The 144179-nt window shown below is 41.9% G+C and overlaps 1 protein-coding gene across 11 annotated transcripts; it reads right to left on the minus strand.

Annotated features, from left to right (window-relative positions):
* Positions 1–29833: 29833 nt before the first annotated feature.
* Positions 29834–77508, minus strand: kif23 (kinesin family member 23). 11 transcript variants are annotated; one of them, XM_043677160.2, is made up of 24 exons: positions 77446–77508; positions 68411–68474; positions 67043–67171; positions 66844–66949; positions 66292–66428; positions 59959–60074; positions 57877–58047; positions 55118–55153; positions 52009–52121; positions 50907–51028; positions 50212–50314; positions 49057–49136; positions 48727–48846; positions 48144–48303; positions 46664–46822; positions 46379–46545; positions 45723–45896; positions 39785–39985; positions 37641–37952; positions 33046–33279; positions 32654–32742; positions 31611–31689; positions 31389–31459; positions 29834–30681 (listed from the first exon to the last, which is right to left on the minus strand). In XM_043677160.2, exons 1-24 carry the CDS (start codon positions 77454–77456, stop codon positions 30666–30668), a joined length of 2970 nt encoding a protein of 989 aa, XP_043533095.1. In that variant the 5' UTR covers positions 77457–77508; the 3' UTR covers positions 29834–30665. The 11 variants fall into 11 exon arrangements, with proteins under 11 accessions (XP_043533095.1, XP_043533096.1, XP_043533094.1 ...); XM_043677161.2 differs by having other exon boundaries at positions 39794–39985; positions 46664–46825; XM_043677159.2 differs by having other exon boundaries at positions 46664–46825.
* Between the last annotated feature and the right edge of the window lie 66671 nt (positions 77509–144179).

A 144179-nucleotide genomic window follows, 5' to 3' on the forward strand; every position in this document is an offset into this window, starting at 1 on the left:
TGGGACAGGAGAGTTCACAAACTCAGGATAAGGGGTCAGTCCATTTGGGGCTGGGGATTACAAATCTTCGGAACTGCCTACCTTAGATAGCAGTGGACATTGCATTAGTCAGTAGATTTTAAGGGAATTAGGGATATTGGAAACCGGATGGAAGTTGAGCAGAGGCAGAAAACAGGCCATGATCTTATTGATTGGTGGCACAGAGTTATCATAGAATAGAATCTTTACAGCATGGAAGCAAACCATTTGACCCATTGAGTCGACACCAACCCTCTGAATAGCATTCTTCCCAGACGCACCCTATCCCTGTAACCCTGCATTTCCCATGGCCAATCCACCATAACCTGCACATCTTTGGATTGTGGGAGGAAACCGGACAACCCGGGGGGAAACTCACGTAGACGTGGGGAGAATGTGAAGATTCCACACAGACAGTCACCCGAGGCTGGAATCGAACCTGGGTCCCCGACGCTGTGATGCAGCAGAACTAACCACTGAGGAGCCACTGTGCTGCCCAATTGAAGGGCTGATTGGCCTCCACCCATTTTTGAACCATTGCTGAAACTCAGTGTGTACACACAGATGTTGACAACCTAGGTAGCAGATACACAGGGACTAAGAGATATCGCATAACTGTCTAAAGACAAAACTGGTCTCCTTCCTGTATCGGTTTGAGAGAAGATATTGAGTCACTGAACAGGTTTGGTTTTAAAGGAAACACCTTCTTCGGAGGGATGAGCATTTGTGTTTTGCACCTTCTGTGAGTGAAATGGCTGCAGCCAGAGTAACCCTTCCGATTTTAATTAAAGTCTTGGCAACTTCTGCTTTCACCTATCATTAGCACTAATGCCAATTTTATTTAGAAAGGTAATGGGAGGTTGTAATTTAATCTCGGGGTTTGTATGGTTTCCATCAGCAGTTCAATCCAATACACCAAGATGAAAACTCATCCAGAGCTCCCAACTAAATCACATCTTCATTACTGATTCCCAGCTCTGCATACTAATGTGTATTCTGCATTCACCGTTCAATAACATCTGTAACTTAGTTTGCAGACGTTTAATGTGATGATCTTTTTTGAATCCTGTGTACTGTGAGATAAGGGCTTCAGTTTCTGTGTTTGCACAGTTGCCTCTACGTAATAAATCTGCCTCAGAGCCTCGCAACAGATGTGAAGGGAAATTGTTGAAGACTTTGAAGAGGTGACCAAAAGCTTAGCCAAACAATTAAATTTGGACAAGCCTGTTCAGAAGTGGTGAGCTGATAGAGTTTTGGAGGGCCGTGGCTGAAGAAGTGGTGGCTCTCCTGTTGATGAATTTAGTTCTGGAGAAGTCAAATCGAACTCAAAATGTTAATTCTCTCTCTGTAGATGCTGCCAGATCTGCTGAGTTTCTCCAGCAGTTTTTGTTTTTATTGCCTCCTCAAACTATATTGAATGATACCACAAAGTCCGATTGAAATAGGTTGGTTAATGAATTGTTTAATTTCTCAGTCAGTCACTCCTGGAGAATGCTATGTTGTAAATCCTTTATATTCATACATGGGATGTTGATATCACTGGCTGGGCCAGTCTAAATTGCCCAGAGTGCAGTTAAGAGACAACCACATTGCTGTGTGATCTGGAGCCACATGTAGGCCAGACCTAAGATCCTTAGACACCACCTTCCAAACCCACAACCACATCCAGCTGGAAGGACAAGGGCAGTAGGTACTTGGAAACACCACCACCTGCAAGTTCCTCACCAAACCACTCACCACCCTGACTTGGAAATATGCGGCTGTTCCTTCACAGTTGTTGAGTCAAAATCCTGGAATTTCCTCCCCACCAGCACTGTGGGTCAACCTACAGCAGCGATTCAAGAACACAGCTCACCACCACCTTCTCAAGAGGCAAATAGGGACGGGCTATCAATGCTGGCCAGTCAGCGACGCCCAAGTCTCACAAATGAATAAAAAAAAAGACTAGGTAAGGTTGACAGATTTCCTTCCATAAAGGCCATTAGTGAACCAGATGAAATCTCAAGACAATTGACCCACAGTCGCTGTTGGACTCCCTTTTTCCAATTGCAGGTTTTTTAAAAGATTAATTGAGATTTCACCATCTGACTTCACCATATTCTGTTCCTTCAGTGTTGCTGGGTCAAAATCCTGGATTTCCCTTCCTAAGTGCGATATGGGTCTACCTACAGCACATGGACTGCAGCGGTTCAAGAAGGCAGCTCACCTGCACGTTGTCAAGGGGCAACTAGGGACTGGGAAATAAATGCTGGACTAGCCAGTGATGCCCACATCCTACAGGAGAATAATTTTAAAAAATTTGGTGATTTGACTTCAAATCTTAGATCTTGAAGTTTCCTTTGGAACCACTAGACTTTTTTCTGCTTATGTTAACCGTGTTGCTCGTATTGTTAAGATATCTCTCTTTAGTATCTTTAGGCTATAGGTGTTTCCAGTGGAACCTCGATTATCCGAATATCGATTATCCAAATTTTGGATTATCCGAGGAAGATTTCAAGGTCCCACAACAAAGAGGTAAGTGTATTTGGATTACCTGTACTGACGAAGATGTGATAAGACTGGCAAACACAAAGAAACACAAGCAGCTCAAGCATCAGCGACTGGATATTTTTTAGGTAAGGGTTGTTACACAGCCCTGTGCAAACGTCAGTGTTTTACAGTATTCCAGTCACTTTACCAGGCTGTTCATGTAAAAAATGGCTGCGAATGTAAATGCATATGGGAGGTGATGCTTCTATCTTTCTATCGTGACACTGAGTTCCCGAAAACTGACAAATGCTCTTGCGATCGTAGAAGCTGTTCAGGACCAAATGCTAACTACTGCCGCATTTTAAAAAAGTTTTCTCATGTTATCATTGCTTCAGTTTGTTCATCATGTGAAATCCGTGTCCTCTTGCACTCAATACCTTAAAATTATAGATTTAAACAAATTCTTGGTAGAGCACAGTGTTAGATCAGCATGGCTTCCCTTGTTTAAGGTAACATCGATTATCCGAATAATCAATTATCTGCACGAAATAGTACCCGCCCATCCCATTTGGATTATCGATGTTCCTCTGTACATATACAGAGGAACGTCAATTATCCGAACTTTGATTATCTGAATTTCAGATTATCCGAACAAGATCGCAAGGTCCCTGTGCTTGGCTAAACTGTGTTATCCGGCATTCACTTATCCGAACATTCGATTATCTGAACAAAATATGCCCCGCTTATGTCATTTGGATAATTGAGGTTCCTTGTAACCTGTGACAGACTGTTGGCTTTTTCTAGGATTCCCCTCTTCTTCGTCTTTATCGATTTATTTGTCATTATATTGCAGTAAGGCTTCCCATTCTCTCCAGTATTGTAACACTTTGAAGTTACTTCTATAGATTACAGGTTCCTGAATGTAGCTCTGTCCTGCACTGACACCTCTCCCTTTACAGTCTCTTGCACATCGCTCCAGTTAATCTCTTCATCGGTTACACTGTCATCATTTGCACATTCCATTGTTTGACAATTAGGTATGGGCAGCCTGTGCCAATGCCCCAGAAGAACGTCCCAATGAGTTGCACTCTTCCTGGTATTTCCTCAAGGCCTTGCAAACCGTTCCTCTTGATCAGTTGGCCAATTCCATCTTTGAAAGTTAATGTTGAACCTGAAACCTTAACAGATTGATCGTAACAATTCACTTTGCTATCAACAAATTGCTGACAAGAGTGACATGTTTATTGCCTTGCAGCCATCAGGACACGTGCAAGAATGTCAAATTTCAAACAACCACAACAATTTATACCACACGGGAAAAGCCTAACTGAACCAGGTAAGGACCCTGATCACTTGACTTAACTTGGTTGTTGGTGTAGCTGAAAACAAAACGCCTTATCTTCCTCCCTTTGGTTCTTTCTAAAGCGGTGTTCCCTGATTATTGGCCCTCCTATCACTGGGCAGTATCCAGGATTGTTTGCGGGTGAATGTTGCAAAACAGTTTGGGATGGAAAGTAGGAGCAGCAATGTTTGGACTAATGGAGGACATCGACTTTTTTGCTACAATATATACTGGAACTTTGAGGAAGTTTTCAAAAGGGTTCAGTCAGCCTCAGAGGAAGAAAACCACTCCTTTTAGGCAAGAGCTGGGTGATTTAGGAAACAAGTCACTTCAACAGGTAGACTACTGTGTACTCACACACAATAGGGACTGGACAAATACACACAGCACAATTGGGCCAACAAAGCTGTCATTTATTTTCTGTTGCTCCCTATTACCATGGTTTAATAGAGTTACTGTGGAGTTCAGACCTGGCGTTGTGTACATCATTTGCAACTTATGGCCCTGCTATCATCCATATCACTACACAGGCTTTTAGTTATAAAAGCAAAACAGTAATTAACAACTGGTATAGAACGGCTTGGCAGACAGGAGGGAAATTCACTACAAAGCAAACAATTTGCTATAAATGCCTTTTGATTGTTGAGTCTGAGGTAATTACTTTCGGTAAACAGCACTGATAGAAAGCTTGTGGTGCATTCTTGCATGGTTACGGTTAATTCTCAGATTAACGTAAATTAAATCTCAGAGGAGGGGATTCTGGCAGACCGGACCTTCTGCCTCGACCACTCACCAGCTCTAGGCCTGGCCCACGGACCGAGCTGAAACTCCAATCTCTCTGTCTTAGTTATATCAGCTCCAGAATCACCCTTTGGGCCTTTTCAGGGAGTAGGGCTGTGCACTCTGGCTTTGTCTCGAATCTCCATCCGTACACAGTCCTGCCATTGGTCAGCCCAGTCTGTCCATTCACGTGAGGCCTCACATTGCCATTGAGCAATTCTCAGTGGTTGTCCAAATAGCCATCTCCCCACCATTGTCAATTTGTCCTTGATAATGCTCCATTCCTTGTGACCTTGCCTCTGAGTCAGGTGGTTGCTGGTTTAAATCACATTCCAGAATCCAGGCTGTGGATCCTCCCAGTGTGGTACTGAGGGAGCCAAGGTCCCGGTAGTCTTATCATAAGAGCTGCTCTCAAATTAGAGAGAGACTATTGGCGGTGATTTTACCTGAGGGTCACTATGCCTCAGGTGAGGGGAGTGGTTGTGAAAGAGGCACCTTGATGGTAACCTCAGCCAGGGTGGGAATTGAACCCAAACTGTTGGCATTGCTCAGCTGCAGAACCAGCCATCTAGCCACCTGACCTAACCAACCCCTCAGCCCCCATTGGAGGTGCCATCTTCAAAATGAGACCCAAGTTGAAGGCTTTGTCTACCATCTCAAATGGGGTGAACAATCAAATGGGAATATCTGAAGAAGCACAAACGAGCTCTCCCTAATGTCCTGGTCAAGACCTCTCCCCAAATCAACATCATTAAAACAAATGATTTGGTCATTATCATTGAGCTGTTCGTGGGATTCTGCTGTGTACAAATTGTCTCCAACATCATGATAATGATTACACTTCTATGTTCATTTTATTGGTTGCAAAACACTTTAAAGAAGGCCTGTTAATGTGCGAGGCACTATATAAATGCAAGTTCTTATCTTTATTCACACATCATTTGATCTCCACAGAGAGTACATTGTGCCTTTTGGGACCAGCCACACCCTGCCCTGGTTCATTTCCTCTTGTTTCCTCATAAACAAATTACCAAACTCAAAGCCATAACCGGGTTCATTTCATGTCACCTCCTTGTCTGGTTCAGACCTGACAACGGCAGAAACTTTTAGAAGTCATGAGGAAACTATAAAGCAGGATTGCAGGTTTATTTATATATTTTTGGCTTCTTTCTCCACATTACTGATCAGTAAATTAGTTGCTTAACATCCTGTTGTAAAGGTCAATGAATCATGAAAAAGAACCGAAGGGGGTTGCTGAGGATAGTGGTTGTAATCTGAGAACCATTGGTGCATAGAGCAAGCACTCAGAGATTACATATCAAAGAATCTTAATGTGCATGAAAAGTCCATTTGATCCATTTTGTTGTCTTGAGGTGGATCTTGCAGCGTTGCTGATTGATGCGGTGAACAATGTGGCCAATGCGCTTAACAACATATGGGCCAAGTGAAACTCTACTGTAATCTTAAACTATTTGGCTCTGAGAATTTAAATCGTGTTTGGTTTGAGTGCTGTTAGTAATCTTACTCTAATTGATACCACACTGTAATAGGTCTTCAGCCTCCTGTTATTTGGCTCACTTGGTCAGGGCATTATTTCATCGTTCCACCATTGGCAAAGATGCCTTCAGCTGTTTAGGCTCTAAACTCACCAGCTCCCTCCCCAAACCCCTCCCTCCTTCTTGCTTTAAGATGTTCTTTGATCAAGCTTTTGGTTACCTGCCCTAACTTTATTTTCCAAGCGTCACTGATAATCTAATGCCAGCATTTACAAAGAGTACGGAACATAGAACATAGAATGATACAGCACAATACAGGCCCTTCGGCCCTCGATGTTGCGCTGACTTGTTAAAATAACCTGATGCCCATCTAACCTACACCGTTCCATTATTATCCATATATATGCAGGTCTGGCATATATGTGCACGTCAGGTGAATTGGCCATGCTAAATTACCCGTAGTGTTAGGTAAATGTAGGGGTATGGGTGGGTTGCGCTTCGCCGGGTCGGTGTGGACTTGTTGGGCCGAAGGGCCTGTTTCCACACTGTAATGTAATCTAATCTAATGTCCAGCGCCTGCTTAAATGCCCTTAATATTGGCAAGGGGCTAGATTAGAGTGGTGCTGGAAAAGCACAACAGGTCAGGCAGCATCTGGAATATTCCTGATGAAGGGCTTCTGCCACAAACGTCAATTTTCCTGCTCCTCGGATGCTGCCTGACCTGCAGTGCTTTTCCAGCACCACTCTGATCTAGACTCTGGTTTCCAGCGTCTGCAGTCATTGTTTTTACCTTAACATCGGCAAGTCTACCACTGTCGCAGGCAGCCCGTTCCATGCCTCTACTACTTTCTGAGTAAAGAAACTACCCCTAATATCTGTCCTAAATCTATCACTCCTCAATTGAAAGCTATGTTCCCTCGTGTTAGCTTTCACCATCCAAGGTAAAAGTCTCTCACTCTCCACCCTATCTAACCCTCTGATTTTCTCATACATCTCGATTAAGTCACCTCTCACCTTTCTTCTCTCCAAGGAAAACAGCCTCAATTTCCTCAGCCTTTCCTCATAAGACTTCCCCTCCATACCAGACAACAGCCTAGTAAATCTCCTCTGAACTCTTTCCAAAGCTTCCACATCCTTCCTATAATATGGTGGCCAGAACTGTACGCAATAAGCCAAGTGCGGCCACACCAGAGTTTTGTACAGCTGCAGCATGACCTCATGGTTTCGAAACTCAATCCCTCTACCAATAAAAGATAACACACCATATGCCTTCTTAATAACCCTATTAACCTGGGTGGCAACTTTCAGGGATTTATGCTCCTGGACATCGAGATTTCTCTGTTCATCTACACTGTCAAGAATTTTACCATTAGCCCAGTACTCTGCATTCCTGTTACTTCTTGCAAAGTGAATCACCTCACACATTCCCGCATTAAACTCCATTTGCCACTTCTCAGCCCAGTTCTCCATCTTATCTATGTCCCTCTATAACCCACAACATCCTTTGGCACTATCCAGAACTCTGCCTACCTTAGTGTCACCCACAAATTTACTAACCCACCCTTCCACACCCACATCCAGATCATTTATAAAAATAACAAACAGCAGTGGCCTCAAAACAGATTCTTGCGGCACACCACTGGTAACAGAGCTCCAGGATGAACATTTCCCATCAACCACCACCCTCTGTTTTCTTTTAGCTAGCCAATTTCTGATCCAAACCGCTAAATCACCCTCAATCCCGAAACTCCTTGTTTTGTGTAATAGCCTATGGTGGGGAACCTTATCAAATGCCTTACTGAAGTTCATACACACCACATCAACGGATTTACCTTCATCCACCTGTTTTGTCACCTTCTCGAAGAAACGTTGTTGTCTTTTCCAATTGCCCTTGAGCTGATTGGCTCTCGAGGTGATTTCAGAGGGCAGTTACGAATCAACCACAAACAAAAACCAAAGTTGTTGGGAAAGCTCAGCAGGTCTGGCAGCATCTGTGGAGAGAAATCAATGTTAATGTTTCAGGTTCAGTGACCCTTCTTCAGAACTGATGGTGGCTGGGACAATATCAATCCATATGCAGAAGATAGGGTGGAGGGAGAGGAGCAGGTAAGGAGTAAATGATAGGTAAGGATAGAGCCCAACCAGAGAGATTTTTGAGTGATTTATTGATGTTGCAGAATGCTCGGAGTGGAGTATAAACACTTGAAAATAGATTTTATGGTGTAAAAACCACAAGAACTACAGATGATGGAAGTCTTAAAAATCAACTGCCGGAAAATCTCAGGTTTGGCAGTATCTGTGGAGAGAGGTCAGAGTTAATGTATTGGGACCAGTAACCTTTCAGGTTTTGAAAGGTCAATGGACCTGAAACATTAACTCTGGTTTCTCTGCACAGATGCTGCCAGACCTGCTGAGATTTTTCAGCCATTTCTCTTTTTGTTTCAGATTTTAGTGTGAGCCTGGCTTGATCCGTGGATTTGGCAAAATTAGGTCCTGCTCTGAATTTCATGGCATTTTGGCTGTACATACAGAGTGACTGTATGGGGAGCCGGTGGCTGAGGGGTAGAGGGATTGAGTTTCGGAACCACGAGGTCATACTGCAGCTGTACAAAACTCTGGTGCAGCCGCACTTGGAGTATTGTGTACAGTTCTGGTCACTCACCTTATAGGAAGGATGTGGAAGCTTTGGAAAGGGTTCAGAGGAGATTTACCAGGATGTTGCCTGGTATGGAGGGAAGGTCTTACAAGGAAAAGCTGAGGGACTTCAGGCTGTTTTCATTAGAGAGAAGAAGGTTGAGAGGTGACTTGTTTCAGATGCGTAAGATAATCAGAGGGTTAGACAAGGTGGACAGTGAGAGTCTTTTTCCTCAGAGATAGCTAGCATGAGGTGACATAGCTTTAAATTGAGAGGTGATAGATATAGGACAGATGTCAGAGGTAGTTTCTTTACTCAGAGAGTAGTAGGGGTGTGGAACGCCCTGCCTGCAACAGTAGTAGACCCGCCAACTTTACAGTCATTTAAATAGTCATTGGATAGGCATATGGATGAAAATAGAATAGTGTAGGTTAGATGGGCTTCAGATTGGTTCCACAGATTGGCACAATTCGAGGGCCGAAGGGCCTGTACTGTGCTGTAATGTTCTATATTCTATGTTCTAAGAACAGTTGGACTGACGAAGGAGCCAATAATGATCTGGCTGTGAATAGCTGTTAATGGAGACTGTTAGTGGCTTACAATAGGTAGTGTGTAATGGCAGACTATGTGATAACATGGCAAGGGGGTCTGACATGGGGGAGTTCAGGCCCTAAAGTTATTGAACTTGATATTGAGTCTGGAGGGCTGCAGAGTCCCCAAGCGGAAAATGAAGTTCTGTTCTTCCAGCTCGCGCTGAGCTTCACTGGAGCACTACAGCAAACCTGAGACCCTGGCCAGGGAACACGGTGGAGTGTTGAAGTCAACACTCAAGGGTCTTTTTTGCGGGCAGAACATGGATGTCACCCAGTTTTGCTCCCCCAATGCAGAAGAGAATCAATCATGTTGCTGTGGGTCGGGAGTCACGTGTAGGCCAGACCAGGTAAGGATGACAGATGTCCTTCCCTGAAAGACCTCAGTGACCCAGATGGCATTACAAGAACCAATGACTGAGTTGTGGTCACTAACACTAAGAGTAATTTTATATTCCAGATTTTTAAATTAAATTTAAATTTTATCAAGGTCAATGTGGGAATTGACCCTATTCCCACAGCATCAACTTGAGCTTCTCAGTAATTGGTCTCATGATATTCCCATCACATAACCATTTCCTCCAAGAGTTACACTATGTGTTGAAATGTATTTGATCACACTCCTCAGAATGTGGAACTGAGAAATAAGAAAGGGATGATCACCTTATTGAGATTGTATTATAGACCCTCCAATAGTCAGAGGGAAATTGAGAAACAAACTTGTAAGGAGATCTCAGCTATCTGTAAGAATAATAGGGTAGTTATGGCAGGGGATTTTAACTTTCCAAACATCGACTGGGACTTCCATAGTGTTAAGGGTTTAGATGGAGAGGAATTTCTAAAGTACGTCCAAGACAATTTTCTGATTCAGTATGTGAATGTACCTACTAGAGAAGGTGCAAAACTAGACCAACTCTTGGGAAATAAGGCAGGGCAGGTGACTGAGGTGTCAGTGGGGGAGCACTTTGGGGCCAGCGATCATAATTCTATTCGTTTTAAAATAGTGATGGATAAGGATAGACCAGATCTAAAAGTTGAAGTTCTAAATTGGAGAAAGGCCAATTTTGATGGTATTAGGCAAGAACTTTCGAAAGCTGATTGGAGGCAGATGTTTGCAGGTAAAGGGACGGCTGGAAAATGGGAAGCCTTCAGAAATGAGATAACAAGAATCCAGAGAAAGTATATTCCTGTCAGGGTGAAAGGGAAGGCTAGTAGCTATAGGGAATGCTGGATGACTAAAGAAATTGAGGGTTTGGTTAAGAAAAAGAAAGAAGCATATGTCAGGTATAGATCGAGTGAATCCTTAGAAGAATATAAAGAAAGTATGAGTATACTTAAGAGGGAAATCAGGAGGGCAAAAACGAGGACATGATATAGCTTTGGCAAATAGAATTAAAGAGAATCCAAAGGGTTTTTACAAATATATTAAGGACAAAAGGGTAACTAGGGAGAGAATAGGGCACCTCAAAGAACAGCAAGGCGGCCTTTGTGTGGAGCCACAGAAAATGGGGGAGATACTAAATGAATATTTTGCATCAGTATTTACTGTGCAAAAGAATATGGAAGATATAGACTGTAGGGAAATAGATGGTGACATCTTGCAAAATGTCCAGATTACAGAGGAGGAAGTGCTGGATGTCTTGAAACGGTTAAAAGTGGATAAATCCCCATGACCTGATCAGGTGTTCTTAGAACTCTGTGGGAAGCTAGAGAAGTGATTGCTGGGCCTCTTGCTGAGATATTTGTATCATCGATAGTCACAGGTGAGGTGCCGAAAGACTGGAGGTTGGCTAACGTGATGCCACTGTTTAAGAAGGGCGGTAAAGACAAGCCAGGGAACTATAGACTGGTGAGCCTGACCTCGGTGGTGGACAAGTTTAGATTAGATTAGATTAGATTAGATTACTTACAGTGTGGAAACAGGCCCTTCGGCCCAACAAGTCCACACCGACCCGCCGAAGCGCAACCCACCCATACCCCTACATCCACCCCTTTAACCTAACACTACGGGCAATTTAGCATGGCCAATTCACCTGACCCGCACATCTTTGGACTGTGGGAGGAAACCGGAGCACCCGGAGGAAACCCATGCAGACACGGGGAGAATGTGCAAACTCCACACAGTCAGTCGCCTGAGTCGGGAATTGAACCCGGGTCTACAGGCGCTGTGAGGCAGCAGTGCTAACCACTGGGCCACCGTGCCGCCCACCAAGTTGTTGGAGAGAATCCTGAGGGACAGGATGTACATGTATTTGGAAAGGCAAGGACTGATTAGGGATAGTCAACATGGCTTTGTGCATGGGAAATGATGTCTCACAAAGTTGATTGAGTTTTTTGAAGAAGTAACAAAGAAGATTGATGAGGGCAGAGCAGTAGATGTGATCTATATGGACTTCAGTAAGGTGTTCGACAAAGCTCCCCATGGGAGACTGATTAGCAAGATTAGATCTCACAGAATACAGGGAGAACTAGCCATTTGGATACAGAACTGGTTCAAATATAGAAGACAGAGGGTGGTGGTGGAGGGTTTTTTCAGACTGGAGGCCTGTGACCAGTGGAGTGCCACAAGGATCGGTGCTGGGTCCTCTACTTTTTGTCACTTACATAAATGATTTGGATGCGAGCATAAGAGGTACAGTTAGTAAGTTTGCAGATGACACCAAAATTGGAGGTGTAGTGGACAGCGAAGAGGGTTACCTCAGATTACAACAGGATCTTGACCAGATGGGGCCAATGGACTGAGAAGTGGCAGATGAAGTTTAATTCAGATAAGTGCAAGGTGCTGCATTTTGAGAAAGCAAATCTTAGCAGGACTTATACATTTAATGGTAAGGTCCTAGGGAGTGTTGCTGAACAAAGAGACCTTGGAGTGCAGGTTCATAGCTCCTTGAAAGTGGAGTCACAGGTAGATATGATAGCGAAGAAGGCGTTTGGTATGCTTTCCTTTATTGGTCAGAGTATTGAGTACAGGAGGTTGGGAGTTCATGTTATGGCTGTACAGGCATGGTTAGGCCACTGTTGGAATATTGTGTGCAATTCTGTTTTCTTTCCTATCGGAAAGATGTGAAACTTGAAAGGGTTCAGAAAAGATTTACAAGGATGTTGCCAGGGTTGAAGGAGTTGAGCTATAGGGAGAGGCTGAACAGGCTGGGACTGTTTTCCCTGAAGCGTCGGAGGCTGAGGGGTGACCCTATAGAGGTTTACAAAATTATGAGTGGCATGGATAGGATAAATAGACAAAGTCTTTTCCCTGGGGTCAGGGAGTCCAGAATTAGAGGGCATAGGTTTAGGGTGAGAGGGGAAAGATATAAAAGACACCTAAGGGGCAACTTTTTCATGCAGAGGGTAGTACGTGTATGGAATGAGCTGCCAGAAGAAGTGGTGGAGGCTGGTACAATTGCAACATTTAAGAGGCATTTGGATGGGTATATGAATAGGAAGGGTTTGGAGGGATATGGGCTGGGTGCTGGCAGGTGGGATTAGATTGGGTTGGGATATCTGGTCGGCATGGACGGGTTGGACTGAAGGGTCTGCTTCCATGCTGTACATCTCTATGGCTCCATGACTCTAAGAGCCTGTGGCTGTTTTTTATGATATTTAAGATAATATACAAATGCAGGTTGATGCATTTTGTAATTCAAAGAAGAGGATGACAGTAAATTAGTGCAGGTGCTGAAATCTGTAGTGAACACAACAAATGCTAGATATCCCAGCGGGTCAGGCAGCATCCATGGAGAGAGAGCAAGCTAATATTTCGAGCTTAATTGACTCTGAAGAAGCTCTGATGAAGAGTCATCTAGACTTGAAACATTACCTTCCTCTTTCTCCATGGATGCTGTCTGACCCACTGTGATCTTCAGAAAAGAGGGTTTTGGGTTCCATTGTTTGGCTGCATCATTATTTGTGAGGACATTATACTGACTTTATTGTATCTGCATTAGGGGAATGAATAAGCTAACACTTCTCAGGGGGATTCAGGCTGGGAAATGTACACAGCTATGCTCACGCTCTCTGACAAAGACGTATGTGTGAAATAGACTGGAGACAAGTCCCCTTTAGCAGGGAGAAGATAAAGAGAGGGGAGAAAGCAGTCAGGGAGGAAAAAGCAGAAGTGAGTTAATTTTTTCTCCAATCAGACTGTGGACACAAGAAACTATAGGAATTGCTCATTCCTCAAGGGATTTAATCAACAATCTAGCCAAGACAGCTACTGTCTAGCCAAGACAGCTACTGGGCCAATAAAGTTTTACAGCAACATAGAACCCACTTGGCTTGTGAACATTTACAATTAAACATTGTTTCTTGTCATCAATAAAACCTTTTCCCAACAACAACCCTGTTAACATTCTCAATAATAAGACTGATAAACGGTCATTGACTGAAACATTAACTCTGTGTTTCTTGCTCTGCAGACACTGCCAGACCTACTGAGTTTCTCCTGCTGTGTTTGTATCAGATTCCCAACATCTACAGTAGTTTGGTTTCACTAAAGAAACAAAAGTGGGCCATTCAGCCCTTCAAGCCTCTCCCCCATTCAGTAAGATTGTGGCTGATCTGATTTTAAACTCAACTCCATATTCCTACACACCCCCAATAATCTTTCACCCCATTGGCCATCGAGATTCATCTCCCTCTGCCTTTAAAATATTTAAAGATTCTGCAGTGCCTCTTGAGGACGGGAATTCCAAAGCTTCACATCCTTCAGGAATATTTTTTTTCCTCACCTCTGTCTTAAATGGGTGATCTTTTATTTTAAGCCATGGTTCCTTGTTCTAGATTCTTCTGCAACAGGAGACATCCTTTGCACATGTACCCAGTCAACTCCTCTCAGAGTCAGGTTACCTTCCTAGAAAAACACAGCAGGTCAGGCAGCATCCGAGGAGCAGGAGAATCGATGTTTCAGGCATAAGCCCTTCATTGGGAATGAGGCTTGTGGGCTGGAGAGCTGAGAGATAAATGGGGGGTGGGGTTGGGGGGAAGGTAGCTGAGAATGTGATTGGTAGATGAAGCTGGGGGAGAAGGTGATAGGTCGGAGAGGAGGGTGGAGCGAATAGATGGGAAAGACGATGGACAGGTCAAGAGATCTGTGCCGAGTTGGAGGCTTGGAACTGGGATAATGTGGGGGGAGGGGAATGAGGAAGCTGTTGAAATCCACATTTATCTTGTGTGGTAGCAGGGTTCCAAGGCAGAGTATGAGGCGTTCTTCGTCCAGGTTTGGGTGGTTAGGGTTTGGTGATGGAAGAGGCCCAGGACCTCCAGGGAGGGGGAGTTGAAGTGTTCAGCCACGGTGCAGTGGGGTTGGTTGGTGCAGGTGTCCCATCAAGACCAATTTGACATTTATGTAACAGAGAATAGCTCTTTGTGCTATATTTCACAATGTAGTGTCTCCATTCCCACTGCCAGAGATGGGCATTGACCACTGCCAATCATGGACAATTCTTGTTGCCATCTTTTATTGGATATTTGAAGTAAGGCTCATGTTGATTACAAGTGAGATTTGACACCAGTTATGGAATAGCCCCAGGCAGAGCTGGATATAGGCTGAAACAGTGAGTAAGGGACTTAGTAATGAAACACTGCCCTCTGAGAGGAAAGAATCAGTGCCAAATTTCGAATAAAGACCACCTCTAGCATCGTTTACACGTCTGTCCACATATCAGTGATTAATAGTAATAATGTTGTCACAAACCAGGCGCGTTGATGAAATGAAAGGGAGTAAAGTCATGGATTCCAATGCAACCACATGAATCAAGAACCAACTGTAACTGGAGGCAGCGTCGCCAATGGTGGGTCGATTAAAATTGTGGATGTGCAAGGGGTTAGAATTGGAGCGATTAATTGTTATCAATGGGATAGGGATTGTTAACAGATAAAGAAATGCAAAATGCTGAAAACAGCCAGTACTGGAGAAACTCAGCAGGTCAGGTAGCAGTTGTGGAGAGAGAAAAACAGTTAACCTTTTGAGTCTAGTCTCTTCTTCAGAACTTCAGTCTTCTTGTTCCTTATTCATGTTGGCATCCAGAGCTCACTGCCTGTCTGGGTGATAGGGGCACAAACCCTCATAATCTCATCAATATTTCAATGTGCATTTATGATACCAAGGCATATCAGGTTATGCTGGGCAATGGGATTAAATAGACAGGTGCTTGTTTCTGACCAGTGCAGACCCAATGTTCCAAGGGGCCTTTTACTATGCTGTCGACATCTCTAAATAGTAATGTGATAAATGACTGGGCTAAATAGTGAACGGGAAGGAACCTCCGCTGCTCCTTCTTAAAATATTATATGGGGCCGTGTGCATTCACCAGAGGGAACTCTGGTTTAGCATTTGATGGTAATGGATGCAGCCCTGACAGTGCAGCACTCCCTCAGTGGGAGAGCCAGGCCAGGTTCTTGGACTGGAGCCTGTGATCTTCTGAACAAGAAGCACAAAGAAAGGAGGCAGCTCCCGCCTGTGTCACCAAAGCAGTTGGCGGGAGCAATAAACACATGCCTGAGGAACAGTGAACTCTGGAACGCTTCCATCACTGGGACTCAGTAAAACAACAGAGGCAAGGAGCTGGGAAAACAGTCTCCTTCAGCAAGGACGAAAGACAAACTGATTAGGAAGCAGTTAATCGCTCATTAAGTTGAGTTTTCCATTGGCAAGGCTGCAAGACCATGTGATATTTGTCCCTACAAACACTTGACAGTTGTTATGCTCACTGGAGAACAAAGTGTAGGTGCTCAGGGTCAATATTTTCATAGGGATTACAGGTGAATCCACCCATGAGACAAACACAAGGAGGACTGGATTACCAGGTACCACCCAATGTAATTCCTCCATCTCACGTGCACCAGCCATGAGCAATAACTGGACAATGTGAATAATGGGAATACCCAGTCCACACACTGTACCATTTACACTTGTCCAGAAAACTGTAATAAAGCCCCTCTTCCCTTCCCTGTGACCTCCAATGTTCTTTGTGTCATTGCCATCTCACTGTTGGCTGTACAAATAGCAACTCTTTCATTGTTGACAGAGCTAATGTTGACATTTTGTCGCAAACTGCAAAGTCAATATGATAAAATTAATCGCTGATTAAATTCTCGGCTCGTTCTCACAGCCCAGTGAACAGCTCAGAAGCACCTGTTAAAATCCTTGTTATTTGTATTAGCACTTTTCAGAGGCACTCTGGAAATTTCAGAGTTCAGTACAAAATCTCATTCACATCTTTACCAGCCTCCTGTCACTGACCAGCTCACCATCTCTTCATGTTAGCTCCTGTCCTGGGAATGATGATCCTCATCAGGAGTTGATTCCATCTCTCCAGCACAGACCCTGCATTGATGAAGCACCTGTATCGTAACCTCACAAAAGATGGAAAAATACAGGATTGGGCCTTTTCAGGGGAGCTGGGAAAGCTCTCATAATAACTAAAGGAAAAGGTTGTGAGAAAGGTTTGTACTGTTAGATGTCACCATGTTCCACGAAAGAAGGAAGAGGATTGAGGGTGACAATTTAACGAATTTAACGGACAGAAACAGGCCATTCGGCCCATTGCAGTGTTTGTCTTCCATATGAGTCTTCTCTCACTCGCTGTCTTAGATGCATTGATGTTATTCACCTCAGTCTATTGGCGAGTTCCGCATTATCTTCAGTTCCTCAGTGATGAAATCTCTCTTGAACTCTGTACTGGGTTTATTCATGACTTATTTATGTTAAAGGTCGCTGGTTCAGGCCTCCCCCATCCCCCAAGGGGAAATATGATTTGTGTAGCTAATGTATCAAAATCCTTTCGTAATCTTAAATACCCTCCCAGCCTCTCATTTCATGAAGAGTTCCACCCTGTTCATTATTTCCTGGTGGAGTGTCAATAGATTTAGGGAGGATACAAAAACAAGTGAGAGACATTTGAAGGAGACAGCCTTTAAGACTGGACCAGGTTAGATGATGGTTGTTAGTCAAAGTAAAAGGGAGGAAAAATAAGAGTTCAGAGCTCAAGGAACAGTGTGTTAACATTCTCGAGATGAGTGGGACAAGATTATGAAGGGAATTTCAAATGAAATCCTTGGATTTTAAATCCAATCACTGGGATCAAAGAGTGTGAGTGATTAAGGATAGAGTTAATGAGTCTCACTATAAGAACATTGGAATGGAGGAGAGAGAGGCAATGAGACGTAGGGAGGGAATGACAGAGTCAAGAATATTTGCGTCCTTTGAACATTCTTGTTGCTTCGTTTTTCATAGACAGCTGACTCTCAGTCAAGAGAGTATCACCCAACGTAATTTTTTTCCAACTGATTCAGAGAGGCAGGACCTACTCAAGAACTGACCAACGGCAGGACTGCAAGGACTGTGTCCCTGGACTCTGCGTGACATGCAAGTAAACCTTCAAGAATCCGGCGAGAGTTGGCAAGTGTAGATGTGCACTTTTTGGGTGATCCATTTTCTTCAGGTTTGCCCTCTCTCCAGCCTTTATTGGATGGGTCTTCTCCCCTTGAGGTTTACATTAACTGAGTTACTAGTGCAGCTACTAGTTATACAGGAGGACTCCAGCTATCTACAATGTTTGCTAAGAACAAAAGGCTTCTTTGAAAACTCAGGTACTGTATATTGGTATTCTCGAAGGAACAAAGATAAGACCATTGTGTGTTTTTCAGAGGTCATCTTGCATACGATCAAAACTATTCTAGTGCTAAAAACACAAAGCTTATCTTTCCTCCTTATGTCTTGTGATTTTCTACATCACACATTACCACAAGCTTTTCACATTTTCTATTTATGTTATACAATGTTGTGCATTCAGGAAGTAGGGTCAGCAAATGGTGAGTCAGTATATTCAGTCTGTTCACATGGTGGGGATTGGTGTTCCAGAGATTGATGTAAACTCAGTCACACTCCCATATTTACCTTCTTAATAGGTCACTGATATCCCTGTAGAAAGTAATTTACATTTACGTAGCACCTTTACACATCACAGATGCTGCTGTAATGTGGGAAATGTAACAGCCAATTTAAAGTTAGAATTAGGCTTTACTGTCACATGTACTCAAGTACCGGGATGGAGGAGTACAGTGAAAAGTGTACAACGTCACCATCTCAAGTGCTAGGGACACAGGTAAAAAATAGAAAAAGAAAGAAATAGGTTAGATGTTCCAAATTACTGTCCTTCATTATTCACGGGCCTGCAGAGTCCATGCTGGACTTTCCCCGTGAAGGCTCAATCTCTCTCTTCCCCTCCACTCTGGGCTTGATCTCTCTCCTGGTCAGTAATGGGGATGGAGGCAAGATCATCAATGAAGCTGCAGAAGATGGTTAGGCCTAGGACACTAGCCTAAGGAACTGCTTGTGCCAAAGATAACTGACCTCCAACAACCACAACTGTCTTCCACTGTGCTGGATGCAATTCCAAGCAGTGGGGGAAGTTATTCCCAACCCCTGACCCGATTCCCATTGATTCCTGCTTTGCTGCAGCTCCTCGCTGCCATTTGCAACTGCTGCCTTGATAGCAAAAGGGGTAATCACCCTCACTCACCCCTGGGATTCAGCTCTTCTGTCTATGTTTGGTCCAATGATGGTAGACTTGGAGTTAGTGAATGATTGGAATTTTCCACCATAGAGCTGTGGTAGCCCAGTACTGTATATTAAAGACAGGGATAAATAAATTCCCACATACTACAAACATCAAGAGCTGCAGGGATAGTGCAGTAAAACGGTAACATAGGTAGGTCGCTTATGATCTCATTGAATGGCAGAACAGGATCAAGGGGCTGAATGGCCTCTTTCAGTTCTGAAGAAGGGTCACTGGACCCAAACCATTAATTCTGCTTTCTCTACATAGGTACTGCCAGACCTGCTAAGTTGTTCCAGTAATTTCTGTTTTTGTTCCCCTAGCTCATATTTCTTATAGTCCCCAGAATGAATTTAGATCTGACACATCAGAAGAACTTAAAAACAAACTATACAGGGGTGAATGATCCCTCAGGGGCTTTTAACATGTTGTGCTTGATAAGTTTCAAATATTTTCGAATAATTTCAAATGCAGTGTTTTGGTCCTTACCCCCCAACATCACAAAACAAAACTAATCATTAACACAAAAAAACCACCAAATAATTGCTGATGCTGGAAATCTGAAACAAAAGCAGAAATTACTGGAGAAACTCAGCTTTGGCAGCTGAGTTTGTGGAGAGAAAGCAGGATTAATGTTTCGGGTCCAGTGACCCTTCTTCAGAACTGACCATCACATAGCAAGAAGGAGCAAGTGAGGACTGCAGATGCTGGAGATCAGAGTCAAAACCTGTGGCACTGGAAAAGCACAGCCAGTCAGGCAGTATCCGAGGAGCAGGAGAATCGACGTTTCAAGCATAAGTTCTTCATCAGGAATTCCTATGTGCTATCACATAGCAAGATCCCAGGTATGCAAACTGTTAAATATCTCCCATTACAGCAGTGACTATCAAAGAGTGGCTGCAAAATGCTTTGACTGAGATGCCATCTAAACACAAACTCCTTTTCTCTCTGCAGGAGAGTGCCAAGTTATGTTGATGAGGGACAAATTCTAGTCATGAACCTGGAAGTGGTGAAAGGGTAGGGGGACAACACTGACTTCTATTCAGGCCCTGGCAGACAGCACACAGGAGAAAGATTGGGAATGTTCGAGTCAGGTGTGGAGATCTGCAGTATCCACAAGCTTTAGCTTTCGGTCAGGTAGCACGACGGCTGATTTGCAGAGTGAGGCCGATAGCAAGGGTTCAATTCCCACAGTGGCTGAGGTCACCACAAAGGTTCAGCCTTCTCAACCTCCCCTCCCTCGCCTGAGGGAGAGTGACCCCAAGTTCAACCCACTAAACAGTCACTTCTCTCTAACAAACACCCCTATTGGACGTTGACAATTTTACCTTTTACCTGCTTTCCTATCAGCCTGAAGGAGTTGTGCATCTCCAGGTTCTCAAGCTGAAAATGCATCCCACTGAAACCATCAATTAACATAAAGTTGTCATATTAGTGTTTGCTTAGTTGGAGCAATTTAAGGTTTTCCCAGGCATTAAATCTTTCTATACAATGTTTTGCTGCTTGATCAAGGCAATGGCTAGAAACAAAGGGTTAACATGCAGCTCAGCAGCACTTGGATTATTTTTCTTCATTCCATTTTTGAGAAAGGAATGTCCTTAGCGCAAGTGAATCCCGAACCCCAGTAGCACCTTAACATTTTCCAAAACTGCTTCAAAATATTACCACAGTGCAACAGTGCCACCTGCTGCAGATTTGCTGCTTTACTTAAGGCAGCAGAGCAGCAACTAACATTTCTTGGGCGAGTGAGTTTATAAAAGGTACATAAAGTTGGCAATGGACAAGGTTTAAAAAATAAACACCAATTAACCAATCACGTGGATTATTCCTTCACTTCTTTTCACAATCACATCCTTATAGAAAAAGCTGTGTGGTCTGTGCATCTCATGTACAGCCTCTTCGATATAATAAAATACATGCTTTCTCAAATAAAATGCATCACCAAACTAGATTAGGACAAATGACCAAAAGTTTGCTCAGAGAGATAGAGTTTAAGGAGCATCTTAAGAAGGAGAGAGCAATGTGACTTCCAGACTTAGCACTCCAGCAGCTGAATTCAAGGTAGCAATTAAATCAGGAGACATAAAGGGGCAGAAGATCAAGAGCTGTAGAGATGGAGGAAATTACAGGGGTAGGAGGGGGAAGACAGAAATTACAGGGGTAGGAGGGAGAAGACAGAAATTACAGAAACGAGGGGGAAGACAGAAATTACAGGGGTAGGAGGGGGAAGACAGAAATTACAGAAACGAGGGGGAAGACAGAAATTACAGGGGTAGGAGGGAGAAGACAGAAATTACAGGAGTAGGAGGGAGAAGACAGAAATTACAGGGGTAGGAGGGGGAAGACAGAAATTACAGAAACGAGGGGGAAGACAGAAATTACAAGGGTAGGAGGGGGAAGACAGAAATTACAGGGGTAGGAGGGAGAAGACAGAAATTACAGGGGTAGGAGGGGGAAGACAGAAATTACAGGGGTAGGAGGGGGAAGACAGAAATTACAGAAACGAGGGGGAAGACAGAAATTACAAGGGTAGGAGGGGGAAGACAGAAATTACAGGGGTAGGAGGGGGAAGACAGAAATTACAGGGGTAGGAGGGGGAAGACAGAAATTACAGGGGTAGGAGGGGGAAGACAGAAATTACAGGGGTAGGAGGGGGAAGACAGAAATTACAGGGGTAGGAGGGGGAAGACAGAAATTACAGGGGTAGGAGGGGGAAGACAGAAATTACAGGGGTAGGAGGGGGAAGACAGAAATTACAGGGGTAGGAGGGAGAAGACAGAAATTACAGGGGTAGGAGGGGGAAGACAGAAATTACAGGGGTAGGAGGGGGAAGACAGAAATTACAGAAACGAGGGGGAAGACAGAAATTACAGGGTGGGGGGAAGTCAGAAATTACAGGAGTGAGAGAGGGGTGGAAAGACAGAAATTACAAGAGTGGGGGGGTGGAAGACAGACATTACAGGGGTAGGAGAGGGGGGGGAAAGACAAATTACAGAGGTAGGAGAGGGGTGGAAAGACAGAAATTACAGGGGTGGGGGGGGGAGAGATAGAAATTACAGGACTTGAGAACAAGGACAAGCATTTCAAAGTAAAGATGATGCTTGACCAGGAACATAGGGGAAATGGTTACAAAGTGACTAGGCACAGGCAGCATTCAGTGTTAACGGAGGGACAATGTCAGAGCTGCCAAGAATTCAAAACAATAACGATTTGAGATTTTTTTTAAAAAAGAGACTTGAAGTGATAACGGCATGAACAAAGGTGTTCACCAGACAAGCTGAGCTAGGGCCAAAGACAGACAATGTTGGATGCAAGTTAGCTCGCTGAGCTGGAAGGTTTGTTTTCAGATGCTTTGTCATCATCAGTGAACCTCCGGTGAAGCGCTGGTGTTCTGTCCTGCTTTCTATTCATGTGTCTTGGTCTGTTAATAGACAGTAGACAATAGGTGCAAGAGTAGGCCATTCTGCCCTTCAAGCCTGCACCACCATGCATTATGATCATGGCTGATCACCCTTAATCAGTATCCTGTTCCTGCCTTATCTCCATAACCCTTGATTCCACTATCCTTGAGAGCTTATCCAACTCTTTCTTAAACGAATCCAGAGACTGGGCCTCCACTGCCCTCTGGGGCAGAGCATTCCACACAGCCACCACTCTCTGGGTGAAGACGTTTCTCCTCATCTCTGTCCTAAATGGCCTATCCCGTATTTTTAAGCTGTGTCCTCTGGTTCGGGACTCACCCATCAGCGGAAACATGTTTCCTGCCTCCAGAGTGTCCAATCCTTTAATAATCTTATACGTCTCAATCAGATCCCCTCTCAGTCTTCTAAACTCAAGGGTATACAAGCCCAGTCACTCCAATCTTTCAACATTAGATAGTCCCGCCATTCCAGGAATTGACCTCGTGAACCTATGCTGCACTCCCTCAATAGCCAGAATGTCTTTCCTCAAATTTGGAGACCAAAACTGCATAGAATATTCCAGGTGCGATCTCACCAGGGCCCTGTACAGCTGCAGAAGAACCTCTTTGCTTCTATACTCAATCCCTCTTGTTATGAAGGCCAGCATGCTATTAGCGTTCTTCACCACCTGCTATACCTGCATGCTTGCCTTCATTGACTGGTGTACAAGAACACCCAGATCTCTTTGTACTGCCCCTTTACCTAACTTGACTCCATTTAGGTAGTAATCTGCCTTCCTGTTCTTGCCACCAAAGTGGATAACCATACATTTATCCACATTAAACTGCACCTGCCATGCATCTGTCCACTCACCTAACCTGTCCAGGTCACCCTGTAATCTCCTAACATCCTCCTCACATTTCACCCTGCCACCCAGCTTTGTATCATCAGCAAATTTGCTAATGTTACTATTAATACCATCTTCTATATCATTAATATATATTGTAAAAAGCTGCGGTCCCAGCACTGATCCCTGCGGTACCCACTGGTCACTGCCTGCCATTCCGAAATGGAGCCGTTTATCACTACTCGTGGTTTCTTGTCAGCCAACCAATTTTCAATCCAAGTCAGTACTTTGCCTCCAATACCGTGCACCCTAATTTTGCTCACTAACCTCCTATGTGGGACTTTATCAAAGGCTTTCTGAAAGTCCAGGTACACTACATCCACTGGATCTCCCTTGTCCATCTTCAGAGTTACATCCTCAAAAAATTCCAGAAGATTAGTCAAGAATGATTTCCCCTTCATAAATCCATGCAGTCTCTGACCTATCCTGTTACTACTATCCAGATGTGTCGTAATTTTATCCTTTATAATTGACTCCAGCATCTTTCCCACCACTGAGGTCAGACTAACTGGTCTATAATTTCCTGCTTTCTCTCTCGCTCCTTTCTTAAAAAGTGGTACATTAGCCACCCTCCAATCCGCAGGAACTGATCCCGAATCTATCGAACTCTGGAAAATAATCACCAACCCATCCACGATTTCTCGAGCCACCTCCTTCAATACCCTGGGATGTAGACTGTCAGGCCCCGGGGACTTATCAGCCTTCAGACCTAACAGTCTCTCCAACACCAATTCCTGGCAAATATAAATTCCCTTCAGTTCAGGTCCTTCAGCCACTGTTACCTCAGGGAGATTGCTTGTGTCTTCCCCAGTGAACACAGATCTGAAGTACCAATTCAATTCTTCTGCCATTTTTTTGTTCCCCGTAATATATTCCCCTGTTTCTGTCTTCAAGGGCCCAATTTTAGTCTTAACCATTTTTTTGCCTTTCACATACCTAAAAAAGCTTTTACTATCCTCCTTTATATTTTTGGCCAGTTTACCTTCGTACCTCATTTTTTCTCTGCTTATTTCCTTTTTAGTAATCCTCTGTTGTTCTTTAAAAGCTTCCCAGTCCTCCGTTTTCCCACTTATCTTTGCTATGTTATACTTTTTCTCTTTTGACTTTATATGTTTCTTAACTTCCCTCATCAGCCACGGCCACCCATGCCTCCTCCTAGGATCTTTCTTCCTTTTTGGAATGAACTGATCCTGCATCTTCTGCGTTATACACAGAAATATCTGCCATTGTTCCTCCACTGTCATCCCTGCTAAGGTATTGCACCATTGAACTTTGCTCAGCTCCTCCCTCATAGCTCCATAGTTCCCTTTATTTAACAGAATTATTGTCACTTCCGATTGTACCCTCCCCCCTCTCAAATTGCAGATTGAAGCTTATTGTATTATGGTCACTACTTCCCAATGGCTCCTTCACTTCGAGGTCCCTGATCAATTCGTTGCACAATACCAGATCCAGAATTGCCTTCTCCCTGGTAGGCTCCAGCACCAGCTGTTCTAAGAATCCATCTCGGAGGCACTCCACAAAGTCTCTTTCTTGAGGTCCAATACCATCCTGATTCTCCCAGTCTACCTGCATGTTGAAATCCCCCATAACAACTGTAGTAACATCTTTGCGACAGGCCATTTTCAGCTCCTGATTCAACTTACACCCTACATCCATACTACGGTTTGGGGGCCTGTAGATAACTCCCAAGAGGGTCTTTCTACCCTTAGAATTTCTCAGCTCTATCCATACTGACTCTAGGTCCCCCCCACGCAAGGGACTGAATATCATCCCTTACTAACAGGGCCACCCCACCCCCTCTGCCCGTCAGTCTGTCTTTATGATAGCACGTATAGCCTCATTTCCCAGGCCCTGTCCACTTGAAGCCACGTCTCAGTTATCCCCACAGTATCGTAGCTATCAATTTCCAAAGGAGCCTCAAGCTCATCCATCTTAAAGTTTGTGCGAAGATTTGTAGCTCGGGTGCTCGTTGTTGTGGTTCTGTTCACCGAGCTGGAAGTTTTTGTTGCAAACGTTTCGTCCCCTGGCTAGGCGACATCATCAGTGCTTGGGAGCCTCCTGCGAAGCGCTTCTTTGATGTTCCCTCCGGTGTTTATAGTGGTCTGTCCCTGCCGCTTCCGGTTGTCAGTTTCAGCTGTCCGCTGTAGTGGTTGGTATATTGGGTCCAGGTCGATGTGTTTGTTGATGGAGTTTGTGGACGAATGCCATGCCTCTAGGAATTCCCTGGCTGTTCTCTGTCTGGCTTGCCCTATGATAGTAGTGTTGTCCCAGTCGAATTCATGTTGCTTGTTGTCTGCGTGTGTGGCTACTAAGGATAGCTGGTCGTGTCGTTTCGTGGCTAGTTGATGTTCATGTATGCGGATTGTTAGCTGTCTTCCTGTTTGTCCTATATAGTGTTTAGTGCAGTCCTTGCATGGTATTTTGTACACTACATTCGTCTTACTCATGTTGGGTATCGGGTCCTTCGTTCTGGTGAGTTGTTGTCTGAGCGTGGCTGTTGGTTTGTGTGCCGTTATGAGTCCTAGGGGTCGCAGTAGTCTGGCAGTCAGTTCCGAGATGCTCCTGATGTATGGTAGTGTGGCTAGTCCTTTTGGTTGTGGTATGTCCTCGTTCCGTGGTCTGACCTTGTATTTCTGCCTATTTCCATCTCCGTAACATTGTGCGTTATTTTTTTAGCAGATTTCTAGCTCAGCTTGATGTTCTAGTTGTAAGTTTGCTCACTGAGCTGGAAGGTATGTTTTCAGACGTTTCGTCACCATACTAAGTTAAATCATCTGTTACCCTCCGGTGAAGTGCTAGTGTTATGTCCTGCTTTCCATTTATGTGTCTTGGTTTCTCAAGTTGGGTGATATTATTTCCTGTTCTTTTTTTCCTTCTAGGATGGTAGATGGGGTCCAAATCGATGTGTTTATTAACTGAGTTCTGATTAGAATGCCAAGCCTCCAGGAATTCTTGTGCATGTCTCTGTTTAGCTTGTCCAAGGATGGATGTATTGTCCAAGTCACAGTAGAACGAACAGTTAATAGAGAACTTCAAACCAGTGTCTACAGGAAAACAACACATACAGACCATACAAAACAACACATGCAGTTCCTTGTTGATAACTCAGTGCTGCTAGTGAGAAACTCACCGTGCTGTGAAAAGCATAAGAGATGGAGTGAGATTCTCCCACTCAGGATGGGCCTTACCAGACTTTTAATCAGATTCTAGCTCAAATCCTACAATACTCCATGTTGCTGAGACCCCTACAACATTCTGCCTGTTACTGCTCATGGGATTCTGCACTGCACTAATTGCATGTCCCTGCTTTAGGGCAGTGATTACACAATGTTCTTGTTTTGAATTAAACTGTTTTGCAAGATCGTGAAAGGTGCTTTGTAAATTGAAGTCATTTCTTCCTCTAATTCAACCTTGCAAGTCAAGCCACCAGATGGAAATCAGCACCACTTTCTCAACAACACTGGCAATGTTCCTAATGGGAAGAAATGGCTACAGTTAATGCTCAGTTAATTACCTGTAAAACACAGGACCAGGGAGGATCGCCAACCTGTCCAGGGCCACCCATGTTGAAGCTATGTTCAAGAAAGCACAACAATGCCTCTACTTTTTCAGGAGGTGAAGGAAATTCAGCATGTCCATAAATACTCTTCCCAATTTTTATAGATACAACACAAAAAGCATTCTATCTGGATGAATCACTCCTTTGTTTGGCAATTGCTTTGCCCAGGACCATTAGTAACTAGAGTTGTGAACATAGCCCAATACATCACTTGAGCCAGCTAACATAATCAGAGAACCCTTCCACCTCAGTTATAATCTGTTCCATCGGAAAGGTACAAATGCTTAAAACACACATACCAACAGATTCAAGAACAGCTCATTTAAAGTTAAATTTAGTTTCTGCAGCCAGAACAATGTATCCTTCACTCTATTCTATGACCCTTATACAATTTGTATGGTTTGATCTGCCTGTACCGCACTCAAAACAAAACTTTTCAATGTACCAAGGTACATGTAACAATAAGAAATCCAATCAAAAAGTTTTAGAATCCAGTAAAAACCAAATGAAAAAAGGTGCTGAGGTTTGATGTATACCCTTTGGCAGTAAGAGCAGAATATGAATGTGTTTCTGTTTGACATAGCAATGTGTTAACATTTCCTGTTAACGGCAAAAAGGTATTTAAATAAAATAAACACCTTAAATGGTGATTCTACTAACAAAAGTGCCAAGTGACACTGGTTGAACAAACTGTGTACTCAAAAGTCTTAAACGATCCTTTTTTGAGCAAACAGCAAACTTTTGTGATAAAATAAACAAGAGCAAAATAAAGAAGAGTGTAAGAATTGACTGTAGTGAGGTTAAAGTGCCCCAAAATAGAAAGTTTAAACTTGCTTGGCTGGCAGCAAATCAAACCAAAAGAAATGAGGGTTTCTTTCACACTAGGAACTGATAGACCATTCATGAATCTGTATGATCCTGGAATGGGAAGAGGAAGATAAACCACAAGACTTTGCACAGTTTTAAATTCTCAAATGCTTTAGTGGGGAGGTGTGAAAGAGAAAAGGTCATCTTTTTATTCTTCAACAGATGAATATATCCTGGGTCCACAATTCTTCTGGTAGTATTCATTTTATTTCACATACAATACTTTCTTTGCATAGTACAGAAGGTCAGAAGGTAGAACTTGAACGTCACATACGGTCAGTCTTTTTAAAGTTCCTCTCCAACAAAGGAAAGCTTGAATACCTCCTTGGTCGAGAGTTACTGGCTATTGAAGGAAGTTTATTCAATTTACTCACGGAACATGGACATCGCTGACTATCCAGCATTTCTAGTTGCCCTTGAAAAGGTGAGCTGCCTTATTGAACCACCGCAGCCGACATACTGTAGGTTGATCCACAATGCCCTTAGGAAGGCAATTCCATAACTTTGACCTAGATAAAGTGATATATTCTCCAGTCAGGATGGTGAGTGGCTGGGAGGTGAATTTGCAGGAGGTAGTGTTCCCATGTATTTGCTACCTATGTCCTTTCAGATGGAAGTGGTCATGGATTTGGAAGACGCTGTTTAAGATCACTGGTGAATTTCTGCAGGGCATCTTATAGACAGTACACACTGCAGCGACTGAGCATTGATGGTGGAGGGAATGGATATGGTGCCAATCAAGCAGCAAGTGTTCTATTTCACTCCTGAATTGTGACTTATAAATGGTGGACAGGCTTTGGAAAGTCAGGAAGGAGTCTGATCTGCTCTCATAATCACTGTTTGTGACACCTCCAGTTGAGTTTCTGATTAATGGTAACCTTCAGGATGTTGACAGTGGGCTTTTTAGTGATGGTAATAATATTGAATGCCAAGGGCAGAGATTAGATTGACTCTTATCAGAGATGGTCATTCCCTGGCATTTGTGTGGCATAAATGTTACTTGTCACTTATCAGTCCAAGTTTGGATACTGTCCAGATCTTGTTGCATTTGAACATGGACTGTTTCAGCATTGGAGGAGTTGTGAATGGTGCTGAACATTGGTAAAGAATCCCACTTCTGACCTGATGGAGGGAAAGTAATTGATGAAGCAGCTGAAGTTGGTTTGGCTTAGGATACTACCCATAGCAACTATTGCAGAGATGTCCTGGAGCTCAGATGACTGACCACCAACAACCACAGCCATCTTCTTATGTGCCAAGTATGACTCCAATTAGCAGAGAGTTTGTCCCCAGCTATCCACTGATTCTAGTTTTGCAAGGGCCCCTGACACACGTGCGCGCGCACACACACACACAGTCCAATGAGTCCTTCATGTCAAGGGCTGTCTCTCTCACCTGACCTTAGCTCGTATGATCTGAAAGCAGCAGTTTATTGACTGCATGTTCAGTGCAATATCAAAATTTCAGTTTGTTCTCACCACATCGGAGGGCCTTCCAGGTCATGTGTTATGCCAGACGGGTTCTGCCAATGCTACAGGTGTGCTTGTCCTTTCCTCTTCTTTCCAATAAAGGATACTGACTTAAGCTCCACAACTATTTTGTGATCCATCTTAGCCACTTTCTGACCAAACAATAACAAGCTGCCCTTGACCAGTTCCCCTTTGCTACTTAAAGGCAAATAACTGGTGGCATTTGGAACAGCCAGTGCAGTAATCTGTAGTTAGTTGAAAATACCATAAAAGGTAACAACAGCTCAGGAATATGAACATTATAAACAGGATGAGAGGAGTTATTAAACATCATGGAGCTGGCAAAGAGCAGACATCAGCCCAACTCATTTCAAGTCGTCAAATAAATAATTATATAAAACATGCATTAAACATTAGATATTTAAATACCCAATGCTACTTTAGCTGAAGGAAATTGGATAGGTTTGTATTCTTTTGGAACTGATGCAGTTACATATTACATGAACAAATTTATGAAATAAAACATAGGCTTCTTAAACTTGCTGCTCTGGAGATTGTGGCTTTAACCACATTTGTATTTTCATGTATCCAGACTAGGAAGAACATAATGTAGCACATGCACTTTTAATATTTTCACAAAGCAAAAGAAAAATCTTTAAAATAGATCTTCAAACGCTGAATTCAACAGCAGATATTTTCTATTCTTCCCATATTGGTAAAGAAGAGACCCACAAAACATCATGTAATGTTGTATGAACAATTTAATCAAAATTGACTATTTATAGTTTAGACACTGCAAATAAAATATTCCAATTTCCAACAAAACCATGTTAAACAAAAATCTATTAGGTTTAATGGTTTATAATGTACAGTTGAAGTAATAAAGAAATTATTGCCTATTGAAAAGCTTATGGTACGAGAGACAAAAGATGTTGCCTTGATACTGACATGCATATACACATAAAACAATGAGTTCATTCTAAAGTGCATTGTGTCAACTGAACAATAGCAGCAGCTCAGAACACGTGATGCCAGGGTTTGGTGATCGAATATTGATTGCTTTTTAAAAAGAAATACATGTGGCAAGCATAATCCTATTTTCTTTTCTTTAAAAAGATAATAACAAAAAAAAAGTCCACATATAGGATGTTGCAATTTACAAACAGAATTTCCCAAATGGTCTTATGAAAACCACAGACAATCTGTAAACACAAAAGTTTTTTCTTTCAGTGATACTGGCTATTTGTTTGGAAAAACAAAATTGCAAAACAAAAGATCATGATTAATCTACATGGGAAAGGTATAAAATTTGTATCCACATGTAAAAATAAGCACAATGCTCATACTGTAAAATACATAATCTGTGATGTGCAATGAAACGGCACCTGAATATCAAATATATACAAAACAAGCCAGCTATGTTTACTATTGTCTCAGTTCAAAAATGTTTACAGCATTGATATCACATTCCCCCTAATTTTGCATAGTATCATCTACCCTGCCGATGCTTAACAATTGCCCACTATTTGCCTAAGATTATTCTGTTGAAGGAAGTTTGTTTATAGTATCCGGCATTTACGGTTTTCTGCGCCTAGAAACAAAGAGGAATATATTAAGAAGCTATTTCAGTAAATCAGTCAAAACAAAATCAGTGATTATGTCACAAGAGGAAACCATTTGGCCCATCAAATCTATGCTAGCTTTCTGAAGAACAATCTAGTCAATTCCCTGGCTCCATTCAATCCCTGTAGATGCATTTTTCAAGTGCCCATGCAATTTTGTTTTGAAATCAATAATAGCCTCAGCTTTCCCCACCCATGTAGATTGCAAATTCCAGGTCATCGGCATACATTTCTCAAAATAAATTTCCTCATTTTCTCTCTGTCCCCAACCCCATATCTCTTGCCCAATCCTTAGCCCTCTTGTCCTTATATCAGCAGCTACTGGGAGCAGCTTCTTTATATTTTTGTTTAAAAGTGCCCCGTTTTTTCTTCTCTCCCTCACACCACACGTGCAAATCTTTAGCCCACATTAGTTAAATTTACATTGCTAGCCAAGTTGACTACATACAGTAACTATTGTCAAATTAAGTCAAAACCTCTGCAGTTAGACCTTCCTTCCAGGGATCCAAACTCAAGTTAAAATACTCTGTGGGATATTTTGCAGAGATATGTAGATTTCCAGGTACTGGGATGATTTACTGGCCAGCTCAAACCAAAACACAATTCAGAATTGCTGACTGTTCTCAGACAAATAAAGACCATGTGAAATAAACCTAAAGCAGGTAAGATGACATACTTGGGTTGAGCATGATGCTGATACCCAGGTCCAAAGTTGCTTCCTGCTTTCATTTCTACAGCAACTGAACACTGAAAAACAGAATATCACAAGTTGAAAAAGCAGCATTAATGATCTTTAATATTAGAGATGATAACAGGCATAAGCAGAGGAATTGAGAAAGAGATGTTTGAGGAAGCTCCCCAGTGCTTGGCTTTAATCTTCAAAAATACAGATCATTACCCTTGTCTCCACATCAGTCCATTCTGATTCTGTAGTCTCTTCTTGTTGAGGGGGTGCTGATTGTGAAGATCTACGTTTTCTAGTAAGTGGAGACAAAATTAAAAAAGGCAAACACATTATTTACAGATTCTCCAAGATCATTGCACAGCTAGGGATATACTATAGAGTTTACAGCTTATAGCTTCCCAGGTTCAAAAAGGTTGAAGTTTCCAATTTCAACATGCTTACGTATTACCATCAGGAAAGGTTATAAAGTGGCATAACTATTCCTGCGCTCATTAATCAACTATCTAGTTGATTATGTTCGCTTATTTTGGTGTATGAGATAATCAAGTCTTTATATGACTGACCAAAAGGGTAGGTATTTAAGACCAACAAAAAAAAAAGGGCAAACATACTATATTGCAACAAAACTAAGAAATTTGAAAAAAATAACTCAACAGCAAAAATATTTATTTTAAAAAGAGTGGACTGAAATAATTTGCACTGATTGAGCTAATAAGAATGAACTTTAACTGCAGGTGAAAACAGATTTGTGAAAGAAAATGCGTTTTCTTAAAGCTTCAATACAAAGGGTCACATTCTCAACAGTACAAGAAGCCAATTTAACTAATAACAATAAATTCATTCTTCAATTAATTCTGCTCTGCCAACTAATTTCTTCATTGAAATTACTCACCTGTTTAATTTTCAAAACACTAAAGAATCAAGGAGCTTCATTGTTTAACATTCTAAATTACAATGCTTTTTGAAAAAAGGTCTGAAGTGTGCAAAGGACAAGCATATAATGTTCGGTTTACAACGTGCAGTTCCCACTCAAATTACAAATGGGTATACACTGCTTGGAAATTCCAAAGCATATTGAAGTTAAAACAATGTACTGTATTAAAGAGGAGAGATATATTTTAATAAGACATCACTGGATATTACACTGATTCTACTATTCTTCCCATCATTAAACCAATGCATGCAAATTCAAGCTAATCTTCCAAAATTGACCATTATCATTAATTGAAATTCACACATCGTGCCACAATACGTACCTCGTGCTGCCGGGTGCCTCTTGTTTTAGTTTTTCAATATCTGTGAATTGTACGGCCTGCCCACCACCCCTGGTCTTGTAAACTTCTCCCTTCAAATTACAATAAAATTCACACTAATCACTATCATGACAACACAGTGGAACTTTAGATATTGTTTACAAGTTTATTTTTAGAAAAAGGTTTATAACATTTTTTTAAAAAGTGAAACTGAATCAAAAACAAATTGCCAATCCCAAAACTGAAATGATCAATTTTACCTGCAAACGTATTTGAAAAATGTTATTTGAAGTAAAAACTAGAAACATGAAATCTGATAGGTAAATGCTCTAAATCAAGAATTATGATCGCTTAAGCTTTATTTACTTGAATTTTGCTGCAATTCTGTTCATTACCTTGATGAGCTTGGTCTCAATCTCCCCATCCGATGCAAGCTCCTGGTGTGTCAAAATGTACTTGTCACACTTAGCCAGAGCTTTTTCATTTGGCACAGCCACTGTGATGGCATTGGGAATGTGTGGCTGTAGGACAGTGTCTGTTTCCACGCTACCAACTGGCTTATGGTCTACCCATCGTTCCCCACCCGCTGAGCGTGACCGTCTGTGGCGTAGGCGAACAGGTGGTGCATTCTAAGCAGATTGAAACAGTAATCAACAGAAATTGTAATCAGAGATTCCTAATTAGAGGATCCCTTAAAAAAAATACAGATTTGATTGGCAAAAGTAATGCGAAAAGAAAAACACATTCGTCTTGTTAATAGGAAGAACAAATTCAACTTTTATTTGAATTTTAAACCTATGCTTTGCTAGAAAATAACCTGGCAAGACCAGAAATGCAAAGCTGCATTATAATAGATTAGACGAAGCAGATTTTTTGCATCATTTTCTGATTTAATTTGGAATTGCAAATAGCACAGTAAGTTTTCAACCTAAATGAGTTACTGAATTTAGAACATACAAATTGATTTGGTTAACCAGCCAGAGAAGACTTCAGCTAGGTTATGTTAATAGCCAACTGTAAGTTAGGAAAAGGATCCTTCATGGTTATGCAAAGCAAGCCACCATGCACCAAAAAAAAACAAGAACGAGGTTTTCAAGACTAGTAATGCTACCACATACAAGAGCATTTCTCAGGCGAGGCAAAAGGAACCATGCTTCAAGACCTTAAGACATTTAGTAGCTTCACATGCACAGACAATATCCATTATCTAATTTTACATTTCCAATTGTATTTGTGCTGAAGCACATATTTAGGAAAAACCAAAACATGCACATTTCTGATGGTTAGAACAGAACTGAAAGCCAAAAAACAATCAAAATGAAAGCTAAGTAAAATTATTAGTGCATGCCTAGAATTACAGTCAGCTCACAATGAAACTCCCAACCCCCTTTGTCTTATATCTGGACTACAAGTGTGTGCTTCTGCATGACAGAAATAAAAAGGTGGTACAGCAGGCATTGAATTCTCCTCCTTTTGGATGGGCCATCAAATAACAGAAGGGTAGATACATGCACAGGAGAGCAAGGAAATACATTATCTCACAAATGAGGTATATTTTAATTTTTTTTAAACACTTATTATGACATGCATTTATTTATTCAAATTAGTAACATTTTGACAATGGACAAACAGCTGGTTTTGCAAAATGATTATTATCAGTATGAAAGTCTCTCCATTGTTTAGGAGCTCTCTCGCAACACTAGTACTTGGGTAGGGAACTGTGCACTACTGCATTTTATTGGGTAGTTGGCCAAAAATTGAAAAGTTACATGTTGAGAGTTAGCCATATCATTCATTTCAAATATCACTTGCAAACTAAGAATAGTTATTTTTAAATCTAGATGTGTAACTAACCAGACAGTAATTGGAAATTTTCATGTTGAACTTTATACCTCAAGATAAATACTGTATATGCAAAATATAAATATTGGAAAATCACTTATTCTCTTAGTGAGAAATCAAAAACAGAAACAAACCATGATGAAGAGGGAGCACAATCTTATAAGTGACACCTTAGAAAACCAATCAGGAGACAGTAGGAAGTGATGCCACTAAAACGGCTTTTACTTTTGAAAAAACAAATCAGGAATCATACATTGTTTAGCCAATCTGAACTGTTCAAGTACATATCAAGGCAATTAAAGTCTCAGGATGTCTCAGATCAGACACAGGCTTAGTAGTTATCAATATTTATTCAGGTCTGGGTCTTAGTGATAGTGTGTAAAATGTCAGAAGACAAGAGAAGAACTTCAGTCAACACAATTTAACAGGAGACAGCATTTCATTGTAAATTGACAGAGTCCTTTATATCATTTGTACTAGTTTTGACAAACTGTACATATTGAGAAACTTGTGAAAACATACCCATATTTGGAATGATCTTGGAACTATTCAGGAATAGTAAACCTTTAGATGGGTCACTCAATTCAATCTATAATTATGAACTGAAGGTTTGTGTGGTGCACTGGTAGTGTCCCTACCTCTGATACAGATTCAAGCCCTACTTGGTCATAACACATCTGAACAAGTTGATTGGAAGTACCTATAACAACAAACTAATTGGCACTTGTGGAATAGTGGCAGTACCACTATCTCTGGGCTTGAAAGCTTGGGTTCAAGTCCCACCTATTCCAGACATGTGTAAGAATCTGCCTGAACAGGGTGATTAAAAATATCTTTAACTGTAAATTCACTTAGGTCTTAAAATGAAAGCAAATGCAAAAATCTTACTCAGTGCTACAAGGTCAACTCATCATCAGAATCTGTCCTCTAAAGAACCTTTGAGGTTTCATCTTTACACCAACATGCCAGTTCCCTACATGCCAGTTCCCTACATGCCAGTTCCCTACATGCCAGTTCCCTACATGCCAGTTCCCAACAATGGGAGCTTACCTGCTACTTTCCTATAACTAACTGTTGCATCACATAACAATTACCCAAATACCAGAGCTTCAGCAGAATGATGCCAGCTTTGTCAACTCCTTTCCTTCCCTTAGAGGAATGAATGGAGCACTGGAAGGATTTGCAGGTTGATAGCTATGATAATGATCATAACACGACCTATCATGACCCAGAGCAAACCTGAACCCAGAGCTTGCAGAGAATACTCCCAAATTACCAGATACATACCAAAAATATTAAACATTAGTGTGAAAAATTGCAATTAGAAAAATGTTAGGGTGTATAAAAATAACAAACAGAAAAATGTTTTCTACAAAAGGTTCTACTTAGTACTGAGTAAACAAACTTGATAGGTACACCTAGATATTGGAATGTGCAGACTCACCCTTTTTTTGGCATGTCAAAACTCAAAAACTGAAAAAGGCAAATTTAAATCCAAGCACAACAATTCAGACATATATTAGAGATTGTTGTGGCTTTTTGACAGTTATTTGAGCCTTGGACCTTTCATCCAAATATACAGATGAAATGGTGAACTGAGAATTAGACAATTTTGCAATTAAAGCAAGTAAAAAAAAAGCAGTTACAACAATAAGCAGCAGCACACAATGCTTGTTGTCTGCATCAATAGCTTAGAAATAAACAAACATTCAGCACTTGCCAAACAATCAGTAACTTCAAACATTCTGACTTGTCCATACAAACTATACTGTAAGTGTGTATTAAACCTATAATGTATCTCTCTCTCTCGCGAGACATTTTCCACAAGGTTGAAGCTGTGACAAATGGAATAGTCCATTCTCAGACTTCTTGCAGTATCTTGACATCAGAAAATTTGCATTGAAATAATGCAACAAGGATTAGATTTTAAGCTGATAATTCTAAATTTGGATCTCACATATACAACTGTCAAAGGTATACAGGGAAATCTAAAATAACAAGGTTGTTTGATTATCACAAGTGCACAATGAAGAGGTAAGAGGCCACAAGGCCAAGGACTCACTCTCAGGTTGCACAGTGATGTTACTTAGCAGGATTATTTTAACAGCCATCTTAAAGCAACATTAAAGTTTGCAAGTTTGCTATAATAAAGTCACCATAATCCCAGGGGACACAGGGCTGCTCTCCTGTTGCAGAGAGATGACTGGTGGAGAGTTTAACTGAGGGTCACCTTCTCACAGACTAGAGGCAATGTTAAGAAGGCAGGACCTTCAAAGGTGACCTCAGTTGGTGTGAAAATTGAACCCACACTGTTGATGTAACTGCATTGCAAACCAGCCATCCAGTCAATTGGGTTAACAGACAGAGAGCTGAGAGAGTAACTCTTAAGTCTGGTATGATCTGAAGAATAAACATATGGCACTCAAATCATTCACTATTTCTTTATTCACAGATGCTGCCACATCTGTTAAATTTCTCTGGCAACGTTTCATTCAGATTTCTAACATCTGCACTAATTTGGCTTTCGGTGCAGTTCTAATGAATGTTCTCCTGCATATGATCAAATGTTAGAAATAATACAACTGACAAAACCTAATTACCGCAACTACAAAACTAGCTCAATTATATTTCAAAGTCTGTCCTTTGATTCAGTCCAGCAAGTTGGGCTTGACCATTCAACATTATACAATTCACAAAGTGAATGACCCAACATGAGTATCAGTTACCTATACATACATTAAGAATTAAAGGTCACAAGAACAATTAATTCCCTTGCAAAGTGCTCATTAAGTATCATTAAATCCTGTCAAGTATTTTCAAATGGACAGCAGTGATTCAAAGCCAGCAGCTCATCACAAGGTCCACAAGGGAAAATGGAGACAGGCAATAAATGTTGGCCTAACAAGTAGTGGCAACAGCCCATGAATGAATTTTAAAAAATCTCTTGACTGGTGAGCATAACAAGCAACCAACAAGGAGTAATGCAGCAGCAGTTAGACATTGCAACAGAGTATAAAGACTGCATGGATGATACTGACGAGTAATTAAGTTGACTTCCTTCTTAGAGGAAGTGTGTGCTGTGTGCAGTGCTTTCTTCGGTGCCTTAATTGTACAATTTTACCCTTTACAATCTTTAGTGCTCACTAACCCGCTGGGGTCCATCCTGGTCTACTCCGCCTTCTCTTCTATAGCCGTTGACTTTGCCGCTGCCCAGCTTGTTCACTCCCTGCCTTCTCTCTTGGAAATTGGAGTCCCTAACTTGTGGAGTCTCCAGCAGTCTACGTTTATTCTTGGGCAGTGCACTACCATTTCTGTTCCATTCTGGAGTTTTCTGCTCCCATTCGGAGATGCAGGAGGCCACAGAGATGGTGCTGCAGGAGTTAGAGCGCCTATGCAGCTGTGGCCTAGATACTGGGCAGTTCTGGCTAATGGGTTGGGATGCTAAACTGTTACCAGGAAACTATAGAAATAGGATGAAAAATTAGAAAAGACATACACTTAAAAATATATACAGTGATCAGTTTTTTTTCAATATGTAATAGTTATTAACAATAAATAGTTCTATTTTGTACTGCAGTTCTGATCCATCTATTAGAAAAATAGCAAAACTTGCTGGGATATGGGTAGAATAGTCATATCAGCCATCGTCTGGTACCTCAGAGTACCATTATTTGTGTGAGGTGGAAGGTGTCAGGCTATTTGACTGTTGAAGATATCATTGCCAAACCCTAGCCTTAACCAGCGAGAACCACTGCAGTATCCACTGGAGTTCCTCTTCACCACTTAAAAACCAGATATGCTTTTTCAAACATACCGATTTTGCAGATATGATCCAGGTTAGGAAACTTGCAAATGAATATGGAAATAGTCCACTTGCATTTTTCCTTATGTGCTGATATCAACAAGTACAATGATAGATTTTTCTAAAACCGCACAATTTACCTTACCAGTTTACCTTCCTAGTTTTTATGCACAATTTTTCTTGCATCATATTTTCTGCGTAAAAAAATAAAGAGCACAGGCGTCCTAAAGAATTCATGCGCCCCTAGAGACCTCGAGCAGAATAAAGGTTGAGTGCTGTAAAGATATGTATAAACATAGCTACCAGGATTACTAACAATGAGCTGCAGAATAGACACAGGGTGGTAATTATTGCAACATTAAACTTTGGTTTTGATTCATTTAAAATTTCATTGAATATAAAGATGTGGAAGATAATTATTAAAAGGCAATATAACATGGCAGTGAAGGTCCTTAATACAGAACATTTACTAGTAAATAGGATAAGAATTTATCCCATAGTCACAAAATGTCTCTGCCATTACAAAGTGAAACGTACAAAAACTGATAATCACTTTATATCAATGCAATGCTAAAATGTTAAGCAAATCCAAGAAATAACGAATAAGTGTGTTCCTGAGCTCTTTTCCCTTCCCTATCACCTATGTGAACAATCAAAAAAGTAAATTGGGTGCAGATGCATAGGATAGATCATGAAAGGAGCAGCTAATCGACGCATCCACATCTCATTCAAAAATAATCTGGATAAATCCTCTATGCCAACATCAAATGCTAGTGTACCCCATGCTAAATCTCTCAAGCAATGCACATTTGTCTTAGGTATGGAGTTAGTGCAACATTGAAGACATGTGAAAGACAGCTTTAATTTAGTTGTATTTCCACTAAACTACCAAAATGCTTGGAGCCATTTAGGTCACTGTGAAAGTAAAATGGTTCTATAAACTTTGTGGAAAGAGAGGAAGGTTTAACTATATAGAGAAATCAAACACAGCCTCAGTTCACCATGGGGCAACAATCTGTCACTTCAAAGAGAAAAATAACCGTTTTTAACAAAAGATACAAAATTTCAGAAATTGACTTTCTAGGTGCAAAATACATGCCCCGAATATACTTAATCTGCTGTCACAATTAGCTTGTATCAAGCTTGTAAAATGAAAAATAATTTGTAATGTGGAATAATGCAGCAATGCACAAAAAGGCCCATTGCTAGATGGCATCTCAACCTTCATCTAACCTCATGAAACAACAAAGTCACAACACAATATTTTACCAAATATACCATTTTAAAATAAACTCATGGCCTGCAGAATTATATATAGGAATTCAAATGTCAAGACAAAGCAGTAACTTGATCAAAGATGTTGAAAATACATTCCACTAAAAAGCATTATGTAATGCTTTTTTTTCCAAATTGACAAACACCAAATATTATCCTAAAAATTAAATATACACAAAGATTTAGTATTGTGCTAAGCAACTTAAGCATCTTACTGTACATACAGGAACTGAAGGTGGAGATGCCGATCGCACATGCACATGTACTTTCTTGTCGTTTTCTCTTGGTGTCCTCTCTGGTTTCTCAGCCCTTTCTGTCCTTGCCTCTGCAACAATTGCTTTGAGTTGCTTGAGCTTTTCATCTTTCACCCAAAGCTTATTTTGCATCTCGAGCTGCTTAGCTTGAACACGACGTTCCTGCAGGTTGATTTGGCCAAATTTGTTTTTCCCCCAAAAAGGTTTCGGGAAGGTTGCGGAGAAAGAGAAGTAAAAGGAAGAAGGAGAAAAAGATTAATTTTCCTTCGCAATAACTTTACGAAATTTAGTGAACTTGTATATTAATTTTATTGTTGCAGGAATATTTCAGGAAGAGACAAATCAACCCATGAGCCGTCCCTATCCAAACCACAAAATTCTTTTTAAGTTTACTTTACTGGATTTCTCTATTTCAAATTTTGCAAGCCTGTGTGCTTGAAGCAAACTCTTGCCAAACTGATGCCTAAACTCAGGCTAAGACAATTTAGCAAAGACACTTTTATATGTGAGTTAGTTAGAACATGGTACCACCAATAGGTTATCTCTTTAGTTTCATTAGCAATCTATTGCATTAATTTCCTTGACTCATGGTTTAGAGCTTCCTTGTCTACCATTATAGTTGCTCTCTCTTCCATTTCTTCTTCTTCTGAATATTGGTCTCACTTTGTTTCTTGTAAAGTTGTCACTTGCTGTCCACAGTACATCAAATCTTAGGATGTCTAATTTCTCTTTTACTATTACTTGCTTTAGTTTCTCTGGCTTTCCTTGCCTATCCGTATTTGTTAATTCTACATTCCTATTCTTTTATGAACCATGTGCAAATGTATATATAGATTCTGCTGGATGGCAGCTTGAGTCCTCATTTCCTCCCTTAGCAAGCAAAACCTTGTTTACCCCTTGACTGGGGCTCCTGTCCACACAACTGGTGCTTACATTTGCTGACGTCATTCTGTGCCATCGTCTTGGCTAATTTTCAATGATCGCTTGCCATTGTGTTAGTTGCTAATAATTCAACTGTTGTGACAGCAAATGCTGGGTTACAAATGATACCAATACCACTCTGTTACAAGGTAACAGTTCATACACAAAATATTTTCTCATTTCCATTCCACCTCTCAAAAAAAGTATAACGATGCAAAATCCTACATTCTCTTGTCAGGCGTATGCAGTCATATAGATTACCTGATACCCTGGCCAATGCTTAAGTTGCAACACTTTTCACATGTTCTCCCAGGCTATAGCAGCCCTACACTTCTCTCAATGTAAGAACCAAGAGAAGCTGTTCCCCTTCCCCAACACTGGCAAGGTCATTTGCCAGACCTCAAATACCCCTTCCTTTTCAAGGCCAAACAATTTCACAAGCAAACATCCTGATGAGGTGGGTAATTAAATGATAAAGTTAAAAAATTAGATTAAACAGGAGAGTGGGAAGAGCTACATGTTTGATATGGTAGATTAGCGCAGCATGACTGCGGAAAGAGTTGAAGGAGATATATGGTCTTGGAAAAAGAAATGAGTACAGCCAAATTCTCAAAGAAGAGGGCTTATAATAACAAATACATGATTCATGCACCATGAAAGATTATAAACATGGAGACTGGTGATAAAGGAAGATTTCAACTGGACAACACAAACAGTTAAGACAAAAGATACAGGTATAATGCGAAGAACTCAAAAGGTTCAGCTGGGAAAAAAAAGTCCATTCACAAGTTTGCGAAAATGAAAACCATACTCTGCGCTGAAGACCCAGAATGGAATATGCAAAAAAAAAAAAAGGAGCTTGATCATGTGAATGTACCTATTAGAGAAGGTGCAAAACTTGACCTACTCTTGGGAAATAAGGCAGGGCAGGTGACTGAGGTGCCAGTGGGGGAGCACTTTGGGGCCAGCGACTGTAATTCTATTAGATTTTAAAAAGTGATGGAAAAGGATAGACCAGATCTAAAAGTTGAAGTTCTAAATTGGAGAAAGGCAAATTTTGACGGTATTAGGCAAGAACTTTCAAAAGCTAATTGGGGGCAGATGTTTGCAGATAAATGGACAGCTGGAAAATGGGAAGCCTTCAGAAATGAGATAACGAGAATCCAGATATTCCTGTTAGAGTGAAAGGAAAGGCTGGTAGGTATAGGGAATGCTGGATGACTAAAGAAATTGAGGGTTTGGTTAAGAAAAAGAAGGAATCATATGTAAGGTATAGTCAGGATAGATGGAGTGAATCCTTAGAAGAGTATAAAGAAGTATACTTGAGAGGGAAATCAGGAGGGCAAAAACAGGACATGAGATAGCTTTGGCAAATAGAATTAAGGAGAATCCAAAGAGTTTTTACAAACACATTAAGAACAAAAGGATAACTAGGGAGAGAATAGGGCCACTCAAAGACCAGCAAGGCGGCCTTTGTGTGGAGCTTTAGAAAATGGAAGAGATACCAAACGAGTATTTTGCATCAGTATTTACTGTGGAAAAGGATATGGAAGGTATAGACTGGAGGGAAATAGATGCTGACACCTTGCAAAATGTCCAGATTACAGAGGAGGAAGTGCTGGATGTCTTGGAACGCTTAAGGGTGGATAAATCCCCAGGATCTGATCAGGTGTACCCTAGAACTCTGTGGGAAGCTAGAGAAGTGATTGCTGGGCCTCTTACTGAGATATTTGTATCGATGAGAGTCACAGGTGAGGTGCCGGAAGACTGGAGGTTGGTTAACGTGGTGCCACTATTTAAGAAGGGTGGTAAAGACAAGCCAGGGAACTACAGATCACTGAGCCTGACCTCGGTGGTGGGCAAGTTGTTGAAGGGAATCCTGAGGGAGAGGATGTACACGTATTTGGAAAGGCAAGGACTGATTAGGGATAGACAACATGGCTTTGTGCATGGGAAATCATGTCTCACAAAGTTGATTGAGTTTTTTGAAGAAGTAACAAAGAGGATTGATGAGGGCAGAGCGGTAGACGTGATCTATATGGACTTCATTAAGGCTTTCGACAAGGTTCCCCATGGGAGACTGATTAGCAAGATTAGATCTCACAGAATACAGGGAGAACTAGCCATTTGGATACAGAACTGGCTCAAAGGTCGAAGACAGAGGGTGGTGGTGGAGGGTTGCTTTTCAGACTGGAGGCCTGTGACCAGTGGAGTGCCACAAGGATCGGTGCTGGGTCCTCTACTTTTTGTCATTCACATAAATGATTTGGATGCGAGCATAAGAGGTACAGTTAGTAAGTTTGGAGATGACACCAAAATTGGAGGTGTAGTGGACAGCGAAGAGGGTTACCTCAGATTACAACAGGATCTGGACCAGATGGGCCAATGGGCTGAGAAGTGGCAGATGAAGTTTAATTCAGACAAATGCAAGAGCTGCATTTTGGGAAAGCAAATCTTAGCAGGACTTATACACTTAATGGTAAGGTCCTAGAGTGTTGCCGGACAAAGAGAACTTGGAGTGCAGGTTCATAGCTCCTTGAAAGTGGAGTCGCAGGTCGATAGGATAGTGATAGCGGCGTTTGGTATGCTTTCTTTTATTGGCAAGAGTATTGAGTATAGGAGGTGGGAGGTCATGTTGCGGCTGTACAGATATTTGTTAAGCCACTGTTGGAATATTGCGTGCAATTCTAGACTCCTTCCTATCAGAAAGATGTTGTGAAACTTGAAAGGGTTCAGAAAAGATTTACAAGGATGTTGCCAAGGTTGGACGCTGAACAGGCTGGGACGGTTTCCTCTGAAGCGGAGGTTGAGGGGTGACCTTATAGAGGTTTACAAAATTATGAAAGGCATGGATAGGGTAAATAGACAAAATCTTTTCCCTGGGGTCAGGGAGTCCAGAACTAGAGGGTATAGGTTTAGGGTGAGAGGGGAAAGTTATAAAAGAGACCTAAGAGGTAACTTTTTTTTACAGAGAGGGTGGTACATGCATGGAATGAGCTGGCAGAGAAAGTGGTATAATTGCAACATTTAAGGGGCATTTGGAATGGTATATGAATAGGAAGGGTTTGGAGGGATATGGGCCGGGTGCTTGCAGGTGGGACTAGATTGGGTTGGGATATCTGTTCGGCATGGACAGGTTGGACCGAAGGGTCTGTTTCCATGCTGTACATCTGTATGACTATCTGAAAGATATAAGCAAAGCATTATTTAGAAAATTCAAGGATATCATCAACTCAAAAGAGCAATGTAAATCAATTGAAGAACAGGCCAAAGAATGAGCCACAAAGAACATATGGTTAAGAGGAAGGATTTTAAAAAAACTTGTTTTAGGTTGGTAATGCTGCAAATGTCAAAAAATAAAAATCAGTAGAATATTGAAGATAAGTTAAAATACAAGTATATGAGAACAAGGAGACACCCAAACTGAACTGATAGGAGAAAGAGTAATGTTGACATCAGATTTAATTAGACTAGAAATACTGGAGTGAGATAAAAGCAGCAAGGCGATAAAAAAAAAACCAAAAAGCTGCTGGAAATCGATGGAATACCTACAGAGTTGATTAAAAACATGGGATTGAACTGAACATCAAATGTTTACTAAGCCCTACAAAGATATTTACTTATCTGGAGAATGCCCGAGGACTTAATGCAAACTATAATGATCACCCAAAGAAAGCAGCTAAAAGAATGCTGTTCTGACTATCATACAATTAGTCTAATCACCCAAGCATTGAAGGTTGCTTTGAGTGTTATAACAAAGTTAATGGCTAGGAAGGTGCAGAACTACTTTTAAAATGACAGGTCTGGATGCTTGGTAGGAAAAGGGACAAGAGAAGGATGCAGAGTCTGGAGTTTAGACAGGAATTATATTTTTGTAGATTTTCTAAAAGCATTTGAACAATTAAACTCAATAGTGCTCAAAGACATTGGAGCAGACTGGTGAGATACATGACTTGTGAGAAATCTGCAAATGAGACAAAAGGCAGAGAGCACAGCTACCTAGCAGTTAGAACCAAGTGAAACTGAAAAGGAGTTGGACTGATCAGATGGGCAGAAAATTGGCAAATGAAATTCTGCTTAGACATGTACAATGTGATGCACTTGGGGAGGTCAAAGGCAAAGGTATTCACAATAATGGGATCAAATGGAGCAATGTAGAGACTAATCTGCTAAATAATTTTGAAATGTGTATTGTTAGAAAACAAAGGAGAGGGTTTGTTTATTGAAAATGTATATGACAAAATGCTGAGGAGAGTAAATGAACAAGGAAATTTGTTAAAATATAAGTAGGAAGGCAGAGAGCCTGTGTAGGGCATTTTAAGAGCAAATAGACTTGCAGAGATAAAACAAAGGAGAAAGACCACCATAAAAAAATTGTTGAATGGGTTGACAATTGCAGAAGATATTGGAAAATGAAAAGAATGGTACAGGTAAGAGAGAGAGAGAGAGAGAGAGAGAGAGAGAGAGAGAGAGAGAGAGAGAGAGAGAGATTATAACTCACACAACTCACCTATGGCAGAATACACAAATTGACGGTGAGTTAGAATGTTGTTTTATGCAAGTCAGCTTGGAGACTTCATATTACAAAACAATGGAAGCAGACAAAAAAAAAATCACATACTGCAAAAGACATACCCTTCAAGAAAAAAAAAAGTCTCAAGAGCCTTAATATAAATGTTCAAATTATTTTGTAAATACTGATTGTTAACAAAATATCCTAATGTCTTGTTTGTACAAAATATTCCTTTTTAATGGCAATAATATGCAAGATGTATACTGTTCTGGAAGTCTTCACACTGAATTGCCATATTTTCAACCACAGCTGTTCCATTTAATTCACACATTGCATGATGAGTTGTTTTTTAATTTCTGAACATCTGTATTTTCATTTTAAAAAGAGCTTTATTGAACACAAAACTGGAAGTACTAAAATGGTAACCCTGTGTAGATCATGGAATTCAGAACCCAAATTACTCACACATTCTTTCTCCCATTTCATCTTTGTATCTGTCATCACTCCTTGCATTCTCTGCTCCAAGCGCCGTTTATCTGATAACTCTCGATGCAGCTTTTGGTCTCTCTCCTCCAGCTCCTGTTGCAAGGCACGCTTGTCCTCTTCATAAATATTTGCTGTTTTTTGCAATATCTCAATCTTAGAAATAGAAACATAAAATTAGATTTGGCTATAGAATAATAACAGTAGGATTTGGCATTACTTTCTCCCTTTGGGTACTGTGAAAACAAAGCTGTCCTTATCCATAAAAAGGTGCTACTAGAATGAGCATCATGACCTATTCACACCTACCACTTACGCAATTCAACATCACCAAGGCAAAATTAGTTTCTAGAGTACTAATTGTTCAGAATTACAACAGTTTTAATTCTGATTGTAGGTAGAAGTCGTCATTCGACTCACAGAGATGGCTAATAAGCCTAAGAAAAGCTGCACTGGAATAGAAGAGAGTGGTCACAAGCTAGCTACAGGTACATCAAATAGCATGCTTTGAAATGTTGAGAATGTGCCGATCAACTAAAAATATAATGTACAGATATTCATAGCCACAAATCACATACACATACTTACTCACGCCCTGGTGTCCAGAGCAAATAAAAAAGCAGAAAAAAGAAAATCACCTTGTACTCCAAGGTTTTAACTTTCTTCTCCAGTCGCTCAGTCTCTGCTTTTTGTCCATTAAGAAACCGGTCCTTTTCAAGCAGTTTTTCTTGCTGATCCTGTATGTAATTGTCCTTTGCTGCGAACTTACTGTCCCAATCGTGAATCATCCCTCTGATAGCGTTTACTGAGCAACATTAGAGCAAAAGAAATTTCTAGAGTTTTCTTAAAGCCAAAATTGAAGGGGTGTTAAAGGATTACACTATTCAACAAAATAGGACATTTTTACTGTGCTCGTTACATACCAGTTTTCTTCATCTCCTCAGCTGCCATTTGGCGTATTTTATACCTTTGCTCCAAACACTCTATTAAACGTGGTAAAGTTTGCTCGTCATTGGGATCAGTTAACTCAACTGAAGGCAATGATGCAAAACTTTGCAGCAGAGCTTCTGCAGTAGACAAGTCTTCTGAGATGGCAGACATGCAAGAAAAAAAAGAAAAAAAACTTCATTTGGGATTGTAAAGCAAATATTATTGTCCTCAAAGCCCTTTGACTCTTCATTGTTTTTTATTGAAGATTTTAACATTTGAAAAGGTGCTCTTCCTTCCCCATTGCAAAAAAAAATTAGCATTACAACAGAAAGCAAATTTTAAAATATTTTTGTCTAAGAAAATTTACAAAGGGCAAAATAGTTTTTCTTCAGTTTGTGAAACCAATATTTGTATTCTGGAGTTTAGTGAGCAAATAGAATATACTACATCAAAATGCAAAGAATAATCATGAAGAAGGGCCTGTGCCCGAAACGTCGAATCTCCTGTTCCCTGGATGCTGCCTGACCTGCTGTGCTGTTCCAGCAATAAAGTTTCAACTTTGATCTCCAGCATCTGCAGACCTCACTTTCTCCCCAAAGAATAATCATGGCCAGGCCAGATTTTTAATCTAATAAAAAACACACAGAGCGGGGCAAAGATAAAGTTCTGTTCAAGCAAAAAGATCTATTGCTGGGGAAAAAAAAAACTTGATTCTAATTCTAAAAGCAAATACATTCTTCAGATTGTACACAATGTGCAGGTTTTGACTTCTCAACCAAGACTCAGTTGGTAACAGTCAGCAGACCATGAGTACCCCCCCACTGCCACTTCAGTGACTTGAACAAAATTCCACCACAGTTCTGAGGATGTGCTACGCTTTAAAAATAAGACATTACCCCAAGGCTTTATCTACCTTCTCAGGTGAATGTGAAAGATACAAACATCCCATAGGGCTACAACAAAGAGGAGGAAAGTTGTCCCTAGTGTTCTGAGCTAATAATTATCCCTCAAATCAACATCACCAAAACAGATTTTGAACATGACTTTCTGGGAGGTTGATGAGAGCATATTGGCTTTTGTTTCCTCTGTTATAATAAGGACTACACTTGAACACAATGCATCTTGGGATGTTCCCAGTTCATGAAAGGTGTTAAGGTGTTATGTAAATCCCAGTTTCTTTTTCTCAAATATTTTAGGGTGCATCTCCTGAAATGCCAATTCCAAAGAATAAAAAGGAGCAAAACTTTAATTAAAACACGCATAACTGTGTATCGAGCATCAAATTTGCAGACATGACCAACTTGTTGGATTTTGGATGAGGAGAGCAAGGTTGAATTTGAATCATCTAGAAAGGAGGACACCACATACAGACTCTTATTGAAACTTTGGGAATTCATTTCAAACAGGTTAATGCCCATTTTAAACTAAAATCAATCCCAATATCAACATTTTGCTCTTTACACTGTACGGTACCTCCATACATGGGACCTCCTCGTAGTTCTAGCTTCCTTGCCAATTCTTCTTTGAAAGCCTGATTCCTGTATCGACGGCCTGGAGTGAGACCACAGATTGGTTTATCTACAGGTCTAGCCACTTCAACTTCTTGAGTCATTTCAGCAAACCTCATAACCAGCTGCAATGTAAAAAAATTCAAATTAGAACGTCCCAAGCGTGAATTCAAAACGTCATTAGGATCTTGACTGAAAAAGATGCCAACTTTGTTTTAAGAAACCAAGAAACAAAAGCTCTTTACAAACCTCAAAGCATGCTTTAGAGGTATAGCCTCCTCATCAAAAAAAAAGACAAATTTAAAAAGTGTCAAGAAGTTGGGATATAGCCCAGATGCACTACATCTTGCCTCAAGGGGCACCTATTCAGCAATAATACGCTAATGGATTAGAGTGGTGCTGGAAAAGCACAGATCAGGCAGCATCCGAGGAGCAGGAAAATCGACATTTCAGGCAAAAGCCCTTCATCAGGAATTGCCCAAAGACTAAGGATGTTCAGAGGCGCTGATAGATATGACAATCTCCCACATTCTTCTGGCAACACTCACCAAGGTTTCTTCATAGTCATCAGCTTTGGGATTGACACATACAATCATCCGAACCTTTCCCTCACCATCAAAGTAATTTTTAAAAAGATGAGTGAGCTTTGAGTCTCTGTACGGAACCATCTGTAAAGAGAAAAGCTCCCACATGACACCTTGCACCGAAATTATTTATTGATATCCTTTACAAGTAATCTGTGCAAAAACAAGAGCTAAGAATATTGCACTGAAGTTTCAGTCTCAAAGCATTGTGGATCTCATTGTGTTAATACCTTATGAGTATTTTAAATTGCTTGGATCCAACTCACTAATGAAATTCAAACAGAGAAACATTACCTTATTTGTTCCATACATTTGGTTTTCTCTTAGTACTTCAATACATGTTCTTAATGTCATCAATGACTGATTAATGTTCCCTGCATAAGAGAATATTGAGAAGTTAATTTATTTTAATTGATTCTAGTGCACAACAGTATTTCTGCTCATTACTATGAAGATTTTTTTTTGCTAAATGTTGCCATTTCTCGTGAAAACCTAACCATAAGAATTAGAGGGATAAGACCGAGGATACAAAAATCACAAGACTCTCCAAGTTTTACATCGACATTAACAGCAATCTGGATGTTTAATCTCAAAACATAATTTACCAGGAGGTAATTACAGATTGATTCTTGATCCAATAATTGTATGCTGCAACTTCAGACACACGAGAAATAATAAAATCACCCAAATGCATATCATGAAAGTATACAAATACATGTGAAAAGCCAACATTGGTCAGGACTTTAATTTTTAGAGAAGTAAAATGAGGCTATTTCACAAAGTTAGGAATCAAACAGACCTGTGGCATGTTTGGATAAATTTTCAAAAATTCAAATACGTAGCCAGTTTAAAAATTAAAAGTGGAAGTCAATTTGTACGTAAAACCATGTGAAGATTAGTTTTGAAGCAAGATGGAAAATGTTAGTCAGTAGGTTGTAAAGCAAGTTATACTTCAATGCCTATCTTTAAAAAGAACATTTCATTTGGGACTGCAAATGAGGTCAAAACCTGAAGAAAATTGCCCAAGACCAGTGCTGCTTTGAAAGGATGTCCATTTTTAGGAGTTTGGACTTTTATATCCTAGAAGCCAGCAAGAAAACAACTATGGTTTGTGTTCAAAAGCAAAGCCTTGGAATCTTGTCTCAACCCATCTTAAGTACTCGCTATGCTGCTGCATGAACATCCTTGCTCAAGTGTCGACATTCGAGTCACTTGGGTTAAAAAAAACAGAATTTCCCAACTGTAAAACATATTCAGAGCTCCTTACGCAGCATCAGCTTCAGGCAACGACACCTTCCAGCCCACACAGAAAATTGAAATAAAACTAATATCAACAATGTTAAAAACAACAGGTATGCAACACAGACACAAAACAAAGTTATCAAGTCAAAAAATATTTGGACTACAAACATATTCACAAGCAATCTTTTGCTTTCCAAAATTCCTTACCTGCCTCTCGCAATCTACTGCCTTCAGCTTTTGTCCTGTTAGTTCTCTCACTTCCTGCCAAGTCCACCAGGGACAGTTGGCTCACTATTGTCTGATCCTTAGCCTAAGATGAAAGGAAAACCCAAGCGACTTATATATATCTTTACATACACGCACAAAAAAAAATACACCGTTAACTGGAGGAAAAAGTAGAGGTAATGGATTTTTAGTGGAAAAGTTTCATACAGCAAGGTCAAAGGCAGCAGAAAGCTCAACAAACAAGGTTAAGGGGTGGGGGTTCATGGATAGAAAAAAGTATATTAGAGAGAGAGAGTTACAGAGATGTACAGTACAGAAACAGACCCTTCGGTTCAACTTGTCCATGCCGACCGAATATTCTAACCTAATCTAGTCGCATTTGCTAGCACTTGGCCCATATCCCTCCTAATCATATTCTCATTCAGCTGTATTTTAAATATTGTAACTGTACTAGCTTTCAAAAAGGATTTAAAAAGAAAACAAACAAAGTCTTCCTCAGAATATACATTACACTGAATAAAATTTTCAGATTGACTTTATGGAGCTGGACATAAATGACATAAACCTGTAGGGCAATGCTACCCAATATTCCAATCATTTGTAACGTTGGTATCTTAGATTCTCAATAACTGGCAAACAAAGGCAATAAATTAAACATTTTCCATGGTGCCACTTACCTGAAGGACATTGTCCCCATCAGAATCTAATGGAGCCTGAGCCAACTTGATAATGAAAACACTATGTGAACGGCTCGATTCTCGATTTAATGTGGTGTTAGCTATACGTCGTTTCTTCTGGCCTGCAAAGAGAAAGAGTGCCAAGAACCTGGTTTATAAATGGAAAGGCAGGTAAGAAGAGCAAGGATTGGATTTCCGTCCGGCAATCATGATTATAAATACAATGTTGTCTACAAATCAACAGCCTGGTTCTTTGCATTCCCAGGTTCCTACATTGCTTTCAAATACCAAATATAACAAAATATTCTGTACATAGGTTGAGCTTCAGAATATTCTCACAAATGCCAAATAGTTAAGATGAACCAAAATCACCCAATTTCTAACAACAATTTTATCCAGTTTAAGTAGAAATCGAAATACCAGAGTCATTTTTTGGAATCTAAACTATCTTCGACTACAGGTAGTTCGCCTAAAACACCATATAGTTACGTTCCAGCAACAACTCGCTTTATAGGAATAACGGGGCCTATGGAAAAAGTGGGGTTAGGGGCAGACCAGCACTAAAGAAACCACTCATAATCACTCAAAAGTCTAATGCAAAGTATGAAGGTATAAATCATATTTACTATCAAAAGTAAATTTAACACAACACATTTAAAAAATGTAACAGAGATGAGCTCTGTACAGTATCTCTCACAGAAAGCTGCTTTGTTGGTAGCCGACATTGGCGCCTGTGCAGAACGGCAGATTTCACCCTACACATTGGTGCATGTGCAGAACAGCACAAAGGCCGACAATAACATTGCACATGTGCAGAACAGAGATTTCAGCGCACACATTGATGCATGTGCAGGACAAAGTATGTGAACCAGTACCCACTGAATTCTCACTATTGCCAATGGAGGTAAGCAAAATGCTGTTCCCTAATTCTTCAGCGATGTTACAGTAAAATCATGCTGCCAAAATGCGCATTATCCTAGAACCACATGTAAGCTGAAATACATTTGGATGTGATGCAGTTTCATTCTAACTTCATGGAAGATATAAAAAACAATGGGAATACCAAGATGAAAAGTGACGACAACTAAAGTGCAAATCTCACCTTTCCAAAATACTTCAAAAGCTTCTTCCGTAGACTTCACCTCTACCTCCGTGCAACCAGCCACATACATGTTATGATTAGAATCTTCTCGAAGAATTTTCGATTGTGGAGGTCTATAAGCAAACATTGACTACTTAAATCTCAAAGTGATATTAAAAGGAAAGGTCCAACAATGACAATGTACTCAATATACCAGAAATCTATACACTGTGCCAAAATACATCTAAGGAGTTCTTTTCTTTAAAAAGGTTAGGACAACTACATAAATTCTAGTCAAAATTTTAGCATAAAAATAAATTGCATATGCATTTTAGGCTTGGGGAGCAGTGAAGAGACTGACTAGTCTACAACCTTAGTTTCACTGACGTGAATGACAGACAACAAATTGAAAAAACATTTTAACTAAATGTTAAATTTATCCACATGGAAAATACAAAGAACAGTCTAAATGCATTTCTCTTTATAGTAGATAACAGACTTTTACATTAATGTATTTCTTAAGAATGGATTCATTTCTTGTTCTACCTACCTGATGATTTTTTAGCTTAACTCAAACATTACAGTTTAACTTTGAAGAACTTTAAAATGCAATTCATGCAACTATCAATAAACTGAAATTTGATTGCCTATAAATTGCATAGGACATTTCTAGATTGTTTCAAGGAGGCCAGCTTCAAGTGGGATTGCCAAATCAATTTTAGATTATTGCAAATGCATGCAGGACAATACATTTGAGCAGGTTTCATAACAGCACCATTTTGCTTGTTTAATCTAGAAAAGTGATCCTGGTTCATGAGAAATAAACCAGGAGTCATCTTAAGCAGTGAAGCAGAACTGCAAACAACTGTAGAAATCATCCACATAAAAAAACTTACCCAGATATTACAAATTTTTAAAGCTGTATTTCAAATTCACTACCATTTCCAAATAGGACAGATATTGTCCGTCATGCACTTTATCTTGAAAACAATTTGAATTGAGTGTATAATAATCAGTATCCTAAAGTGGCATTTACAACCAAAGCTTCAACAATTTAAAGCAAGTAGGAAAATATAGGGTGCCCTCTGTGCACCCAGAAACTAACTCTCCACTAATACTTTATTTTGAATGTAGTATTTTGCAAATATGTGAAGTGCTTAAAAAGTAGAAAACTTATATGCAATAAGTTACTCTGAAAATAAAAATGTTCAGGCATGTTACAAGTGTGTAGATTAGAGTAGTGCTGGAAAAGCACAGCAGGTCAAGCAGCATCCGAGGAGCAGGAAAATCGACTTTTTGGGCAAAAGCCCTTCATCAGGAATAGCTCTATTCCTGATGAAGGGCTTTTGCCCGAAACGCCGATTTTCCTGCTCCTCAGATGCTGCCTGACCTACTGTGCTTTTCCAGCACCACTCTAATCTAGACTCTGGTTTCCAGCATCTGCAGTCCTTGGCTTTTAACCTATATTACAAGTGTGTGTCAAGTTTACTTTGACAGCAAAAAATTAAAAAGTCAAGAAACCAGTGTGGATTTTTCCAAAATCATTTCACATCCTAATTTTTTCTTCATGTTTCAGCTTTGTAGAACTTTAACTGGGCTACATTTGGAATATAGTGTGCAGTTCTCATTGCCACAATACAGGATGTAGAGGCATTGGTGATGGTGCCAAACAGGGTTACCAGGATGGTACATGAATGAACAGTATTAGATATATGGAGAGATTGAAGAAACTTGAATTGTTTCCGCTGGAGCATCGGAAACTGAGGGGTGACCTGATAGAAGCATGTAAAATTATAAAAGGCAAGGATAGTGGGTATATGAAAAAGAAGGGTTTAGCATGATATGGGCCAAATGCATCAAATGGGACTAGATTACTTTAAGATATCTGGTTGGCATGGACGAATTGGACCAAAGGGTCTGTTTCTGTGCTGTACATCTCTATGACACTTTGATAGAGTGGATAAAATTGTCTTCCCAGGGTGAAAATATCAAATATTAGGGAAATAGGTTTAACGTGAGAAGAGGTTGTTTAAAAGGAGATGTGTGCAGTTTTTTTTTAAAACAGAGCCTGGAATGCACTGCCAGGGGAGATGGTGAAAGCCAATACAATAACATTTAAGAGGGATTTAGACAGACATGAACAGGCAGGGAATAGAGGGACATGGAACACATGCAGGCAGATCAAATTAGCATATTGTCAGTACAGATATGGTGGGCCAAGGTGCCTGTTCCTGTGCTGTACTGTTCTATGTTTCATTAAAGTAATTTTAAATGTTCCTCTCCTTGTATCTTGGCCAATATTAATCCCATAACCAGAAAAAGCTTATCTGCATTACTACTTGAGAGATCTTAGCATATGTAAATGAACTACTGCACTCCCCTACGTTACAAGCAATTACTTTCACTGAAGAAGTTGTAGATGCTTCTGAGACAAGTGAACATCTGAAGCCATGAAAGCTGTACTGTAAGCACAAGCTTTATATTAACAACATAAAAAGGACTAAACTGTCCAAGTTCTGCCCCAACTCAGCATTTCAGGTTATGCTTGGTTGTGCAATGTGCTATTTAAAATAATTGCTCTGCCCAGCCTTCAAACCTCCAAGAACACCTGTAAAGTTGATAGAAATACAAATGTTTGAGAAGAGCTCTTCTACCCCTTAGGATGAATGTAAGCTGAGTATCTGTCAATCACAAAATTCCACCCTAACTAAATAGATATTTACATTGTTTAAGCGAAATGCATTACCAAGAAAGGAGGGAAAGAGACCTCACAAAGTTACACCTGTATTTGCCATCAGGTGTATTTACTAAACAATGAATCAAAACCAAATACTTATCCTCTGGAATGCACACTTTTGCAACCAAGCAAGTTAAAAAATCAAGCATTTATTGGGCTAGCATTGTGTGGTTCCCTGCTACAGGCTAAGCACAAGCAGTGAGAGGCTTTATACATGCTTGGGGCCACTACTGGTACCAGAACTAATAAGCCATGGGATAGATTGACGGTATTGATCTGTTAGCTAGGAAAGGGCAATATTAGCTAGGATAAAACATTGACCAGGTAAATTTTAGCCAACTAGTCTACCAATTACTCAGATTACCACTGGCAGCTTGTACATTAGAGACGTACATGAACTCAGCGTTCCACACAGGAGTGCTGTTCCACCTAATAAAGAAACATGGCAAATTGTTACAAAGAAAACCATTAAGTCGTGTCAAAAAAAGCAGTTCAGTTATGTGGACCCTGACAAAGATGAGTGAACACATACTGAAATCTGCTCAATTTTCAAATCTTAAAATTTGTTGCATTATAAGGAAAAAAAGGGAGATTTCAATTCACCTTGAAAAAGTTGGGGCTTGAAATTAAATAGCAGTTTAATAGATGATAGACGGGATGTTCAAAATTTTTTTTTTATAGTGTACTGATTGGGATCGGTGTACATTCAGATAACACAAATTTACAAGGAGCCAATTTGGCTGTAGTGGTAGTGGGTGAAAGAAGTGACCCGGAACTGCTTGCAATATATACAAACTATCACCCCGTCTTCTCTCTTCCTGGTTTTGCAAGCACAATAATGTAAGATTGTTCTTTTTGGGTGGGTGAGGTTAAGGAGTGGGAAATATTTAGCTATTTCCAAAAGGAACCTGAAAAGAAAAGTCACAGCACACACACGGCAAGTTAATTCAAAGCAATTCAATGTTTTCGCACACCACTAAGATCTAAACTGACGGGCACACTTAATTACTTTAAAACTTCAATAGGAGCATTAATTTTTTGATGCAGACTCGTCATAGGTTACTAACATCGATATTAAGACTGGTTTATTCAATAATTAGTACCCATCAATAGTCACTTTGATACTGCTGATGGGAAATGGACTATCAACGTCTGACATTCAAACTTACATCTTGGGGCAATCAGGAACAGGAACCGTGAGTGAATTTACATATTTGTGTGTGCAAATTGTGGCACCAATTTATTAGCCTGAACATTACCCCACTCCCTAATTCCACCCCCCCCCCCCCTAACCTCCAATCAGTTAACTGCACAAACAGAAAGCTTCTTCTGGTCCATGGCACCTGAGAAAAATATTAAATGCAGCATTCTTGAAGTTGTGATGAGTTAGGGAATTAACAAATATCAAGTTTGGAATTTGCACATTCTCCTCATGTCTGCATGGGTTCCCTCCAGGTGTTCTGGTTTCTTCCCAGTCCAAAGATGTGCAGGTTAGGTGGATTTAGCCATGGCAAATAAGAGGTTACAGGGCCAGATGCTCTTTGGAGGGTCGGCGTGGACTTGATGGGCCAAATAGCCTCTTTCTGCACGATAGGGATTCTAGGATTCTGAGTCCATATCCCAATGAGGTTTAAAGAAAGTCTTATAGGAAAACCTCCAAGAATACAAAACTTACAGAACAATTCCAAGGCGGGCTGGATTTGTATCTGGTGATAGGAATTGCAAAATAAGGCAAACAGGCTGTACCATACACCACCGAACCACTGTCCCTATACAAACATGCTCATCCCAACTTTGTCTATGCAAAACTTAAATATAAAACCCATTTTAGGACAAGTTGACATTCAAGTGAAAGCACATATGAAATTTGTGACAACACATTAATGCAATTCTCCTACGCAGTAAGTTTAGAAGCCATAGCTAAATATTTAAACCCTAGCTGAATTTCTTGTATTCAATCACAGCATAAGTACCAACAAGAAATTGCACAGTTTACTTTGCTTTAAACAAACAAAAAAAAGTTCTGTAAAAATACTTGACATTATGAGCTATTTAATCGTTTAAGGAGGTCTTACACTATGTTAAAATGGAATCAAAATCACACTATGATCTTCAAATTGTTTGAAAGCAATACATTGAACCAAGTTTTTTTTTAAAAAAAAAGACAATTGCTGCAGTGGCACAATTAGAGGCATATTTGGCACAATTTCTTGTCACAAATTTGTGTGAAAGTATCTCTGGGCTATTTTAGTTGTGGATAGTTGCAACTGGGGTTGGAGGTGGCATAGTTGGCGGCTATCTGCTTGCAAGCAGTGCAGAGTCAGTTAAAACGCCTAGGACATATAATTTACAGAGAGTACTCCACTTAGTATCGGCATTATATGGTTGTCAGCATCTTTGCTGAGGCCAAACCCTGGCCTATAACTGAAGGCAACCTCTTTGCACCAGATAGAACATAACACCCCGTAACATACTTAAGCCCCAGACTGAACTTTTCAGTGATGGTTGGCCTCCTGCCTCTGTACTCTGCCCTTAACTGGCACTCTGAAAACTAAATCAGTAGTTTGGTTAATAATCATGGAGTGACTAAGGCATTGATGCAAGGAGGGACCAGACTCAGATGTTCTGGATGTCAAGTTTCAAATTACAGAACAAAAGTGCAGACAAAACATTTTAAAATTGAGCTAACATACATGCACTCCACAAGGTCACAGTTGCAAGTCTGTCCAGTTGCACATACTTTGAAATTAAATGGATTAATATGTGGACCATTTCAAATTTGAGACAACAATTCTACTTAGGTTACTGATTTTAATGCTTATATTTCAATATTGAATTGAAAACAAAACATCTTCTACAATTTTTTGAATCTCTCGGCAAGGTTTGCATCCTGCAGGGCAAGTAGATTGCAGCTCATTCCTTCTGGCAACATTACAGAAATCTGTTGCAGATCTAACAACCTCGGGTGAAACACCTTTCCTTCTCTTTCTTTGGAGAAATAGCTAGCTTCCAGTCATTCCTCCATTACTATATTAATCTGGTAGCATATTATTGATTTTATCAAATACATCATGGATTCAGTGAGCAGGCAGGCAGACATTTAAGTGGCACACCATCACAATAGCAATTGTAAAAGTTTTAATGCAACTTACTTTGGTTTGATTGGATCTTGTGGTATCTCTTCAAGAAGATCATAAAGATAGTTATTGTAGATTTCAATGTAAGAAACAAATAGACTATAAACACTGTCCTCATCAACTCTCTCAGCTTTGCAGTGCTCAGGCACAGTAATCATATCTGCAAACTCTGGATCCATTTTATGCCTGTGAAAAGTAAATTTTCCAACAAATGTACCACATATTTAGTACTGCTGTGATCAGAAAGAGACATCACCTTAAAAAAAAATCCTTGATTTTAGCATTCATTCAGCAAGATTTACATATTCTTTCAAAACTAGAGAGAACCTTTAATAAATGCGACAATATTACTGGAGATGTGGATTCCATTCAACTGCATTCCTGTATCTCAAAGCAAAACAGCGAACATTCTTCACAAGCCCATAAAAATTGCTGTTTGACATTTACACATAAGCCTAATTTTATCTTCATCAAATGCAGCAAGAGTTTGAGAGGCAGTGACACTACGAAAACCATAATGCTATTCCAACAGAGATCAGCTAACTCAATAAAAATCATGGACATTTCTATTACATCAGGAAGCTGTTTTCAGTTCGAAAAACACGTAGGAATGGTTGAGGTAAAGTAACAAGTGTTTATGGTTAATTACTGGAATACAAATGGAGTGCACAATAGAAGGTAAGCAAAATTAAGTTCACAACACTATAAAGGTGAAGCCATCAGATCAACTCCTTCCCACTTGCATCATATCCGCTACAGTAGAAATAGTAACTCTCAATTTGTTAAAAAAATTAGAAAGTTTTAACAGTAAGCACTCACAGTAAAGCCTGCATTATTAAAGGCACAAATTTGGCATACAGACAAGGCAAGCAACAAATAACCACAGTGTGTAACTGAAGTTAACACGCATTCTCAGTTGTGTTCCAAAGCAAGTTCCAGTCTGAACCCAGTAGGAATTGGTGTATGCCCATTATATAGGAGTACGATTTCTGGCAGCAAGAGGACACCACAGAGAATGCTCTCCAGGCAAGTCAAGGTGATTGGGCCAGGGACGTCTGGAGGTGATCATGATTTCAGAAGCGAGGAAGAAATAAGAGAAAGTCACTTTAAAGGTTTAAGATATAGGAGCAGAAATTAGGTCATTCAACCATGTACTCCTCCATTCAATCATGGCTGATAAGTTTTTCAACCCGATTCTCCCACTTTCCCACTGTAACCCTTGATCTTTAAGAACCTTTCCCTGAGTCCGGAGGTTAACATGATGAAATAATCAAGATCATTCCCCAGTCTAATAAAATTAAGATTTCATTCAAAGCACTACTTCACACAAACATATAGAGGAACCTTGATTATCCAAACGAGATGGGCAGGCACTATTTCGATCAGATAATTGATTTTTCGGTTAATTGATTCAATGCCTTTCCGCTGGGGCTTGGAGTTTTCTGCTAAGTCCACTCCATGTTCAGGAGATTAGGCAGCAGCACACCACACGCGAGCCCCCGCCCGCCCCTCAACTCCACCCAACACCAGTGAGTCTCCAAATAGCATGTGCGCATACACACACGGACATGTTTTTATTGCATCTTTTTGATGGGTTCCACCTTTGTCCTGTACTGGACAATGTTGGAGAGATTATCTGGGGGAAGGGGGGTTTAGGGTACATGCTTGTGTAGACCTCCAGGGAAAGTGTGTGGGGAGAGAGAGAGCAGGAATTCAGTCATTTGGAGATGATGCCTGGGCTCCCATCAGTCCAGGACTGTTCTCAGCAGCATTTCAGTAAGTTGAATTCACTTTTAATCACTGTAAACAAAAGACGCGATGACTGTTAGAAACATTACTTCAAAGAGCTGTTTCCATCGGGACCTAGAGATCTCCTTCGGATAATCTAATATTTGAATAATTGATATTCGGATAATCGAGGTTCCTCTGTAAATGAGTTTGACAGACTTAAAATTTTGCAAAAGGGTTTTAAGTGCAAAAAAACTGCGCTCAATAAAATCTAAACTTCAAGATGATAAATTGAAAACTCTATTCCTAGACTGAAAAACAAAAATCACACCCAGAGTTCATCACATTGCCTCTTTGTTATGTACCCACTTGGAGGAAAGGCTCTTTGGGATTGTGGAAGACTGGGCATCCCTTTTCTGACGCTCCAACAGAGCATCAACATCACCCTGCACCTCCATTGTATTCTTATCATCTGGCTTGAAAACCTGTGGATGATACAAACAATTCAAAATCATTAAAAGTTGCACAGCTTTCTAAACCTTTGACAGAGCCAAGATTGTGCATGGTAGCATACTTGAAGTGAGTTACTCAAGTATGAGCATCCAACAAGCTGTATTTATTATCAGAATATGGGTTGCAAGATTTAAGTGGCACCAGAATTACCAAGAACCGGCAGGTTGTAGCTCTATTTAACAATATTAATAGACAGACTTTGTGCAGAACACAGAATTCTAGGTTGATAAATGACATCTGACCTCACTGCCATCACAGAACGGAAATGCCTGATGATCTCCAGAGCAAACTATGATGGTGTGAAACTGAAACAGGGATGATGTGGAGATGCTGGTATTGGATTGGGGCGGGCAAAGTCAGAAGTCACACGACACCAGGTTATAGTCCAAAGGATCTATTTGAAATCACAAGCTTTCGGAACACTGCTCCTTTACCTGAGCACGCAGAGCACTTCACCTGACAAAGGAGTAGCGCTCCGAAAGCTTGTAATTTCAAATAAACCTGTTGTACTATAACCTGGTGGCCTGTGACTTCTGACCGAAAACAGGGATATTACACACACATCTATTTGCTTCTTAGAACTGACAGGGAGGAACTGAATTCCAACACAAACCCATGCTCACAGTACAGCAATTCTTTCAGATGAAAGGGAACTTCAGACCGGTGAACTAGTACAGAGCCCATTGGCTACTGGAATTAAATTTGTTCAAAGGAACAGAACAGTATAGGCCCTTTGGTTCTCGATGTTGCGCTGACCTATGAAACCCATATGAAGCCCATTTAACCTCCACTATTCCATTATCATTCATATATTTATCCAATGACCATTTAAATGCCCTTAAAGTTGGTGAGTCTACTACTGTTGCAGGCAGGACATTCCACACCCTTACAACCCTGAGTAAAGAAAACTACCTCTGACACCTGTCCTATATCTATCACTCCTCAATTTAAATCTATGTCCCCCTCATGCTAGCCATCACCATCCGAGGAAAAAGGCTCTCACTGTCCACTTTATCTAACCCTTTGATCATCTTGTAGGTTTCTATTAAGTCACCTCTCAACCTTCTTCTTTCTAAAGAAAACAGCCTCAAGTCCCTCTGCCTTTCCTCATAACACCTTCCCTCCATAGGAGGCAACATAGAACATAGAACAATACAGCGCAGAACAGGCCCTTCGGCCCTCGATGTTGCGCCGACCTGTGGACTTTTTTCAGCTCGTCCCCCTACACTATCCCATCATCATCATCCATGTGCTCATCTAAGGATTGTTTAAATCTCCCTAATGTGGCTGAGTTGACTACCTTAACAGGTAGGGCATTCCAAGCCCTTACCACTCTCTGCGTAAAGAACTTGCCTCTGACATCTGTCTTAACTCTATCACCCCTCAATTTGTAGTTATGCCCTTTCATACAAGCTGACATCATTATCTTAGGAAAAAGTCTTTCTCTGTCTACCCTATCTAATCCTCTGATCATCTCGTATGTCTCTATCAAACTCCCCCTAGCCTTCTTCTTTCCAACAAGAAAAGACGCAAGTCTCTCAGCCTTTCCTCATAAGATCTTCCCTCCAGACCAGGCAACATCCTGGTAAATCTTCTCTGCACCTTTTCCAATGCTTCCACATCCTTTTTGTAATGGGGCGACCAGAACTGTACACAATATTCCAAGTGTGGCCGCACCGGTGTTTTGTGCAGTTGCAGCATGATATTGCGGTTCTGGAACTCAATCCCTCTACCAATGAAACCTAACATACCGTATGCCTTCTTAACAGCACTATCAACCTGGGTGGCAACTTTCAGGGATCTATGCACATGGACTCCAAGATCCCTCTGCACATCCACACTACCAAGAATCTTTCCATTGACCAAGTACTCTGCCATCCTGTTATTCTTCCCAAAGTGCATCACCTTACATTTAGCTGCATTGAACTCCATTTGCCACCTCTCAACCCAATTCTGCAGTTTATCCAAATCCCCCTGCAACCTGTAACATTCTTCCAGACTGTCCACTACTCCATCGACTTTAGCGTCGTCTGCAAATTTACTAATCCATCCACCTAAGTCATTTGTAAAAATGACAAACAGCACTAGTAACTGGACACTAGAAACTGGACTCCAGACTGAATATTTTCCATCAAACACCACTCACTGCCTTCTTCCAGAAGGCCAGTTTCTAATCCAAACTGCTAAATCACCCTCAATTCCATACCTCTGCATTTTCTCCATCAGCCTACCACGTGGAACCTTATCAAAGGCTTTATTGAAGTCCAAGTATATCACAACAACTGCCCTACCCTCATCTACATGCTTGGTCACCTTCTCAAAAAACTCAATAAGGTTTGTGAGACATGACCTGCCCTTGACGAAACCATGTTGACTATCTGAAATCAAATTGTTGCTTGACTGCCTGGTAAATCTCCTCTGCACCCTTTCTGATGCTTCCACATCCTTCCTGTAATGCGGCGACCAGAACTGTGGGCAATACTCCAAGTGCAGCCACACAAGAGTTTGGTACAGCTGCAACATTGGCCTCATGGCTCCGAAACTCAATCCCTCTACTAATAAAGCTAACACACGATATGCCTTCTTAACAACCCTATCAACCTGGGTGGCAAATTTCAGGGAACTACGTACAGAGGAATCTTGATTATCCGAAGGACACGGGCGGGGAATATTTCATTCAGTTAATCGAATTCCGGATAATCAAATACCAGATAACATAGTTTAGCCAAGCATCGGGACCTTGTGATCTTGCCAGATAATCCACTATTCAGATAATCGAATGCTGGGGTTCCTCCGTACATGGACACAGATCTCTCTGCTCACCCACACCACCAAAAATCGTACCATTAGCCCAGTACTCTGTATTCCTGTTACTCCTTCCAAAGTGAATCACCTCTCACTTTTCCACATTAAACTCCATTTGCCACCTCTCAGCCCAGCTCTGCAGCTTATCTATGTACTTCGCACTGTCCACAACTCCACTGACCTGAGTTGTATTCACAAATTTACTAACCCATCCTTCTACACCCTCATCCAGGTCATTTAGAAAAATGACAAACAGCAGTGGCCCCAAAACAGATCCTTGCAGTACACCACTAGCAACTGAACTCCAGGATGAACATTTCCCATCAACCACCACCCTCTGTCTTCTTTCAGCTAGCCAATTTCTGATCCAAACAGCTAAATCACCCTCAATCCCATGCCTCCATATTTTCTGCAGTAGCTTATCATGGGGAACCTTATCAAATGCTTTACTGAAATCCATTTACACCACATCAACTGCTTTACCCTCATCCACCTGTTTGGTCACCATCTCAAAGAACTCAATAAGGTTTGTGAAACATGACCTGTCCTTCACAAAACCTAATCAACTTATTCCTTTCTAGAGGATTATAAATCCTCTCTTATAATTCTTTCTCACACTTTACCCACAACCAAAGTAAGGTTCACTGGTCTATGATTACCAGCGTTGTCCCTACTCCCCTTCTTGAACAAGAGGACATCATGTGCTATCCTACAATCTTCTGGCACTATTGCTGTAGACAATGACAGCAAAGATAAAAGCCAAAGATTCTGCAATCTCCATCCTAGTATCCCAAAGAATCCTTGGATAAATCCCATTTAACTATTTTCACACTTTCCAGGATTGCTGACACCACCTCCTTATGAACCTCAATCCTGTCTAGTCTAATAGCGTGTACCTCAGTATTCTCATTAACACTGTCAGTATTCACGCTGGAAAAAAAGACAAAATACATATTTAGCACATCTCCTACCTCCTCGGACTACACCAAACTCCTCACTACTGAGAACTGACAATCGCCAATCATTCTGGAGAAGGTAGTGGTATTTGTCTTGTTGAACCACTACTGTCCTGGAGCTGTATGGACACTCAATATTGTGAGGAAGAAAGTGTCAGGGTTTTGACTCAGTAACAGAAGGAACTGAGTGTTAATATTCAGAATAGTGTACACCTTGGAGAGGAACTTGCAAGTGGCAGTGCTCCCAGTACCTGTTGCCCTAGCCCTTCTATCTAATAGAGATTATGGATTTGAAAAGTGCCATCGTGCGTGTATGATGCAGAGCACCTTGTGGATGATGCACACTGTTGTCAATGTGTCACTTGTGAAGGGAGCAAAGATTGAAGGCATTATACAACACATCAAACAAGCAGTTTTGTCCTGGATGTGTCATGTTGAGTGTGATCGGAACTGCATTCATTCAGGAAAGTGGAGTATATTCAATTACATTCCCGACTTCTGCCTTGTAGATCATGGACAGACTTTGGGGGGATCATTATCACAGTGCCTTGCAATCGAAGATGACGCTGTTCCACTCAGAGTGAGTCTGTAGGTGGCTGTACAGATCAATGTGATTACTGCAAGCTCTGTTACACTTGGGCAGGTAGTGGTCACAGGAAGGGTGGTTGGGATATTAATACAGCAGTGCATTCCTTTCACTGTTTTCTCCTGGTTTCCATTTTTTTTCCACCAAAAAAGTCTCAAGGTGCTCAACGCCTTCCCGGATGCTGCTCCTTCACTTTGGATGGTCTTGGATAGTGATTCCCCAGGTGTCTGTGGGAATGCTGCACTTCCCCAGAGATGCCTTGAGGGTCTGAAGAGCTTCCTCTGTCCAACTGTGGCTCACGTGCCATTTCAAAGCTGAAAGTTCAGTACCTGCTTGGGGAATCTCTTATCAGACACGTGGACGATATGCCCAGAGTGTCACAGCTAATCAAGGGTGGTCAGTGCCTCGTGTTAGGGATACTGGCCTAGTCGAGGACACTGGTGCAGATGCACCTTTCTTCCCAGCAGATTCACAGCATCTTGCAGAAACAGTGCTGGTGTTACTGCTCTAATGCCTTGAGGTGTCTGCTATAGACCATCCATGTCTCAGAGCCAAATATAGGAGGGCAGGAACCACCACAGGTATGAACCATAATCTTGGTGTCAGATCTAATGTTGTGGTTCTCGAAGACCCTTTTCCTCCGGCAGTTGAAGACTGTGCTAGCACACTAAAGGCAATGCTGGATCTCTTCCTCAATAGCTGCTTTGGCGGACAGGACACTTCAGAGGTATTGTAAGCGGTCAACGTTCTCTAAGGTTTCCCCATGGAGCTCGATCATCTGGGATTTGTCTCACAATGTCAGATTCCAAGTTGACAGTGGATCTTCACCTTGCAGATCTTCAGGGTAAGACATATGCTCTCATGCGCATCCATAAAGGTGGTCTAAGAGCACGCCCTCTAGATTTCCCTTCAGAGCGGTAGGAGACAAATTACAGACCACATAGTTCCAAATCTCTGATATAATCTTGTTGTCACCATATTTACATAGTTGGTTGTGCTTAGACTTAGCATTGATTTGTCAATGTTAAATTTCAGGACAGTGTTTTCAGTCAACGTTCATGTCTAGCTCCACATCAGATATATCTGTTCTAATCTCACTTTCATGTTCAATCCCCACCTGACAAAAATATTCTTCGAATGCTTAATTATAAATCAATGGCCACTTATTTGTTTCTTACACAATTCACTTAAGAACTTTCTCCCCTTTTATACATTTTATTAATCCAAGTCTGAAATGAGCTTTTGTAAACTCTTTAAATTCCTAGCAAGTGTTAGTGAAAATCATCAAATATCACTCAAACTGTAAGAAAGGCTGAAAACTGCAAGAACAATCTGGTAGTCATTTGTTCACAATTAAGGCAAACTATTGGAACAAAAGTGGAAAGTTCATGCTACAAATTAGCATTTTGTACGAAAGTAAAGATGGCTTCCAACTGATACCAAATGACCAGAATTTTAATCCCAAAAGTGAGATTAGAAGGGAACCACTCAAAAAAAATCAAAACAGATAATTAAAATAACTAGGGACTTCACTTTTAAGACAGTCTTCCATTTAACTCTTGAGTTAATGAGCAAGTTAGAAGTTTGGTAAGAAACTTAGAGAGTTTGTGAATGCATGGAATTCACAACGGTCGTGGTGGAAGCAGAGTCATTAGGGACAATTAAGCGACTGCTGGACATGCACGTGGACAGCAGTGAATTGAGGGGTGCGTAGGTTAGGTTATTTTATTTTACATTAGGATTAATCCTTGGCACAATGTCGTGGGCCGAAGAGCCTGTTCTGTGCTGCACTTTTCAATGTTCTATGTTCTAACATTGTGAATTACCTTCAGTAATACTTACAAATCGCTTTGCTTGAAATGGTCCAATACTACAAAAGATCATGTCCAAACAACGAGGCAGAAGGCCTCCGTCTCCAGGAGATCCAGTCATTGTGTGCGTTTTCCCACTTCCAGTAACACCATAAGTAAACAGCAAACCTGACAGACAGCAGACATGCATTTCAGGTGCAGTAACACTCTTGCCTCCTTGCCCAAATACAATTACCTCACATTATGGTACTAGTAATAGAACTTGCTGTGCCAGCTATTTGTTGCTAGTTTACAGCCCTGCTGTATTATGTCATAAAGCCAGATAAAGATAGAACCAAATAAAGTCACAACAGTCATGCCCTCATGTATCTTTTCCACTGGAACCTAATAACTTGAACTCTGATTCATTAGCATCAGATAGATCATGTTGGGTGCTGAGTTAAATCACTTAGAGGTTCAGAAATGCTGAATCAGATATATAATAGTGGAGTAATTCTTAATACAAATGACCTAGAATTTTTTATCCTAGAGTTGGAAAGCAGTCCTATTTATTTTACATTCGCCTAATTAAGTTTTAGCATACCATTTTTGCCATGTATCAGATCTTCCACAAGGGGTCGTGCGACAACATTAAATAGCTCCTTCTGGGTTGTAAAGGCTCCAAACACTTCTTTAAAAGAATACTGCATCTAAAAATCCAAAATTAGTGCATTTAACATCACACAGTAATTTTACCAATAAGAAAAAGGCTATTATCAAAAGGGTCTCATATTTCAGGTTACCTCTTTGAATTCACCATTCCTGTTGACTTTAATCCCATCAGGAGGATGGAGCTGTATTGTAGTATTACTGATAAGTTCAACACAACATTCAGTATCTTCAGAGGTCAGTGGTCTGACCCGGCAATAAACCTGATAAAATCATCAATGCTTAGGATCAGTCCTTTTAAACAAAATTGTCAAAATAGACTCAAAATTGAAGTTGCTGCCACAAAATCAAGGGGATTAAAAAAAATGAAATGTGATCCCACCTCCCAAACAGCTGTAGTAATTCAGAATTCCAAATATTAATTATTGTTTGCTCGTTGAGCTGGAAGGTTCATTTTCAGACGTTTTGTCACCACACTAGGTAACATTATCAGTGAGCCTCTAGTGAAGCATTGGTAGTATTTATTTATTTATGCGTTTGGGTTGCCTTGGGTTGGTGGTGGTCTTTTTCGCTGGGATGGGGGGAGGTGGAGTCCAAGTCAGTGTGTTTGTTGATAGATTGCCGGTTGGAATGCCATGCTTCTAGGAATTCTCGCACATGTCTTGGTTTGGCTTGTCCTGGATGAACATGTTGCCCCTCCTCATCTGTACGTAAAGATAATCGTGATAGTGGGTTGTGTCTTTTTGTGACGAGTTGATGTTCATATATCCTGGTGGCTAGTTTTTGTCTGTTTGTCCAATGCAGTGTTTGTTACAGTTCTTGCACGGTATTTTGTAAATGACATTAGTTTTGCTTGTTGTCTGTATTGGGTCTTTCAAGTTCATTAGCTGCTATTTTAATGTGTTGATGGGTTTGTGGCCTACCATGATGCCAAGAGGTCGGCGTAGTCTGCAGCCATTTCCGAGATGTCTTTGATGTGGGGGAGAGTGGCTGGGGTTTCTGGACACATTTTGCCTGCTTGTTTGGGTTTGTTGCTGAGAAATTGGTGGACTATGTTCATTGGGTTCCTGTTCTTATTGAATACTCTGTATAGGTGATTTTCCTCTGCGCTGCAGTATGTGGTGGCTGGTTTAAATAAAGGTAAACGGGCCATTCCACCAGCGCTTCACCAGAGGCTCAGTGATGATGTTACTTCATATGGTGACGAAACATCTGAAAATGAACCTTCCACTCAGCGAACAAACCTACATCCAGAACCTCAACCTGAGCTACAAAGCTTCTTAAAATTCGCCATAATTATTGTCATTCAAACTAGTGGGCCTTGAAATGCCACAATGAAAAATGTATTGAACCAAAGGATACTTGTGAAATAGTTAATTTCTTAAACTCTCGTCAGTGCAGCTGGCATTCACTTCTAATTACATTAAATAAAACATGACTTCGATAGACACATCAAATATTACAACAAAGAAAATACGGAAAAAGGGTTTGTTGACACTTACACCAACTGGGTCTTTGAGGTTGTTTGATGGTTTCTTTACTGGTCTTCTGGGAGTCTGGAGCCTCCTGTACGTATTAGAAAATTCTAAATTAAAATTGGGATCACATTAAGCAGTTGACTACAAATTATTTTATATCAAGGACTAACTAAGGTGAAATGTTAATTGCATCAGGGTGGTGAACTTAAGAATCCCTGGTTGAAAATTAATGTAGGTGGTTGGACAGCAGTGTTGGGATGGTAGTGCCTTTGGGCAGCTGGATCTGTGACCGACCAGTCTATTTCAAGACCCCACTGGAGTGAGCAGAGGGTACGAGGCTAGAAAAGATCTCCTTGAAAAAAAAACGTTCCTACTTCTTCTGGCTGGGTCGCCTCATCTTTAGGGTTAACACCTTCACAAAGAGAGAAAATACTAAGGTTTTGAAATTTGATATGCTAGACATTCATAAATAATCCAGAGAGAATGATCGTCTGAAAAGAACAGCAAATACAGGATATCAACTATCGAGACTCTCAGAATTGTTACAGAGCTGGAGGGCATTAGACAAAATTAACATTGTTATTCTCAGTCAGACCCATCTTTCTGGGGAGGAACTTAAGAAATACACGTTACATCTTCTTCTGGACAGAAGAAATCAACAATGACACTCACACCAATGGAATATATCTTTGCTGTACACTTTGGATCTTTAATAGATGTCCAGAACTCTCCAATTATATAAACAAAAGGCTCTGTGATAAATATGCTACAGACATCAAAAGTTATGCCTTGTTCCTTAACATCTTCACCTGAGACAAGGATATGTTCTGCAATGCCCTTAACAAAATCCATGATTGCAATTTGAACAAAAGATAAGATCATCCTTCAACAAAGTGAATAACTCAATAGGAATCCAGCGACAGCTGACATTCTCCAGGCTATCCCCAAGGAAGCTATGGCAGTGTACATAGTGGATCGCCATTCATGGGTGAGCTACAGAAAGCAATCAAACAGTTGAAAATCAAAGCCTGCAGCCCCAATGGTATTATAGCTAAGGTCTTCAAAGCTGGTGAGCTTTTGCTCACCAAGATATCAATGCACTGATCTTTAATAATTGGAAAGAAAACAACTTCAAGAATGAGACAATTCTAACTACAAGAGAGATAATTAATGCCAAGAAAACGATCGAAGTATCTCCTTCTTGGCTCGAGCAAGGACGATCCCAACAAGAATCCTCCTGAATCACTTGCTCCCTGTGGCTGAGAAAATTCTCCCAGGAGACACTATAGTAGTAGACCTTCCAGAGGAACGGTTGACAAGGTCTTTGCAGCCAGGCAAGCTCAAGAAAAATGCAGGAATTTTGCATTTCATTAATTAGGCAGATCAAAGTATTTGTTTCAGTTAATTTTGAAATTCTTGCAGATTGTTCTACAGAGATTTGGATGGCCAAGAAACTTTATCAAAATCCTTTGCTCACTTGATAACCAATGTGCAAGCTACTCACAATCTTTTCAATTTGAACATAAGAGACTCAGCATGTCCTTGAATGTTGCCAAAACAAAATTCCATATCAACTAGACCTGATCAAAACAAATATTCAAAATCCCATCTGCTGAAGGGGAGACTGTGGAGCAAATTGATTACTTCCTACTCTTTGAGAGTCACTTCTCTCAAAAGGCCATCACTAATAAATAGATTCAGCACCAGATCAGCTCAATCTTGTTCAACTACTATAGTTGAATGAGACAAAGATCTCTAAAAGTCACAAAACGCCCTGATGTACAGGGCAGGTGATATCACCACACTTGTACTGCAGCAACTGTATCAGTGACAAGAAATTCTGCCTGAAATGCTTCCACCATATTCACACATTCAATCAGACAATCATCAATTGAAAAGGTATAGTACTTTGAGAAGCCAGTTTAACAAGCATTCAGACAAAACTTCAGCAAAACCATTTGCAATGGACTGGGCAGTGCACCTGAATGGCTAAAAAGTACAACACCGCACAATCCTTTTTTGAAAGTACTGTGTAGTAACATTGACATTAATGACTGGGAGGAATTGCCAATAGCTCTAAATGGCAACAGCTGTCCACTAAGCTGCAACACACTTTCACTCCAAATGACTTAAAATTGAGGTAGAGAAAGAGAGAAAAGAAAGCAAATCCTGCACTCCAGATCTCACTACCTCGTGAATGTCCTGCTCAATATGCCAAAAATAACGTACAGATCAAGAATTAGTTTGCGCAGTCACATGAAAACCGATGGCAGAAACTCACAATCCTGGGGGACATCATCCTCAAATCAAGGGACAGCCATCAATGATATTACACATCAAGGTTTGCGTAAACATACCCACAACCACAATATTACACATCACTACCATAGGACATAAAAATAGAAGTAGGCTATTCAGCCCATCATGTCTGCTCCACCATTCAATTGGATCACAGCTGATCTGATAATTCTCAATTTCACTTTCCCATCTTTTCCTTGTAACCCTTGATTCCCTTACTGATTAAAAACTTCAACCTTAAATATGCTTAATGACAGCCTAGACAGATTTCAGTTGTAACAAAATTCCACAGATTCACTATTCTCAGAAAAAATTCCCTCCTCAGCTAACTGGACAGCCCCTTAACTGAGATTATGCCCTCTCGTCCTAGACACTCCCACAAGTTAAAACAAATCTCAGAATCGTGAAAACGTTACAACGCAGGAGGCCATTCAGCCCGTCATGCCTGTACTGGCTCGTTAAGTATGCATTATTAAAGTGCAAATGCCCTGCTTTTCACCTTACTCTTGAACATTATTTAATCTAAATAATCAGTCAATGCTGTCCTGAATGCAAATGAACCTGGCTCTACCACACTTCCAAAGCCTAACTACTTGTTGAGTGAAAAGATTTTTCCGCACTTCACTCTTGCTTCTTTTGCAGATCACTTTCAAATTACACCCTCTCATTAATGTTCCTTTTATGAGTGGAAACAGTTTCTCCTCATCTATTTTGCCCAGTGTCCCCTCATGACTTTGAACACATCTATTAGATCTCCTCTTAGTCCTTTCTTCAAGGAGAAGTGTTCCAACTTCTTCAAATCTATCCTCATAACTAAAGTTCCTTATTCCTGGAACCATTCTTGTAAAACCTTCTGCACTCTCCAGTGCACTCCCATTCTCTCTAATTATGGCACCCAGAAATGTATACAATTCTCTAGCTGAGGTTTAACAAGTGTCTTATACAAGCTCAACATCATTTGCTTGCAATCACCTTGTGTACTTTCATAAGCTCTCCTCTCAACAATCCTAGCCTCTCATTCACCCCAACTTGAACACCCTGCCACCGGCAGACATATCTTCAGCTTCTATTTGTTCTAAATTCCACTGAGTACAACCCCATCTTATCAACCTCTCCTCAAAAGACATTTCCTTCATACCTTGGATTTGCCTCATGAACCTTATCTGGACTGTCTCCAATTCCTCTATATCTTTCCTTGGATAAGGGGCCCAAACCGTTCACAGGTATAGTCTAACTAGTGCCTCGTACAGTTTCAGCAAAACTTCCCTATTTTAATATGCCATTCCTTTAGAATGGAAGGCCAGCATTTCATTTGCCTTCCCCCATGACCTGTTGAACTTTATGATTTATGGAAGAAGAACCCCAAATTCCTGTGTATGGTTTTCTGCAGTCTTTCTCCATTTAAAAAATATGATATTCAGCTCCTCTATTCTTCTTGTTAAAGTGCACAACTTCACATTTCCCTATATAACATTCTGTCTGCCATGTTTTTGTCCACTTGGTTTTGTATATACTTCTGTAATCTGTCATCCTCACTGCTTGCCTTCCTACCCATTTTTGTGCCATCCACCAACTTGGCTACTGTACACTCTCTTTCCTCAAAGTTGTTAATATAACGTGGTAAATAATTGTGGCCCCAGCATCCTGAAAATGCACCCCATATCTTTGTCTTCTATTAGTTAGACAATCCTCTACTCATGCTAATATATTACCTCCAACACAATGGGGTCTTATCTTATCTGAAGTACCATACATTAAGCTACCTTATCAAACATCTTCTGAAAATCCAGATATATTACATCCACTGTTTCACTTTTACTTAACCTGCACGCTACATCCTCAATGAAGCCTTTTTTAAAATTATTATTTAGTCTACATTTCTAATCAACGTGCTCAGAGATGTTAGTATACATTTGGAGCAGGTGGATTTGAACCTGGGCGTCCTGGACCTGGGGTAGAGACCATTGCACCACAAGAGGGCCAAAATTCTAATAAATATATAAAACTTATCAGGCTGAATTTCCCCTTCATGAATCCATGTGGACTCTAATTACATTATGTATTTCTAAATGCTTCCATATTACATTTATCATAACAGGCTCTACCATTTTCTTAATAACAGGATGTAAAGATCAAGAGCTTTTACTTGTTTCCTTTTGTGAATAAAATCTATTACATTTTATGAAAGTAAACATTTAAAAGTAGGATCAAATTACGAAGAGGGAAAATACAGTTAAGTTCATACATTGTAAGAATTAGTAAGCTACCTAAATAAAATATTTATTTAGCTGGAGGGTGAACAAAATGCAACAGAATTGCAGAACTTCAATTATTTGTCATTGCAGAAGATTTTGAAGAATATTCTAAAAGTAAGCATTTATTGCAAGGCAGATAAATAGATTCAGAAGACATTTTGAATTATCAGACTAAGCCTTTTTTAGCATGCTCCCAACATTAGCAAAAATCCTGTGACTTATTATGCACTAACATACAATTCAAATTCAGCAACATTCATAATATACAGGTCTCAATAGCATATTGTTTCTAGATGTTTGCTTGCAGAGGCACCATATAGTTATAGAAATAAATTTCACATCCCTCAGCAGCTTATAGGAAATCAGCACGAGTTTGGAATTGACATTAGACAACAAACAAGCATACCTATTCAACTTCAGACCACAGTTTTCATGCTATTAATAACACATCAACACACCTGCTTCCATATTCTATTGAATTGCATAGCTCAATAATAAGGGTTATGCTGGTCTTCGTGTAGAAAATGGGAGTGTGTGTTAAAGCATTAATTCTCACTTTGCACTCATTACAAGTGACAATTCTGACTCCTAATTTGCACAAGTTGAATGTGCTTCTTTAAAAGAAAGCCATTCACTAATTTTCCTAATGAAATATATTGGGAGCTGTGAGAGGCTGGGAGAGACGACAAAATGGAGAATGAGGAAAAACTTGTCACAGAAATCAAATTCTGTGAAACCTAAAGAAAGCTCAATTTTTAGCAATATTCATCAACACCCTGAGTTGTTTACACAGCTGAATTTACCACTTTTGCCATGACAGGGATTCCAAAGCAACAAATGTGTCAAACAAGTCATATTCACAAATTTACTGCTGGTATGACAGGGGTCCCAGCAATTTGAACATTACTGTGCAATGGAATGGGAAATAGCTCAGAGTACCAACAGCTACTTCCTCCAGAGAAGGGAAGAGAGAGAGCATTCATTGTACTCAGGGCTCCAGTGACAAAATTTACTACTGATTGAATCTCAGAACCAGCTTTAAAATTTTAATTCTGCTACAGAAGTCAGTGGAATGCAGCAACAGCATCATAGAGTAAAAAGGACATTTGGAACACAACATTAAGTTGCAGAACAACCAGAGGTACAGTCCAGAAAGGCAGTTTCAACTTTTGTTGTTATTTCTGGCTCAATTAGAAGCATTCACTTCTGAATCACAAGGCTCCAGGTTCAAGTTCCTATTTCCAGGACTTGAGTACAAAAATCCAGCCTGACACTCCAGTGCAGTTTTCACTGCCAGAAGTGCCACTCTTTTTTTTGGATAAGATCAACTCCCCTTAGGTATGGAGTGCTGCCAACAAAAGCCAAGTTACTAGAAATAAAATAACATGCCAATAAGTCTGATATATCATGGGACTCTAGCTTTCTTTGCAAGACAACTTTTTTTTTCCCCCTCATTCATTGGAGGCAGGCATCACTTCCAGCACCAGGATTTTTTTTCAGTCTAGTTGCCCTTCAGAAGGTCAGCACCATATTGTATTTTCAAATGCCACATATTCCAGGGCCTCTATTTATCAGTGGAAGATAGACAATAGAAGGGGCACTTTTCTTTCTTTAGTAGTAGTTTATTGCATGATGGCAATATGTACAGTTTATCTTACTAGTCAGGTATAATTACTGGGTAAAAACAATGACTGCAGATGCTGGAAACCAGATTCTGGATTAGATGTGCTGAAAGAGCACAGCAGTTCAGGCAGCATCCGAGGAGCAGTAAAATCGATGTTTCGGGCAAAAGCCCTTCATCAGGAATACAGGCAGAGAGCCTGAAGGATAGAGAGATAAGTGAGAGGAGGGTGGGGGTGGGGAGAAGGTAGAATAGAGTAAAATAGGTGAGTGGGGGAGGGGATGAAGGTGATAGGTCAGGGGGGGTGAAGGGTGGAGTGGATAGGTGGAAAAGAAGACAGGCAGGTAGGACAAGTCATGGGGACAGTGCTGAGCTGGAAGTTTGAAACTGGGGTGAGGTGGGGGAAGGGGAAATGAGGAAAGTGTTGAAGTCCACATTGATGCCCTGGGGTTGAAGTGTTCCGAGGCGGAAGATGAGGCGTTCTTCCTCCAGGCGTCTGGTGATGAGGGAGCAGCGGTGAAGGAGGCCCAGGACCTCCATGTCCTCGGCAGAGTGGGAGGGGGGAGTTGAAATGTTGGGCCACAGGGCGGTGTGGTTGATTGGTGTGGGTGTCCCAGAGATGTTCCCTAAAGCGCTCTGCTAGGAGGCGTCCAGTCTCCCCAATGTAGAGGAGACCGCATCAGGAGCAACGGACACAATAAATGATATTGGTGGATGTGCAGGTAAAACTTTGATGGATGTGGAAGGCTCCTTTAGTGCCTTGGATGGAGGTAAGGGAGGAGGTGTGGGTGCAGGTTTTGCAATTCCTGTGGTGGCACGGGAAGGTGCGAGGATGGGAGGGTGGGTTGTAGGGGGGCGTGGACCTGACCAGATAGTCACGGAGGGAACGGTCTTTGCGGAAGGTGGGGAGGGAAATATATCACTGGTGGTGGGGTCTGTTTGGAGGTGGCGGAAATGTCGGCGGATGATTTGGTTTATGCGAAGATTGGTAGGGTGGAAGGTGAGCACCAGGGGCGATCTGTCCTTGTTACGGTTGGAAGGGTGGGGTCTGAGGGCGGAGGTGCGGGATGTGGACGAGATGCGTTGGAGGGCATCTTTAACCACATGGGAAGGGAAATTGCAGTCTCTAAAGAAAGAGGCCATCTGGTGTATTCTGTGGTGGAACTGGTCCTCCTGGGAGCAGATATGGTGGAGAAATTGGGAATACGGGATGCCATTATTGCAGGAGCTAGGGTGGGAAGAGGTGTAATCCAAGTAGCTGTGGGAGTCGGTGGGTTTGTAAAAAAAGTCGGTGTCAAGTCGGTCACCATTAATGGAGATGGAGAGGTCCAGGAAAGGGAGGGAGGTGTCAGAGATGGTCCAGGTAAATTTAAGGTCAGGGTGGAATGTGTTGGTGAAGTTGATGAATTGCTCAACCTCCTCATAGGAGGTGGCGCCAATGCAGTCATCAATGTAGCGGAGGAATCTCAAGAGTTATGCAGGCAGCATTCAACTGTCTTCACCCAGATCATCACTGGATTGTGTGGAGCTCAATTTAACCTCCAGAACCTTCGCATGAAAATACAGACTCTCATTTCACCTCTACGTCTTATGCCAGCTACCTTAGACGTGTCCTAAAAAATAATCTGTATTTAAATCTTTCAAAACATCCCAAATCATGCTTTCCCAGGTATTTTTCACCTAAACCTAACATCTTACCCAAAGTAAGGCACCCAGAATGAAAAATAAAAACCGAAAGAACTGCAGATACTGTAAATCAGAAACAAAAATAGCAGTTGGCGGAAAAGCTCAGCAGCTCTTGCAGCATTTGTGCAGAGAAATCAGAGTTAACATTTCAGGTCCGTTCTGAGGAAGGGTCACCGGACCAGAAACATTAACTCTGACTTCTCTTTACAGATGCTGCCAGACTTGCTGAGCTTTTCCAGAATGAAACAAAAATCCCAGTTGCTTTTACATGAGTTAGTTCACGCTTTGCATTTTATAATCTAAGGTTTGGAAATCCCTCCCTTAACCTCACTCTCTCACCACTTTTAAAACATTCTTTGCTTAAAGCTACTTCTGTGATCAAGTAGTCACCCAAACTCATTTGCTCGAGGTTGATAGTGCCTTATTTTCAGGTCAGTAAAAACAATGACTGCAGATGCTGGAAACCAGGTTCTGGATTAGTGGTGCTGGAAGAGCACAGCAGTTCAGGCAGCATCCGAGGACAGGCAAAAATCGACGTTTTGGGCAAAAGCCCTTCATAACATTTCTGTGAATGATCTTGGAATGTCACTACATGAATGGCACTACACAAATGAAAGCTATTGTGCCAGAAACTAGCCAAGATTTTCCATGCTTTTAAAGCAAAGGGGACCAGCAGAATTTTTATTTTCTACAGTGGGGTGTGGATGTGAAACACTCAACTACGATTCAAGACACAGGACACCAGGATGACACACCCTGATGCACCCTGGGACAGATCAGCACATGAAGAAGCTGCTATATAAATGCAGGCTGTTGTTGCAGCTCCAAGATGCCAGTTGCGACAATAGAAGAGAAGAAAACAGTTCTTTTTTAAAAATAAAATTAAAATATTTACCGGGTGGACAAAAATAATTAAAAATCAATACAACATTCAAACATTACACATCAATAATAATAACGAGGTTAAGAAGGTACTCTTTGAAACCAAACTGAAAGCCACAAGCTTAAAACATTTTTCATAAATCAATAGACTTTTTGTTTGGAAGAGGCAGCCCTCGGGCTGGGGAAGACAAATCATTTCAAACTTTAAGGAGCCAGTCAGAGAGACTGACAAAAAAAACAGTAAAGTAGAAGGAGCCGAGGGCTACTTTGGATTGCGTGATCTCAGAGAGGAGTTTAATCCGGCAGACCATACTCACGTTGTTTTCATGGTTGCAGGTTTTTTTTTTAATGATAACGGACAACGAGGCCGCGCTCCTACCCGCGGCCACGACAACGGCCGCACTGCCTCCCCGCCGCCACCAACCGCCGTCAATTCAAATCTCGCGCCTACCCCATTGGCCCGGGCTGGGGCCCTGCCCGCCTCCCATTGGACAGGCCCATCCTCCTGTCATTCACATTGCGGCGCCGGGAACCCGCTACCTGGGAACAGTGCGCACGCGCGCCCATTCACGCCGTGGGGGGGGGGGTGGGAACCAGACGCATGCGCAGGATCCCTCGCTGCGACTTGAGGTTCGCGCAGGCGCACCGCCGAAGCGTGGGAAGTTAGCGCACGCGCACTGCCGCTGCAAGGGAGACTGTACAGACTCTATATATAATATATAAGATGAGAGTTCATGATGTTCCAGCTGGGTCACTGGGTCAATATCAGTGGTGTCCAGGTTTATCATTAACCTGGAACTTGTATGATATCTCTACTGCTCTTAACATTACTAAACTATAGTTATAAGCAATAAGACTGGAGGCCTGTGACCAGTGGTGTGCCAAAGGGATCAGTGCAGGGTCCACTAATTTTCATCATTTATGTAAATGATTTGGATGTGAGCATAAGATGTATGGTTAGTAAGTTTGCAGATGTAACCAAAATTGGAGGTGTAGTGGACAGCAAAGAAGGTTACCTCAGGGAGGGGAAAGATTTAAAAGAGACCTAAGGGGCAGCATTTTCATGCAGAGCGTGATGCATGTATGGAGTGAGCTGCCTGATGACATGGTGGAGGCACGTACAATTACATTTAAATAATGCCAGGATGGTTATATGAATTGGAAGGGTTTCTAGGAATATGGACAAAATGCTGGTAAATGGGACTAGATTTATTTAGGAAAGCTGGTCGGCATGGATGAGTTGGACTGAAGGGTCTGTTTCCGGGCTGTACATTCTATGGCTCACATATCATCCTCTCCTTCTGCTGTACGTTGCAAAATCAAAAACTTATTTTTTGTTAGACACATGAGTAGGCCATTCAGCCCCTTGAACCTGTTCCACCATATGAGATTGTGGACTGATCTGTGCCTTAACACCATATATCTGCCTTTAGACCATATCCCTTAATCTTTCTGCTTACCGAAAACTGTATTCATCCACAGGACAATGGCATCACTAGCTGGGTGATTGACCAGTCCCTAGTTACCCTTCAGAAGGTGTTGGTGAACTAACTTCTTGAACTACTGTAGTCCATGTGCTGGAGGTAGACCCATAATGCTGTTAAGGACTGAATTCCAGGATTTTGACCAAGTGACACTGAAGAAATGGTGATATATTTCCAAGTCAGGATGGTGTATGGGGGCTTGAAGGGAAACTTGCAGGATGTATTGTTCCTACGTATCTGCTGCACCTGTTCTTCAAAATGGTAGTGTTTGTGGGTTTGGAAGGTGCTGCCACAGGAGCTTTGAATTTCTGCAGTGCATCTGTTGATCATATATTCTGCTAGTACTGAGTGTTGATGGTGGAAGGAATAGATGCTTGGTGCCAACTTAAGACTTGGGAAATAACAGTGGGAGGGATTGATCGAGTATCAGTTCCAGGAATTCAGTTTGTTCTTAGGAATGATTTGGCAGGATCCAAGGTGGGATTGACACCCCTTGTTGTGGAGAAGCTCAAGGAAGACCAAGAAACTGAGGAGTTAAAACAAAAATGTCTTGGTATTTTCCCAGACTGTGTGGTAACCAGATCCCACTATCATAAGTCACAGCATGATGTAAAAAGTAGAGAAAGATGAAGGAGTTGAGGTTCAGTTAGCAGGCACCCTGTTTGATGTAATGGTGCAGGAAAAGCCTGAACAGGCAGAGGGTCAGACAAATGTATTTAGTCCTGAAAGGCTAAGAGACTTGCAACAGCAAGACAACACGATGCAAGACATATATGTGGATGCGTACGCCGAAAAGGAGGCAGAGATTTCCAGAGGCATTCCATTATGGAGTATCATGGCAAAAAGTGTAGTGGAGTGGTTAGTAGCTTTCTTCACACGATATGGACTACCCAAAGAGATTCAGGAGAACCAAGGGTCAAATTTTATAGCTAGGCTGTTTAAGGAGGTTATGGATAGCTTAGGTATACAGCACTTTAAATCCAGTGCGTATCATCCTGAATCCCAGGGAGCTTTAGAAACATGGCATCAGACCTTGAAGACCATGTTGAGACCATGCTGTCAAGATTACCCAAATGATTGGGATAAAGGTGTCCCATTTGTATTGTTTGCCATTAGAGGTGCCCCAAACAAATATACTCAATTCATTTCCTTGAAGTGAAAGGTCCTTTGAAATTAATTAAAGAAAAATTGACAGGACTAAAGTCGGAGATCTCACACTTAGATTACGTATTTGAGATGAGGGAGAGATTATATCGAGTAGGTGAGTTAGCTAAGCATCACTTAAAGAGGACACAGCATAGAATGAAGCAGGTGGCAGATACAATCTCTGAGTGCAGATGTTTTCCCGAGGGGATGGCGTGTTAATACTGTTACTAGTGATAGGAGATCCCTTCAAAGCCATGTTTAGTTGTCCCTGTCAAACTGAGAAAAAGTTGATTCATGTGAACTATCTAGTAAAGATGTCAGATAGAAAAAAAAAGGTATCGGGTATGTCATGTGAACATGTTGAAACCATATACTAGAAATAAATAAATAGAGAAACAGGAGTTAGTTACTGCCCTGCGGAGTGAGGAATCAAATCCAGATGACGTGGATTTTGATGAGCATCAAAATAGATTAAAAAATGAAGAAGTCCTTGAGGAGTGGGCTAGGTTAGTAAGCTATCTGTCTCAGGAGTATAGAATGCAGTTGAAAGATTTGTTACTGCAGTATAAGGACCTATGCAAGAATCAGATGGGGAGGACTAATGCTATTGTACATGAAATAGATGTAGGAAATACTGCTCCTAAAACAACACCCCTATTGGCTTAATCTTTTCAAAGCCAGACAGGTCCAGATGGAGGTGGAGGCCATACTCGACAAGGACATCATCGAACCAAGCCAGAGCGAGTGGAGTTCACCAATGTCTTAGTTTCCAAACCTGACAGGACTCAACGATTTTGCGTGGATTATCAGAAGATCAACGCCATTACAAAATCGGACTCATATCCAATTCCTAGATTAGAGGACTGTATCGAGAAAGTTGGACAAAACGGTTACATGGTGGTCAATGGGAAATGTTCATTCTGGAGTTCAGTTACTAGTGGTGTACCGCAAGGATCTGTTCTGGGGCCACTGTTGTTTGTCATTTTTATAAATGACCTGGATGAGGGTGTAGAAGAATGGTTTAGTAAATTTGCAGATGACACTAAGGTCGGTGGAGTTGTGGATAGTGCTGAAGGATGTTGTGGGTTACAGAGAGACATAAATAAACTGTAGAGTTGGGTGAAACGTGGAAATGGAGTTTAATGCAGAAAAGTGTGAGGTGATTCACTTTGGAAGGAGCAACAGGAATACAGAATACTGGGCTAATGGTAAGATTCTTGGTAATGTGGATGAACAGAGTTCTTGGTGTCCATCTGCAGAGATCCCTGAAAGTTGTCACCCAGGTTGATAGGGTTGTTAAGAGGGCATATGGTGTGTTAACTTTTATTGGCAGAGGGATTGAGTTTTGGAACCAAGAGATCATGCTGTAGTTGTACAAAATTCTGGTGCGTCCGCACTTGGAGTATTGCGTACAGTTCTGGTAATCACATTATAGGAAGGATGTGGAAGCTTTGGAAAGAGTTCAGAGATTTACTAGGATGTTGCCTGGTATGGAGGGAAGGTCATATGAGGAAAAGCTGAGGGACTTGAGGCTGTTTTTGTTAGAGGGAAGAAGGTTGAGAGTTGACTTAATAGAGACATATAAGATAATCAGAGGGTTAAATAAGGTGGACAGTGAGAGCCTTTTTCCTCAAATGGTGATGGCTAGCATGAGGGGGACATAGCTTTAAATTGATGGGTTGTAGACATAGGACAGATGTCAGAGGTAGTTTCTTTACTCAGAGTAGTAAGGGTGTGGAAAGCCCTGCCTGCAACAGTGGTAGATCTGCCAACTTTAAGGCCATTTAAGTGGTCATTAGATAGACGTATGGATGATAATGGAATAGTGTAGCTTAGATGGGCTTCAGATTAGTTTCTCAGGTCGGTGCACCATTGAGCGACGAAGGGCATATACTGTGCTGTAATGTTCTATACTCTAAGGAAGGGCTGGAGGTCAGAGTTGAAAAGTGTGGTGCTGGAAAAATACAACAGGTCAGGCAGTATCTGAGGAGAAGAGATGAAGGGCTTTTACCTGAAACGTCGATTTTCCTGGTCCTCGGATGCTGCCTGACCTGCTGCACTTTTCCAGCACCACTCTAATCTAGGCTCTGATCTCCAGCATCTTTGGTCCTTACTTTTGCCTAGCATCTGAGGAGCAGGAGAGTTGATGTTTCAGGCATAAACTCTTCCTGATGAAGGGCTTATGCCCGAAATGTCAACTCTCCTGCTTCTCGGATGTTGCAGCATCACACGTCTGGTTCACTATTGTACTTTAGGGAAAGAAACTGCCATCTTACCTGGCTGGGTTTCCATATAACTCCAGACCCACAGCAATGTGGTTGACTCTTAACTGCCCCCTGGGTAATTAGGGATGGGCAACAAATGATGGCCTAGTCAGTGACATCCACATTCTGTGAATGAGCAAAAAAAAACTGTAGCTCTTTTATTATACCAATTTTTTTCATGGATTTTCGGCTCCATTGACAAGATGAGTACTTATGTTTACCTATGATTGCACATTGTTCAGCACCATTCAGATACTGAAGCAGTCCATGTCCAAATATAGCAAGACCTGCTCTTGTAGCTGCACTGTGTATGGTACGCCAGCTTAGTTTTTGGTTAATGGCAACCCCAGGTATGTTGATAGTGGGGATTCAATCACAATAATGCCATTGAAAGTCAGGGACAATGGTTAAATTCTTCCTTACCAGACATGGTTTCTGGCACTTTTGTTGAATGAATATTACTTGCCATTTATCAGCCCAAGTAGAGACAAAACAACTGCGGATGCTGGAATCCAAAGTCGACAGGCAGGAGGCTGGAAGAACACAGCAAGCCAGGCAGCATCAGGAGGTGGAGAGGTCATTGTTTCTGGTGTAACACACCCACACGACTGGGGGTGGGTGTAAGGGGAGCTGCAAATAAAGGGGTTGTAGGGATTGGGGTGGTGAGGTGGGGATGGTTGGAGGATGTGACCTGGTTGGTCGATGGGAGGACTCAACATTGAGTTCTCCAGTTTCAAATAATCTTCTTTCAACTAGCCAATTTCTGATCCAAACACTAAATCACCCTCAATCCCATGTCTCTGTACTTTGTGCAATAGCCTATCATGGAGAGTCTTATCAAACGCCTTACTGGATTCCATATACACCACATCAACCACTTTACCCTCATTCACCTGTTCGGTCACCATCTCAAAGATCTCTATTTCTGTCTAGATGATTATAAATCCTTCTCCTGGTGAACAAGATAGGCTTATCCAATCGACAATGGATTAGTCATGGTGGGATTTGAACCCTAATCATTCAGTGGGTCTCTGGACTAATAGTAAAGCAACAATGCTCTAAGCTATAATCCCCCCACCAGAATGTGATTGGAGATCGCAGAGGTTCATAAGAAATGCTGATGTGCAATCAATAGGAGTGAATTGCATGACTGCAAATTCCCAAAGAATGAAGTGCTTTTTGAAGTGCTTGTAAAGTAGGGAACAGAGCAACCAGTTTATGCACAGGGAGATCCTTCAGGCTGCAATGCAGTAATGACTAGATACTGTAGTTTGCAATGTTGTTGGCTGAGGGTGAAATATTGTCCAAGGCACTATGGAAAGCTTACAGTACTTGCTTCTTCAATTGTTGGACACTGCAGGAGCTGGAATTCACTATGGAATAAGAAGGGAATAGCATTATAGTTATTTTAATCAATCTGTTATGACAATCTTCCAGAGCAGCACCAGAGCAATCTTCTTACTCTGGCAGCACCAGACCCCGTAGGATGTTGGTTTTGTAATCCATGCTGCTCTACCAGCTGAGCTATCGAAGGAAAGCCACCAAGTACTTTGTAAAATCAACCTGTTTGGACATGATATGACACACTTATGATCGTTGAAATAGAAATACGCCATTTGGCCCCTCAAGCCTGTTCCATCATTCAAAGAGATCATGGCTGATGTGTAGCCTCACCCCTTATTCCTGCCTTTGGCTGATATCCCTAAATATTTTTGCCGAACAAAAACTTATCTATCTCGGATTTAAAATTAACAACTGATCAGCATTAATTTCCATTTGTGGAAGAGAGTTCCAAACATCTCCCACCCCTTTGTGTGTCAAAATGCCTCCTAACATCTCTCCTGAACAGTCTGGCCCTCATTCTCAGACTATGCCCTCCCCCCGCACTTCCAGAATCATTTTTATCTACCTCGTCTTTTCATGTTAACATCTTTAATCAAATCACCCCTTAATCTTCTAAATTTAAGAGAAAATAGATTTAAATTTGTGTGAAAACTCAAAAGAACTGTGGATGATGGAAATGTGAAACAAAAACCAAAATTGCTGGAAAAGCTCAGCAGGTCTGGCAGCATCTTTGGAGAGAAATCAGAGTTAATGTTTTGAGTCCAGTGAAGAAGGGTCGCTGGATCTGAAACGTTAACTGTGATTTCTCTCCACAAGTGCTACCAGACCTGCTAAGATTTTCCAGCAATTACTAATTTTGTTTAATTTGTAACATCTCGCTTCAGAACTTAACCCCTGAAGACCAGGTATCATTCTTGTAAATGTCCAGGGCAAGTGGAATCTGAACCTGGATCTTCAAGCCCAGAGGCTGGGTCATTATAGCTGTACCCTTGGTAAATTTGTATTTGAGGTAGTTTGTCTCAATTTGAAACTTGTCACTTGGGCACTTGCAGATTGGGAACATAAACCATTTCTATTCGCTAAACAGATGAGCCACAGATGCCTATATGTTTCTATATGCTTCGATTTGCATGAGGTTTGTGTGGCTTCTAGCTTCACGGAAGGTTCAGATTGCACTAGACCAGTATTTAGTATGAACCCTTCCAGGCATTTTGACGTGATCAGGGGCTTGTAGTCTCTGCTCACATCTGCCCTCCAATGGACATTGCTGGTATAACAGCGTAATTCCCATGATATTGATTTATAAAGAGACCATAAGATATTAGAGGAGAAGTAGGCCATTCAGCCCATCGTGTCTGCCCTGCCATTCAATGAGATCCTGGCTGATATAATCACTCTCAACTCCACTTTCTTACCTTTTCACCATTACCTTGCTGATTAAAAACCTGTCTAACTCAGCCTTGAATATAATTAATAACCCAGCCTTGACAGTCCCCTGCGGCAAACAATTCCACAGACTTACTACCATCCCAGAGAGAATATCTCTCCTTAAATGTTTGACCCCTTATTTTTAATTCAACTAGCCTCCAACACTCTACATTGCTTTACAACATCAAATTTCTTAAATTCTGGTATTTAAACAGTATCCTTCATGATTTTATTATCCAAAAGTGTTTGACAAGGAAGGATTTTGTTGAAATTTAAGAAACTTAAGAAACACAATCTTCCTTTTACAAACAGCAAGAATCCTCAGGCAGCAATATGATGATGATGTGATAGTATTCTTTTGGTGATGTTGTTTTGAGCGATGTGTATTGACTAGGAGACCAAAGAGAACTCGCTACTCCTCCTCAAAACATGTCCACGGGGTCCCTTATCTGAATCTCCTCTGAGGCATAGATAAGATCTTGGTTCAATGGCTCATCCAAAAGCCAGCGACTCTGATAGTGCAGCTGTCCCTCAGCATTACACTGGGAATGTCAGCCTGAAACATTCACTTGAGTTTCTGCCCTGAGATTTACAGCCATCATCTTCTGACCCTGGGGAGAGTTCAAGCCACTGTGGACCAACTTGGAGGCAACTTGAAGCAGTCTCCAACTAGCATCCAAATTTGGACACTCAGTGGAGAGAGAGAAAGAGTTCAGGAGTTGCATCTTTTTAAAAATTGGTTTGTAGGTTCTGGGCATCAGTAGGAAGGCCAGCGTTTATTGGCCGAGAGAATGGCTGGTGAGTTACAGTTCAGGGTAGAAGGAGAGTCGAAGTAAACCATTCAAGGCTAGATCATTCAATATATTCAAGGTGGAGACAGACAGATTTTGAATCAATGAGGAAATCAAGGGTTATGGGGTAAAGGCAGGAAAGTGGAGTTGAGGATTATCAGATTAGCTATGATCTCAAACAGTGGAGGAGCAGACAAGAGGGGCTGAATGGCCTACATCTTATGGACCATCTGTTGGGGAACATGTGTTCTGAGGAAGGATCACTGGACCTGAAACCTTAACTCTGATTTCTCTCCACTGCCAGACCTGCTGAGCTTTTCCAGCTATTTCTGTACTTTTTCTTATGGAGCATCACCTTGTGCAAGGCAAAGCCCAGCTACTTTGGATCCCACAAGCAGGACAGAACCTGATTGATACCAGGCCCAGTCAGAGGGAGCTGGGGATAGTGATCACTCACTGACTATAAAAGACTTGTTGCTCAAGGTGCCAGCAATTTGTTAGCACGTAGGGAATTGCAGCCTCTGTTTTGTTCAACTTCTGAGCAACTTTGATTTCTGTATAAAAATTAATCATAAATATCATTTGAAGGCTTATCTGTCTGTGAGAGCCCCACGGAGCTCAGTGATGAGATGCTGGACTCCAATGGGCATTGTGGATGGAGTAGCAGTGGTTTAGAGAGGATTGTGAGATGGGATGTAGCTATGGACCATGAGGTGTGTGGCTTGGTTCTTGACTGGTGATCAGGAGCAACACTGTGCAGTTGACTGTGTTAGCCATGCTACCTCTGTGCTGGGAAGCTCTGGCTGATGGCAGTGAAGGACAATTCCAGACTGCCAACACTCAATCCAGTGCACAGAATTCCAAGTTCCAGAGCCAGCGGTGCCTGAGTATTCCAAGATTTTGGAATACTGCATTCAATGCTGATCTCCCTGCTATAGCAAGGATGTTGCCATGGTTGGAGGGTTTAAGCTATGGGGAGAGGCTGAATAGGCTGGGGCTGTTTTCCCTGGAGCTTCGGAGGCTGCGGGGTGACCTTATAGAGGTTTATAAAATCATGAGGGATATGGATAGTGTGAATAGCCAAGGCCTTTTTCCCAAGGTAGGTGAGTCCAAAACTAGAGGGCATAGTTTTAAGGTGAGAGGGGAAAGATTTAAATGGGACCCAGGGGGCAACTTTTTCACGCAGAGGGTGTTGTGCATGTCATGAGCTATCAGAGGAAGTGATGGAAGCTGGTACAAATACAACATTTAAAAGGCATCTGGATGGGTATATGAATAGGAAAGGTTTAGAGGGATATAGGCCATGTGCTGGCAAATGGGACTAGGTTAATTTAGGATATCTGGTCAGCATGGACGAGTTGGACCAAAGGGTCTGTTTTTGTGCTGTACATCTCTATGATTCTACATCCTGACAGCGGTGAGTACTTTTGGTGACAGCAGGTGGGAGAACTGGGTTAGAATCAGCCAAGAGCTGAGATCACTGTAGGGGCACGGTAGGTATTAATGAGGTGAGTTTGGGGCAATAACATCAGAATACCCACTGGGTGTCATGGAGAGAAACGTCTGTGAAACTCAGTGAAAATGATACTTAGCCAAAATATGGTAAGAGTCAGTCCCAGGCAGTACATACAAATGTGAACATTTCTTGTATCTAATCAGAGGTCAGCAAGAACAAAAAGCTTTGACAGCATGACTCATTCTACAGCAATATTCAGAGACCGTTAGTAAAACATGTATTTCTTACTTTCTTTGGATACTTTAGTTTGTTAGTTGTTGAAGTATTGGAGGTAGCCAGGAAAGACAATCCCAGAACCAATCAGGTGGCTTCATTAAATTACCAATTGATTGTAAGAGTCAGGGTGCCCCGAGGATAGACCTGGCAGGCATCCAATTGACCAATGATGGCAGCTCGACGGTGGCCAATTGGAAGAGGGACATCAGTGATGACACTTGCAAGAGGACATCAGCCAGAGCTCAGGGCTGTTACGTTCAGCACTGCCCTTGGTCACCACTTCAGGTCATTCAGGAAACCTCCTGCTCACCCTATTTGGTTTTAGTGTCACAGCATATCATGTATTAATCTCAGTGGAATCAGCATCATCACCATTTTCATCTTGAGTGACCCCACCCTTTGGAGGCTTCCACACAGCACTGAAGCCCGAGTCAGTGTCCCTAATGCCCTGCCCCAGTACAATGAACAATCCTTCCGTTGACCGTTTCATATCTGATCGAATGACCAACGCTCTGTGGCTGAATTTTGCAGGGAGCATCTCAACTCCATGAAGCAGCTGCGGGAGGTCAGGGAAACAAAACCAAACCTTGTCTGCCTGTTTCTGTGACCTGTCAGAGTGACCCTGTGGGAGGCCACTGTGTGGGCAGGCAGAGGGGTGAATTGTTCTGTCCATTCTGTATAATTAATCACTTGGGCAGAGGCTGCTTTTTCCAGATGTTAAGCTTCATCCTGCACAGAATGGTTATCCAGGACGCTACAGTAAATTTTAAATTTTAAAACAAAATCCGCAAAGAGGTGACCTTGAGGTATGTTTTGAACCAGACAACAGGTAAGAGACTTGAAGATAGGATCAAGTGCCGAGCTTTTGTGTAAAAAAATGTTAACCCTTAAACTATCAGCTGGAAAATTCAAATCCTTTTTGATATGGACGGGCTCTCCAATTACAGTCCCTGTACCAAATCATAATATTAAAGCAAAAGGACTTAATCAGCTGGCTACTGTGGCAGAGAAAGTGAGTTTTTTTTTTCAAAATTCATTCACGGAATGTAGAAATCACTGGCAAGACCAAAAATTATTACCCTTCTCTAATTATCCTGGAAAAAATGGCACAAACATAACTCACCATCTATTAACCCAAGCCTGAATGTTGTCCCGGTCTGGCTCCACGTGGACATGGATTACTTTGTAACCTAAGGAGAGCTGTGTATGGAACTTGACCCTCTGCAATCATCAGTGAACATCCCAACTTTTGACTTTATAGTCATAAGAGCCATACAGCACAGTAACAGGTCCTTCAGTCCAACCAGACCACACCGACCATGTTCCCAAACTAAATTAGTCGCATTGCCTGCATTTGGTCCATATCCCTCCAAATCTTTCCGATTCAGGTACCTGTCCAAATATTTTTTAAATGTTGTAACTGTATCTGCATCTACACTTCTTCTGGCAGTTCATTCCACATACAAGCCACTCTGTTTAAAAAAAAAGTTACCCCGTTTTAAATCTTTCACCTGTCACCTTAAAAATGTGCTATAATTGCAACAGGATAACTGTAAGATGGTGCGCTGAGGAACTCCTGCAGCGATGCCCTGAGTCTGCAATGATTGGATTCCAACAACAGCAGTCATCTCTCTTTGTATTTATTATGGTCAACCAGTGGAGAATTTTCCAAGATTCCTGCCCGCTCCAGTTTTGCCCGGGCTCCTTGGTGCCATACTCAGTCAAATGTTTCCTTCTTCTCAATAGCAGTCACACACATGCACACACCTCATCTTCAGGAATTCAGCTGTGTTGCCCATGTTTGCACCAAGGAGAGATCTCAAAGATCTGAGGAGATCAAGGAAAATATCTACAAGGTCTTAGTTGAACCCTGCAGCTGAGATGGACTGAGGATCTGAAGCATTTATATTCCACGTCAAAGGATCCTAATCCAATAAGTTTTGCAGTGGGTGGAGAGTTCTAAGTAGAGTAAAAAGTTCTTGGATGAAGAATCTCAATTTTGGCTCAACATGAGTCAACAATCTCAACTAACGTAGAAAACTTCCTCCACGAAAGATTGCCTGAGGCCCACTTAATAATCTTGAATGAAGGGAAGAGTTCTTTGATTATGAACCTCAAACTTATGAGACTGCTCTTGATTCAATAATCAATTGATTATCAATGACAAGTTAATTGATTGATCACCAATCAAATCAAGCAATATAGAAATTAGGTGAAAGGTGGAGGTCAGTCATGATCTTTATGAAGACTGGAGTTGACTTGAGGGGCTGAATGGCCTTCCATTGCTTCTATTTCTAGTGTTAAGAGTAGGGGGAGGAGCTTATTTTGAATGAGTTAAGTTTTGATGGAGGAGTGAAATATTTGGATTAAGTCTCGGGAAGAACGGAACTGTGCAGAACATGACAATAACTGAGGCTAATATAATGAAAATAACATCAGTTAGTTTGATCAACAGAAACCCTGCATTGAAATGACGCATCAAAGTTGTTTCTAGAACTATGTGGGAGATGTTTCTGATTGGTGAGCAGCTGATCCTGATACTCTTTGGGGTATCAGCCTATTTTGTTCATGTTAATGTGTTGCTGCTTCCTGCTTCCTTATCTGGGTGTATTTTGTGAGCTACCTGGCTGATTCCTAATGTTAGAATTAGCTTGACATCCATCTAATTTTCATCCTTCTAACTTTCAATCTCTCTGTATCTGTCATATTTCTTCCTTTCTTGTTACCTTCATGTTATGAACTAGCCTACCTCTACTATCAATGTCCTTGGAGTTACCATTGACCCGAAACTCAGCTGGACTTGCTAGATAAACACGATGGCTATAAAAGCAGGTCAGAGACTGTGATAAATAACTCTCACCTCCTGACTCCCCAAAGCCTGTCCACCATCTACAGGGCACAGGTCAGGAGTGTGACAGAATACACCCCACTTGCCTAGATGGGTGCAGCTCCAACAGCACTCAAAAAGCTTGACACCATCCAAGCCATTGATTGGCACCATATCCACAAGCTTCCACTCGCTCCACCGCCAATGCTCAGTAACAGCAGGATGTGCTATCTACAGGATGTACTGGAACAATTCACTGAGGCTCCTTTGACAGCACCTTCCAAACCCACAACCACTTCCATCTAGAAGGACAAGGGCAGCAGACACATGATAACACCATGACCTGCAAATACCCGTCCAAGGCACTCGTCACCCTGACTTGGAAATATGTCACAGTTCCTCCAGTATCACTGGGTCAAAATCCCGGAATTCCCTCTTGAAGGATCTACTCACAGCACATGCACTGCAGTGGTTCAGGAATGCAGCTCACCACCTCCGTCTTCTCAAGGGGCAACTAGGGACGGGCAATAAATATTGGCCAGCCAGCGACACCCATGTCCCATGAAAGAGTAAATTAAAGAAAGGACACTGTGGGTGTTCACATACCAAATGGACTGCAATAGTTCAAGAAGGCAGCTCACCACCACCTTCTCAAAGGGTGGTTAGAGATTGCTGTTAAATGCTGGCCCAACATCTTGTAAGTAAACAATAGGAATAAAAAAGAATTTTTTTTCCAAGCCAGGATGGTCAGTGGTTTGGAGGTGAACTTGCAAGGGGCGGTGTTACCATGTATCTGCTACCCGAGTCCTTCTAGATGGTCTTGGTTACGGATTTGGAAGGTGCTGTCAAAGGAGCCTCGATGAATTATTCTAGAATCTTCAAACTGTGAAACGCTTCATTTGTAAATTTTAAAAATCCAAATTTGATATAATTTAGCACTACTTTTGGTTATCCTCATTTTCTGGGAGTGACCCCTCAACCTCAATGAGGAGGTAAGTACTTTGTGCTCGCTGGGAACATTAGGTGGTAAGTTGTGGGAGTAAAGTTTTACCTTTGCCCTGGAAGGTTTACAGTCTCTTGTGATCACTTTGCTTTCATTCTTCCCCAATTGTTCTTTTCTGAAAGGTTAGACTCTTAACGCAAACCCAAAACAAAATCTGTGCTCAGTGAAGCTCCACAGATGCAAACATTTTCCTATGAGGAGCATGAGCATTTATTTCCCCTGTGAGGTTTTGGAAAAACAATTTAACAGCAAACAAATCCGAAAAGTAAATGGCTAAACAATTTACTGGAATTTCGTAGGCATTCCTCTGAGGGGAAGAGTAAGGGTGGTCTGAGTCCCTTTACAGATCCAAATAGAGCCAACATCCTGTCCTTCAAGGACCTGAAAATTAAAAAAAAATTGGCCACTGAAAACTGGACTATGCCAATTCTTTTCCTTGCACCAGATCTGAGTGTCTCTGTGAATACCAAGTGGAGTAAAAAATGGAATTTCTGAGGAACTTGTTGGTTTAATGTAGGTACTGTTTTCTGTCCCCTCTCCAAATGCCATTTCCTAACTACTGACTCCACCCCTCTCCCTGGCAGCAGTCTGAGATTGAGTCCGCCTGTTCAAACTTTGGTGTCATATTTCATCCTGAAGTGAGTGTTCAACCTCATTTATCGCATCACAAAGACAGTCAATTTCCAGTAACATTGCCTGACCTCACCCCTGTCTTATTTCGCCCACTGCTGAAACCCTCTTTCTTGCTTTTATTACATTTGCAATTGATCATTCCTTGGTGGTCTGCGAGATTCTACCATCTAAAGCCTGGCCATTCAAAACTCTGCTCCAATGACTCATGGGGCTCTGCTACCACAGTTGTACTCGTAGACTCATACAGCACGGAAACAATCCCCTCAGTCCAACACGTCCATGCCGACCAGACATCCCAATCTGACCCACTCCCATTTGCCAGCAATTGGCCCATATCCCTTCCGACTCATATACCCATCAAGACACTTTTTAAATGTTGTAATTGTACCAGTCTCCACCACATCCTCTGGCAGCACATTCCATACACGTACCACCCTCTGTGTGAAAAAGTTACCCCTCAGGTCCTTTTTAAATCTTTCCCCTCTCACCTTAAACCTATGCCCTTCAGGTTTGGACTCCCCTACCCTGGGAAAAAGACCTTGTCTATTTACCCTGTCCATGCCCCTCATGATTTTGTAAACCTCTATAGGGTCACCCCTCAGCCTCCGATGCTACAGGGAAAATAGCCCCAGCCTATTCAGCCTCTCCCTGTAGCTCAAACCCTCCAACCTTGGCAATATCTTTGTAAATCTTCTCTGCACCCTTATAATCTACTGCAAACAACCAATGATTTGCCAGGGTTTATGCTCAACACCAGTCTCCTCCCACCTTAACTCATATTCCCTTCAGCACTGATGTCTAGTCGCAGCAGTGTATACCATCAACAAGATGTACTCCAGCAACTCACCAAGGTTCCTGAGTTTTCTAAGCATGCGACCCCACTGGTAGGTTGGTTGTTTGGAGTTTCTTGCATCCTACTCTGATGCCTCAATTTCACCTTCGTACACTCCGAGTGAAGTCTCCTGGTATATTTGGTGCCTTTCCCAATAAACCTTCACCATCTTGGTTGGTCACAAGCCAGGAATTCCCATTAGTTGGTGGGGTATTTGATCTCCTCAGGGATACTTGGAGAAGACCCCTCAAGGATTTCCATGTCCCCCTACCACAACTGAGTTCTGATGAGAGCAATTGTTTTGGGAATGTAGTGTCAGGCACAGGAACAATACCTGCCAGCCAGTAGAGCTGGTTAGTGCCACTGTACATGTTGAGCTGGTTTGGGTGTGTACACTGCTGTTGGGTGTCCTTTCTTTCCTCTAGATTTGAAGATCTTGTGAAAGCAGCACTAAGTGGTATTACGTCGGTGCACTGAGATGCCTACCAAAGCACTGCCTGTTAAACCTCATCCTTAGCTTCGTGATTCTGATCTTCAGATCTTTCTGACTGGAGCACATTAGATTAGATTCCCTACAGTGTGGAAACAGGCCCTTCGGCCCAACAAGTCCTCACTGACCCTCCGAAGAGTAACCCACCATTTCCCTCTGACTGATGCACCTAACACTCGGGGCAATTTAGCATGGCCAATTCACCTGACCTGCACATCTTTGGACTGTGGGAGGAAACCGACGCAGACACGGGGAGAATGTGCAAACTTCACACAGGCAGTCACCCGAGGCCGGAATTGAACCTGGGATCCTGGTGCTGTGAGGCAGCAGTGCTAATCACTGAGCCACCGTGCTGCCCGTAAACAGAAATTTAGAAACATCTTCTTTGCATAGCAGCGCATGGTTCAGGCAGCAAGGAAAATCCATAGCAGCGAAGGGATGGGTTGCCAGAACGGTGTGATCACTGGCAGTGGTGGGATTCGAACACACGCCTCAACTGAGGCTGGAACGTGAGTCCAGCACCTTAGACCATTCAGCCACACTACTAACCCCACATGGGCGATGATGATGGATTTCACCATCTCTGCCTGCCTTAATCCACTGGTGACTCCCAAGATGAGGAAAATGACCCAAGTTTTCCTGGATTTTGCTCTGATCGTAATCATTAGTGGAAGGTAGTGCACTGTGTGAACTGGTTGGAAGATGATCTCACTTTGCTGGGCATTTAACGAATCCCATTTTCTCAAATACTTCAGACAAGAATCAACAATGGTCTGGAGCTGAGGTTCTGAGTGAGAGCTGTGATGGTCCCAGACTAACGTATCAAATTTACTGTTATGATTCTGAAAGAAGTCACCAAATTATGTCATGACTTGGCCTGGGTTAGTAACTTTTATTTTTTACAGTGGGCAAAAGTGAGATCCAGAGGCCTCACTGAGAGAATAAATCCACAAGATTGCATGATTTTGAACAAATAGCAAGATCTAATTATGCGTTAGAATGGTCCGATAGTTACGTTTGATTGATATAGATGCAATGGGCCAAATGGCCTTTTTCAGTGCTGTATACCTCTATGACTATGACATACGAGAACAGTAACATGTAATACACTAAATGTACAACTTATTTCTAACACCAGAATAAAAATGAGGGGTATACATGGATTGGATTCCCCAGAGCATTAGGAAGGGCCTATGGACTACTAGCCCAGTATCACTGCCATTACACTGTAATCTCCCCAAGCTTGAGCAGTCTGTTTTTTCTGATGAGTGTTGAGAAGTACATTTTAGTAGAGGCAACTAAATTCATCTAATATTGCAAAGTCTAGCCTCTCCAAAGCCTTATGTGTTTGTTATATCTCTGTTACATCATCTCTCAGGTGTGTCCTTACTCAGATCAACAAACCCAAATAGCTCAGATCTTCTCTCACTACTCAGATCCTCAACAATAGGGATCAGCTTCATGGTCCCTCTCAGCACTGTGTCCAGTGATTAAATATCTCCCTTGTGTCTTGGTGATCAGAGCTGGTTGCAATTACTTAAGAGTGGTTTCTGATCTCGAGACGTGGTGGAGACAGACCAGCAGTGGAGCCCCATCTACATCTCCTCCAAGACTTCCGTCTCCCCGGCCCCCAATGCCCCATCTACACCTCCTCCAAGACTTCCGTCTCCCCGGCCCCCAATGCCCCATCTACATCTCCTCCAAGACTTCCGTTTCCCCGGCCCCCAACACCTCATCTACACCTCCTCCAAGACTTCCGTTTCCCCGGCCCCCAACGCCCCATCTACACCTCCTCCAAGACTTCTGTTTCCTCGGCCCCCAACGCCCCATCTACACCTCCTCCAAAACTTCCGTTTCCCCAGCCCCCAACGCCTCATCTAACATTTCTGCCACCTCCAAAAAGACCCCACCACCAGGGATATATTTCCCTCCCCACCCCTCTCCGCCTTCCGCAAAGACCGTTCCCTCCGTGACTACCTGGTCAGGTCCACGCCCCCCTACGACCCACCCTCCCATCCTGGCACTTTCCCCTGCCACCGCAGGAACTGTAAAACCTGTGCCCACACCTCCTCCCTCACCTCTATCCAAGGCCCTAAAGGAGCCTTCCACATCCATCAAAGTTTTACCTGCACATCCACTAATATCATTTATTGTATCCGTTGCTCCCGATGTGGTCTCCTCTACATTGGGGAGACTGGGCACCTCCTAGCAGAGCGCTTTAGGGAACATCTCCGAGACACCCGCACCAATCAACTACACCGCCCCGTGGCCCAACATTTCATCTCCCCCTCCCACTCTGCCGAGGACATGGAGGTCCTGGGCCTCCTTCACCGCCGCTCCCTCACCACCAGACGCCTGGAGGAAGAACGCCTCATCTTCCGCCTCGGAACATTTCAACCCCAGGGCATCAATGTGGACTTCAACAGCTTCCTCATTTCCCCTTCCCCCACCTCACCCTAGTTCCAAACTTCCAGCTCAGCACTGTCCCCATGACTTGTCTGGACTTGTCCGACCTGCCTAGCTCCTTTTTTCTACCTATCCACTCCACCCTCTCCTCCCTGACCTATCACCTTCATCCCCTCCCCCACTCACCCATTGTACTCTATGCTACTTTCTCCCCACCCCCACCCTCCTCTAGCTTATCTCTCCACGCTTCAGGCTCACTGCCTTTATTCCTGATGAAGGGCTTTTGCCCGAAACGTCAATTTCGCTGCTCGTTGGATGCTGCCTGAACTGCTGTGCTCTTCCAGCACCACTAATCCAGAATCTGGTTTCCAGCATCTGCAGTCATTGTTTTTACCTCGAAATCCAAAGCAGCCTTTCAGCCAGGCTCAGCTCCCTCACCGTGAAGTGGGTGGAAGTTTCCATGTGAAAAGTAAAATTGATGTTTTCTGGAAGATAGAAGAAAGGAGCAGGGCTAATTAGAGAGTTGTTTCAAACAAGGGCAACAATGGGCCACATTGCATATTGGTGTTCAGTATGATTTTATGATAATAAAGGATTCTTTTTAAACCTGCTAATTATTAAAACTCAATGGGTACTCAAACCCCAATTGGTGTCACTGTGTGCGCTTTATCTGTTTCTGATTCCACGGTTAATTGTCCTCTGCCTCCCACATTAGCTTGTTATAAAATCACTCAGGAGTTTACGTTGTTGACCCCGTACATATAATGGAAGCTGCAATAATTCACAGGGCAACTTCTGTTAGTCATTAACAGGAAGTGTTCTTCAGTTGGTGCTTTTGGAGCAAAGCAGGCTAAGCTAGAAAAATTAATAAGACTTTGATGTGTGTGCATTAGAGACCCCTTTGTTTTATTTTATTACAAGGCATGTGTGGTCTGGCAGATGCAAGGTTGAAAAAATAATTACATTTCCACGGAGGAATCATCAGCCAAAGCTACTGGCATCATCTGACCACATAGTAGTCTGTAAATAGATAAATTAGAAACAGGAGAAGTTTTACAGTCAGGAAGAGGCCATTCAGCCCATCAAGACTGTTCAATAATTCAGTTAAATCATAGGTGTACAGTACCTCAACTCCATTCACCACCTTTGTTCCATATCCTACCATACCTTTAACAAAAATCTATTGACTTTAGTGTTAAAATTTTCAATTGATATTGAAATATATAATCTATTAGAATCCTTACAGTGTAGAAGCAGATATTTGGCCCATCAGGTCTACACCACCCCTCTGAAGAGTATTTCACCCTGTAACTCTGCATTGCTAATGGACAATCCACCGAATGTGCAGATCTTTAGACTATGGGAGGAAACCAATGCAGATATGGGGAGAATATGAAACCTCCATGCAGCCAGTCACCCAAGACTGGAATTGAACCCAAGTCCTTGGTACTGTAAGGCAGCAGTGGTACCCACTGAGCTACTGTGCTGCCCTTGATTGTAGGAAAGAAGTTCAGTTTTCCACTCTGCTCTGCGTAAAAGAATGTGCTTTCTGATTTAATCCCGAAAGGCCTAGCTCTAATTTGCAAGGTTCCGCCTCTAACATTCTTGATTCTCCCACCAGGAGAAATTATTTCTCTTTATTAATAAATGATTTCATCATTCTGCAAAGTTGGATCACACCTCATTTTCTGAAACTCAAAGCAATGACCACAACATTTATGGAATCCATCCACATCATTTAATTATTTAAGCCCTGCTGGCATTGTGTGAATCTTTGCCATGCCTTGCCCAAGTTCTCTAAATACACTTCCTAAGGTGTGGTGCTCAACTCTGATGGGTTCTGACTAAGATTCTACAAATGAAGCAATATATCCTCCTTCTATACACCAACCCTCATAAGATCAAGGCCACCTTTTTGATTATTTTATGTAGTTAATTGTTAATGTTTGTACATTTGGACCTTTAAGTTCCTTTAGGCCTTCACACTCTCACTATTGTTATGACCAAGTCAAGGGGGGATAAGTCAGTTCCTCACTTTTCAACAACCTTGGCAATCTATAACAAAGATTTAATCATCATTTTAGCTCCCAGCTTTACCTCAGTACAAGTAACATGTAGCTAACCAGGTCAACAGAAATAATACAAGGTTTTCTTGAGTAAAAGAGAGAGAAATGTTATTACTTATTAATCCCAAGAATATTAATAAAAATGTGACATCAATCATTCATGCACATGCACACACTAACAAGCACAAATACAAAGTTCAAAAAGGCATCATGTCAAATACAAAGGGACAATAGACTGGTTAGTTTAACCTCTGTACTGGGGAAGATGCTTGAGTCTATTATCAAGGAAGAAATAGCAAGGCATCTGGATAGAAACTGTCCTGTTGGGCAGATACAGCATGGGTTCATCCAGGGCAGGTCATGTTTAACAAACCTTTGGAATTCCATGAAGACATAGAACATGGAGCATTACAGCGCAGTACAGGCCCTTCGGCCCTCAATGTTGCACTGACCTGTGAAACCAATCTGAAGCCCATCTAACCCACACTGATCCATTATCATCCATATGTTTATCCAATGACCATTTAAATGACCTTAAAGTTGGCGAGTCCAGTACTGTTGCTGGCAGTGCATTCCATGCCCCGACTACTCTCTGAGTAAAGAAACTTCCTCTGACATTTGTCCAATATCTATCACCCCTCAATTTGAAGCTATGTTACCTCATGCTAGCCATCACTATCTGAGGAAAAAGGCTCTCACTATCCATCCTATCTAACCCTCTGATTATCTTATATGTCTCCATTAAGTCACCGCTCAACTTGCTTCTCTCTAATGAAAACAGCCTCACGTCCCTCAGCCTTTCCTCATAAGACCTTCCCTCCATATCAGGCATTACCCTAGTAGGGTCAGCATGGTGGCTCAGTGGTTAGCACTGCTGCCTCATAATCCCAGGGGCCTGGGTTTGATCCCAGCCTTGGGTGGGCCCTTCACATTCACCAATTGACTTGGGTGGGTTTTGCAGACACACTTAATTTTATTAAAATGAATTGGAATGTGTGATAGTACATATTGGGATAGCCATCTTTGGTTATAATCTCTAGTCACAGTGGCATGGGCAGCACAGTGGCTCAATGGTTAGCACTGTTGCCTCATAGCGCCAGGGATCAGGGTTCAACTTCAGCCTTGGGCGACTGTCTGTGTGGAGTTTGCACATTCTCTCTGTGTCTGTGTGAGTTTCCTCTGGGTGCTCCAGTTTCCTCCCACAATCAAAACATGTGCAGGTTAGGTGAATTGGCTGTACTAAATTGTCCATAGCATATAGGGTAGGGGAATGGGTCTTAGTGGGTTATTCTTTGGAGGTCCCATGTGGACTTGTTGGGTTGAAGGGGCATGTTTCCACACTGTAGGGATTCTGAACCCTTTCCAAAGTTTCCACATCCTTCCCATAACGTGGTCACCTGAACTCGATACGATCTTCCAAGTGTGGCTGCACTAGAGTTTTGCGCACAACTCCAATATGACCTCATGGCTCTGAAATGGAATCCCTCTACCAATAAAAGCTAACACGCCATATGCCTTCTTCACAACCCTATCAACCTGGGTGGCAACTTTCAGGGATGTATGTACATGGACACCGAAATCTCTCTGCTCATCTACACTACCAAGAATTCTACCAGTAGCCCAGTACCCTGTAATCTGCATTCCTGTTGCTCCTTCCAAAGTAAATCATCTCACACTTTTCTGCATTAAACTCCATTTCCCACCTCTCAGCCCAGCTCTGCAGCTTATCTATGTCCCTCTATAACCTACAACTTCCTTTGGCACTATCCACAATTCCACCGACTTTAGTGTCATCAGCAAATTTACTAACCCATCCTTCTACACTCTCATCCAGGTCATTTAGAAAAATGACAAACAGCGGTGGCCTCAATCCAGATCCTTGCGGTACACCATTAGTAACTGAAATCCAGGATGAACATTTTCCATCAACCACCACCCTCTGTCTTCTTTCAGCTAGCCAATTTCTGATCCAAACCACCCTCAATCCCATGCCTCTATTTTCAACCTACCATGGGGAACCTTATCAAACACCTTACTGAAATCCATATACACTACATCAACTGCTTTACCGTCATCCACCTGTCTGGTCGCCTTCTCAAAGAACTCAATAAGGTTTGTGAGGCTTCACTCACCCTTCACAAAACCGCGTTGACTATCCCTAATCAACTTATTCCTTTCTAGATGATTATAAATCATATCTCTTATAACCTTTCCTAACACTTTACCCACAAACAAGGTAAGGCTCACTAGTCTATAATTACCAGGGTTGTCCCTACTCCCCTCCTTGATCAAGGGAACATTTGCTGTCCTCCGGTCTTCTGGCACTATTCCTGTAGACTATGACGACATAAAGATCAAAGTCAAAGGCTCTGCAATCTCCTCCCTGGCTTCCCAGAGAATCCTAGGATAAATTCTATCCAGCCCACGGGACTTATGTTTCACACTTTCCAGAATTGCTAACTTCTCCTCCTTGTGTACCTCAATCCCATCTAGTATAGTCTAGTATCTCAGTATTCTCCTCATCAACATTGTCTTTTTCCAGGGTGAATACTGATGAAAAATATTCATGTAGCACTTCCCCATCTCCTCAGGCTCCACGCACAAGTTCCCATTACTGTTCTTGATTGGCCCTAGTCTTACTCTAGTCATTCTTTTATTCCTGACAGACCTATAGAAAGCTTTAGGGCTTTCCTTGATCCTGCCTGCAACAATTTCTCATGTCCACTCCTGGCTCTTCTTAGCTCTGTCTTTAGAGCTTCCTGACTAACTTATAACTCTCATGTGCCTTAACTGAGCCTTCACATCTCATCCTTACATAAGCCTTCTTCTTCCTCTTGACAAGAGATTCAAGTTGTTCCTTGAATAAACTCTACATTTCAATTGTACCCATCCCCTGCAGTTTCCTTCCCCATCCTATGCATCCTAAATCTTGCCTAATCACATCATAATTGGTCTGATTCAACTAATGGTCTGAACACTGTACACATTGGACAAAAACGGACTCATCTAAATTACTCAAAATACACTATTTCCAGTCAATATTTGGAAAGTTAAAGACTCTCATAACAATTACCCTGTAACTCTCGCTCCTATCCAGAATCATCTTTGCTCTCCTTTCCACTACATCTCTGGAAGTATTCGGAGGCCTATACAAAACTCCCAACAGGGTGACCTCTCCTTTCCTGTTTCTAACCTCAACCCATACTACCTCAGTAGATGAGTCCTCAAACATCCTTTCTGCTACATAATACTGTCCCTGACCAACTATGCCACACCTCCCCCTCTTTTACCACCTTCCATGTTCTTACGGAAACATCTAAACCCCGGAACCTGCAACAACTATTCCATGTCTCCAAAATGGCCACAACATCAAAGTCCCAGACATTATGAGCAAGTTGGACAACGGAGACCCAGTGGATGTGGTGTACCTAGATTTCCAAAAGGCCTTTGATAAGGTGCTGCACAAGAGGCTGCTGCATATGATAAAGATGCATGGCATTGGGGTAAAGTATTAGCATTGATAGAGGTTTGGTTAACTAACAGGAAGCAAAGAGTGGGGGTAACTGAATGCTATTCTGGCTGGCAATCAGCAACTCGTGGTTTGCTTCAGGGATCAGTATTGGGTCCGTAATTATTCACGATTTATGTAGACGATTTGGAGTTGGGGACCACGTGTAGTATGTCAATGTTTGCGGATGACACTAAGATGAGTGGCAGAGCAAAGTGTGTAGAGGACTGTGAAACTCTGCAGAGGGACATAGATACATTAAGTGAGTGGGTAAAGGTCTGGCAGATGGAATACAATGTTAATAAATGTGAAATAATCCATTTTGCTTGGAGTAACAGTAAAAAGGATTATTACTTGAATGATAAAAATTTGCAGCATGCTGCAATGCAGAGGGACCTGGGTGTCCTTGTACATGAATCACAGAGGGTTGGTCTGCAGGTACAACAGGTAATTTGGAAGGCAAATGGAATTTTGTCCTTCATTGCTTAAGAGATTGAGTTTAAAAGCAGGGAGGTTATGTTGCAGCTGCACAGGGTGCTGGTGAGGTCAGACCTGCAGTACTGCGTGCAGTTTTGGTCTCCTTACTTGAGAAATGATGTACTTTCCCTGGAGGGGGTGAAGAGGAGGTTCACCAGATTGATTCCAGAGTTGATGGGGTTGGCTTATGAGGAGAGACTGAGCGGACTGGGATTATAGTCATTGGAATTTAAAAGAATAAAGGGGGGGGTGTTATGGATACATATAAAATTATGAAGGGAATAGATAAGATAGAAGCAGGAAGGATGTTTGAACTGGCAGGTGAAACTAGGTCAAGAGGGCGTAGCCTTAAAATTTGGGGGAGCAGATTTAGGACTGAATTGAGAAGGAACTTCTTCACCCAGAGGGTTGTAAGTCTGTGGAATTCCCTGCCCAGTGATGTAGTTGATGCTACTTCAGCAAATGTTTTTAAAGCTCAGGTAGATTTTTAAAAAAATAAAGGAATTAAGGGATACGATGAGAGGGTGGGTAAGTGGAGCTGAGTCCATGAAAAGATCAGCCATGATCTTATTGGATGGCAGAGTCTGCTCCTGGTTCTTATGTTCTTCATGTTCTTCATGAACAATAGGTAGTTTTAGTTGGTCTGGAGGTGTAAGATATTAACCGGAGACAATGGTCAGTTAGCAGTGTCCTGGATCAGCAGCAGCCAGGAGGATTGAAGATATATTTGAGGTCCCATTGTTTGGAAATCACTCCAATTTGAGTTGACAGGTGTTATTTTGATCTTTCTGAGCAAAAACACAGAGAGAAAACTTCTTCCAATTTAGCTTTTACAACTTTATCTCCAATGGGAATATGCTTAAAACACAGTATTCCATGCCTGAGGTCATTGTTTCAAAGTAAGACAATTTTAGATGAATCTTTTATCTCCAATGTGTGAAACTTATCACACAGGTGTAAATAAATCTAGGATATGAAGTCTTTTTAGTATCTTTTGATAAAGCATTAAATTCAGTTCAGAATATTTTATTTATGCCACATTGGTTTCCTGGAACTCAGCCAATTTATTGTCATTGTGGCTATTTTGAAGTCGGTGTATTTCGTTGTTGAAGTAACTGCACAGTGGTTGGTATCCCATCACCAAGTCACTCTTCATTTCCTTGTGCACATTTCCATGGCTGGGGCCAGCAGCTCAGAGTCAATCCTCAACTGAAGAGATTCTAAATTCTTTGTTTGTATTGGTTAGCCAGGGCTTTCCTGATTGGCCCAGGCTAACAACCTCAATCAATGTAGTCAACCAGGTCAACCTGGTTCCAATCACTGCCTTTGTAAACCAATTTCCGTTCATGAAAGGCCCAGGTATTGAAATTCAATAATGGATATTGATAATTGATCGCCCATATTTTGCCACTAGTAAAATGATGATTATTGTGCTTTTGTGAGACACATCACATCCTTCCAACAACCTAACTCTTTGCCAATGAACTGTATAGGCCTATCGTCAGATCTCACTATCACTACCGATTTCAAACATCCCATCAAACTGACAGTATTAATTTGTTCCATGAACCAATTAAGTCTGGCAACTTAAATAAGTCAAAGGACAGTGGGCACTGAACATCTGACACAAAGCAAAAACACAGAAATTGCTGGAGAAACTCAGCAGGTCTGGTTGCATCTGTGGGGAACAAAACTATGATAACATGTTGAGTTCAGTGACCCTTCTTCAGAACTCAAGTCTGGCAACTTCTTCCTGAATTCTGTAACCCTTGGGTTGCCTTGTTACTGTTAACTGTTGTATCATGCAGTCAGTGTAGGAGTTATTTAGATTAGATTAGATTAGATTACTTTACAGTGTGGAAACAGGCCCTTCGGCCCAACAAGTCCACACCAAGTTCAATTGTAGGGTTTTGCTAGTTTTAATTTGTTTGCAGTAATGTGTACTTATTGTAATGTCTAGCTTGATGTTCTACTCGAGACATTCAGGTAACTTATATATAATGTAGCTAGCTATTGAATACTGGGTAATAAACCTACTCCATTCAACAAAACCCAACCTTCATTCTGCTGAAGACTTTGAGTGGTCATCCTTCGCCGAGCTATAGCAGTAACTCAGACTAATACCAACAGAAGGATTGACAGCAGTGAACCTACCCGAACTATATCAGATGGTTTTAGGGAACATGGCCACTATGTGTGTCACGCAGGCTGAACTGATATCTACTTTTGCCAACATTCAGGCAGTGAGCTCTACCCACCCAGTTCCTTTGTTAATCATTAGTTGGAAATTATAATTAATAACGAGGAAAATTTACAGCTGGCCTCAGAAAATAACGAGACAACTTGCTTTATATCCCATCGTTCCTCTAATTTTTATTCGGCTTATTCTTGGTAAATGCTGCATCAGTGCCAAGGCCAATGTGCTAGCTAAACCTATTCAATCTGGTTTACATGTGACTCCAGTTCCACACAATGTGCCTGACTCTGTACTGCCTTCAGGTTAATGACAGATGGATGTATATTATGGGATTAAATTGGCTGTTCATACTCCTAGAGGTAACTGAGGAAGAAAAAGATTAACTGAATGGACTGAACAACACCTTAAATTGGAAGGGCAAATCTTAAGTTGCTTTTGAGTGGCCATTGTTTCTGAATTTATTTACATGAAACGTAGAAAATAGGAGCAGGAGTAGGCCATTCAGCCCATCAAACCTGCTCCACCATTCCACATGATCAAGAATTTAGAATCTATCTCAGTGCCATATCCCTGCTCCCTCCCCATGCCCCTTGGCACCTCTACTCCCTGGAATGCTATCTATTTTTTTCTTTAATACATTGACAGATGGAGCCTGCTCAGCCTTTTGCATGGTAGACAGTTCCACAGATTCACCACCCTCCAAATGAAGACATTTCTCCACATTTCAGTCTGCAATGGCCTCCTGTGGATCCTCAGTCCATGATCCTCTTGCTCTGACAATCCCCCTGCCCCTCCTGCACCCATCCACCTCAGGGCAAACATCATCCCTGTGTCCAGTCTGCCCAGCCCCCTCAAAAGTGTATCTATTTCGACAAGGTCCCCCTCACTCCTCCAAACCCCCATGAATACAGACTCAGTTGAAGCAAGCTCTCCTCGTGCGATAGGCCAACAGTTCTCAACCTTCCTTAAAATTGCTGCTAGTTCCTGAAGATTGTGAACGCAGGCTAGTCCATCACACATGCCAACCTTCCATCCATTGACTCTACACTTCTTGGGAAGGCAACCAACATCATCAAAGATGTAACAATAGTAAATCAAATAGCATAGCCTTTATTGGTTCATGTACTCAATGAGTATAGTGAAAACTTACACATTGACAATTGGAGTGCCAATACAAAAGTACCTAGGCACAGCTACTTTAGTAACAAGATTTTAGATAATACAGAAATAAAATGTCCAGCCTTACTGAATAAACGTTCAGTACAGCTAGCTTCCAGTCTGCACCGGACCCTGCCTCCACACTGCACCAGCCACACACCACACCGGGATGCCACTGCAGGAAGCCAGAAGATCCCAATGGCAATGTTGGGAGGCCTGTATTGGAGGAGGTCATTGTGCCAGGCTTGGAGACCACTGCAAGAGGCCAGGAGGTCACCGCGCTAACACTGGGAGGTCACCATGCTTTCAATGGGAGGTCGCCAAGCTGACGCCGGGAGGTCATTACACTGATGCCCGGAGATCGCCAAACTAATGCTGGGAGGTCACCACACTGACACCGGGAGGCTACCACACTAACACTGGGAGGTCCCCCATGCTAACGCGAGGAGGTCAACACACTAACACCAGGAGGTCTCCACGCTAACACCAGGAGGTCACCATGCTAACGCTGGGAGGTCACCACACTAACACTGGGAGGTCACCGTGCTAATGCTAGGAGGTCACCATGCTAACGCTAGGAGGACACCATACTAACACTCGGAGGTCATCACACTAACACCGTCAGGTCACTACACTAATGCTGGGAGGTCACCACATTAATGCTAGGAGGTCACCGTACTAATACCGGGAGGTCACCATGCTAACGACAAAAGGTCATCACACTGACACTGGGAGGTCACCACACTAACACTGGAAGGTCACTGTGCTAATGGCAGGAGGTCATCACACTAACACTAGGAGGTCACCACACTAACACTGGGAGGCCACCACACTAATGCCAGAAGATCACCACGCTAACATCTGGAAGTCACCACACTAACAACAGGAGGTCACCACACTAACACTGGGAGGTCACTACACTAACACTGGGAGGTCACCAGCTAACACCGGGAGGTCACCACACTAATGACCGGGAAGTCACCACACTGACACTGGAAGGTCACCACACTAATGCTGAAAGTTTATCACACTAACACCAGGAGGTTACCACATTAATGACGGGAGGCCACCACACTAATGACAGGAGGTTAATACGCTAATGACGGGAGGTCACCACACTAATGATAGGAGATTACCACACTAATGATGGGAGGTCACCACACTAATCCCGGGGGGGGGGGGGGGGGGTCACCATGCTTATGGTGGGAGGTCACCACACTAATGACGGGAGGTCACCACGTTAACACTGGGGGGTCATCATGCTAATGCTAGGACGTCATCACACGATAGAAGGTCTCCACATAACACCGACAGGTCACTGCACTAGCACCGGGAGGTCACCACACTAATGGCAGGAGGTCACCATGCTAATGGCAGGAGGTCATCACACTGACACTGGGAGGTCACCACACTAACACCGGTAGGTCACCATGCTAATGGCAGGAGGTCATCACAGTGACATTAGGAAGTCACCACATTAATACTGGGAGGTCACCACGCCAACATTGGGAGGTTACCACACTAACGCTGAGGGGTCACCACACTAATGCCGGGAGGTCACCACACTGACACTAGAAAATCACCACATTAACACTGGGAGGTAACCACACTAATACCAGGAGGTCACCACACTAACGCTGGGAGGTCACCACACTAATACTGGGAGGTCACCACACTGACACTGGGTGGTCACCACACTAACGACAGGAGGTCACCACACTAATGCCGGGAGGTCACTACACTAACGATGGGAAGTTACCACACTAACACCAGGAGGTCACCACACTAACGATAGGAGGTTACCACACTAACGATAGGAGGTCACCACACTAATGCTGGGAGGTCACCACACTAACGACAGGAGGTCACCACACTAATGACAGGATGTCACCATACTAATGACGGGAGGTCACTACACTAATGATGGGAGGTCACCACACTAACACTAGGAGGTCACCACACTACCGATGGGAGGTCACTACACTAACGACAGGAGGTCACCACATTAATGATGGGAGGTCACCACACTAACAATGGGAGATCACCACACTAACAATGGGCGGTTACCACACTAATGACAGGAGGTCACCACACTAACGATGGGAGGTCACCACACTAACGATGGGAGGTCACCACACTAACAATGGGAGGTCACTACGCTAATGCTGGGAGGTTACCACACAAACACCAGGAGGTCACCACACTAATGCTGGGAGGTCACCACACTAACACCAGGAGGTCACCACACTAACAATGGGAGGTCACCACACTGAAACTAGGAGGTCATCATGCTGACACTGGGTGGTTGCTGTAGGAGGCCAGGAGTCATTGCAATCAAATGATTGCAGAGTTTATTTTTACAATACAGCCTATCTCACACCTGATTAGCTTCCATCTTGGATCATATGATTGTTAAGAGGCTTCTATTGAAGCACCCTGCTCATGATACAGGTGTTAAGTTATACACCTTTCCTCTCTGATCTCCTGATTTTTCTCCTTCCTTTGGCTTTATTAAGAGGGGCACAGTGTACGAGAGAAATGAGGTGATGTTGAACTTGTACAAGACACCTGTTAGATCACTGATGGAGTACTGTGTATAGTTCTGGGCACCACATTATAGGAAGGATGTGAATACACTGGAGAGAGTGCAGAAGCGATTTACAAGAATGATTCCAGGGATGAGGAGTATCAGTGATGAGGATGGATTGAAGAAGTTGGGTCTGTTCTCCTTGGAAAGTAGACCGAGACGAGATCTGACAGAGGATATCCAACCTGAATGGATTGGATACAGTAGAGATGGCGAAACTATTCCCACTCATCAAAGGATCAAGAATGAGAGAGGCTGAGGTTTAAAGTGTGAGAAGATATGAGAGTAAGCTTTTGAACATAACAAGAGGTTAGGGTCTGGTATGCATTGCCAGGAAGTGTGTGGAGGCACAACTTAATTCAAGAGGGTATTGGATGATTTTATAAACAGAAACAATGTTCAGGGTTATGGGGAAATGGGCAGGAGAATGGCACTAAGTCGTCATGCTCATTGGGAGAGCTAGTGAGAGACAATGGGCTAAACAGTCTCCATTTACACCATAACAATTCTGTGTTGAAACAACTTGCAGCTCCTCTATCCATTCGGAGCATTTACTTACAAAGAATGTAATTTCAAGTTAAACATAGACTTCCTCTCCAACTGCTTATGATCCTGTTTGCTACTAACTTGCACTGGTGTGTCGGGCACTCGGCACCATACCTTATGGAAGACACAGTGATCTCCCTGGGCAGTGCAGAGTAGGTTTAATAAAATAATAACCATGGCTCAAGAGTTAATTTATGAGGAGAGTTTATACAAAATGAGATTGAATCTTCCAAATTCTTTCAGTGATTGAATTTAATCTTTGAGATATTAAGAGGATCAGGCATGGGCAAAGAGGAATGCAGGAAGAACATTCTCTTCCTCCAGGAGAGAAACTCTTTATTTGTTCATGGAATGTGGGGTGGCTGACCAAGATGTTGTCCATCCTTAATTTTACCGAGCAGCTAAGAGTCTATCACATTGCTGTAGGCCAGGCTGGGTAAGGACAGCACATTTTCCAATTGATATTCCAGAACCAGATTGGATTTTATTAACAATTAATTCAAACATTTTTAATAATTCAAGAATTTTATTGAGCTCCATATTCAAATTCTACCAGGTGCCAGATTGTCGGATTTGAAATCTTGTCAGATCAGCCGTGATCCTATTGAACTCCTGTTCCAATCTTATACTTTAGTCTGGATTAAAAATCTTGCAACAATTACAGCACCACCTCCTCTGCCAAATGCTTCTTTACCCAAAGTGTGATCGGAGTTTGGAACTCTCTTCTGCAGAAGGCAATTGATGTCGAATCAATTATTGACTTTAAGACTGAGATTGATAGATTGAGGGACATGGACAGAGGCAGGTATGTGGATATAAGTCACAGATCAGCCATGATCTCAATAAATGCTGGAATAGGATTGATGGGCTGAAATAGCCTCTGTCCCTACGGCCACCATTCAGGAGTTAAAATCTCGCCGCATTCTGAGTAAGGGCATGCAGGGGTCTGATATCACTGAAGATCCATGGGTTAAATCATGGCTGGTACAGGCAGGTGGCCAAGAATCACACAATTACCGAATTGTTAGACCATGGAGGAGGCTAAAAGGTAAAAACAATGACTGCAGATGCTGGAAACCAGATTCTGGATCAGTGGTGCTGGAAGAGCACAGCAATTCAGGCAGCATCCGAGGACAGGCAAAATCGACGTTTCGGGCAAAAGCCCTTCATCAGGAATAAAGGCAGAGAGCCGGAAGCGTGGAGAGATAAGCTAGAGGAGGGTGGGGGTGGGGAGAGAGTGGCATAGAGTACAATAGGTCAGTGGGGAAGGAGATGAAGGTGATAGGTCAGGGAGGAGAGGGTGGAGTGGATAGGTGGAAAAGGAGCTGGGCAGGTCGGACAAGTCCGGACAGGTCAGGGGATCGAGTTTCTGGAGGTTAGAAACTAGGGTGAGGTGGGGGAAGGGGAAATGAGGAAACTGTTGAAATCCACATTGATGCCCTGGGGTTGAAGTGTTCCAAGGCGGAAGATGAGGCGTTCTTCCTCCAGGCGTCTGGTGGTGAGGGAGCGGCGGTGGAGGAGGCCCAGCACCTCCATATCCTCGGCAGAGTGGGAGGGGGAGTTGAAATGTTGAGCCACTGGGCGGTTTGGTTGATTGGTGCGGGTGTCTCGGAGATGTTCCCTAAAGCGCTCTGCTAGGAGGCGCCCAGTCTCCCCAATGTAGAGGAGACCGCATCGGGAGCAACGGATACAATAGGAGGCTAGTCAGGCCATTCTGGCTGCACTGGCTCTTCAAGCAAGACGCATTTCCGAATGCCAATTTCCTGCTTTCTCACTATTTCTATCTAAATAATTCTCAGTTGAATACCTCAGTTGAAGCTGCCTCCACCACCTTACCAGGCAATGCATCCCAGACACTAACTACTCACTAAATGAAGAATTTATTTTTTTCACATAGCCCTTGCAGGTTGAGACAGTCTTTAGGAAGACAATTGCAATGATGGCATTTATTTTGAGAGGATTTGAATGTAAAAGCAGGAATGTACTTCTGAGGGTCTGGTCAGACCACATTTGGAGTATTGTGCGCAGTTTTGGGTCCCAGGTCTCAGGAAGGATGCACTGGCCCTGGAGTGTGTTGAGAGGAAGTTCACGAGAATGGTCCCAGGAAAGAAAAGCTTAACATTTAAGGAATGTTTGAGGACTCTGGGTTTATACTCGACGGAGTTTAGAAGGATGAGCGGGAGATCTAATTGAAACTTATAGAATACTGAATGGCCTGGGTAAAGTGGATGTTGGGAAGATGTTTCCATTGGTAGGACAGCTTAGGACCTGAGGGCACAGCCTTAGAGTAAAAGGAAGACCTTTTAGAACAGAGATAAGGAGAGACTTCTTCAGCCAGAGAGTGGGGAATCTATGGAGTTCACTGCCACAGAAGGCTGTGTAGGCCAGGTCACTGAGTATATTTAAGATAGAGATAGATAGGTTCTTGATAGTCAGGAGATCAAGGGTTATGGGGAGAAAGCGGGAGAATAGGGTTGAGAAACTTATCAGCCATGATTGAATGGCAGAGCAGACTCAATGGGCAGCACGGTGGCACAGTGGTTAGCACTGCTGCCTCACAGCGCCAGAGACCCGCGTTCAATTCCCGCCTCAGGTGACTGACTGTGTGGAGTTTGCACATTCTCCCCGTGTCTGCATGGGTTTCCTCCGGGTGCTCCGGTTTCCTCCCACTGTCCAAAGATGTGCAGGTTAGGTGAATTGGCCATGCTAAATTGCCCGTAGTGTTAGGTAAGGGGTAAATGTAGGGGTATGGGTGGGTTGCGCTTCGGCGGGGCGGTGTGGACTTGTTGGGCCAAAGGGCCTGTTTCCACACTGTAAGTAATCTAATCTAATCTAATGGGCTGAATGGCCTAATTTCTGCTCCTGTGTCTTATGGTTTTATGATCTATAATGAAGAAAGTTTCTGTTCATCCACCCTTTATTCTATTTGCCCTGTGTTCTTTGGAATATTGTTTAGAAAGTAGCTGGGAAGTGCTCTGCTGTTAATCTTTGAGAAAATAAAAGATAATCGATGCTTTGAATCATTTCAAACAGCAGATGGCACTGAATACTTTGGAAATCACTGTATCCATAGGGAGTTAGAAGGAGGAGAGTGAAAACGCGTTCGCTGAATTTACAGATAACTCAAAGAAAGGTAGGAAAGTATGTTACAAAGAAGACAAAAGGAGGTTGCAGATGGATCTAGATAGGTTGAATGAGCGGGCAAAAATCTGGCAGATGGAGTTTAATGTGGAAAAAGTGAAGGTGTTGACGAAGACAGGAAAAGCAGAACATTATGTAAGTACAGAAGGAGGAGAAAGTGAGGACTGCAGATTTTGGAGATCAGAGTCAAGAGTGTCGTGCTAGAAAGGAACAGCAGGTCAGGCAGCATCCGAGGAGCAGGAGAATTAATGTTTCGGGCATGAGCCCTTCATCAGGAATCAGTAGAGAGACAGCGTGGTGTTCCAAGGTGCAGAGAGGGATTTAAACACGAGTTACAAAATGTTAGTATGAAGGTATAGTACGTAATACAGAAGGCCGATAGATGGTATCCTGTATTACAAAGGGAATTGGACATTAAAGTAAGGAGGTCTGTTGTACACAGTATTGGTGAGACCACATTTTTAATAGTTGTCTCTTTATTTCAGGTGTGATGTAAATGTATTGGAGGTGGTTAAGAGGAGGTTATAGATTAAAACCTGGAATGAGACAGTTGCCTTATGAAACTAGGTTGGACCAAAGTAAGGGGCGACTTGATTAAATATAAATGATCTTGATAAGATAGAAAGGATATTTTCCTTTGTGGATGATTCCAGAATGGGAGGTTGATGGGATGGGGAGGATTGTTTTAAAATTTGATGTGAAGAATGATTCTGTCTCAGAGGGTTGTGCACTTTGGAATTCCGCCTTCTGATTCACAGTGTGTGGGACCTTCCTGGATGTAAAATTAAGAGCAAGGCTTTCCTACTCAAGAACAGAAACCACCTTGCAATCATAACCTATTGACTGTGAAACACTTTGGGAAGGCCTGCAGCTGTGAAAAGGTATTGTGCAAATATGAAATCTTCTCCTGACCGTGTTTGTAAATTAATCATCATTAGCAGCAAAGGACACAATAGATCCTAGTGGCCAGATCCAAACAACTCCCTCGCCCTATCCTGTTCTCTATCCTGTTTTAGACACCGACCACCTCCACCCTCTCCTCCAATCCACACAATCCAGCTACCCCAACTGAACCCATACTCATACTGTGCACTTTCATGGGCTCAGTCTCATTATTCGGTCCTGGGCCTCAGCTCGAGGCCATATTTCTACAAATCACTGTTAACCAGCTCCCACCTCCCAGCCCGCATTGCGACTTGCTCCATCTCCATGGAAGGATCCATCTATTCCTGCGTTTCTACAGTCCATACCTGGAAAGTTCTTCTGGAAATTTCTGATTCTAATGAGCTTTGTGCTTGTTGTTGATAAGGATAAGAGCTGTTCTCTCGCTAATGCTTTGATAACACGACTCCAATTATGCTGTGTTTTAACCTGTTGCGTAATTTAAACATTAGCTACAACCTCTGATCTGATCCAGAGCCAGTGTGCAAGAACAGGCATTAGAATGCCAAATTCTGACAGCCTTCTCCTCTTATTTCTTGTGACTTTGAGTTAACTTTTGCTTCTTGTTGAATTTCTTACACGCATTTCATCAGAAACATGAGTCCCTATGATGTGGAAGCAGGCCATTCAACCCACTGAGTCCACACTAACCCTGCAAAGAGTTTCCCAGCCAGATAACACCCTCACCTTATCCCTGTAACCTTGTATTTCCCATGGCTACTCCACCTAGACTGCACCTCCCTGGACACTATGGACAACTCAGCGTGGCCAATCCACCCTAACTTGCACATCATTAGTGTGTGAGAGGAAACCGGAGCATCCACACAGGGAGAACGTGCAAACTTCACACAGACAATCACCTGAGACTGGAATCGAACCTGGGTCCCTGGTGCTGTGAGGCAGCAGTGCTAACCACTGAGCGATTATACCACCCCAAAATGGCATGAAGGATAAAGGAGAAGACCAGAGTTGGTCATTACTCAGTTTTAGATTTGTTCAGAAGGTGAAATATAAAAGTGTACAAAGTTAAAAATCACACAACACCAGGTTACAGTCCAACAGGTTTAATGGAAGCACTAGCTTTCGGAGCACTGCTCCTTAACAACCACCTGATGAAGGAGCAGCGCTCTGAAAGCTAGTGCTTCCAATTAAACCTGTTGGACTATAACCTGATGTTGTGTGATTTTTAACTTTGTATACCCCAGTCCAACACCGGCATCTCCAAATTATAAAAATGTATTCCTCCTACCTCCACAGCACATCCCCGGTGTGAATAGATATCTTTTATAGGTGTCCTCAAAACATCCCTGAAGAGGTCATATATCCCCGCCGACTCATGGATGAGCCTGGTTTGTGACTGACCAATATGGGGAAGGCTCATTTCAAAAGGCACTGAGAGGCTCCCTCAGGAACATGCAGAGGAGAATCTGAAATATTGGAGCAAGTGCAAAACCAACCAACTTACCCAACCCTTTGAGCACACTCTATGTAGTGGAGTCTGCACAAATCACACATTAGATCTAACCGTGACAGTGCCCTCTACTTTTGTTTTCTTCTGCATGGAGCTCCGAGGTCTGTGGGGAAGACAATGCTGGAGACGTGTTGACACAAAGATCAACATGCATGGGCCATCTGAATGGCTGCACGGCCTAACGAGGATGTTGCTTATCAATGGTCTCAAAACTCGTCAAAGCGCAGTGGAAGCAAGTCACGCACAATCTTGAGGAACTGCTTAATGGTAAAGAGAAAGAACCGTCCAATAAGTGCCCTTCATCTATCAACATTTAATCTTAAAATTAATAACTGTGTGTTCAAATCCCACCTGCCACACAGACATTTTATAATATTTGTGAACAGATTCATTATAAATAGTTGGACATTGTTGGTGTGTGTCAATCAGAAGAGGTGTAATGTGTCACCAGCAGTCCAACACAGATACCAAGCCTGAGCAAAAGTTGGATTAAGAACATTTTTAAAATTCAAATCTTGGAACTCTCATGCCCTAAAAGGCTTTGGATACTGGGAGACAGTTAAACTTTTCAAGACTGAGAATGCTTGTGAGAAAAGCATATTAAATGATGTTAAGATGAAGAGTGAGGGGTACAGGTCAGCCACAATGGGAAGTGAACAAACTGACTGAAGTGACCTACCCCTGTTCCTGAATTAACACCAAACCAAACCACAGCTGAGCCCCATTCCTTCAGATGAAGGTCAAAGAGGAAAATTTGACATACCATATAAAGAGCAAAGTATGTGCCCTTTTGCCCATTGCCTGCTGGACCTGGTGGTTGTGCTGAGATGGAGCAGCAGTCCTGTTGGCATCACCTTGTACATTCCGATGGCATCTCTAGAAGCAGGAGTTTCTATTGGACATCAGATCAAAACGCATGACACACATCCTTCAGACGAACCTGTCAGAGATCACAGTCATTTGAAATTGGAGTTCCTTCTGCTTTTGCCATTAATAGGTTAGCTGTTTAGCAAATGCTGGAAAAATAAAGTTATGGATTTTTGTTTTGAAGTGTCATTTTTGAAGAAGCACTCAGACATTTCCATCACACTGGCCATAGGCGCCAATCTCTCCGTTTGATGCTGCAGTATTCCAGTAACCAGTGTGTGTGTGTTGCCTCCAGGGTTTGTCTTTGGTATTTGCTGGTTTCCAAGCTCTGGTACACAAACGTTATGATGCCAAGAACTTCATTTCCTGAATGAAATGTTAGATTTTCTCCTTTGGACATTTCTCTCAGTGTCTCCCAGACGCTTGTCAAAATTGGGATAACTCAGCAAGTCTGAAAGGTGAGATTTAACAAGCGTAACTCACATTTCCCAGTAAGGCTGGTTAAACAGTGCAAATATAACAGTCTCTTTTCTCGACCCCACTTGTAGCTCCACAGCTGTCAGCAGCTCAGTCTCAACCCGGGCAGGTAGCTCTGGGAGTTTAGACTGTGAGTGTTAGCAGCATTTTAACCATGAATGTTTGAAAACCAAAAGAAGAGTATAATATTTAATATATTATGGTATAATCGAATGACTGCACAGTCGGACCTACCAGCCACAGGGTCAGAAAATATTCTGGGATGTGTAATAAGGGAACAAATCAATCCACCTGGTTCATGGTGATACTTAAACTCCACATGAACTTCCTCCCATCTCTCTTCACCTGATTCAATCGCTGGGTCCTTCTATTCCTTTCTTACTCGTGCGCATCCAGACTATTTGCCTCATTACTAATTGTGGAAGCAAGTTCCCCAGTTCAATTACTTTCGAGGTTTAAAAAAACACCCTAAATTCCTAATTGGATTTATTGGGTGTTCCTACATCGCATGGACCATAGCAGTTCAAGAATACGCTTTTTAAAAAATTCAAACACGCGCTGTGGGCATGACTGGCTGGACTCACATTTATTGCCTGTCCCTAGTTGCCTTTAAGAAGATGGGGGTGCTGCCTTCTTGAACCACTGCAGTCCATGTGCTGTAGGTAGACCCACAATGCCCTTAGGGAGGGAATTCCAGGATTTTAACTCAGCGACACGGAAGGAATGGTGACATACTTCCAAGTCAGGTTGGTGAGTGGCTTGGAGTGGAGCTTGCAGTGGATGATGTTCCCTTGTATCTGCTGGCCTTGTCCTTCTAGATGGATGTGGTCATGGATTTGGAAGGCGCTGTCTGAGGATCTTTGGTGAATTTCTGCAGTGCATCTTGTAGATAGTACACAAGGCTACTACTGAACGGCGGTGGTGGGGGGAGTGGAAGTTTGTGCTTGTGGTGCCAATCAAGCGGGTTGCTTTGTCCTGGACCGTGTTAAGCTTCGTGAGTGTTGTTGGAGCTGCACCCATCCAGGCAAGTGGGGAGTATTCCAACACACTCCTGACTTGTGCCTTGTAGATGGTGGGCAGGGTTTTGAGGGATCAGGAGGTGAATTACTCACTGCAGTGCTCCTAGCCTTTAATTGCAGATGGACAATAACTGCTAACCTAGTCAACAAAACCCACCTTCAATACAAGAATAAAAACAAGTGACAATCCTACTTTAGGGGCCAGGAATGAGGAGCAGGAACCCGAAGAGATTTTTCAGGGCTTTGTGCACCATCTCTATTACTACAGAGCAACGCCCTGCCCAGACTGCCCAGATTAAACCTGGCATCCCTAATCCTCTCTATTCACATCAAACTTCACTTATTTGGAGATATCCTGCAGGTATGTTTGAGCCGGAGAGTTGGTTGCAGTCGTTAAAGTATTTTGTAGAAATGTTTCCCGCCTGCCTCTGTTTATCGGATCGCCTGCATTGTCAGGCTGTAATTGGATTAGAAAGGTCGTACTGAGCCCAAAAGGAAACGTATTTTGAGTAATTCACAGAAAAGCTGAGACAAATTGAAGAAGTTGCTGATCATTCCCGAAGCCTAGCAATATTTATTAATATGGATACCTGAAAGATTTACTTTGACGAAGAATCTATAAGTATCATGTCACAGAGAGAAAAAAAGTTACTAGCCTTTCTGTTCCTCATTGCTATTGTCAACTTACAGTAGCCATGAAGACAAACACCATCTTGATCAGGCTTCCCAAGTAGGGCTGGACAGCCCAAGCAGGATGGCAAGCTGAAAGTTCAAGGTTGCAAGCTCCGAGACGGGGTAACTGCTGTGAAGCTGCAATCAAGCTGATAACAGCAAGGCCCTGTTCTAATAGGGAGGCCAGTCTCATCAGCACCACCCCAACCTTGCAGGTTCCCCAGCCATCACCTCCTTGCCATCGCTCCCTGGCACGTACCCACTGAGGGGGACATGACAATTTTCAATATTCAAGTCTCAAACTGGGGTCAGAGTGGGAGAAGGTTTGGGAAGCTGTAATCTACATCCTAGGGCACTTCCTTGTTATCAGAGGATGTAAAGCTGGAAGCAACTTGCAACTTTGAATCTTGGACCTGCTGCTTCTTGGCTCTCACCCAACCAACTGAGGCTGAGGTACCCAATGTCATTGGGATCATATTTCCCCCAATTTGTGCAATATAGCCACTGCCCATATACTTGTACGTGTTAGAGTCATGGAGGTGTACAGCATGGAAACAGGCCCTTCGGCCCAACTCATCCATGCTGATTAAATTTCCTAAGCTAAAGTAGTCCCATTTACGTGCATTTGACCCATATCCCTCTAAATGATTCCTATCCATGTATCTGTCTGAATTTATTGTAAATGTTGTAATTGAACCCACCTCTACCACTTCCTCTGGCAGCTCATTCCATATACACACCATCCTGCATTTTTGATGAGAATGTTTCCTGTTCTATTCGAGGTATTCAAGAGGGTGTGAGCTGATGGTTTGAACTGAAACAACGTGCAAGGTTATGGGAGAAAGCTGGAGAATGTCACTGTATCAGGCATTCATTCGAAGAGCCGACGCTGAAACAATGGGCTGAAGAGTCTCCTGCATTGTGATAATTCTCCGATTCTGCTTCTACCTTTGTGCATTGTGAACCAAAAGGAATATGGATGTAATAATATTGAAAATGTGTTTTTCATGATGCAAACTAAAGGGAACTAGGCCTGAGGTTGACAGACCTTTATAATCCAAGTGTCCTTTTTTAAATATATCAAACCCCAGCTAACCAATCGTGTTGTCTAACACTCAGAATACCTGGGGGCCAGTATTTTGATGTACTACATTTACATCGATATTTTGTTGAAAACTCTCCCCTCTTCAATGAGACAGAACCATCAGCAACCGTGATTCGCTGTTGGTCTGCCCAATGAGCTTCTCTTGACTCTTGGTGCCTCTCACTCCATCACCAACACCCCCCTCCCGACCACTCTGCCCTGCATTAGGGATAGTAGCGAGTTGCTCCTGCCTCTCAGCCCAAAGCAATTCTCCCGCCAGCCGCAGTGCATTTGTGTAGTGCCCGACTGTTTTGAAAATTCAACCTGGGTCCTTGAATCCCAGCTTGAAAGTGGTGAGGCTAGAACCTGCAGTGGGTTAGAACTTATTTTTCAACCTCTGGAACGCAGGGTCAACAATCTAGCCCAGACCGCAATATTGCCTGACAGCGGAAGCTCAATGAAATACATGAAACACACAAAGAGAAAACATTATTTGCCATATTGTGCTCATTCCCCGCCTAGTCCAGAAGCAACTGACCTTCTCTGTGTCTCTAGCTCTCTCCAATCTGCTGAAAAAAGTTCTCTGTGCAAATACACTCCCTGATCCCCAGAAATAATGTGCCAGAATTCCAAAGTATCAATCCATCATCACATCTCAATTACTCATCCCTACTGCACATTCCTCTACAATTGATACTGCCCTTCCCCCACTTCTCCAAAAGCATGGGAAAAAGATCATATCCCCGAGTTTACATGTCCCTGCAGTTTTTGGTTTCATTCCAAATACCTAGTGTGTTTCCAAAGGAATTAAACAACACGGCATTGCATCTATGGCCAAGATTCTATTCTACTGATCTACCTGCCTCTGGGGGGAGAAACATTCTTCAAATTCCTAATCTCAGTTGTAGTGTTTTATGCATCAGTTTGTGTCTATACACAAGTCGTCTGCTTCTACTTATGTGCCAATCAAACCTCATAGTCATGAAAGGTTTTGAAATTACACTGTGGAATAATGGAATGTAAGTGGTTCCTGCATTTTTAACACATTTTGATTTGTTGGTTGTTTCAGGTAAAATTAGTTAAGTTCTTCCTAAATCCACAGCAAATGACATGAATCAGCGACATCTCAGTCAGAGCAGCCACAGGATGGGTTGCTGTGGTAACTGTGGTCTTGGAGTGGGGGAGCACAGTGGCTCAGTGGTTAGCACTGCTACCTCACAGCACAAGGGACCCAGGTTTGATTCCAGCCTTGGGCAACTGTCTGTGTGGAGTTTGCACATTCATCCCTGTGTCTGCAAGGGTTTCTTCCAGGTGCTCTGGCTTCTTTCCACAATACAAAGAGGTGCAGGTTAAGTGAATTGGACATGTTAAATTGCCCATAGTGGGAGGTGCATTAGTCAGGGGTGGGTCACTCTTTGGAGGGTTGGTTTGGGCTGAAGGGCCTGTTTCCATACTGTAGGAAATCTAATCTAAACAGTGTGGAATGATCTTCCTTTTGCTTTGGGTACTTTGCTCAATGATCCTCCTTCTGACGAAGAATGTTGAAGAGAATTTTGATGGGGCATTTGAAGTAAATAGAGAGACTTGTAGGTAGAGTCACAGGTAGATAGGATAGTGGGGAAGGTGTTTGGTATGCTTTCCTTTATTGGTCAGAGTATTGAGTACAGGAGTTGGGAGGTCATGTTGTGGCTGTACAGGACATTGGTTAAGCCACTGTTGGAATATTGCATGCAATTCTGGTCTCCTTCCTATCGGAAAGATGTTGTGAAACTTGAAAGGGTTCAGAAAAGATTTACAAGGATGTTGACAGGGTTGAGCTATAGGGAGAGGTTGAATTGGCTAGGGCTGTTTTCCCTGGTGTGTCAGAGGCTGAAGGGTGACATTTTAGAGGTTTATAAAATCATGAGGGGCATGGATAGGATAAATAGACAAGGTATTTTCCCTGGGGTGGGGGAGTCCAGAACTAGAGGGCATAGTTTAGGGTGAGAGGGGAAAGATATAAAAGAGACCTAAGGGGCAACTTTTTCACGCAGAGATGGTGGGTGTGTGGAATGGGCTGCCAGAGGAAGTGGTGGAGGCCGGTACAGTTGCAACATTTAAAAGGTACTTAGATGGGTTAGGAAGGGTATGAATAAGAAGGGTTTGGAGGGATATGGGCTGGGTACTGGCAGGTGGGATTAGATTGGGTTGGGATATCTAGTCAGCATGGACAAGTTGGACCGAAGGGTCTGTTTCCATGCTATATGTCTCTATGACTCTATGACTCTAAAGTGTTCCAGTGATTGGTCACCAGGGAACACAGATTGACAAAGGAGTCAAAGGCAACAGGAGGCCAGAGCCATTTACACAGAGTTGTTGTGATCTGGAATGAAGAAAAGGAGGATCATGATTTAGTAATGACTTTCAAAAGGTGATTGGATTTTTAACAATGTGTTCACAGGATGTGAGCATCACTGGCTAGGCCAACATTTATTGCTCATCCCTAATTTCCCACAGAGCACTGAAGAATCAACCACATCATTGTGGGTCTGGAGTCACCAGATCAGGTAATGATAGTATGTTTCCTTCTCTAAAGGGGTTTTTCACTTTGACAATGGTTTCATGGTCACTATTACACATTTAATTTCCACCATCTGCCACAGCAGGATTTGAATACAAGCCTTCAGAGCCATACCTGGGACTCAGGATTATTAGTGCAGTGACAACACCAAGAAGCCATTATCTCCTGACTCCTACCCAGCCAAGCAAATTCACATGGATATGGGAAAGAGTAGGAACGTGGGACCACCACCACTTTCTCAAGGGCAATTAGGGCTGGGCAATAAATGCTGGCTCAGGCAGGAAAGCCCACATTTCATGAATGCTTTTATAAAAAAGGATCTTGCAGGCACAGGCACGATGGACTGAATGGCCTCCTCCTGTGCTGTATCATTTTGTAATGATCATCTTGGGAGGACTTGCTGTCCAAATCCATTCCACCCATGCTGTTACCCTTCACCATACAATGTCAAAAAAAACATCAAACTTTAACTACAGTGAACAATCCCTGTGCCTCTAACTTGCATAAAAAAGATGAATGGTTGTATTTGGATGTATCAGTTAAGTGCTGACTGACTCTTGGATAAGGCACAAAGCTTGCTTTCCATTGGGGCTTTCCAATCTGGCACTTGCACAGTAGCAAATACCTTTGAGGCTGAGATCATTGGATTATTGTTCTCATACCAGTTGTCTCACACACTTTAAAAAAAAACACATTTCTAACCCATGTAGGTGCGTGCATGTGGTTGAAAAGTATTTTTTAAAACTTGTCCTAAAACCCTAGTTTGATGACATAGGAGGTAGATGGACTTTTCTTGGACTTCTTTTCTGGTAACTCTGAATCACCTTCATTAGCACCAGGTTCCAGTTAATAAACTGCCCACATGATTATTCTGTTTAATTCACGTTTGAATAAAAGACCTGAAATCACCATCAGTGATGCTATCTCACTAATGTTTAACACATTCCTATCAAATTTTTGTCTAGTATTTAATGGAGATGTTAACCCATTGAAAACAAAGTGGGTAATTCCTCTGTTAAATAGTGCACAGAGGAACTTGATGTAAGCATTTGTAGTATTTCTATGGTAATGTTCACTTGTTTTTAGTTTAGTTCAAATTTAATATGGGCTCCAAGAATACTACATCCAACTCTATCTTTTTCTTTTCCCCCCTTCTCTCTGTCGCAAAAAAGATTTGCATCGTTTACGACCTCAGGGCCAGCTCCAAATTCTGTATAGCCAATGAAATAGTTTTGCAGTATAGTTGGAAATGTTGACCTGGATTATGGGCAGGTGCCTATGGAGTGTAAACAGTCACCTTTAATTTTCTCGCTCACGGACAGTACAACCTACTGAGACAAGGCTGACAAGATAGGATCGCAGTCTTGGTAGAGTTAGAGCTTCACTGCTGCTGTTTGCCTTTACACACCTTACCCAAATGGCAAATCCAGTGTAAAGAGTTGACCCGTACCAAGTGCTGCAGACTGGCACATTCCAATGTCCAGGACTCTATGCTGAGGGACACACTAAAGCTTAATGCAGCTGCCACCAACGCACAGTAGGGAAAGACCACCGCCTGAGGTCTTCCTGCCAAAATACAACTCGTGTCCATTCAGTTATCGGACGCTCCCGATACCTCAGATATATGTAAATAGTTCCTAATACATAGCATGATTAAGAAATGCCTGTGGATTAGTTGTAACTATCAAGCAAGTCAAGCCCTAATGTTTGTGTTGCTCTTTGTATAGGTCTGAAGTGCTTTTGTAACTGTGAATGTACATAAAAATTTCCTTTTTCAGGAATAAAATATATCTTTATTCAGCTAATCTCCATATATACATCCGGACAGTGAGTAAAGGTTTGACCATAATGGGCATCACAGCCAAACTATTCTTGTCCGTTAACCAGCAGCAGTCACTGAACAATATTCAAAGACAGGACCACAAGATGATCTCCCTTTCCTTTTCAGGGTGTTGCTGAAATCATTTGTAACTTCCCATTTGAAGCCTCAACTTATTTTCTTATTTCAGCACAGACCAGGTGTTCAAGGGATCAGACTTGCTTTGTCGGTCAGCTCAGCTTTATCAGGCTTTACTAAGTGAAATATTGCAAAAATTGAGCAAAGAAATTAAAATACACATGTACAATCATGTGTAGGTTATAATCTGCTCATACAGAAATTATTGGATTTGCTGTAATGTCTGCTTCTTGGCTTAAAATCTAAGGTTTTAAATAAAGTAATCCACAGAGTTAACACATCTCGAAGGAGTGATGGATCATTAGACCATTCTCATTGACATAGCAGAGATTTCCAAAATAACAAAAGGTTTGAGTGAAAAACAGTTCAACAGAAAACTGAGGGTTATTAACAGAATAACAAAGAGAGATTTTGCAGACAGGGGCATTATTAGTTGAGATGCACTCTGACTAAAATCTTTACGGTAGACATTGAAGTTACAACAACTTTGCTTCAGGAATGATCAAGAGAAAGGTTATAACGTAAGGGAAGAAACCAATGCACATTAAAAACTCACTGTTCCCTGGAGGTAGGTTGTATCTTCACTTCTGTCTTGAAGTATGTTCAGGCATAACCCATGTCATGAACAACCTTCAGTAGCCCTTAAACAATTAGGAAGATTGTTTGTACTGTGATACCAATGGAAAGCCATAGAATATGTGCTCTTTATTCAACCAGCAATATTGGTTTTCACTTAAAAATATAGAAAATAGAAGTAGAAGTAAGCCATTCAGCCCTTCATCATTCAATATCATCATCCTAGCCCTAAGACCTCTGTCTAACTCTTTCTTGAAAACATTCCATGTTTTGGTCTCAACCACTTTCTGTGGCAGAGAATTGACCTTGGAGAATTCCATAGGTTCACTGGGTGAAGGATATATTGACCCTGGAGAATTCCACAGGTTCACTGGGTGAAGGATATATTGGCCTTGGAGAATTCCACAGGTTCACTGGGTGAAGGATATATTGACCCTGGAGAATTCCACAGGTTCACTGGGTGAAGGATATATTGACCCTGGAGAATTCCACAGGTTCACTGAGTGAAGGATATATTGACCCTGGAGATAGCACAATGGAGGTTTACAGGAATGACATCTTGAATTCAGGAGTTACGTTTTAAGGAGACATACAGGCATTTCCTCTAGAATTTTGAAGGTTAAAGGATGATCTGAACAAAATCTTCAAAATATTAACAGGAAAAGACAGGGTAGATAAAGATAAACTATCCACTGATTGGAGATTCTAGATCAAGAGGGTATGGTCTGAGAATTATGGTCAGGAGAGATCTTGAGAAGCATTTCTACACTTAAGGGTGGTTGATGACACACAAAAGCCGGTGCATGCTTGGTCAGTTGTTAATTTTAAATCTGAGATAGATGAATTTTCGTTAAGCACAAGTCAGAAGGAAAATGGCCTAAAGGCGAAGATAATCCATGATTGTATTGAATGGTGGAACAGGCACGAGTGTTTAATGGTTTAATGGCCAGGTTTATTGGCCTACTACTGTTTTTATGTCCTAAGAGATTTCCCCTCATCTCAATCCGAACTGACCGACCCCATATCCTTTGACTGTGACCCCTGGTTCAGGACTCTCCTGCTGTTGAGGACATCCTTCCTACATCTACCCAGTCCAGTTCTGTTAGAATGTTATAGGTTTCTATGAGACACCCCTCATTGTTCTAAATGCCAATGAATATAGTCCGAACTCTTCCAGTGTCTCTTCATACTTTATCCCAGGAATCCATCTCAGGAATCAGTCTGGTAAATCTTTGTTGCACTCCCTCCATATCCAGAACATCCTTCCTCAGATACAGAGACAAAAACTGCACACAGTGTTCCAGGTGTGGCCTCACCAAGGCCCTGTACAATTGCAGCAAGACATCCCTGCTCCAAAACTTGAATCCTCTCCCGATGAAGGCCAATATGACATTTGCCTTCTTCACTCCTTGCCACACCTGTAATGCTTACTTTCAGCAATGAGGGGACAAAGACACCCAGATCCCATGGACCCTCTCCTTTTCCCAATACGTCACCATTCCAATAATAATCTGCCTTCCTGTTTTTGTTGCCACAAATGAATAACCTCACATTTCTCCACATTATACTTGATCTGCTGTACATTGACCCACTGACTCAACTGGTCCAAATCACACTGAAGCATCTCTGCATCTTCCCCACAACTCACCCTTTCACCTAGCTTTCTGTCATCTGCAAATTTGAAGATATTGTATTTAGTTCCTTCATCCAAATCATCAATATATATTGTGAATAGCTGAGGACCTAGCACTGATCCCTCATGTACCCTAGTAGTCACTGACCACTTGGAAAAGAAGTGTTTCTTCCAACTCTTTGTTTCCTGTCTACCAAACAGTTCTCTATCCATCTTATTCATGGGTGAGGAAAAAGTTCCCGAAATTCTGGAGCCATGGTGAGACAAGGTTCATATATCTTGCCAGCTGCAGTCTATGTTCTCAGCAGACAGCCCCATAGGTCAGCATTGTGCAAGTGTTTCCACTGTCCTCAGGGATTGCCAGTGCAAACTATTCCGAGGGTGGACCCATAGCTTTTCAGAAGCAGAAAGGTCAGAGGACAAGCCTGGAACCAATCAGATATCATTTTCTTCCAGTGGACTGCTGTGCTGAAATGTCAGAAAGAACACGCTGAAATGACTCATTAGTTTCCTGAGTGTCTCTGTTGTAGGATGTGCCAATGAGCAAAGTACACAGAAAAAAATAAAAACTGCTTTGAATGCCCTGCCTAATCTGTTTGTTAGGAGTTGACTTGCTGTTTATTCTCTTCAGCAGGCTGCAGCTACTATTACTGTAAATTTCCATGGATGTTTTGGTCCCCATACTGAAGAAAACACATAATAGCATTAGAAGAGGGTAATGGAGAAGGCTCACTCAACTATTTCCAGGCATGAGCAGGGTCATTTCTTGAGGAAAGATTGGGCATTTATTCATTGGAGTTTAGAAGAGTGAAAAGTGAGCTTATTGAAATACATGAATTCCTGAGGAGACTGGATAGGGTAGAAACCCAGAGTCTGTTTTCCCCTGCAGCAGAGACTAAAGCTAGGATACAATTTGGAAGGAAGAGCTGTCCTATTTAAGACAGAGATTACAAAAATTGTTTTCTCTTAGAGGGTTGTTAGTCTGTGGAACTCTCTTCGTAGACAGCAATGGAGGCTGGGATACTCTTAAGATGAAGTTAGATTGATTCTTGGTTAACAAGGGAGTTAAAGGTAGACAAAAAAGTAAAGCTGAGACCTCAATCAGATCCACCATGATCTTATTCAATGGTTGGCAAGATGTGGAGGAGCCAGTGTTGGACGGGTTGGACAAAGTTAAAAATCACATGACCCCAGGTTATAGTTCAACAGGCTTATTTGGAAGCACTATCTTTCAGAGTGCTGCTCCTTCACTACCTGATAAAGGAGCAGTGCTCCAAAAGCTTGTACTTTCAACTAAACCTGTTAGTCTATAGCCTGATGTTGTGTGATTTTTAACTTTATTAAATGGTGGAAGAATATCTTTCTAACATTCTTAAGTTTACCACTGACCAATTTGACAGTTTGCCCCTTTTCCAATCTCATGTTACAGCTTCTAAGAAGGATTTCTAAAAAGAATGCCTTTTTAAACAATTCATTGCCTTATTGATGTCTTTCATGGTCTCATCAATCTACTCTCTCGCCAACTTGAGATTCAAGCATTGACTTGTAACAAGCGCCATTGACGTTTTTTTTAAATCATTTTGATGCCTAAGAGTTTGTCAGGGACACATGTTGAAAGTTTGGTTTGGACTCTTTTGGGGTGAAGCCTATTTTTCTCCTGGGGATTGGCTGGCTGTCTTACCATTTTTATCGGAGGCTCATTGCAATTGAAATCGTTGCAAGTGCAAGAGAACTATAAACATGAGGCCATTTAGAAACGAGTTGACCTTTCCCAGTCTTCACATTCTCAATGGGAGAACGTTGATGAATGTGTTGACAAGGTCTTACTGGCTGGTGCCCAATCTATACCATGTGTTAAGCCAGAAAATGCACTCAGCTTGTTTGGGAAGGTTCTGTCATCTCTCAAGACAGCATTTTCTATGACGCAAGACTGAATCCACTTGGAACTAACATCCAATATGTCTTTGATCAGTGGAAAGAACTTGGATTTATAAACACTGGGCTCTTTTTCTCTAGAAAAGAGAAGGCAGAATGATGACCTTTTTGAGATCTTTTCAATGATGAACGGCTATGCTAGGGTAGTTGCAAATGAGATGCTTCTGCCTATGAGCATGTTAGGATCATAAATATAAGGACCTCAAGAGACATTTGTTATCCAGAGAATTTGCAAAATGTGGAACTTGCTACAACAGGGAGGAGATGGGGCAAATAGAATGGGTGTGTGTAAAAGAAAGCCAGAGCAGGAGGAGACAATAGTAGAAGATGATAATGGGGTGTAATACGATGGTGAATGATAGCTGTCTCAAGCATAAACACCAACATGGGCTCATTCCAACATCTTAAGCCAAAGGCACTGTTCATGACCTCGAGATTGATGGACAGGAGTGTGTTCTGTTGGAACCTCACTCACAGGGAACACACACACACACAAACACACAGAGGAAATGTGGCCATGGACCACACATAAACAGTCGAAGAAAAATGTGTGCACATGTGCCCAAACCTCTGATTGTTTTCAAAAATACCTGCTCAAAGCGCTGTGGGATTGGCTGCTCAAACTCAGTCAGCAGTATTGGAGCTCAATGCACCAAGTAAGAATCAAAAATGATTACGTGTCCATATTAACACGAGCTTACACAACAGTGCTCTCCCTGGTATGAACATTGAAAATAATTAAAAATGAAGTTTCAAGAGTGGGGTGTTTGATCACCTGGAAATGTTTTAATCTCTGCTTCCCATCAGTTGTAACTATACTGCTGTGAGGGTGAAACTGTGTGCAGAGTGGGCCTAATTCCTCACGTTGGAACCTGCCCTGTGTATTTCATACGAGAAGTTGGCTAGGAATGAGCTCGTTCAGCCTGCTACAAGCAACCAGGAATAACTGCCTCAGGGCAATAACAAATAAATCAGACCTGGAAGAAGTTGCCAATTAACTAGTCAAGAAACAAAGAACTGTTTGTTTCTTAATTGGTCACAGGGAAGCAGTGCATCACATGGATAGATGTATTGGGGGTGTGTGGGAGTGGGGGGCGAGTTATTGGGGATAAGAGATCATGTGCTGTGGCCTCAGAATCCAAATGACCCAAGTTGGCAGGCTGACCTCCCACAACAGCTTTGCATGGCCACAGTCCTTGTACTGAGACCCCACTCCCCTCATTCAGCAAGTCAGCAATGGTAATGAAACAGAGTCTCTGACTTATCATCACCAAAGCTGCAGCTTTGCCAAAGATGTAAATCATTTTGTCATCAGCAACAAGTTTCTGTTGAATTTTTCACATGTGGTCCCCACAAGGATGCTAATTTTTATTGGGATAAAATATCCTGGGCTCTTACTGCTCTTTGATACCTTTCAAATAGCCACTTATAAGCTTTGTCAGTGAAGGTGGCCAAATTGTTTGACTGTGAAGGTATCAGAGTGAGCTTGATACCTGATATCTCTCTGCACATTTCCAGCAGAGGTCAACAACATCACGATCACATTGCAGAGGTGATTTACCGGACGTTGCTTGCACTGGAGCATTTTAGTTATGAAGGCAAGTTGAATAGAATGTGTTTGTTTTCCTTGGAGCAGAGGAGGCTGATTGAGATGTGTAAAATAATGAGGGACATAGACAGTGTAGTCAGAAAGGAACTTTTCCCATTGGTAGAGGGACCAATGAGCAGAGGGCTTGGATTCAAGAGAAGGGGCAGGAGGCTCAGAGGAGATGTGCAGAAATTATATTTCCCCCAGTGGGTGGTGGGAATCTGGAACTCACAGCCTGTAACGATAGTGGAGGCAGAAAATGTTCTCACATTGAAGAGGTATTTTGATGTGCACTTACTATCCCAAGACAAACAAACCTAGGGGCCAAGTGCTGGAAAATGGGATTCGAATAGTTAAGTGCTCGTTTTTGAATGGTGCATACTGAAAGGGTCTCTTTCTGTGTTGTAGATCTCTCTGATTCTATGACTCAATACCAACTTACCTTTATATATACATTTGACATTATAAAGCATCCCATGGTGATCTGCAGGAGTATTGTCAGACAATATCGGACATTGAACCACATCCAGAGATGTTAGGAGAGGGGACCAAAGGTCATATCAATGTGTTAAGTTTTAAGATGCAACATCAAGCAAGGGAGAGAAAAATGTACAGAAGGAATTCCAGTTCTTGGATCCTATGTCGATGGTGAAGCATTCTAAATCAGTGAGGCTACAACTGGAAGGTGGAATGAGGTTACACAACTGGGACAGGTTAGGTTGTTGAGGCAAAAGCAGAAATTGCTGGAAAAGCTCGGCAGGTCTGGCAGCATTTGTTTAGAGAAACCAAAGTTAACATTTCGAGTCAAGTGACCCTTCCTCAGAAAGCCAGCAATTTCTATTTCTGTCTTTAATTTACAACATCCGCAATTCTGTCAGTTTTTATTTAGGTTATTGAGGGTTCGGAACACAGATAAAGTGTTAAAATTGAGCAATGGCATGACTAGGAACCCATCTAGTTCAGTGAGTGATTTAATGAGCTGGTGCAAACATGATGGACTGAATGGTTTTCTTCTGCATTGTAATGCCTCTGTGATTCTGTGATCCTGATTGAGCTCTTGGATCAGGAACTGGCAAGCAAACTTTTAAATGACTCAAGTTTACAGAAATCACCAAAGGATGACTGTGAGTGGGAATCACAAATGGTCTCCTTCCTCTCCTCCTAGCCCAGGAGCTCTAACCTGTAACTAGTGAAGGAATGATGACTAATGCTTTGATTTTGTATTATATCCATTAGGGGGACCTTCCCACCAGGTCTTGTGACGTAAACATTTTGGTGGACAAACTATAGAGGAAGGTCTTTCGAATGTGGGAGTTTCATTCTAATTATTTTATCCTTTTATGTTTCAGACAATCCTTTAATCGTGCCTGTAAGAGTTTGGTGCTGGGAAAGCACCTTCATTCATATAGCACCATGTATATCAAATAGAGATTGCTTCCATGCTCCTCTTTGTAACCATTTGTGACTTGATATGAATCATTAGACTGCCCTGTTGGTGATGGATAAAGCACACGCCATTAACACTTCCCTTGTTTGCAACCGGAAATTAAAATCTCCAGGTTTTGATTGCTTCCTTGTTGATCTAGATGGTCAGCTTTTACTGCATTTCTGAAGCTCCCCTTGACTCATTAATCTCGCCAGTTCCTGCTGTACACTGCCAACTTTCAGTCATTACTTTTTTCCCATGCAAAAGGGGCATCAGCTAGGAGAGGAAAACACCCTTCCACTCTAACCCTGTTTTCCAAACAGTTTCATTTATGAAGATTCATGCTCCTGTGTTTTGAAGAGCTGGCATCAGGCCAGGGAACCCACTCTGGCCTTTCCCTTCAACTCTGAATCACGCCGGTCTCGGCTGCCTTTCTGGCATCTGGCAAAGACCAGATCTCTCCTGAGCTCATCTTTACAGAGCAGCAAGTTTATAATGGAAGAGATGAATGTGTGTTTAGAAAAGAAAAGAGCACAGAGGTACAAGAAACAGCTGATGGAAAGATTTAGGATGGAGTTGACCTTTCAGTCCAGCGAGATAGTTCTACAAGTCAAGTACGCTCCAGAGACAGAGGGAATGGAAAGGAAGACATTCGGAGGAGTCAGTACCATATTTAAATCTGAATCAGAACACTGCTGAGACAGCGAAGACCACCAATATAGAGATCGAGACACGGCTGCTTAATATATTATACTCTCATAGGAAACACATCTGAGCTTAGGAAGCAAATGAATAACACGGGGAAGTTTAAAACTGTCACCTCCTCCCTTTGCCAAACCATCAAAGGGCTTGCTGTAACCTTTTGTTCCTTCATTCTGCTGTCACTCAGACCCTGCTACCTAGTTGTCATTACTTTTAATGAACAGCTGAAAACCAATTCGTCAACTTGACATGATGCTTATTAATTAATGAGTGACATTCGTTCCTGTTAGGGAAAAAAGACAAATGATACAAAAGCTTCTGGGTGGGAAAGGGACAGGGGTTAGCCACACTGAAAACACACAGCACAATCCAACGTAGACTTGAAAAGCTGGCAGTTCACTTCAGCGAACCCTGCTCAGGGAACAAGGAATGTCATCACCTGGATTGAATTGCAATAAAGTCTTAATTTGTTCTTTCTGGAGACTATTGCTTAAATGGAGGCTCTTTGTAAAAACAAACACCACTCGACAACAGTTGTTCTTTTTAATGAATGAGGCATGGAACGTGGTAGTTGAGAAGCATGTCTTAGTGCAGCTGGGTTTAATAGATTAGGGCTGTGGTTAAACTATTGATCATTACATACAGGATTCTGGTTTCACATGTGCCGTTTTGTAGGAGTACGTGTCGCATTAAACCAAGTCGCTACCTGCTTATAGAGTCATAGAGTCATAGAGATGTACAACATGGAAACAGACCCTTCGGTCCAACCCGTCCATGCCGACCAGATATCCCAACCCAATCTAATCCCACCTGCCAGCACCTGGCCCATATCCCTCCAAACCCTTCCTATTCATATACCCATATAGATGCCTTTTAAATGTTGCAATTGTACCAGCCTCCACCACTTCCTCTGCCAGCTCATTCCATACACGTACCACCCTCTGTGTGAAAAAGTTGCCCCTTAGGTCTCTTTTAAATCTTTCCCCTCTCACTCTAAACCTATGCCCTCTATTTCTGGGCTCTCTCACCTCAGGAAAATATCTTGTCTATTTATCCTATCCAAGCCCCTCATGATTTTATAAATCTCTATACGGTCACCCCTCAGCCTCCGACACTCCAGGGAAAATAGCCGCAGCCTATGTCAGAGACTTTTTGAAATCTCATTGATACTGTTGGAAGTGGAGCATGGAGTCCTCTTTCAGGTTTGGCCAGAATGTCTTCCTTAGTTAACATTATTTTTAAAAAATGGATAAATCATCCCAACATTATTGTTTCCGGAATATCAGTGTCTGCATGATTGCCTCTATGAGTTCCTATATAACGATGGTCATTGACTAGCATTGGGTTACATTTGGCTTTTCAACCGATTGGTCACTAAAAGATTCTGACGAAACACCTGCCCTTCATCAAAACCAAAGAAGACCCAGTGACAAAGAAAAATCAGGCAATGTGCCTCAATGACTAGAATCTGGTGGCTCTGACATTCATCATTATGAGATGCTTTGAGAGGTTATTAATGGCACACATGAACTCCAGCCTCCCAAATTGCCTTCATCTACTATAATTCACCTACTGTCACAAGAGGCCCACAACAGATGCCCACCCCCCTGAACCTACACTCATCCCTGGAACATCTGGATAATAAGGATAGCTACGTCAGGCTCCTACTTATCAACTTTAGCCTTCAACACCATAATTCCAATCAAACTCATTGCCAAACACTGAGACCTGGGTCTTGGCTCCCCCTTCCCTGTATCTGGATCCTTGACTTCCTGAACCATAGATCACAATCAGTGAGAATAGGCACCAACACCTTCTCCACCATATGATCCTCTTCAGAGGGTCAGTGTGGACTTGTTAGGCTGAATGGCCTGTTTCTGAAGTGTCCTAGTAAACCAGTCAGTTCAAGGGACAATTGGGATGGCCAACCATTACTGTCTTCGCCAGCAATGCCCAAATCCCATGAAAGCATAAGGAAAATGACAAAGGAGTGTTATCATTATTTCAATCTCAAGCATGCCTGTAGGGTGGCCTGAGGGGCGCACTGATAAACAATCAGCTTCAGGATGGATGTCAAGAAACCTTCTGACAAGAGGTGGATTCCTGCCTGCAACAATCAGGGTTCAGAAAAGATTTACGAGAATGTTGCCAGGATTGGAGGATTTGAGCTATGGGGAGAGGCTGAATAGGCTGAGCAGGCTGGGGCTGTTTTCCCTGGAGCATTGGAGACTGAGGGGTGACCTTATAGAGTTTTATAAAATCATGAGAGGCATGGATAGGGTAAATAGACAAAGTCTTTTCCCTGGGGTAGGGAAGTCCAGAACTCGAGGGCATAGGTTTAGGGTGAGAGGGGAAAGATATAAAAGAGACCTAAGGGGCAACTTTTTCACACAGAGGATGGTGCGTGTATGGAATGAGCTGCCAGAGAAATTAGTGGAGGCTGGTACAATTGCAATATTTAAAAGGCATCTGAATGGGTATATGAATAGGAAGGGTTTGGAGGGATATGGGCCAGGTGTTGACAGATGGGATTAGATTGGGTTGGGATATCTGGTCGGCATGGGCGGGTTGGACCAAAGCGTCTGTTTCCATGCTGTACATCTCTACAATGCTATAACTTCTCTCAAAGGGTTGCAAATTTGTGGAATTCACTCCCCGAGATTGCGGTGGAAGCTGAACATTGAGTAAATTTAGGGAGGTGGTAGACGTAGATTTAATTAGTAAAAGGTTGAAGGGTAATGGAGAGTAGGAGTTGAGGTTGAGATGAGATCAACTATGTCCATATTAAATGGCAAAGCAAGCCAAGGGGCTGAATTGCTTACCCTTACTCCTGCTCCTTACTCTTATGTTTTTATTATCTATATCCTGACTTGTCCCAGCAATGAACTGCTTGTTACTAACTAGCTTCATGGCATCCACCCAGGTCCCTGTTAACACTGCACTAATTTGGCTACCACAGAAGTGTTCAAGACTTATCCAAGTTGTTTAGCAGACCACTCCTGTGTTCTGCCATTCCACCAACAATTTATATGCTTTTAAATGTCACATTGGGTGTTACCGACCCACTTTTTTATGACTCATTTACTCATGATTTCCCTTAGATTTTTATACCTTGATGCTGGTCAGGTGGACAATACTCTCACATGAGTCAGACAATTATGGGTTTGAATGTTGATCTTGAGTCAAACACAAAGTCCAGCCTGGTACTTGGATGAAGTGGTGCCGTCCTTAGGATAACATGCAACACCAAGGTCCCATGTGCCCACTCAGCTGAATGCAATAGATCCCAGTGTTTTAATGAAGAAGAGCGGAGGTGGTTTCCTGAGCGTCCTGGCCAATAATTAACCCACAAACAAATCTCCAAAGCAGATGCTCTGATTATCACACTGCTGTTTCTTGGAGCTTGCTGTGTGTAAGTTGACTGTTGTGTTTCCTGCATTGTAGCAGTAACTATAGTTAGTAAGTGTTTCATTGAAAGTAAAGCACTCTGAGAAGCCATGAGGTCATGAAAGGTTATATGGAAACGTGAGATGTTTTATGTAGAGCTTCAGGTACAACACTTTTTCTGTCCCTTCCTGACTGAATAACCCTTCTGTTTTCCATTTTTAGTCTTCAGTCACAACTTATGTGGCGGTGCCATAACATGATATAGGAAGACAAACAGGACAAGAACAGTTAGGGCTGAAAATGTGTTGCTGGAAAAGCGCAGCAGGTCAGGCAGCATCCAAGGAACAGGAGAATCAACGTTTCGGGCATAAGCCCTTCTTCAGGCCAGGTGTTGACAGATTTTCAGCTCTGATCTCCAGCATCTGCAGTCCTCACTTTCTCTCCAAGAACAGTTAGGGAATAGAATCTATTTTGTTGTGATCTATTGGAAATTCCAGCATCATCTTCACCATTTCTCTGTCAAAAGAGGCAAAAAAAATCAATGAAAAGCCAGTTTAGGAAATTACATTTTTTCCTGATCCTATTGCTCATAATACAGGTCTCCTAGTCCAATGGTAAAGAAACTACCACTATACCACAAGAGACCCTAACTGCATGCAATACGTTTGTCACTTTAAAGGAATTTATCCAGCTTCTTCTTAAATGCTTGCAACAATCTTACACTCATCGCAACGTCAGTTAGCAATATCAGAGGTCAATCATTCTCTTCCAATTGGATAACTTTCTGGAATCTTTATCCACCTAATTTAGGCCCAATGTTTCTCCCTCGCCATTTCAGCATCCACTCAGATTTTGAGGATGGTAATTATACCTCCTTTCTTTTCCCCTAAGGCTCAGCTCTTACACTGACTCTGCCCTGAGACATTTTCCAGAGTCCTCTACATCTCCTGCTTGTGAGGGAACCAAACTACATTCCAGATTGGACCAGGAAACGCAATGCAAGCACAGTATAGTGTCCTTGTAATAAATCCCTTTGTCCTAGTAACTCATCCTTACACCCTAGTTGGTTTCACAAGTATTCTTAACTAAAATGTAAATAAATTCTCCCATTCACCTGCTTGAATGCTATTTCCTTAAGCGGAGCCAAAAACAATCTGAATTGTGAAGGGAACCATAAGGCAAGGCATGGCCCACTGAAGTCCCAATGTTTTACAGCCAATGATACACTCCTTATTTCATCGCAGTCACTGTTATAATGGCAGAATTGCAGCAGCCATGTTGTGCACAGCAAGCTCCCACAGCAATGTGCTAATGACCAGACAAGTTGACTGTTAAAACACAGAATAGTGGATGCTAAAGATCTGAAAAAGAAGCAGAAATTGCTGGAGAAACTCAACAGGTCTGGCAGCAGGTGTGGAGAGAGAAAAACCAAGTTAATGTTTCGGGTCCAGTGATCCTTCTTCAGAACTGGACTCGAAACATTAATTCTGTTTCTCCCTGCACAGATGTTGCCAGACCTGCTGAGTTTCTCCAGCAATTTCTCTTTTGGCTTGTGTTATTTGAGGAGTAACTATTGGCCAAGATGACAGAGAGAACTCTCCTGTTCTTTAGTTGTCAGTTTAATTTCATTATTAATAATAATCATGTGCTCCTGATTTACTGCACAGTCACAAAGACACAATTCTGATGGTTTTTTCTTGTCTCACTCCTGCCTCGACCCTTGATTTTGTAACAGGAACATAAACAACCATCAATGATGATATCATTCCATTACTCTTCCACATATGGTGAGCAGGAATGTCCGTTTGGTACTGGAAACGACGTTGGAACATGGTGTTCCACAGTATTCAACATCTACCCTAAATATTTGTAGACTGACACTATCAAATAAAGATCTTCACGTTCTGCTTTTGGTGCTGATCTCAACCAAATACTGGTTGTTAGGCCAATGTATAACTAAGCAGAGACATTCGCTGTCTCACAGGGTGGTATGTTAATATACATCTTAATTGTCCATTTAAAAATCTGCAGCCCAACATGTCCCTCAGGGGGGGTGGGGGGCTGAAATAATTATCCCTGATGCTCCTCACACAGTTTGTGTCCAGCACTTTAATGATACTGTTTAAATACCTCTTTGTGTCTTGCAGGCAACTGAAATAGACCTATCTGTTTGATCCATCCATTTCTTCTCTCTGGCTTGTCTTATTACTTTAAAGATTTTGCATAAGTGCCATTTATAGTTATTAATATCGCATCAATTAGAGATCATCGTTTAAAAAGGTATCAATTATCAGGATAAGGACATTGTTGCATTTATTACCTGTTGCAAAGTTAACATTGAATTCTCATTTTTATCTTTTGCATGTGGTGCTGCAAGTATTTATTGCTTTTTCACAATTGTGGAAGAATGTTCAAATAGTGGAGCATGAGAGTTTTCTGAACAGAGGAAGACATTTATAACTGGACTAGTCGTAGACTTGAAATGAAGGGGCATCAGGGATACAAATCTGAGACAGAATGAACAGTTATTTCTCTGACTGAAAGGAACTGTGTAGTGGTTTTCCCGGACTCAGCATTTTTTTGGTAGGTTAGTGATATTATTGGGTGCAGTTTCAAAGTTTAGAGATGACGCTGAAAAGGATAACAGCAGACATCAGGAGGACTTTGACACTTTGTTGAAATGGTCAGACACAAGGTAGATAAAATTTAACGTGGAAAAATGTGAAGTCATACATTTCGATAGGAACAATGAACAGAGACAATATAAACAACATGCTACAACAGTAAAAGGCAAAGTCACAATAGACTCATAAAAACACTGGGCTGTTCTCTCATTTGAGGAGACAACGTAGTGGTGGTTTAACCCAAGGGTCACCACACCTCAGGAGAGGGGAGAGGTCAAAAATAAGTTTTGCTGAACCTGTATAAATCACCTCGGACTGTTGGCAGCACACTTTGGGAAGGAGACCTCAACCTTTGAAGAGGTACAGACGAGGTTGGCTAGAATGGTCCAGTGATGATGCACTTCGGTTACGTTATGGAACCTGGTGAACTAGAGTTGTTCTCCTTAGATCAGAGAAGATTAAGAGAGATGTTCAACATGTTCAGGAGATTTGATGCAATGCAGAATGAAAAACAGTTCAGCTTACCATTACCCAATAGACAATATCAGTCACTGTCTCACTGAAATCCAAGATAAGATTTGACCTGCTCAGTCTGTGCAGCATTAGATGAAACATTTATTCGAGATGGGATTTCTTTGTTGGAGGTTGTGACAGAGTGGATACTGAGAGGTTGTTTCCATTGACTGGAGAATTGAGGATCATAGTTTCAAGGAAAGGGGTCAGCCATTTGGTACCGAGATGAGGAGACGCTTCTTTCTTCAGAGGGTTATGAATGACCAAATGTACAGTATATTCAAGACTTTGGATATTAATAAAAGAGGGAGAGGGAAGAAAGTGGAGGCATAGAATCATCGACTGTCACAGCATGGAAAGAAGCCTTTTGGTCCATCAAGCATTTATCGACATTAATCCCATTGGCCCATAGCCTTGGATTCTCAGGCATTTCAAGATCCTGTAAATACTTCTTCAATTTTGTGATGGTCCCTAACTCTACTTCCTTTTCAGACAGTGATTTCCAGATACCCACCCACTCTGGATAAATAAATTTCTCCTTAAATGCTCTGTAAGCATCCTGCCCTTTACCTTAAATCTATGACAATTGATACTGCAGTTAGTGGAAACATTTATTCTTATCAAACCAATCTATGCCCTCAAAATTTTGTACATCTCAATCAGGTTCCCCCCTCAGACTCTCTGCTCTCAGGGAAATAACCCCAGCCTGTGTAGTCTCTCTTCATAGCTGAATTACTCCATTGCAGGCAAGATCCTGGTGAATCTCTTCTGCATCCTCTCTAGGTCAATCACATCCTTGCTATACATGGTGTCCCCAATTTACAAATGTCCAACTTACCAATACTTATATTTACAAACACTGTCCCATACAAGGGAGTACCTTAAAATATCGGACTTACAAACATTTCCTGGACTTATAATGGTTGATCTACTCTGTTCTGACTTGCGTACAAATCAACTTGCAAACAGACTCCAGATTGGAACCCGTTCACAATCCAGGGACTGTCTGGAGTGTAGTACCGAGAACTGCACACAGTACCTAACTAATGTTATATACAGCTCCACCACAACCTCCCAGCTTTCGTGACCGGTAAAGGCAAGTGCCCAATATTCCTTTTTGAGACAAAGTAACAAACCAGCCTTGGTCTTATTGAATGATGGAGTAGGGTCGGAGTTCCTGCTGCTCCGATCTCGTGCTCTAACACACAAACCTGTGGTGAGGACCCTCCATGGAAAATTCAGGACCTCAAGACTTAATTTATTTCTTGTGATGCTGAATTTTCACAGGACATGAATTGAGAGGAAAATCTGCCATGGAAAATTTCTTTAAATGATATCAGTGATAAAATGAGTGGAGCACATAGAGGATTCAGTAGTGGTTTCTGTTACCAGTAAATAGGCTGCAGCATCATTTATGGCATACATTTAATACATAAACCCTCCAAACAGAGCGATAGAAAACAGCTGTGCTTTCTCAAACTTAAAGCTAAGTAGAGTCAAAGCATTTTGGCATCAGTGGCACTAAGAGATTGGTCAGCTCAATAAAAAGATGAATGCTTTTCTGTTCAAGAAGTTATTGTCCAGCTATATGTGAGATAATGCCCTGTTGAGATAATTTCAAAAAGATTCATCTCCTGGAATTGCAAGAGAGGGAAATGATTCCTAAAGTCAAATTCAGCTTTTTTTTCTTTACTGTCTTGCCATGCAAGTGGTTCCAATGAAATCCTCATATTTGTTATTGCCTGTCCTTAGTTGCCTTGAGCAACCATATTTATTAGTGAGTGGAACGCTAGACCACTGCAAGAGACATTAAGGGTTAATCCTGAGATTGGAGTGAGGGTTAGGCTGTGCTGGGAAGAGCATTAGGGAACTAGTTGGCTCTCTATAATGACCTGGCAGCTCTCTCGATGACTATTTTATTCCAGTACCAGCTCTAAGATTCCCGGACACATTAAACACAAAACACAGGCTACGAGGGCTTCAAACCACATCCCAGGGTAAACATCTCAAACAATGATTTGACAGGGATAACTATAGGCCATTCGGCCCTTCCAGTCTGCTCACAGCTGATTGGATTTTAACCTCAACTCTACAGTCCTGCATCACCCCGATAATCTTTTATCTTCTTGGTTATCAAGAATCTATTTACCTCTGTCTTCGAAATATGTAAGGATTCTGCAAGCTACCTTTTGAGGAAGGGAATTCTAAACACTCACAACTCTCAGAAAGACAAAGATCCTCACCAACGTTTACAGATGCACCGTGGAAAGCATCCTATCTGGGTGCATCACGGTTTGGTACAGCAACTGCTCTGCCCAAGACTGTTAGAAACTACAGAAAGTTGTGAACACAGCCCACACCATCACACAAGTCAACTTTCCATCCATTGACTCCGTTTACACTTGGTGCTGCCTCAGAAAGGCAGCCAGCATCATCAAAGACCCCTCCCTCCCCGGTTATAATCTTAATCAAATTCTTCCATCGGGCAGAAGACACAAACATTTAAACAAGGTTCAAGATCAGCTACTCTCCCGGCGTTATTCAACTGGATGGACCTCTCAAATTTCAAATCTAATGCTGATCTCTCTTTGTGCACTTTCCTTGCAACTGTAACTTTGTATTCCTTGCATTGTACTTTGCTCAAAAACTGCATGAATCCAGGTAAGATTCTGTTAATTCATTTTTTAGATTAGAATCAGTCGAAACATTATGGCACAGACAGCAGCACACAGCGAGCTAACACCTTCAACACATTATCTGGGCTGACACCAATTGTTAAAGTTAACCTGAAAATGCAACTTTTAAAAAAGGTTTTGTGATTTACATATGAAAGAAGTGAAACTAACATGGTCATTCTAACAGATGAGAGACTTAACAAACAATCAAGGTATTTTTCAATGTATAATTTCAGTTACATCACACTGTAAACTTTTGCTATAAATTCTGTGTGTTTCAATTGTGTACTCCACAACCACCTGATGGAGGAGCAGTGCTATGAAAGCTGGTGCTTCCAATTAAACCTGTTGGATTATAACCTCGTGTTGTGTGATTTTTAACTTTGTATTCCTTGCTCTGTTCGATCACCCTGTGGCCGTTGTATGGTATGATTGCTGTATCGCATGCAAAACAAAACTTTTCATTGAGGTACATGTGACAATGATAAATCAAACCTAAAAATGTTTCCTCGCCCCTGTTTTACATGGAGTGACCCATTACTTTAAACTCTCTCCTCTAGTAGTAGATTCTCCCACATGAGGAAACATCCTTTGTGGCAAAAAGAGGGAAGCAGGAGATTGGCAGCATGAACAAAGGCTCAGAACCGAAAAGGACAATGCAGAGTAAATGTGGGTGGGGATAAAACCATTAGAGTTTAAGTGCATGGTGGAGATTAAGATTGATCCAAAAGTTAGGGACCTGGAGGAGTGAAGTGGGAAGAGCTGGAGTCCTGGGTCTGGTAGTAGCAGAACAGTTAGTGAAGGTACAAAATTGACAGAAAAGAAAATGACCTTTAGATTAGAGGCCAACACTATCAAAATTTGGGTCCATCTCAGTGATTGGCTGGCAAAGTCTTTAAAGGTGCAGTAGTCTCAGCCAATAGTACAAATGGACAAGGCAGATCCCAGGATGAAATCTGAATTGTTCCATTAAATTTTCTTTTAAAAGAATTGTCAAAGCAGTAGCCGTTTACTGGGAATGGGTTTAGCTCAGTTGGCTGGATTGTTGGTTTATACAGCAGTGCACTGCTAACAGTGTGGGTTCAATTCCCATCACCGGTTTGAGGTTACCATGAAGGATTCTCCTTCTCAACGTCTTCTTTTGCCTGAGGTCTGCTGGCCCTTGGATTAAATCACCACCAGTTGCTTCTCTCCAATGAGAGAGCAGCCCCTATGATCTGGCAAAGACTATGGTGATGCAACATGGTCATTCACTGAAACATAGACGAGACTACAGTGCTTTCTTTAACATAGAGCAGAAGCTTATTAAACACAAAATAACTAAACTATCTAGATATAGAAAACAACATAGAAAAATCATAAAGCACACAGCAAAACAGCATTTTTAATTGACTTCCCAACACCATCTATTTACAGAAATTCAAGTCCAGAGAAATTATATCTCTACACAACATCTTTAAGTTTGAATGAACTGACTCTCTGCAGTTTCTTTACTGTGAACTGTGGCATGTTCTTATGTGAATACCACAAAACTGAGTGCTTAGACTTGCTCTGTTTCTAATAACCAAACCATTCTGATTGGAAATTGCACTGACTAGATTTCTGCTGAGGTAACTTATTCCTTGAATTACTCTGAAAAACTACTTTCTAGTTTCTGATCCCTCAGAACTGCTCCTCTGAGCTAAACTAGAAACTATAAATCTGTTTTTTCTGAACTAAAGTTAGTCATAGAGTCATAGAGTAAAACAGGATGAAACCTGACCCCTCAGTCCAACTCGTCCATGCCGAACAGACATCTCAATCTGACCTAGTCCCATTTGCCAGCACTTGGCTCATATCCTCTAAACCCTTCCTATTCATATACCCAGCCAGCTGCCTTTTAAATGTTATAATTGTACCAGCCTCCAACATCTCTTCAGACAACTCGTTCCATATGTGCACCACCTCTGCATGAAAAGGTTACCCTTTTTTTTTAGATTACTTACAGTGTGGAAACAGGCCCTTCGGCCCAACAAGTCCACACCGCTCCACCGAAGCGCAACCCACTCATACCCCTACATTTACCCCTTACCTAACACTACGGGCAATTTAGCATGGCCAATTCACCTAACCTGCACATCTTTGGACTGTGGGAGGAAACTGGAGCACCCGGAGGAAACCCACACAGACACGGGGAGAACGTGCAAACTCCACACAGTCAGTCACCTGAGGCGGGAATTGAACCCGGGTCTCTAGCACTGTGAGGCAGCAGTGCTAACCACTGTGCCACCGTGCTGCCCTTTGGTCCCTTTTAAATCATTCCCCTCTCACCTTAAACCTATGCCCTCTAGTTCTGGACTCTGCCATCTTGAGGAGAAAACCTTGACTGTTCACCCAATCCATGCCCCTCATAATTTTATAAACCTCTATAAAGTTGCCCCTCAGTCTCTGATGCTTCAGGAAAAACTATTCACCCTCTCTCTATAGCTCAAATGCCCTGGTAATATCCTTGCAAATCTTTTCTGCACCCTGCCAAGTTTAACAACATCATTCGTATAGTAGGGCAACCTAAATTGTATGCAGTATCCCAAAAGTGGGGTCTCCAATGTGTTGTACAGCCCCAACATGACATCCTTTATTCCAAGCACTGACCAATGAAGGCAAGTGTGTCAAATGCCTTCTTCACCACCCTGTCCACTTGCGACCCTACTTTCAAGGAAGTATGAACCTGCACCCCTAGGTCTCTTTGTTCAGCAACACTCCCCGAGGGCCCTACCATTAACAGTATAAGTCCTGCCCTGATTTGCCTTACCAAAATGCAACACCTCACATTTATCTAAATTAAATTCTGTCTGCCACTTCTCGGTCCATTGACTTAGTTGATCAATGTCTGGTTGTACTCTGAAATAATCTTCTTCGCTGTCCACTATACCACCTGTTTTGGTGTTACCTGCAAAGTTAGTAACCATATTCACATCCAAATCGTTTATATATTCAAAAATTCTGAACTGAAAACAAGTGAATGTCCTTTAATACTTACCCACCAAACAAAGTATTTGCAGTCACATGCTCTTTGACACATATTGGATTAGGTCACTGTTCCAGAAGGACATTCTGACCAGTTTTTTGCTAAAAGAAGTCCTTCACTAAAGTAGCCAACTCCTATGTACCACTATATAGGAATCCAAATTTTAACAATAACATCAATGCATATATAAATAAATGATGGACCTTACATCACACAGGGTTTTGAGTTCACCTATAACATTTCAATTCTTCCAACTGAGAATGGTCTTATTTAATCTCCTTTCTGATGCACAGAAGGATGGACCAATTGAGGACAAGTTCAACCACGTCCCATAGAGTATGTACAGCACTGCACACCAAGGGGAATAGTCAATACAGAATGAAGAAAAGAACACAGCATTGTGTCTTCTCCCATGCAGGAAATGTTCCAATTCCCCTGTAGCCACAAATGTTTGCCATCATGAGGTGAGCTGAGCTAAACTCAGTAAAGTGCAATGATGCACATATGAATAAAGTGAATCAAATGTAATGCAAAATACTTTCAAGTGAAATAGGAAAAAAATCCATGCTTCCTTTGCGCTGTTAGTAAGCTTATGACAATGGGAGTGGTGATAGGCAAAAAATTGTGGTCATAATGTAAAATCTCCCTAATGGATGAGGAGCCTGTTTTGTAGCCCACTGGGGACTTCTGATGAATGCAAGTTTCACCACTGATATGTTTTCCCCACCACTGGATTCCGCATCTCTGCTGTGCACTTGGAATTAAACCTTAATTACAATTGTGTGGGAAATGGGAAAAAGCAAAAGACTGGAAGTAACACAAATGTCTGATTCTGCCATTAGGATCACCATTGATAAAGTTCCATCCTAGAGTCCTGTCTCACACTGTAGGTGAGAGTGGTAATCCAGAGAGTGAAGTTAGGGGTTAGCTGTTTACATTCAATGAACAAAATTTGAAATCTAAAGTTAGCTTCAATGATAATAAACATGTTGCATTTTTGTTCACCCACCCACTCAGTTAGTCACAACACAATTAGTTTTAAAAGGATCCCTTGGGCATATTTCACCCCAAACCCTAAATGAACATCTGTTAAAAAGAGCCAATTTATCTGTCCCTATTTGGGTTAAGAAGAGTGAGTTTAAGAATAAGTGAACATGAGAAGAAATAATAACACAATAGATTAGGAATAGGAAGTGAGATAAAGATAAAAATCAAAGTAAAATATGTATCAGTCTCTGAGTCATTTGTAGAGAGTGAGATGTTGTGGCTGTGACCAGTTGTGGATGATACAGGTAGCACTGATGTAGGTGGTTCATCAGTCAGTTTCAAGATTCTTGATTTGAAGGTTGGTTTAATTTTCTTTTCCCCTGGTTCCTTTCAACAGTGACAGGCTGGGACCATTCAAAGGGAGAGAGTTTTTAAAATCTTTCCTTACCTGCTGTGTGAAGGCACTTAATGGCTGTTCTCAAACTGGGACTTGCACAGCACCCAAACCAGTATAGCAAGCCACTATCACACACTGACCAATCAGGTTTTAACCCTTTCTTCTGTACATTCCTGGTAGGGTAATAGACAAACATGTCTACAGCGTCCTGCTGAGAGGGGAGTGGGCAATCAACCCTTTGTTACCTCTTCCTTTTCAGTCCTTCTGTTTGAAGTTTCCCTGACTCCATACAGATGTGACATTCCATTGGTCTGCCAGACCCTCAGTTACTTTTGGCTGTAGCCACCCTCTTTAAAAGCAACACATGTTGAAATGAAAAGTTCAATATGTCGGTAAGTGGTCAGAGATTGTGATCCATCATTGTGATATCAATCACTGGTGTAATGTAGAAAACATGACAGCCAATTTACACACGTCAAGGCGCGTCAAGTG

Source organism: Chiloscyllium plagiosum, unplaced genomic scaffold, assembly GCF_037043375.1.
Source record: "Chiloscyllium plagiosum isolate Xiang-an unplaced genomic scaffold, Cpla_swu_hap1 HiC_scaffold_39, whole genome shotgun sequence".
NCBI lineage: Eukaryota > Metazoa > Chordata > Chondrichthyes > Orectolobiformes > Hemiscylliidae > Chiloscyllium > Chiloscyllium plagiosum.

Bases quoted from the DNA above. Each gene is read 5' to 3' on its own strand.
- kif23 (XM_043677159.2), bottom strand. The intron at 49,137-50,211 runs GTAAGGAATTTT...TCTCTTATGCAG, and splicing joins CAGTAGATTGCGAGAGGCAG to GGAACATTAATCAGTCATTG. The intron at 46,546-46,663 runs GTATGTAACGAG...AATGTTGCTCAG, and splicing joins TGAGGAGATGAAGAAAACTG to TAAACGCTATCAGAGGGATG.